This window comes from Bubalus kerabau, chromosome 14 (assembly GCF_029407905.1).
Source record: "Bubalus kerabau isolate K-KA32 ecotype Philippines breed swamp buffalo chromosome 14, PCC_UOA_SB_1v2, whole genome shotgun sequence".
NCBI lineage: Eukaryota > Metazoa > Chordata > Mammalia > Artiodactyla > Bovidae > Bubalus > Bubalus kerabau.
In genome coordinates, this window is record NC_073637.1 from 14,531,831 (window position 1) to 14,676,009 (window position 144,179).

At 48.8% G+C, this 144,179-nt stretch overlaps 3 long non-coding RNA genes across 3 annotated transcripts; all 3 read right to left on the bottom strand.

Annotated features, from left to right (window-relative positions):
• Positions 1 to 4,951: 4,951 nt before the first annotated feature.
• LOC129626599 (uncharacterized) lies at positions 4,952 to 118,327 on the bottom strand. The gene is made up of 6 exons (XR_008702062.1): positions 118,167 to 118,327; positions 105,667 to 105,799; positions 50,720 to 50,869; positions 21,479 to 21,589; positions 21,058 to 21,204; positions 4,952 to 5,383 (listed from the first exon to the last, which is right to left on the bottom strand). It is a non-coding gene; the product is annotated as an uncharacterized LOC129626599 (long non-coding RNA).
• On the bottom strand, positions 72,017 to 101,061 carry LOC129626601 (uncharacterized). The gene is made up of 4 exons (XR_008702064.1): positions 100,760 to 101,061; positions 82,064 to 82,228; positions 80,704 to 80,806; positions 72,017 to 74,800 (listed from the first exon to the last, which is right to left on the bottom strand). It is a non-coding gene; the product is annotated as an uncharacterized LOC129626601 (long non-coding RNA).
• Positions 89,591 to 100,440, bottom strand: LOC129626602 (uncharacterized). The gene is made up of 3 exons (XR_008702065.1): positions 100,286 to 100,440; positions 91,972 to 92,167; positions 89,591 to 89,955 (listed from the first exon to the last, which is right to left on the bottom strand). It is a non-coding gene; the product is annotated as an uncharacterized LOC129626602 (long non-coding RNA).
• Positions 118,328 to 144,179: the final 25,852 nt, after the last annotated feature.

The window sequence follows — 144,179 nt, forward strand, 5'->3', positions numbered from 1 at the left end:
TGGAATGTTGAATATTTCCTTCTCCAGGGGATCTTCCAGACCCAGGGATCGAACCCAAGTCTCCTGCATTGGCAGGCGGGTTCTTCACCACCGAGTCACCAGGGAAGCCCCTTTCTTTGGAAACAAGATATTTAAAGAGGTGAGTAAATCAAAATGAAGCCACTTAGGGTGAGACCATAATCCATAAGAAAGACATTGGAGATTCACACAGAGCAAAGGCCATGTGAGGACACAGAGTGTCTGCCTGCCAGCCAAGGAGAGAGGCCTCAGAAGAAACCAAGTCCTCTGACACCTGTCTTGGACTTCTAGGCTCCAGAACTGTGAGAAAATAAATTTCTTTTTAAGCCTCTTAATCTGGAGCTTTTTTTTTATGGCATCATTAGCAAACTAATCCAACTAAAAAATAAGAAATTATTTTTTATCTTTGCATCTCTTATACCTAACACAAATCATGGCTCCCATGATCATAAAACAAATGATTATTGAATAATAAGGCAGGAGGGCTTTTGATTTCCAACATACAGCTATGTGATTGGCTGTATTCCTTAAAACAAGATTTGACTATCAAACAAGATGGAATGTATTTTCTCTTCATATACATGAAGTCAAGAGGGAGAAAGTTCAGGACTAGCAAAGGACTTCCTAGTTTTGGAGATTCTTTAATACTGTTATATTACCTTCTTCCTCGTGGTTCAATATAGCTGCTTAAGTGCCAACAATCACTTCTACATTCTAACTAGCTGGAAAAAAAGAAGGGGTGCTCCCTCCTTCCTTCTCATTAGGAAATCTTCAAAACACACCTTCAGGATACTTGTGTTTCTATCCTGTTGATGAGAAACTAGTTATGTGACCACACCTAGCAGCAAGGGAGGCTGGGGAGTTTAGCTTTTATCCTGGGCAACCAAGTGCACAGCTAAAAGGTGAGATTCTATTATTCATATGAAAGGAAAGTGTAACCCTTCTGGGTACTCTTCCATGAGTTCTCCCGGTAGAATTCTGCAACCGTGCCAGTGGCCTCTGGCACCGCAGCCCAGCCAACCTGTCCAGGGGCCTCTCTGCATAGCATCCTAGGGAACAGTCTGGAAACTACTAGTCTAGATCAACAGAGGGAGAATTTCCTCTGCAAAGGGGACGTAACACCTCCAGAGGTCCTCACTGGGATCCAGTGGCAGGAAAGAGGCAATGGCAGAATAAAAATGGTATGAGCAAGACTTAGAGAATGAACTTATGGTTGTCAGGGAGAGAGAAGGATGGGGGATGGAACAGTTAGGGACTTTGGGAAGGTCATGTACACACTGCTATATTTAAAATGGATAACCAACAAAGACCTATTATATAGCACATGGGACTCTGCTCAATGTTATGTGCCAGCCTGGATGGGAAGGGGTCTGTGGAAAAATGGATACATGTATATGTATGACTGAATTCCTTTGCTGTTCACCTGAAACTATCACAACATTGTTAATCATCTATATCCCAATACAAAATAAAAAGTTAGAAGAATGGTCAGTGCAGACTCCCTGAGGGGCTATTTGGGGCAGGAGGAACAAAAGAGTGTGTGTTGGGGGTTAGAGGGACATGGATAACCAGCCTCTCCTGTCCCTGAGATGAGATGTGATGGGACCTGTCCTGGGGTCAATGAGCCATGTCACCAGCCTGGATGCAGAAGCAGGACGAGATGATGAGAGAGGTGGAGGGAAGCCCCTCCAGTTCTGGACATCTCCCCTGGGAGATTTGCCTGCCTCCTTAAGCATGTCTAGGTGCCAACCATCAGAAGGCAGCGCTGCTGGACCTCTGCAGGCCCAATGAGGGGTCGGCTGGAGCATCAGCCGTGGAGGGCCTGGAAGTCATGCCTCCTCGAGCTTGAACAGGAGGCTGTCGGGGCCACCGTGGAATCACTATGAAAGCACTCCTGGGGCAGCTGACAACCCCTCGCAGAAACTACAGAGCACACTCCTGACAGGTGAGGTTAAACACAGCATCCTACTAGGAGAGCCCAGGGCGGGAACAGGCTGGAAGGAAGACGCAAGGAGCTCTGACCCTGGGGGGCTGCCTTGTTTCATGTTCTGGCTGCCAGTTGTCAGCAAGGTGACCTTGGGCAGGCCACCTCCCTTTGTTGAGGCTTAGTCTCTAAAGCTAAAAGTGAACAACACCGGATCGAATCATGCCTGGGCTTCCAGTCCGCTCTGGAACTTTAACTTCGGCTCTGTGTGATTCTGCGTAACAACCACGGCAATTGTTGTTCAGTTGCTAAATTGTGTCCAACACTTTGAGACCCCACTGACTGCAGCACGCCAGGCTCCTCTGTCCTCCACAGAAGGTGGGAACACGAGGGACACATCTGTGAGTTCTTCCTGGAATCCCCAGCCCTCCATATTATTTTTCTCTGCCCCATTTTCCAGGGTCCTTGGCTTGTAGCTCCTTCAATGCTCCAAAATAAAGTTTGTCTTCTTGTATTTCCCAAGTCCCAGAGGCTTCATTTGTTCCCTCCCCGATCAAAGATCAATATCCACACAGCAGCTAGAGTAACTTTAAAATGCAAATTACCCACAGAAAATCCCTTGCTGACGGTCTACTGCTCTTAGTGTAAAGCCAGTCTCCATACGAGGACCTAAAAGCCCAGCATCGCTTGGCTCCTACTCACCCCCCAGCCTCCCCATGGGCATCTTGCTCCCTCCTTGTTACCCGAGGCCACACAGTCTTCTTCAGTTTCTCAACACTGCCAAAGTGTTTCCCATCTCAGGACCTTTGTCTGAACGTCTTCCCCATTCTGTGTAGCTGGTCCTTCAGGTCTTGGCTTCATGCTCATCTCTGCAGAGAGGGCTTCATTGGGCCCCCACCTCATCTCAAGTATGGCCCCTTTTTCAGCTTTCTCAGCCTGGTGTTTACTCCTGGTGTATTTCAACTGCTTTAGTGATCTATTTCCTTTTCCTTTATTGATTTAATTTGGGTCAGCACACTCCAGGGGAGCAGGGATCTGGTCTATAAATATGTATAATACTATATCTTAAGGGCTAAGTGCTGGAGGCAGTCACAAGATATTAAAATAAATGTGTGTTTGCATAAATATCTAAAACATTTAACAGTGCATATGTTAAAGAAAGGACAGAGAGAGGAAGAGAGGATGGGAACGAAGGGGAAAGAGAGGAAGGAAGGAAGCAAAATCTGAAGATTTTGCAGAACCGAAATGCAGGTCTGTCTACCTCAAATCCCATTTACTTCCCATGCCCTGCTTTGCCATCAGTCAATGAACAAACCATCCTGAGGCTGGCACCAAGCTGGGGAATATGGATAATTAAGACGCTTACTATGTAATTGAGGAAGCAAAACTAGCACACATATAACAGGGCAGTGGACGCGAAAAACATGAAGAAGCCAGCACCAAAGTTTTTTGTAGAAGCATATTAATTATAGAGAATGATACTTCTGACACATTTTCAACTAAAAGCAAATTAGAAAGCAGCATGTTTTCTATGTGTGTATATATACACACATATAGACAAAGAAAAATGCACTGGATGATTATACACTGAAATGTCAGCTGATTATATTCAAATGAGGTGATTACTCGTATTAATTTGGTTATTGCTGTTGATTTAAATTTTACGTAGTGATTATCTTTTTTTTTTTTTTTTCGGAACAAGAAAAATGTAGTCAGAGTTACTTTTTTATAAAACAAGTTACTTTTAAACACACATGTAAGTCAATAGGAAGCTGCAAAGGTCCACTGTATCCCCATAGGAAGGGTAGGCCAATGGTCAGGCGTGGCTTCTAGAAGGAGGGGAAGGAATGAACTGAAGTGATTCAGGCAGGAAGGGAAGACATTTCCTGCTGTCATTTGTTCACAGCGACCCTGGGCAGTGGCGCCTGACCCCTCCCCAGCGCCCTGCCTCTTCAGGCCTTAAAGCAGAAGTGTGGCATGTTGGCTGGGCCCTTGAGAGGCCTCTCTAGTCTGACCTTGACCTAGAGCCCTCCTACACACCCTCAAATCCACTGTCTTGGTAACAACCTTTCCTGGAAAAGCTCATGATTTTGTATCACCTGGGAAGCAGGAGCGAGTGAACCAGGGGGGCGCCCTTCACAATGACGTGGAGAGAGGGAGCTGACTGACGTGGCCTTGGTGGGTGACCAGCTCCCCACCGATCAGCGGGCTAACCCTGGGCAAGTCACTTAATCTCAGAGCTTCCGGTACCTCATCTGTAAAATGGAACAATGGCTCTCTTACGGGGCTCTTACAGGGGCAAAGTGGGATATGTTTTGTGAAATGAATGAGAAAAGAGTAGAAACAGTTGCTTTCTAGGCAATAACTGTCCACGCATGCTAGCAAGTGATTATCCTATGGAAATTCACCAGGAGGTGCAGCACCACACCCCTGTCGGACAACCAAGAAGGAAGGCACATCAGAGTCCCTGCCCATTCTGCCTCTGACCTCTGGAGATCAAGAGGTGTGGGCAGGTGGCCACAGAGGGAATACCCATAAGGATGTGCCCAGGAAGAAATTAGGTGCTGTCAGCTTGCTGGTCTGAAAGGAAACCTCTCCAGAGAAGGGATTGGTGGATGAAGACGAGCCTTGCAGAAAACATTTTCATACTGAGCACCTACTGTGCACCAGGAACCGGATCCTCTCTAATATAAGACCCTACCCAGGGCTGGCTTCCCAGGTGGTGCTAGTGGTGAAGAATCTGCCTGCCAATGCCAGAGACATAAGAGATACAGGTTCAATCCCTAGGTCAGGAAGATCCTCTGGAGGAGGGCATGGCAAACCACTCCAGTATTCTTGCCTGGAGAATCCCATGGAGAGAGGAGTCTGGCAGGCTACAGTCCAAGGGTTGCAAAGAGTCAGACACAACTGAAGTGACTTAGTATGCACCAGGTAATCATTACCACCATTTGAAAAAAAGAGGAAAGTGAGGTGCAGAGTGTGCAGATCATACAGCCAGAAAATGGGCTCTCTGCTCTCATTCTGCTCACAGTGATCAGTCCCCAACCGGAGTGGAGGGGCCACCACCGGAAGGGCGGGTTTTGTCGAAACACTGATGGTGCAGTAAAGAGGGGACAGGGGTGATTTGAGAAGCTCTCTGTTTCCCTCAGCAGCTGTTTTTCCATTCTCACCTGTGCCCTGCATTGACCCTGTTGATCGCAGAGGCACCATGCCACCATCAGCTTTGAAAGTGCACAGTTCCCCCAGTTTTCGAAGCTTCCTGCGTTCTTCTTCGTGAGGTTCTAAGCCCCGGGGCTTCTCTCTCTCCCCAGGATGGGAGGGTCTCAGCCACAGCTCTGGGGCTACAGAGGGGCCAAGGCTCAGGACCAGGAGTCAGTCACACCTCACCATCTTCATCCTTGTCCTCTCTTTGGGGTTAGGAGTGTCTGTTGTCCTGACCTTCTGGAGGAAAAAGGAAGAAAAAGATCCGCTGAGTATGAAATGGTAGCAAAACAAGGGCGCAGCCCGCATCGCTCAGCTGGCACAATGGGCAGGAATCCTTTCAAGTAAAGACTGCAGAGCGCTCGGTAAATGCCACGCAATCTAGAAAGATCCCCATCACCACATCACAAAATCAAGGTCCTGAGAGGTTTCTAACTATGGGTCTTGATTCTCAAGAGGAAAGACAGCATATAACACAGGTCTTTGACAATCTCTCTCACTCCCAAACCTGCAAATACATGACTTACTGTGTTATAAAAATAGCTAGCTAGTTACAATGTTTCGGGCAACTGATACACTAGCTGATTTAATATCCACAGCCACCCAACTTGGTAAGTACCACTGTTGCCACTTTACAAATCGGAATATTGAGGCTAGGCTAGGCTAACTACAGTGCCCTAGGTCATTTCAGTTGTAACAATGGGAGAGTGAATCAGAAACCTAGGCACTTTGTGCCCTGGACAGAGTGGATCCCTCCTGCTCCCTGCCAACATCCTATCCATTGGTACCATGTAGTCAGCTGTATCTAGTGGGTCATCCCTTTTTACCTTGACTCATCTCCTGTGTGGTTCCCTAAGCATGGACTTGGTGTGGGACACAAGACCAATCCCTAATGAATCTGCCAGCAACTCACAAGTGGCTTGAGTTTCTTTTTACACAGAAATGAAAGTAACAACATCTTAAATGGGAGAGCAGGAAGGCACAGAAAAGTCAGCTCTGCCTAGGCCAGAATAATGTGGTAGAAATAGGGTGTCAAAGGAAAAATTAAGTGTCTTAGAGAGGGCATTGAGAATACATGCTAACTGCTTGTTTTCAGCTGGTAACTGCCCACACACCTGCAATCAGGGGAAAATGAAATCTGTGGTCACCTACAGACAGGGTGCCCTTGGCATTCAGAGCAGGAGCCACAAAGATTTGCTATTAAGAGTCTGATAGCATTGGAGAAGGAAATGGCAACCCACTCCAGTATTCTTGCCTGGAGAATCCAAGGGACGGCGGAGCCTGGTGGGCTGCTGCCTATGGGTTCGCACAGTCGGACACGACTGAAGTGACTTAGCAGCAGCACAGCAGCAGTATATATTTGAGGCTTTGCAGGTCATACGTTTCTCTCACAACTACTCAACTCCATCCCTGTGGCAGAAAAGCAGCCCCAGACAATATATAAACGAATGGGCAAAGCTGTGTTCCAATAAAACTTTATTAACAAAATCAAGCAATGGGCCATTCTTGGTGTGTGGGCCATAGTTTGCTGATTCCTGGCTTAGAACAGACACAACAATAAGACTATTTAATGAGAATTGGTAGTATGGTAGGCAGTCCACATATTTTATAGGTGCACTTTAAAGCTATTGTGGGGGTTCAGTGCCAGACCACTGCAAAATGGCAAATATCACAATAAAGTGAGTCACACGAAGTTTTTGTTTTTCCAGTGCACACACAAGTTGCATTTGCCCTATGCTGTAGTGTATTAACGGTTCAATAGCAGTATGTTTAAAAAACAAAACACAGGACTTCCCTGGTAGCACAATGGATAAGAATGCACCTGCTAATGCAGGGGACCACGTTCGATTCCTGGTCCAGGAAGACTCCACCTGCCTCGGAACAACTAAGTCAGTGAACTGCCACTGCTGAAGCCTGTGCACCTGGAGCCTGTGCTCGGCAACTAGAGAAGCCACCGCAGTGAGAAGCCCGCGCACCTCCACCAAGAGGAGCCCTGCTCTCTGTAACTAGAGAAAGCTCGCACAGTAATGAAGATCCAGTACAGCCAAAAATAGAGAAATAAAATTATATTTAAAAATGTAGGTGACTTGATTAAAACACGCTTTACTGCTATGGATGATGAGAGTTGTACAAAAATGTGACTGTACTTAGTACTCTGAACTGCACAGTTAAATATGGTTAAAATAGCAGGTTTTATATTATGTGACTTTTACCACAATTAAAAAAAAAATTAAAACTGTATTGCTAAAAAATTGCCAAACTTGAAAATGCAAAGTCGCCACAAATCTTCAATTTGTAAAAAAACGCAGTATCTGCAAACCATAATAAAACCAGGCATGCCTGTATCACCTTCCACTAATAGGCATTTGCTGTGTGCTTACCACAGGCCAGGCACTGTTCTAGACACAGAACTTCAGTGTGGTAAAAGACAAAACCCAGCTCCCCAAGCTTACCTGACAGGGAACCCTGTCTCCACCCCTCCCCAGGAGAAACCATCACCCTCCACTTTTCAGACACAGAAAAGAGGTTCAGAGAGGAAACATCCCAGAGCCCTTTAAGAGCAGAGCTAGGATGTCAAGCTAGACCCCATATCTCAGTTCTTGGTACCTCTTCATTACATCCCTCATGTTAGAATCAAGGCCCTCGACTCACCCTCCATGCCAGCCCAGGGTCTCACTCTTCCAAGCTGTCACCCTGCGCTGAGCTAAACTGCAGTTGCAGGAAACTTGAGTGCAGCGTAAGCCTCCCTTGCAAAACCTAAGGCACGAAAGGATGCAGGGGAAACCACCAGCCTCTAAGAAATCCAGAGCCGCAGCCTCATCTATGTCTGGGATGCAGACATTCCCACCCCACCAGCCTCTCCCACAGAGTCGCACAGACCTCGGCCTCGGGGAGGGCCCGGAGCAGGAGGCGGTAAGAAACACAGCCCTGCTGTCTAAAGACCTCTGTGCCGGGTCCTGTGCCCCAGTGGGCCGGCCATCCTCTTCTTCTGGTTTTGTGTGGCTTGCTTAGATCTCCAAATAAAAGAGCTCTCTGTGGAAGGGAATTAAGACAGTAAGGGAAAGAGAGTGGAAGAATGGACTTTTCTTGAGCTTCCACTTGATGCTCGTTCTTTAAGAGACATTCCATCCCCAGACAAGGGGCTGGGTACACACTGCTGCTCTCATTTCATAGCCCAGGGATCGATCGACTTTCTTTAGAAAGGGCCAGGTAGTAACTATCTTTGGTTTTGTGAGCTGCGCAGCCTCTCTCACAGCTACTCAACTGTGCCATTATCGTGTGAAAGCTCTTCACACATTGTCTGGTACTGTGTGGACAGTACATATATGAAGAAACATGAAGAATCAATAAAACTTTATTTATAGACACCAAAGTCTGAATTTCCTCGAATTTCCACGTGTTATGAAATAGTCTTTTTTTTTTATTTTTAAACTTTTTTGATTTTTTTAATTCAAAAGATGTAGAGATGTTTACATTTCCGTTTAACCTAATTTCCTTTTAAAATGTACATTCAGAGACATAACATTTTAAAGGCAAAAATCATTTAAAATGCAGAGCCCATTCTTCGTTTTTGGGCTTCATACAAAAGTGTAATGGGTTGGATGTCATCCAGAGGTCATAGTTTGCTGACCTCCATCCTAGATGATGTCACTGCTCTGCAGGAATGTTTGGCTCATGCCTTAATCACAGGGGTATAAGTGTCTAACCCAGAACCTAAGCTTGCAAGTTGTTGTTTTTGTTCAGTCTCTAAGTTGTTCCGACTCTTTTGCGACCCCATGGACTGTAGCCTGCCAGGCTGCTCTGTCCATGGGATTTCCTAAGAAGAAAACTGGAGTGGGTTGCCATTTCCTTCTCCAGGGCATCTTCCTGACCCAGGGATGGAACCCAAGTCTCCTGCCTGGCAGATGATTCTTTACCACTGAGTCACCAGGGAAGCCCTAAATTTGCAGATTACTGGTGCAGAATTCCTAGGGTTTTAGCAAAAGCTTATCTTTCTTTGACAATTGGAGGTAAAACAGGGAAGGCTTTCACTCGTTCATTCATTCATTGATCCTTTAAAATGTGTAGGTCCAAGAGGTGGAAAGTATTCATGTCAAGAGCCCCTTTTAAGCCTTAAAACAATCCTTAAGACAGTTGGTTATTTACCATGTTTATCTCCATTTTCCAGATGAGAGCACAGAGGTATAGAGAGAAGCCGTGTTCTTTCCATTTTCTCAGCTGCTTAGTCATTGTGGGGGTGAGATGTTTTCCTTAAGGTGCTAAAGCATAACTGAAATACGCAAAATCAGAAGAACAAAAAAGAAAGAGAGATTTGAAAGTTTAAAAATACATATACTGTTCCAGCTGGAGCCAATGGGAAAAGCTCAGTGGAGGACGGATTTGGACTGAGCGGCATTTCAACCATCAGAGATGGAGTGCCCTGGGCAACAAGGAGCAGAAAAAACAAGGTCCCAGAGAGGGGATGGAAGCTTGTATGGGGAGCAAGGGATAGGCTGTGCAAAAGTTACCAAAGACGCTGGGGAGGTGGGCCGTGCTAGCCAGAGGAAAACCTTAGACTCCTGCCTGGGGGAGCGGATGAGCTTCAGGGAGCTGGAAATTTTTGGGGGCCAAGTGCCTTAGTTTAAGAGTATGACTGGTTTCAGAAGGTGCTAGAAGAGGGTGTTGAAAGGGGGCAGGGGAGAAAACTCCACACAGGAGAGGGGCTGACCACCAGCTGGACATTCTCAGCCAGAGAGTTTGCAGCCCCCATGGTGCTGGGAGGGTTTGCTGAGCCCAACTTCCTACCTTAACAGGTGAAGGGGTGAAAATGGAGGTAGATGGTTCTTTCAGGTTTAAGCTCGGGCATCTGGTGCACAGAAAGGAACAGAGCTCTGTCCAATTCTTGACCCTGGGAAGGCCCAGCTTCTTCACCCCCTTTTATATCCTGATACTCACACCAGGGCAGCCATCAGCAGTCCTGCTTGAGGTTGTGAAACTGAGACCCTGAGGTCACAAAGTCTTGATCGAAGATACATCCCAAGTTTTCCCTATGACTGTGAATAATGGTCACATTTGGAGATCAAACCACAAGGAAATCAACCCTGAATATTCACCAGAAAGACTGATGCTGAAGCTCCAATACTTTGGCCACCTGATACAAAAAGCCGACTCATTGGAAAAGACCCTGATGCTGGGAAAGATTGAAGGCGACAGGAGAAGGGGGCCACAGAGGATGAGATGGCTGGATGGCATCACTGACTCAACATATATGAGTTTGAGCAAACTCCGGAGATAGTTAAGGACAGGGAAGCCTGGTGGGCTGCCATTCATGGGGTCGCAAAGAATAAGTGACTGAACAACGAATAACAAATAATGGTTAGCGTTGAGTGCTGGCGGTATGTTTTCACAGGCTATCCTATTTAACTATTTAATCTTTATAACCTGATTAGAAGTTTTTATATATATATATATTATATATATGTAATATTACATGATATGCCACAAAAAAATCTCAAGTATAAGCAGTTGCTCTGTGCCATGCTGAGTCCACAGCTAGGATTAGACCCAGGCTGTTGGGTGCTACAACCTTTGTTCTTCAAAACCTTTTCACATCTTTATGATACTCCTCCAGTGCACAAGACACACCCCAGGGGACATTCAGTAGAAGAGAAAAAGAGATGAAGGAAGAATCTGAATCTGGGGGACACCGGAGTCCCTGTTGTCTCCCTGGATGAGAAGAAGGCCACATGTGTGCAGGGGAGGAGCGGGTGAACGAGCCTGCTGGGTGACGTGGGGGTTGGAAGGTGATTCTGAGTAAAGGTCAAGCTTTCCAGAGTGAGAGAGCAGGCTGAAGGGTAGTGGCTCTATCCAAGCGGCACTGGCTTAGCAGGCTGCCAAGGCGAGTGCTGAACCTGGCCTGGCACGTAGAGTTGTATAATCATCTCAGCCCTGCCAGGTCACTCCAGAACACCAGGGCAACCTTCGTACCAGAAAAACAAGCTCACGAAAGCCTGCCAGTTAGGACAGTCAGAGGAGTAAACAGAGGACGAGTCACACAGCAGGGGCCCGCTAACAGCCTCCCTGTCCTGCTGGGCTGATAATAATCACATGCCAGCACTTATGGAGCACATGACAGACTTGGGAGGTCTCAGAAGCTGTACATGCACTATCTCTTAAATCATCAAGAGAAGTCCTTGGGACTTCCCTGGCAGTCTAGTGGTTAGGACTCTGTGCTTCTACAGCAGGGGGGCAGGGGTTCGATCCTTGGTTGGGGAATTAAAATCCCATATGCAGCTCAGCACGGCAAAAAAAAAAAAAAAAAAAAAAGTATAAAAAGAAAAGTCCATAAAGAAAGTACTAAAATCATCCCATTTTACAGATGAGGGTCAACAATTTGCCATGGATCCTTGAGCTATTCCACAGTGGAGCTGGAATTTGACCCCAGGCAACCTGATCCCAGGAGGTACACCCATGGCCTCTGCGCTACAGAGGGGCAGCTGGGCACGGGATCATGGAAACAAAGATCTCAGATTCTGGGACTGTGTGGAATGTGATCTTAGCTCTACCGCTTCTTGCTGGAGCTGGGTGACCTTGGATTAAGTATGCTCAGTGTCTGTTAATTAATGGATAAAATGCAGATTCCTGGGTTCTAGAGTAGTGGTGGGAATGAGGGATATAAGCAAAGTGGCTGCCAATAGTTCCTTCCTAAGTGGCATCTAGTTCTCATGAGGCACACAGCCTCTGCCACCTACCCGAGTACAGCATGGGTCTTCTCGAACCTCAGGCTTCTCTTCTGCTCCCATCAGGAGTCACCCCCCCGCAAAATGAAATAAAATAAATAATAAAGAGTCACTCCACTCTCCTGGGCTACACTCTCTTTTTAGTGAACGCCCACCTAGAGTTGCATCAGGTGACCCCAAAGTCTACCCCAAAAACATATTCTCTGATCACCCAGCCCCAGGCCTTCCTCCATCCCAGCACAGTCAGCCTTTAACCCCACCCATTCATTCTCTTGCCATTTCATTACCCTCCCTCCATTCAGGGAACAACCAACGAAATGTAAAAGGTAGAAAACTCAGCTGAGGCAATCTGGCTTATTTCTAGAAGTTAAGACACTCAGTCTGGAGTGCAAAGAAATAGAAACATTGAACTCCCCAAAGGCAGGTGAAGACAGTCTTCTGTAAGGCCTCCCTGATAGCTCAGTCAGCAAAGAATCCACCTGCAATGCAAGAAACCCTGGTTCGATTCCTGGGCGGGAAGATCCGCTAGAGAAGGGATAGGCTACCCACTCCGGAATTCTTGGACTTCCCTGGTGGCTCTGCCTGGAATGCAAGAGACTTGGGTTCAATCCCTGAGTTGGGAAGATCCCCTGGAGAAGGGAACAGCTACCCACTCCAGTATTCCCCAAACCTATTTGAAAGCAAAGCCTCTCATCCTGCCTGCCTCAGAGGTAATCAGTTCCATAAACATAGAAATACCAACCTGGGGAGACACTGTTTACTTGTTAACCAAGAATCCTGCCACCCTTTCCTAAAAGCTGGGCCCCCTCTCCAGAGAAGGGACACGGAGGTCCATGCATAGAACTGTGTTTCAACATAATTGCTTTCCTTTGTAATCCTGAGTGTTCTATAATATGCATTTTAATATGCATTTTGAAAGCATTATTCTGAAAAGTCAAAAGGATCCTGCTGCTGCTGCTGCTAAGTCACTTCAGTCATGTCCGACTATGTGCGACCCCATAGACGGCAGCCCACCAGGCTCTTCTGTCCCTGGGATTCTCCAGGTAAGAACACTGGAGTGGGGTGCCATTTCCTTCTCCAATGCATGAAAGTGAAAAGTGAAAGTGAAGTCACTCAGCCATGTCCGACTCTTAGTGACCCCATGGACTGCAGCCTACCAGGCTCTTCCGTCCATGGGATTTTCCAGGCAAGAGTACTGGAGTGGGATGCCATTGCCTTCTCCCAAAAGGGTCCAAGGCACCAAAAAAAAAAGAAAAAATTCCAAAACTCTCTGAACCTGGAAGGACCAGACCTTAGGAATGCATGAGTCCCTTGTGCTTCAAGAAATAATTCCCTGAAGATTTCTAATAGGTTTCCAGATAGCAGTATGTTGCCCCACCTTTCAGCTTCCTGATGGAAACCCTCCTGCTTTGCCTGTGGATGTGCTTAACTAAGAGGAGAGACAAACGAAGCAAGAATGACTCTATTCCAATATGTACAGCCTTTTCCCATGATACCCCTCGCCCTGCTAGGCATCACTGCGCTGCAACTAGGAAGAGCAAGTCTCTGATAAGTGTTTGCTGAATGCACAAGACAGCAGGCAGGAAGAGCGAGCTCTCCTCAAGTCCAGGGGGATATTTCCCTTCCCTCCAGCAAATCCCTAAGATCTTTCCTCTTGGCCTCAGAGGTCTATTTAGATTCGTGGCCTTTTCTTCTCACTTGGGCTACATGGATGACAAGTTGGCATAAGGTCTGCCTCCTGGGGTCAGGGGCTGGCCACGTCCTCTCACCCACATGGACAGTCGGTCCCTCATTCCCCTCCCCTGAGAGCACACAGTGTGATGACATTTGTCCATCAGTCAGACAACCAGACCTTGCACAAGAGCAGAGAACACAGGATGTTCCCTACCATCCAGGGAACACCCCCACCCCAAACCCGGAGGGTATGCCTTCAAGTGCATGGGCAACATTCCTTGAGGCCAACCATATGCTGAGCCATAAAATAAGTCTTGATACATTTTGAAGGACTAAAATCATACAGGACATCTCTGAGGACAATGGGGAAAAAATAAAAGTTAGCAAGAGTAGATGTGGAGAAAACCCCCAACTGTTTGGGAGAACTCTCTTAGTGCTGGACACAGAGCAGGTCCTCAAGCATTCCCGCCCCAGTGTCTTTCTGCATCATGGCTATGATCCTTCTGTGGCTGCTGCAGTGAAGGTCGACTGCCAGCCAAGGACACAGCTGCACCCATCGTGCCACTCACTGCCCCATCTGTGCAGTGAGCTGGGGCACTGTGCTTATTTGGGGCCCCCTCTGAGCCCCTCAACTTTCACCAGATCCACAATGAGACAGGATACCACTATGCTGCCAAAATGGGGTCCCTCTCCACTCTCCACTCTTAGGAACCCCAAGCTTCTCAAGGGGCTAGCCAGGTATGAGGCAAGAGCTTGACTTGTCAATGGCTTTTACTCTATTTACTCAGAATGTTCTCTGGCAAATAGAATCTAATTCATTTTGTTGAGGGAGTTTAATTAACATTTCTTGAGGAAGAAGGATGCAGGTTAAGAGACATATGCAGGAAGAAGTATGCAGGTCTGAGAAATCTGTTTGCAGGTCAAGAAGCAACAGTTAGAATTGCACATGGAACAACAGACTGGTTCCAAATCAGGGAAGGAGTACGTCAAGGCTGTATATTGTCACACTGCTTATTTAATTTATATGCAGAGTGTGTCATGAGAAATGCTGGGCTGGATGAAGCACAAGCTGGAATCAAGATTGCCAGGAGAAATATCAATAACCTCAGATATGCAGATGATACCAGTCTTATGGCAGAAAGTGAAGAACTAAAGAGCCTCTTGATAAAAGTGAAAGAGGAGAGTGAAAAAGTTGGCTTAAAACACAACATTCAGAAAACTAAAATCATGGCATCTGGTCCCATCATTCATGGCAAATAGATGGGGAACAGAGTAAGCAGTGACAGACTTTATTTGGGGGGCTCCAAAATCACTGCAGATGGTGACTGCAGCCATGAAATTAAAAGACACTTGCTCCTTGGAAGGAAAGTTATGACCAACCTAGACAGCATACTAAAAAGCAGAGACATTACTTTGACAACAAAAGTCCATCTAGTCAAAGCTATGGTTTTTCCAGTAGCCATGTATGAATGTGAGAGTTGGACTATAAAGAAAGCTGAGTGCAGAAGAATTGATGTTTTAGAACTGTGGTGTTGGAGAAGACTCTTGAGAATCCCTTGGACTGCAAGGGGATCCAACCAGTCCGTCCTAAAGGAGATCAGTCCTGAATATTCATTAGAAGGACTGATGCTGAAGCTGAAACTCCAATACTTTGGCCACATGATGCAAAGAGCTGACTCATTTGAAAAGACCCTGATGCTAGGAAAGATTGAGGGCAGGAGGAGAAGGGGACAACAGAGGATGAGATGATTGGATGGCATCACCGACTGGATGGACATGAGTTTGAGTATGCTCCAGGAGTTGGTGATGAACAGGGAGGCCTGGCATGCTACAGCCCATGGGGTCACAAAGAGTTGGTCATGACCAAACGACTGAACTAAATTGAACTGCTGAGGTTGGTACATGATAAAACCTCCTCAGAATTCATTCCATGGAAGATTTCCAATGAGATTCCATTGAGAGAGGAGTTCAAAAAGATAAGAATAAAGTTCTGTCTTATTCTAGCTGTGAGGCTCTGAGCAAATTACTTCACCCTAGTTTCCTGTAAAACGGGGCTAGTGGTAAAAGCACCTGCTAGGCTGGTTGTGAGAACTAAGTGAGTGGACCCATAAGGATACTTTCCCAGTTTCTCTATATAATAACAAGCAATACCAAGCCCTTACCATGCGACCTAACCAAACACACTTCATTTTCAAGACAGTCCTGAAAAGTGGATACTCAGGCTATTCCCATTTCAAAGATTTAGCAACACTAAAGCCCAGGAAGGCTAAGAAACATGCCCAAAGACACACATCATAAATCAGAGGTAGGATTCTAATTTAGTCTAATCCCAGAGCCTCAAGAAACTTCCAGTCTAATAAAAGCCACCGACACCAGGAGGGCTGCCAAACTTGTCCCAGGGACAATGAACCCGGATCCAAGGGCAGCCAGGAATCTCCCTGCAGGAACAAGGGTTCAGTTGCCCCGTTAGAGCTGGGCCTTGAAAGATGCTTTGATTTTCATAGGAAGAGGAGGAGACAAGAAAAGCCTCATAGGTGGAAATGAATTCCCTGTTTAGGTAAGGCTGTAAAGACTGCTGTGCCCACAGACCTGGGCTTCCTGGAGTCTCCTTTGAATTCATTTCCATGTCTCTGCAAACATTCTGACCAGCACAGCACTGTGGGTAAGAGCACAGGCTCTGTGTCTGATGGACTAAGTGGACGTAATGAAGCTGTGTGACTCAGAGCAAGAGACTTAACCTCTCTTGTCCTGAAGGAGGCTCACCTTTCAAATGAGGGCCAACACACTAACTCTGGGAGCTGTACTGACTCCCTCTCAGTGCCTGCTAGCACTCTGATGCTTCTTTGCATTTCTTCTCTGGTTGACATGGCTTGAGTCTCCTCTCTCTTTCTGCTCAGACCCCTTCTGCTCCTTGGCTGACATGTCTTAAGAAATAACTACATCAAGTTCTAAAAAAGAAGAGACTCCCAAATCAAAGAGAAATGGGGCTTGGTCTATTACCATTACTAGAAAAGAGTTTCCACTGAAAAGAACTTGCCTACTCACAGCCAGATTTGGGGATCTGACTTCATCCCTCTTGCAAAATACACTTCTACTAAATAACTGTGATGCAATGTCACCTGAATTGAAACCATTTGACAGCTGCCCAAGGAAGGCGCTTTCTGCCTGGACCGCAGGTTGTCTCCGTTAATCTTTGTTTATAGTGTACAGAATGGCATGGCTAATTAGAGACTTTCATACAAAGGTGCATTTTCTTTAAGATCTCCTCTTGGTCCTCAAAACCTCGAATTTGGCTGAGTGGGTCTTGTTCTGTGTCCAGGCTTAACTAGGTGTTTATGTTATTCATTCCTTAAATCAAAGGTCCTAATATATACATCTTTTCAAATTTCAGCATCTCCAAAAATGGTATGTGTCCTACAATCAATGGCACTTAGAAGTCTATTGGGGCTTCCCTGGTGGCTGAGTGGTAAAAAAATCCACCTGCCAATTCAGTAGATGCAGATTCAATCCCTGGGTTAGGTAGATCCCCTGGAGAAGGAAATGGCAGCACATGCCAGTGTTTTTGCCTAGGAAATCCCATGGACAGAGGATCCTGGTGGGCTACAGTCCACGGGGTCGCAAAGAGTCAGACACGACTGAGCATGCACACACATCTCTTCTAGCACACAAATTAATCATGAGTTGTATAAGTGATAGCATCTTAGGTTTGAGGCAATAAAGTATGTGCTGGGAACCATGAGAGGTTTAAAAGAAACCTTGCTTTTCCTCTAAGCAACCACCACATAAACATATTGTCACTCCTCACTTACGTATGAGCTCTGATGCCCAGAATATTTAGGAAAATCTTACTTACGACTGCCTCGTATGAGGGAGAAAGAGTGTGGACTTCTAGTTCCTATTGCTGAGTGCAAACGACTGCAAAGCTTAGCCTTGTAAAACGACAATCACTTTATGTTACTCATGACTTTTTGATGGGGAATCTGGGAAGGGCTAGGCTGGGTGGTTCTCACTGGGGTTTCCCATGCCCTTGTAGTCAGATATCAGGCTGTGGTCATTTGAAAGTACAGATGATCTAAACATCCAAAATGACAGCTTGCATGGCTATCGGCCAACCCTGGGGTGCTGGCTGGGAGCTCAGCTGAGATCACAGACCAGAGTACCTCCATGCAGCTTCTTCAGCAAGGCAGTCTCTGTGACTCCCCAGACTGAGTGTCTAAGGAAACCTGAAGACGCTGCATGACCATCGCCACTTGAACAATCACCAAAACTCAAGTAAATGATATAAATCCCATCTTTCGATGGGGAGAATGTCAAGGAATGGGGTTGTTTTGTTTTTAAACGATCACAGATGAGAACCCTGGTCTGAGTGATGCAAAGACACCATGTGTGGGACTGTTTGTCTGGTACCCAGGTTCAAAGGAAGGGACAAAAAGAACTAAATGTGATGTGCTGCTGCTGCTAAGTCGCTTCAGTCGTGTCTGACTCTATGCGACCCCATAGACGGAAGCCCACCAGGCTCCGCCGTCCCTGGGATTCTCCAGGCAAGAACACTGGAGTGGGTTGCCACCTCCTGCTCCAATGCATGAAAGTGAAAAGTGAAAGTGAAGTCGCTCAGTCGTGTCCGACTCTTAGTGACCCCATGGACTGCAGCCCACCAGGCTCCTCCATCCATGGGATTTTCCAGGCAAGAGTACTGGAGTGGGGTGCCACTGCCTTCTGTAGATGATTTTAAAACAAATGTAGGAGGAAGCATTCAGTCACCTATATGTTCACTTTCAAAGTATTCTCTTTGGATTTTTTAAAACACTGGTCCAGTGTTGCTTTTGTTGTTCAGAATGTATCCTGAGTTTTCTGGGAAGTAGAATCCGGGCCAACTTAGCAGGATCACAAGAGACATCAGGCTTAAAACTTTGTCAGACACCATTTATTGCTAACCAGACACACATTATGTTATCTAACTTAGTATTTACTGAGCATCAGTTACACAATGTTCTGGGTTCTGTGGACATCTGAATGGACAAAACAATGCCTCTTTCCTTTCAGGGCTGATATTCTGATGGTGATGTAAAAAGTCACCAAGGGACTTCCTCAGTGGTCCAGTGGTTAAGATTTTGTGCTTCCATTTCTGGAGTGCTGAGTTCGATCGCTATTCAGGGAACTAAAATTTTGCATGCCACTTGGTATGGCAAAAAATAAATAGTTAATTAAAAATAAATAAATAAAAAGTCACCAAATCTGTAATAATATCAGTGAGTCGTAAGAATTACGGTTAATAACAGAAAATGAGAAGTGAAGGAAGATAAGTTCCAGGGGTTGGTCAGAGAAGGCCTCTGTGAGAGTTGACATCTGAGCAGACACCTGCATGAAATGAGGAAATGAGCCAGGCAGGAAATACAAGGAACAGAGTCCCAGAGAAGGGAAACACAACGTGCAAAGGCCCTGAGGCCAACCTGCACTCAGGTATGTTTGGCCTGTGGCAAGAAGGCCAGTGTGGAGAGTAAGGTCAGCAATGGGGAAAGTGGCAGAGAGGGTGTTGTGAGTCATACTAAGAACCTCGGATTTCATTCTAAGTGAGACGGGATTCCATTGGAAAGTCTGAGCAGATGAGTGCCATGATTTGGTGTACCCTTTTATTATTTTTTTTTCCCTGCATGCCTGCGGCATGTGGGATCTTAGATCCTCCAGGGAACTAGGGATCGAAACCACGGCCACTGGAAGGTGAAGTCTTAACCATTGGACCACCAGGGAAATCTGTTTTACCCTTTTAAAAGATTCCCCCTGACTGCTGAGGGAAAAGGCGGGGTAGGTAGGGTAGAAACAGAAAGGCCAGGTAGGACACAGGCTTCTGCAGGAATCCAAGCAGAAGTTAGTGGTGGCTTGGTCTGGACTGTCATTGGTAGAAAGTAGAGGCTTGGGAGGAGTATGTAGTCTGAAGGCAGATTCCACAGGATTTGATAATGGACACACCTCCCGATTGATTCTTAACCCTCACGAACAAGCTAGGTTTCCAAAAGCGTTCAGTCATTGCCCAAATTCAAATCTGATCTCTACGGAGGGTCGCTATGTGGGTCATAGAAAGTGGGAAAGACCCAGGTGAAACCTGCTCCATTTCATGCTGGCCAGGGGGCTCGTCCTTCCTGGCACAGAAGGGCCTGGACCGCTGGCATCACCCTCCCTCCGCATCCTCACCCTCCCAACCACTGGCAAGAAAGATGCGAGGAGATGCAAAAAAACAAGCCACTGGCTGGAAAGACCCTTTCAAAAACAAGTTCAAAAATGTCTAGAATCTTCTAAAAGGGCCGCCAGGGGAGACCCACACCCATTTGCATGGGCGAGTCTGGGTATTTTGGTCTTTCACTTCATGACACGACTTGATAGTCACAGCCCCTCCTTCTTTACCAGTCAGTGTTCTCCAAGGAGCATTTTCTGTCAAAAAGAAACCACTACTGTTGCTGGTTTGAGACTGACTTTAGGGGCATTTCATGAAACTCAAGCTCCTTGAGTTTCAGTGGCAACATGGTCAATATTCTTCTTAAATAGCACAAGAGGCCTGATGGTCAGATCAAGACTTTGATAGTGGTTAATTTTTCTCTGAATTTTTCTTTTCTTGACAAACATGTGTATAGCCACTTACTATGTGTCAGGCAATGTTCTAACCATTTTATAAAACATTTAGTCATTTAATGCTCCTAATAACAGTACAAGGCATGCACTGGTATTGTCCTTTATACAAAACTCAACACACTTTTAGTGAGGATTTTATAGACAAGGACAGCAAGTCACAGAGAAGCTGGGTGACTTGCCGGGTCATGCAGCTTGTTAGTGGCAGAGCTTAGATCAAAACTCAGAAACTCTGGCTCCGGTATTTGGGTTTCTGAGCACCACATGAAACTCCCTAACCCTGTGCTCTGGTGGAAGTCTATATATCCATTAGAAGTGCTTTCAGCTGCAAATAAAAGACAACTCTGCTTAGAGTGGCGTGTGTGTGTGTGCATGTGCCCATGCAACATGTGCTTAGTCGCTCAGTTGTGTCTAATTCTTTGCAAGCCCCTAGACTGCAGCTTGCCAGGCTCCTTTGTTTGTGTGATTCTCCAGGCAAGAGTACTGGGATAGGTAGCCATTGCTTTCTCCAGGGGATCTTCTTGACCCAGGGATAGAACGCAGGTCTCCTGCATTGCAGGAGGATTCTTCACTGTCTGAGCCACCAGGGAAGCCCTTAGAGTGGCATAAACCAGTAAGAATCATTTTAATAAGTCTGAATGTAGTCTTCTGTCTTAGGCTGGTGGAACCACTTAACTAGGCAATAAAAGATCCAGACTCTTTCTTTCTTTTCTGCTCCCCCGTTTCTGCCTATTGGCTTGTCACCTCATGGTTGCAAGATGGCTGCTGCACCTCCAGCTATTATGTCCAAGATCCACTCAGAAAAAAAGATAAGAATGACCCCTCCCAGTTGGGGGGGGGGGCGTATGTGTGTGCTTCATCTCCGTAGCATGCTTCCCCTAACAAAATTAGATAACATACCTGCTGTTACCATATATATCTGGGTTAAACCGATCTTGATTCACCTCATGAGGCTGGGATTGGGGCTTTTCTTCCTTGAGATCCGGAGCCTCCTTCTGAGGAGTCCGGAGCCTATAAAGTTTCTGTGCTGTGCAGAGGCAATGGTTACTGAGGAGAAAGCAGAAAGCATTTGTCACAGTTAATTATTAATATTCCCATTTTACAGATGGAGATTCATTGCAGTTAGAAATCACAAGGTCAAGGGCACATAGCTGGCAAAATGATTAGCCCCAGAATACTAATCCAGGTCCATCTGACTCTACATCTCATGTTCTCAAGTTGCGGCTGAGTGACTCAACATTGGATGGACATTTGGCTTTCCACTAAGAGTTGTGGAGCCTTGAGCAAGCTATTCAACCTCCTTGAGGCTCAATTTTCTTACCTCTAAATTGTTGTTCCTTAGGGAACTCCCCAGTGGCTCAGCAGAAAGAATCCACCTGCAGTGCAGGAGCTTCAGGAGATGTGGGTTTGATCCTTGGGTTGGGAAGATCTCCTGGAGGAGGGCATGGCAACCCACTGTAGTGGTTTATTAATCACATTTCAACAGTTCACTTCAGTTCAGTCACTTAGTCGTGTCTGACTCTTTGCGACCCCATGGACTACAGCATTTCAATAAATTGTCACTAATTTAATTGTGCCTAACCAGAGAGTAGCTGTGATGCTGAAATGAAATAATACATGTAAACAGCCTGAAAACGCATAAGCAATCAAGAACTCTTGACTTTTTTTTATTGTTGTCATTATTATTGCTGTTGTTGCTACCTTTGCTTGCTATGAGACTTTGTAGCCACAAAGTACTCTATCTACTTGAACACATCACTTCAGGTGTCTCTGGGAGACATGGTAGTGGGTGGGATTGAAAGTGAGGAGAGGGTGTTTATTACGACAGTAAGTATGGATGTCTGAGTCCTGAAGCTTGATTTGCTTGAATTTAGTGATCCAGAAGGGCTTCCCAGGTGGCGCTAGTGGTAAAGAACCTGCCTGCCAATGCAGGAGACTTTAGAGATGCGGGTTCGATTCCTGGGTCAGGAAGATCCCCTGGAGGAGGGCATGGCAACCCATTCCAGTATTCTTGTCTGGAGAATCCCATGGACAGAGGAACCTGGTGGGCTAGAGTCCATAGTGTCACAAAGAGTTGGACATGAGTGAAGCAACTTAGCACACACAATGATCGAGAGTCTGGTCACTCAAAATGTTGGTCCAAAAATTGACAAAGCATGAGTTAACTCTTAGCATAGTTTCTGCCGTGAGTAAAATGATGTTTGGCCAGAAGCACTTTGCTTTCCTTTTTTGGATCTCCATGTTTTTATTTGCGCAGTGAGGTGGTTTTGTGATGTGTAATGAACATTAATCGAACACCTATTGCATGCAGTATGGCATGAAGGCCTTGGAGGTGACACCAGAGGCAGATTTTGCTCTCAGGAAGCTAAGAGGTTTAAAGACCTTCAAAACTCTTTTCAGTAATAAATCCTGATAACATTAATCAGAAGGTGAAACTAATAACTTCCAACCCAGAGGTTATTTTGACGATTAACTGTGTTAGTGGTATTATAACTAAAATCGCTTAATAAATGTTCAAAATATAAAGCTTTGACAATTTCTTACAAAGCAAAAATAGCCTTACCATGTGATCCAGCAATCTTGCTTCATGAGATTTACCCAAATGAGTTAAAAATGTATGTCCATTCCAAAACTTGCACACAATGTTTATACGTGCGTTATTTAAAATTGCCCAAACTTGGAAAAAACGAAGATGTCCTTCAGTAGGTGAACTGATAATTAAACGACACTACAGCCAGACAATAGGAATTATTCAGTACTAAAAAGAAATGAGCTATCAAGCCACGAAAAGACACGAAGGAGTTTTAAACACATATTACTAAGTGAAAGAAGTCAAACATAAGAGGCTGCCTGCTGTGTAATTCTAACTACGTGATGTTCTGGATAAAGCAAAACTACGAAGAAAGTAAAAGATCAGTGGTAGCCATGGGTTTGGGAGGATGGGGAGAGAGATTAATAGGTGAAGTACAGGGCATTTTCAGAGGAGTGAAAATATTCTATGTGAAACTGTAATGGCGGATACATAAAATTATGCATTTGTCAAAAACTCAGAAGTGTGCAATATAAAGAGTGAACCCTATATGTAAACCATAGTCTTTAGTCCATCATCATATATCAATATTGGTTCATAAATTACAACAAATGTACCACACTAATACAAAATGTTAAGAATATGCAGAATTGTAGGGGGCTAGTAAATGGGAGCTCTCTCTAGCTTCTTGTAAACCTAAAATTTCTCTCTAACAGTCTATTTTTTTTAAATATAGATAAAGATAGATTTTGACAACATTTGTATCTTTTGATTCAGCGATTTTACTTCTGAGAGTCTCTTGAAATGTAGGGCCTAGCAGAAGGAAAACTTCATTCACAGAAGGGAAAATGGAAGCCATCAATAGTTACCACGAACCACGTGGACAAAAGCAAATTAGAAAGTCGTAGCAGAAAAGATTCTGAAATAACATGAACAATGCTTGCAGAAAAAGGCAAGTGGAAAAAAAAAAAGAATGCTCCTAAAGATAACCACTATGGAAACCTTGGCGTAAAACAGCAGCGACGCCTTAGAGTGCGTTGATAATGACAATTGGTGCTGTGCTGCGAAAGCTCATGATGGTACAGTTAGCTTTTTTAGTCTGTGCCCAATGTCTTATGAGAGTTTGATATTACTTTCTTTAAAAAAAAGGTCTATGAATCTTCTAGCTAGGAAAAGCTAAGACAAAAACAGATGGCAATGCCAGACACCCAATAACAATAGCACCATCTCCACCTCCACTGCCGTTTCTTAGGCGTTTACTGCCTCTGGAAGCCACTGTTCTTGGTACTCTGATACGCTGTAACTCCTCCGGATAACTCACTGAAAGTCACAGAGCTGCATGGGCAGGCTGTGTACATGGAACCAAATCAACTGCCATCTGAAGCTCAGGCTTAGTCAAAAGACACTATTGAGAACAAGAATCAGTAGTTAGCCTAGGCATGCAAAGATAGATGGGAAACAGAAATTCAGAGACCAAGAGAGGCGGTGAAGAATTTACTCACTCACCCAACTCAGCAAGCCTTTATTTACTGGGGATGTACTTATGAATAAAATGAAACCTCTGACCTTTGAGAACTCCTAATCTAGTCTCCACAGAATCCTATATTCTGGGGAGTAGAAAACCAGGTTATCTGGGCGGAAAAAGGCAGGACAAGGAGGCATAAACTGGAACTCTTCTAGCAGTCCTGGGCATGTGGTCACCGTGAGTCTCCCCACTGTCCAACGAGTTGCAGATCCTGGAAGGCAGGAAGAATCCCCACAGACCACAATAACTGCCCCCCAACTACACCCCCATGTGACTTCACTGAAGCTGAATTTGAGGGTCAGGAAATTCATTTCTGGTTCTACCTCCCACCCAGACCCCACACAACATCAAGCATTTCAGATTGGGGATATGTGAATCATATGTCAGGCTGACTCACGTCTTCAAGTTTCCAGGTTGTGAATTTACAACACTATCGATAAGTTAAAGGAGGATCAAATTAGGAAGAGACACTATAACTTGCTCTGAGTTTCTCTGCAACAAAGTAGATTCATTCCTATTTCATCGAAACAGGGTGGCGGGCTGTGGAGGCAGTTTGGGAGTACGGCGTGGTTGGCAGCTGTTGAAAAATTTGCAATGTGCTTTGGTAAATGGAAATAATCCATTATTCTTTTCTTCTTCTTTTTTTTAAACTGATTTTAAGTTATGTACCAAGTTAATGATTTTCTTTCCATTCATTGTGGTCCTCCTTTTATTTTGGTTCATGTGGAAAATGTTTATGGTACGCTTTTGGAAGCTCGGTGGCAAATTCAGAGTCTATAAAGTCCACGCTCTTCCATTTAAGAAAGGGAAAAGGGAAGGAAGGTAGTGAGGGTTGAGCACCTGAGTGAAGTCTTCTCAGAGAAAACCCAGCAGGGAAGGAAGCAAAGGTGTGCAGGTGAAGTCACCAAGCCCAGGGGTTCTCAGGAGAAGAGCATCAGACTGGACTCTCCCACACAGACCTGCTCAATCAGGGAGTGGTTGGCCCAAGGGGTGTTCAGAAACAGAAAGCTCACAGAAGGGGTGCAAAACTATGCTGGGAACAAGAAAACCAACCTACCAGAGACCTTGTGGGCTCAGCTCCCACGCAGCTTTCACACCCATTCACCCGACCTTTCACCTGCAGAAGCCCTGTTCTCTCCAGACCGACGTGTAATGCCAACACAAGCGGCCAGAGCTCTGGCCCACGTGAGAAACCTTACTGAGACCCCCAGGGAAGCATGGCTGAGGGTGATTCAGCCCCTGAGACTGCTGTGGCATCTCCAAGTAGGGGAACACACACGATCAACCTAGCCTCGGGGCTCGGAGGGGGAAACTCGACTGATGAATCATGGCAGCTCAGAAGCTTCTCGGGGCCTCCCTGGGAACCCACTGAAAGATGGTGTGTGTCACCAGAGGCCTGGGCAGCTGCACGATTCTCATGTGAAATGAGACCACTGCATGAGTTTTGGTGGTCTCTTAGGATGTCTCATCAGTTCGCGAGATGATCTATCCGCAGGTGATAGGGCTCAGAAATGTCAGGTGAAACCACACACCAAGGTGTGGTTTTCGACTTTTCGTCAAGTGGATACCTGGCTAACTGGGACTCATACTATCAACAGATGGAAACTCAGAAAAGTGAGGGACTTGTCCAAGGACACACAGCTGTAACTCAGACAAACCTAGAGGTGGAGCTCAGGGGTCCATAGTCCCCTTCCCCAACACCACTCTGCCTTGTTTAGAATGAAAAGACCGCACAAAGCAAAGGGAACAAATACATACATTTTAATTGGATAATAAAGTAAAAAGAAAGAAGAGTAAGACCCAAAGGCGATACATGCCTGGACAGTCATGGACTGTGACATTTAAGAGCTCTGGGACAAATCTCTATTTTAAAATTGTATAATACCTTTAAATTAAAACATAATAATATATATTTAGTTAATTAAAACAGACATTTAAATATAGTTTTAAATATCCCCTTTCCTACTCTGACACAGAACAGCATGTAAGCTAATATATTCTTTACGTCAATCTGGTGGCAGTATCTAAACCCTGTTATTCAGACTCTAAGAGCTGAAGGACACTCACTGAGCCCACTATACAGATGAGAAAAGTAAGGTGCAGCGAGAGGAAATGACCTGCCCAAGGAAACTCAAGCAGCTCCAGGCAGAGGCAACAGCGGCTCTGACATCGCCCCCTATCCGGCTCTGTGGAACCCTGAGGGCCAAATGCACTTCCCCGGCTTCTACGGACACAGATGTTCAGTTTCCTCTGGCACTCCTTAGCATCTCACGTGATTCTGTCCAAAGGTCCGGCATAATCTTGGAGGCAGGTGGCTGATTCTCTTGAAATGTATTGTAGCTACCAAGAGACAGGAGTGAACATGGTTAGTCCGTCAATGTGTACAGGAGAAGGGACCCTGAACAGCAATGAGCATGAAAGCAGATAATGAGTGTATTCTCTTGGTCCAAATAAAAGGTACTATATCCACATAAATGTAATAAAACTACAGAGCAAGTGCCAAGAATAAGGTAGCTGACATGCACAGCACTCCTTGATACATGGCTGCATAGGAGAAAGCAAGCTGAGAAAAAAATCTATTTATCAAAAACAGTACTCTGTGTGTGTGTGTGTGCATGCGTGTGTAAATGCACTGGAAAGCTCTGCAAGGATGTGTGCCAAACTGATAACCTAAGCAGAAAGGATGCAGAAACAAGAATTGGGGGCTGTGATCAAGAAAAAACATTAGCCTTATCTGGACAGCCTTTTTTCCCCAAGCTAAAAAACATTCAGTTACTATTTATGTAATAAGTGATTGATTTGGGGGAAAAAAGAGAGAGAGAAAAAAATGAAAATAGATTAGTATTCATTCATCTATCATCTGTTCGGGCTTCCCCAATGGCTCAGTAGTAAAGAATCTGCCTGCCAATGTAGAAGCTGCAGGAGACCTGGGTTCCATCCCTGGGTTGGTAAGATCCCCTGGAGGAGGGCATGGCAACCCACTCCAGTATTCTTGCCTGGAGAATGCCATGGACGGGGGAGCCTGGCAGACTACAGTCCATAGGGTCAAAGAGTTGGATGCAACTGAAGCGAATCAGCACGTCATCTGTTCACTCAATTCTCTGAACGGCAACTTTGTGCCAGGAACAGAACAAAATGAAAAACACAGCCCCTGCCCCCGAAGCGCTTCTACTGTAACGGGTAAAGGGGGAGGTCTGCCTGTGTGGCATACATGTTCAGGGATGTTCTATGTGCTCTGGTGAAAGAAGGAAAGAGAGCAGAGTGGGGAAATAAAGTGATTTCCATGTTTCAAGGCAGATCCAGTGGCTGAAGCAAAGTCCTCAAGTGAATTTTGCCAAGACCCGCCATCTTAAAGCTAAACAACCAAGACAACACGTTGCAAATGGACAAAGTTTTGGTAATTTTAAAGGAATCTCAGCTGTCTTTTTCACTTTTTGGCCACACCCCATGGGATGTGGGATCATAGTCCCTAACCAGGGACTGAACCTTCATCTGCTGTACTGGAAGGCAGAGTCTTAATCACTGGATCACTGGGGAAGTCCCTCAACTGAATTCACAAAGGAATATGACAGTACCAAGGAGAGTCTGCAGTTACCCCCTAATTTAACCTTTACGGAGGAAGATGGCTTGGAAGCCTTTTACAGGCACTGAGTCTTTGGCTGTCTTTATCAGTACATATGGTTTACTCTGCTCGGCTAGAGCATCACTTCGCTCTCCCATTCGCCAGAATTGCTGTTTTGATTTGAAACTCCAAAAATAACTCATGAGAAGCCTGCTGTGTGAGAGGAAGATGGTGGCACATAGCTCCAGGGAGGAAAAGAGAAAGCGTTTGATCTGAATCACCTAAGAGCTGAAATTGAGTGCAAATATCTCCTGTAGCAACTGCTATATAATTAGTCACCCTTATCCTTTCAAAACCAAGGCTGTTCAACAAGGAAGTTTAATTGGAAAGAAAATTTCCAGACCAACTATTCTGTCCAAACTGCATTAAATGAGGATAGTTCAGCAGTGACCATGGGCTTCCCAAGTGGTTCAGATGATAAAGAATCCATCTGCCAATGCAGGAGACAGGGGTTCAATCCCTGGGTCGGGAAGATCCCCTGGAGAAGGAAATGGCAATTCACTCCAGTATTCTTGCCTGGAGAATCCCATGGACTGAGCTTGGTGGGCTACAGTCCATGGGGTCACAAAGAGTCCGACACAACTGAGCTACTAAGCAGGCATGCACAGCAAGGACCACACGACCAGTAAAAGCCATTAGGTGTTTTGGAAGAGAGGATGAGAGGGAAGGTGTGCTCTCCGATGTGAGTTAAATGTGGTAATATTCTAGGTTCCTTTTTCCAGTTGCACGTGTCTTCTAGCCACCAGGCAAAAGGATTCACTTCTATCTGGGTCAGTGTTACTGTGGGGACCACCCACCATGTGAAGTGTGTGCTAGTCTCCTGGAAAGAAGCAGCCAGAATCAAAATCTCGGAGATAAAGAAGGGGAGAGAAAAGAAATTGACACTCACCATCCAAACCTGTTCATTAAGTGCAGAGTGTCCCATTCTAGGAGGACCACATTCATCTATGGGCTCATGGGGGGCTGCAGTGACTGGGAATGACCTTCACCCTTGAACTTTTGTCTTTGTCACTTACTAGCTGTGTGACCTCTGCCAAGTTGTTTAACATCTCTGAGGAGCAGTTTTCTCATCTAAAAAGTTAAAAAAAAAAAAAAAGAAAGAAAGCAAAAAAGGATTATGTTGGTGCACCCCACTGGATGGTGAGGAAGACAGACTGTTGTCAATGTACATTCAACTGCTGACGGGTGATGGAGCCGGAATCCGCGTCTAAGTGACCTAGCGCTCCATACATGGGGAGTGTGTGTCGAGGAGAAAGGTGAGAAGGAGCATCGGGGGTTTCCTTGCTACTCAGAATGGGTCAGCCGTTGTCCAGGAGCATCACCATCACCTGGGAGTTCATCACTGGTGCAGAATATCAGCTCCACTTGGCTTAAGGGACACAGCATCTGCATTTAACAAGGGCTCCTAGAAGTTTATGCATGGCTCACATTCGAGAAACAATGGCCTCAGCCACCTCTCAGGTGTGTGATTCTGCACTCGGTGACCTGAGTCAAGACAAAGTGCCCTTTAAGGGGGAGAAGTGGGTTCCCCAGAGGACCACCTGCGGTGGGAACCACTTCTGGATCCTGTCCTGGATTGCCATCCAGTCTTCCTGCTTCCTGTCTGCAGGGGGGAAATCGGGGCAGATCCCAGGCCCTCCTGAAACCAAGGCATTCTCCATCAGCCTGGCTGGGCCACTCCGGGGTCCAGAGCCGTGTCATCACAAATGTCCCAGAGTCACCACACATGCCTGGAAATAGACCTTGAGCGTGGAAAAGAAGATGAAAACAGCTGGTAACAAGCAAATGGGAGCGGAGGCCTTGGGAGGGTGGAATGAACCACAGATCCTGGGGCCTCTGCTATAAGACACGGCCGCATCCAGTCAAGAAAGAAATACTATACATACTCGGATTGTGCTTATATGTGCACAAACCATCTCCAGAATGACAAACGAGAATCTTCTGAGAGTGACTGCCTCCCGGGAGGAAGATTTGTTACCTGGAGAAGTGGAACCTGCGGTGGACACTTCACTTTTACTGCATGTCTTTCTGGACCATCTGAATTTTCATTGGTATGAATGTATTCTAAGGAAGGGAGGGAAGGGAAGAGAGATGGGGAAAAAAGGAAAGGAAAGGGAGGAAGGGACATTCAATTTAAAAGAAAATAACTGAAAATAATAGATAACTAAGTCACTTGTTGTGTAGGGTTAAGTTTAAAAGTCCTCCCAGGTTGTTTTTTTTGCTTAAAGTCACATCACTTAGCCTGTAATCCTTCGTTGAGGCTGAGCACTTGGTCCCAGAATACCTGTGTCTGAAAATGCTCAGAAATCTGGAGAAATTCAAGCAGGGAATGTCCCATGTGGCAGAGCACTACCTTGTTTATTTGTCCCCAAGCTCACAGATATACCCTCCTCTCTAGAGACACCCTCTTCTCTAAAAATGCCAGAGGGTCCTGACTCCAGCCCACTTAGCTCTGTGAGGCAAGGTAAGATGTCTCCCGGAAGATGCGTTAAGTCCTGGTTTCCAGAGATCTCCAGGGACTCAAGTGGAGTCCGGGGATACAGCGCTTATACTTTGTGTGAATGTGTGAGTGTGAACTGAGCTAAGAAACAAAATGTAAGGTAACGTGGAAAATCCTAACTGCAGAATAAGCAGTACTGGCTGTGCTCAGCTTACAAGGTGCTTCCCAAATCCTTACTGGGAGGAACAATAGAAACCTGAAGCTAAAGATGAGGACTGAGGTCCAGCGAGGTCAGTGGTGAGATCGGGAATTAAATGCTGTACTTTTGCTGTCCCGGGGCACACCCTTTCTTCCATGTTCCAGTGTCCCAGCCACCTTCACAAAAGACCCACACATCGCCTGGTGCTGGACACATGACACTCTGTCTTTATGGTTGGTGGCTGGAAGTAATTTCTTCATAAAAAGTATCACTGAGTCTTCAGCTGAGCACTTATTCTATTGATAAGAACAGCAAGGATGGCGTTGCTCCCTTGAGGCACGTGGCTACTACTGATGATGTCTAGTTGATTGGATGAGAGGCCAGCTCTCGCATCACGAACTCTTGGGTTGCGTCCCTGGTACTTGCAGCTGTCGACGTTTGGTAAGTGGATCTCTTGAGCCTGTGGTTTCTTCATTTTTTAAAAACAGCAACAACAACTATTTATCAAGTATGAACTATGTGTGTCCTCTGAGCCAGCGTTATTCTAAGCACTTTACCAGCTCACTGAGTGCCCGCAACATTCCATTATTGTTCTTGGTGTACACAGGAGAAAGCTGAGGCCCAGAAAGGTTAAGTCATCTGCCCAAGCTCACACAGCTATTAAGCGTCAGTCCTGGGATTCCATGGGTGGTCTGACAGGAGCCTGTGCTTCAACCGTCACACACAAATGCTCTCACGAGGTTGTCAGAGGTTGTGTTATGAGATCATAAAAAATAACACACTTACTGGGCTGCCTGGCCCAGAGTAAGGGCTCAGTAGGTTACAGAAGTTAATGATTAGAAGTTAATGTCTTTGGTTAGGCAATAACACAGGATTACTAGAGCAGGCACGTGGTTGATGGCGGAGGGGGTGGGAAGGGGAAGCTACCGCCTGCTGTGGTACTATTCCTGGACAGGTGTCCTCCCCACCTGTCCCCAGCTGGCATTCTGCCTGAAGTCTAGGCACAGGCAGGAACAGGGGCGCCGTGCCGGTGAATCTCTGTGCTGAACTCTCCCGTGGGGCGCTCACATGGAGATCTACGTAGGGGCAGCCTCAGGGTGGGGAGGAGGGGATCAGGTCTGAGATTCACCCAGTGGGAAGAACCATCAGACTCCAGAACCAACAGTTCTAACCCCAAGGCAACAGACATGTGCTTCTGAGATTCTCCACAAATGGTTCATCACACAGATTTGGGGGAGGTGGGGCAGGAAGATCCCTCATATGGAAGAGACAAAGTGATCTCAAAAAACTGGTGGAATTAGAGCCCCGGCGTGGCAGCCTCTATGGACAGCAGGGTGATTGTCCGCTGCTCTCTCCATCCTTGGGCGGACACGCTCCGTTCTGTTCGGGTCCTGGGCAGGCAGCAACAGCCACGGAAGGGGCCATCCTCTAATCTCTGTCGGAGGCTGGCTTAGGAGGACAAACTGGCCCCAGCTGGCCAATAAGACACAAGGGGAAGTAGACTGGGGATTTCTGGGGAATTCTTCTTCCCTAACAGAAAACAGATACTTTGCCCTAAGAAGACCCCTCTCCATCCTGCCTGCCACGCTTCCTGCTCTGGATGCTGTCATGACCAGGTGCCGACTGCAGCAGAAAAGGGTGGCTCAGAGAAGCGAACTCAGTGCCCTGATGAGCTGAGCTATCAAATGCCTCTTTTTGACACACCTGACCACACCAGGTGCTGGGGGCAGGCGGGAGCGGGAGTCGGGGGGCGGAGGGAAACATGGGGAGACAGAAAGCCCTGAGCACCAGCAGTGGAAGCACAAACAGGCAGTCATTCTGGAAAACACTCTGGCGGTGCTTGTGAAATGAAGTGAGCAGCACAGTGACTCACCCCCACCCCACCCCGCCCCCAGCCCTGGGTCCATATCAGAGAGATTCTCCCACAGGCCACGCGGGCACAGAACTTGGCTGGGCTTCTCCCTGAAGTGTGTCAGCAGGGATGAAGGAAGTAAATAAGGCAGGGCCTGCAGTCAGGGGAGGGTGGACACTGCCCCTCACATGAGCTCAGCACGCACAGGCCAGCAGGAGTGGAGCTAAAAAAAGAAGACGGCTCTGAGTAAAAAGGAAAACAGAGGGAGACCTATAACAGAATCCTGTTTGTCAAAATGAGAAACAGATACCTGATCAGAACAGAACAGGAGGTGCCACGTGGGGCACACGGCAAACACACTGGGAGGAGTGGGAGTCTGAGAATCTCTTAGTGAAGAGCTGCTCTGTCTATATAACTTCCCCAATCCCAGGAAAGACATGATGCTGTATGTGACTGTCACATCTCAGACTGCCGTTGCTGCCCTTAAGGTGGTCCCCTCTTCTCCACCGTGATCCCTCAGACTTCTGGGAAAGATCTGGTGGCCCAGAAATACCATGTATACCCCCCCAGCACCATTTTGTTCCTAGTTTTGCCCCTAAGTGTGTCTGGCTGTACAAAAACCCTTCCTGCACACCACCACCTTCTCTCCTCCTGGAACATGTCTTTGAAATACATTCCCCAAATTGGGACACAAGGTCGAAGTGATGCTTTGATAACTCCTGGCAACTGGTTTTCCCCAAAGAACAATATAAGCTGCCACAAACCACTGAGGCGCATGCCAGGTTCCCCCAAAATTCTTAGAATAAATTTCAAATCCTGTTAGTCTAACTCTTGGTGACTTACTTTTGAACTGTGGTGTTGGAGAAGACTCTTGAGAGTCCCTTGGACTGCAAGGAGATCCAACCAGCCAATCCTAAAGGAAATCAGTCCTGAATATTCATTAGAAGGACTGATGCTGAAGCTGAAACTCCAATACTTTGGCCACTTGATGTGAAGAACTAACTCATTTGAAAAGACCCTGATGCTGGGAAAGATTGAGGGCAGGAGGAGAAGGGGATGACAGAGGATGAGATGGCTGGATGGCATCACCGACTCAATGGACATGAGTTTGAGTGAGCTCCAGGAGTTGGTGATGGACAGGGAAGCCTGGCGTGCTGCAGTCCATGGGGTCACAAAGAGTGAGACACAACTGAGCGACTGAACTCACTGACTGTTGACTTACAGGTGGTGGTCGCCACAGTCACACTGCTCTCGTGAGCCTTACTTTCCCTGCCAGCTTCACTGATGCTCTGTATTTCCTTTTATGAGCTCTGTCTGCCTTAGGAGATCTGTCTCCACATAAAGGGACCGCCCTCACTCAGGTGGGCTGAGGGGATGGTGTGAAAGTCGGGGCAGAGGAGCGGCAGCCCAAGGTCACCCAGGAAAGAAGGAAAAACAGAGGGATACAAATGGAAACGTTAGCATGAAAAACTGCACTTTAAAAAGCCCTACATCTGGGATTTCCATGGCAGTCCAGTGGCTGAGACTTCACCCTCCAAGGCATGGGAGGGTGTGTGGGTTTGATCCCTGGTCAGTGAGTTAAGATCCCACATGCATCCTGGCTAAAAAAACCCAAAAAATTAAAAAATAAAAAATAAGCAATACTGTGGCAAATTCAATAAAGATTTTAAAAATGGTCCACATTTTAAAAAATCTTAAAAAGTAAAAGTCCTACAACCGCTGAGAATGTGACTCCATCATAAAATGTCTGCACACACTGGAGGGATGGAGGGAACTTGAGGAGTGACCGTAAGAGCTGGAGTGCTATGGACTCTGGCTCTGGGGTTCTGGGCATTCTTTAGAATTTTTTTAGCCTCCCTGGTGGCTCCTGCTCACCCCTGACTCCATCTCCCCAGCACGCAGGCTTCTTTGCAGACTGGGAAGTCTGTGGAGCGCTCCTCTGCCCTCAGATCAGGCTAATTCCCACACTTCCTTCCTGGCCCAGCTTCATCATCAGTTCCCCTGGGAAGAATCCCCTTGCCTCTGAGAGCTGATTCGATGCCTGTTCCCACCCTGCCCAGACAGCCTGTGCTTCTCTGGTCCCAGGGTCTGTAACAGAGATGGCTTGAGCTGGACTGCTTCAACAATGACCTTTCGATTAGAAGCTCAGCATTTCAGGGAGTGGACAGAAACATTTGGACTGTGCCAGCCATGGCAGGAGAGTCTGGTCTGGGAGAGGGGAGAGCGAGGACAGAGGCAGAGGTCCTTAGATGGTTTGCTCTGGCTTCTCCCCTTCTACTCCCGACCCCTGCACCACCAATCCAACCAATTCTTCAAGCACTTATTTCTCAAGTGCTTGTTACTGCCAAGACACTGGGATGAGGAACTGCAACACCAAGGCCATTCTTTGACCGTTGAACGTAGGTAGGGAGTCAAAGCTTTGACATGAGGAATTTCAGATAACCATGGAGGAAGGGAGTGAGAGATAATAAGACAAAACAGTGGAAGATGGATGGTGTGTGGGTACCATATGGTTTGGGTGCAAGAAGGCAGGTCCCTGTGGGCTGCAAAGGGAAGTCCTCTGAGAACCCAGATGGGAAGGAGGGTCATAGGGTAGGGGAGTGGGGGAGGGGCTGGATGGGGGAGGGGTGCTGCATATTAGGGGTTGGTGAAGAGCCTGTGGAGGCTGGAACAGAAAGAAAAGGTCAGGGAGTCCTGGGAGGGTGTGTTGGGGCCAGAATTTTGAGGACCTTGAAAGCCAGGCAGAGGAATCAGTGCTGGGAAAGAGCGGGTGAGGACCATGGATCGCCGTGTAGCTGATGAGAAAAGTTTCTGGGGAGACGGGCCTGGGGTAGCCCTCAGGGAGGACAAGGGAAAGAACCCAGTTATTTAGAGTAACCCCCGCAGAAGTCACAGCAGGGACTGAGACACAGGGGATCTGACCTTCCCTTCCCATCTGCCAGCACGGCCGCCGTCACCCTCCTGTCACAGCACACTCTCGCTGTGACCCCAGGTGGGACCGCAGAATTTTCTGCCAATTGAGGCTCCTGGCAGCCCCCTACCGATCCATCCAGGGCGACAGGAGCTGCCAGGCAGAGATCTGACCTGTCACCCCCTTCTCATTAGCTTCTTTCATTATCTTCCTAAAAGAAAATGTCTTGCTGAAATGTTTGGCGCGTATGTGGATCCGTCACCTTGCTAACTGCCTGTCTCTCCAACTAGGATCGAAGCCCCACATCTGCCTTGTTCAGAGTGCCAGCACCGAGCAGGGTGGTCAGCAGGTTATCTGGGGAATGAATGGATGAAAGAATGAACGGAAGTCCCCCGAGGGCTGGGGCTGAGTCAGGTTTATACAGCTGCTCCCGCTGCATAGGATACCCAGCACAAAGTCGCTCATGGGGGTTCAGGGGAGTCTGCCAGCTCTTCCTCATGCCTCAGCTTCAGGGAGTGACGAAGCCCTTCTTCCTCTGTGGGGATTATGCTGAAGACTGGCCTTACCATGTGCAATGTCTCTTGTTAGCAGTTTCAACCTTGAGACTCTCGCTCCCTTCCTCCCCTCCCTTCAGGGCTCGGGACTGGGCATCAGACTGGCCTGAGGACAAGAACGAAGGGAAGAGAGGCCACAGTGAAAGAGACAGGAGGAAGAGACCCCCAGGAGATGTCACAAGTTCGTGCACACTTGTGCACACGCACATGAGTTGTGAAGGCTGGCTCTGGTTTGGATAATTCAAGAAACTTGCTATGTGACCATGGCTGCGTCATTCTTCCCCTAGGCTTCAGTCTCCCTGGTGATAAAACCTGACCAGCGAAGACGAACATTTCTAAGGGTCCTTCAAGAATGAAAATGCTAGGAATAAGAAATCACCTAGGGTTACACTTTGGAGAGCGATGTCGCTGGAACTGGAGCTTTTTCATGGCTTTTGAGGGCCTAGCATACAGTATGTCAAATATATTAAACCTACCCAGATCCCCCTGAAAAAAAAATTCCCATATAACTGCAAAAGCTGAGTAGAACTCAGTAAGTTGCTATAAAGTTACATATTAACACGTAATGTTATTTCAGTTTTGCAGTTTCGTTTTCATATTTTGAGACTAGTCATTGTACCAACATATAAGTTTTCTAACTTGCTTGTGGGGTCCCAGAATTCTGAGAGGTCCCAGGCACTCTGCTGGTAGAGCCTTCCTAGTCAAAAGGACTCATCTGAGGTGTTTGGTGAAAATACCCATTTCCGGGCATTAACTCCCTCCTCCCCTTACCAGCCACTGAATCAGAAAATTGGGTGGAGGAGCCTAGGAATCTGTATTTTAGCAAGATTCTCAGGTGATCATTTGCAAACTAAAGTTTGCAAACCACTGCCATAAAAAGCAGCTGAGAAAAGAACCTAGGGTAGCCAATTCTGGAGGACAAAGCAGGTTATAAAGGGCCCAAAGAAGGAGAGGTGAAACAGAGATGACAGCGCAGCGGCTCCTGCTTTGCATGTGTGCACACTGCTTCTGCCCACGTGCATTCTGCGTGTAAACACGCTTTGCAAAACCCTGACTCACCCGGTGCCGAGCCCCTTCCTGAGGGGGATACTCACACTCACATGGCCTGGGTCTACATCTGCTTTCGTTTGCGGGAAGAGAACGCTTCCAACATATGGAGTGTGAGACTTGAAGACCGAAACCACCGCTACCGGGGACTGGTACTACAGAAGGACATATATATAGTGCTGGTACCCAGATGTTTGCTGCAATTGGTGCTGCCTTTGATTGGTGACCGATACGAGCTCCAGCAGCGAGCGGTCTTAGCTCATCCATGGAGAGGGAGGTTTTGTTTAATGCCAAGCCATACGTACCAGTTTTTATATACATGCTTGCATGTGAGCATGAACATGTGGTTGTTGTTTAGTTGATAAGTCATGTCTGACTCTTTTGTGACCCCGTGGACTATGTAGCCCACCAGGCTCCTCTGACCATGGGATTTTCCAGGCAAGAATACTAGAATGGGTACCATGTCCTTCTCCAGGGTCGATCTTTCTGACCCAAGGATCGAACTCGTGTATCCTGCATTGGCAGGTGGATTCTCTACCATTGAACCACCAGGGAAGCCCATGCATGAACATATACACACCCCAGATGTTATCTGCAGGTGTCTGCAAGTTCCTGCAGTAATTAGAGACGTAGCCCAGTTGTCAGAGGTCATCTGGATTATAATGCGGAATGCTAGTTTCCAAGGCACCAGGAAGATGCTAGGCTATCAAGGGTTGGCAAAGGAGTGAGCAGATAGGAAGGACCAAGTACTATGTTGGGATTTTCCCATGTATGTTTCACATCAATTGACCGGGGAGAGTACTATCAGTTCCATTCTCATGATGAAGAAAACCAAGACACAGAAAAGATGTTTGACTTAGCCAACGTTCTGTAAGACTGAACTCTGACCTGGCTAACCCCAGAGTTCATGTTCAATGCTTTATGCAGTGCTGCCTTAAAAATCTTAAGCTGTAAACACGGCGGAGAGGGAAAAAGAGGATCTATTCCAGAGAGAGGAAACTGATCTCTCTAGTCAGTGAGAAAACTAAGAGTAATTCCTTAACAATTTAATTCACAAACAATATGTGGTCATTGGGAAAAAATAATTAACAGATAAGCAATACAATTTAAAAAAAAAAGCAAGTAATCACATCTCTCCCCGCAAATAACGGTGGTGTTTGTTTATACTTCTAGTTTTTTCTTTCCATCAAATACATATTTTTTTCTTGCCTACAAATAAAATGATATGATTTTTGCAATTTTATCAACAAGGTTACAATGCTGATTTTTTCCATGGGTAATTAGTGATGCCTATCCAATCCTAATCTTCTGTGCATTTAGGTCAATCCATATTTCTTTGCAGATTCTAAGAGGGAGAGATAAAGCCTTTCACTTCTCTGTTGTTTGCTTCCTGTTGTCTGTTCATCAGCCACGAATGCATTTAGGAAGGATTAAAGAGTGTTCTGTCTAAATCCTTTGTTCTGCTGAATGATGAAGCCTTAGAAAACATACCAAAAAGAAACAAACAAACAAAAAAACAAACCCAGCAAATCAGTTTGGTTTCTTCCTCCCTGTGGATGGAAATGGGGCATAGGTTTTTGTAGCAACCAAGAAAATGATCCAAAAAATTAAAAGTATTTTAACGCCAGGGAATTGCAGCTGTCTTATGCAGAAGAGCTTGAGTCGGGCTCTCTCGCTGCCCCCTTCGCCTACTGCAGGGAACAGCTCTCCAAACGCCATTCCCCCCCTCACTTTCTGCCATCCCCTAGTTGGCAGAGTGAAAAATAACCTCTCATCACCCCTCACCCCACCTCCCCACCCCTACCCGCTGATGTTAATGAGGCTCCCTATTGAGACATAGTTAATCACATCAATTAAGAGCCCTTTACACTTGGCCTTGCCTGCCAGGCACAGGCCCTCTGTCCAGGAGAAGGTGGGTAAGGTAAGTCAGGTCATGAGATAATTTGTGTATTTTTTTATTTTTCCCCCTCCATCTAGTTGGTTTTTTCCCCCCATTTTTAGTTTAGGTTTTTTTTCAATTTAGGCATAATTAACACTCAGTGAAATGTCCAGATCTGAAAGGAACAGTTTGATGAGTTCTGACAAATGCACATACCAAACACACTAAACCACCAAGACACAAAACATCTCCCTCACCCAGAAAACACCCTCTGCCCTGTTCCCAGAGGCAACCATGGCACTGATTTCTAGCACCACCAATTAACTCTGTGTGCTCCAAAAATTCATATAAAAGAAATCATACGACATTTAAAGTTGAGCATGAATGATGAGCAAAAAGAGGCAGGTCTGGTGGGAACGAAAAACTGTTGCATACAGGTGCTTCGGAAAACAATCTGGCAGTTCCTCAAAAGGTTACCCAGAGAGACACCATATGACCCAGAAATTCCCCGCTTAGGTATACAAACTCAAGAAAGATGAACACCTACATCCACACAGAACCTTGTACATCAGAGCAGCATTATTCATAATAACTCCAAAATGGACAGACTCAGTGTCCATCAACTGACCAATGAACAAAATGTTTATATATATCCACACAATGGAACACTGTCTGGGCATCACAAGGAATTACGTATAGATAGAAGAGACGAGATGACGTGGATGAACCTTGAGACCATCAGGCCAAGTGAAAGAACTGCTCACAAAAGACCCAATACTAAGCTACACGCTGTATCTCATTTAAACCTCACCATCTTTGCGCAAGGTGGGTCACATGGTAACTCAGCTGAGATTGAAGATTTTGCTGAGCAAAACAGCAGGGTCACAGTAAAACCTGGTCCTTCCTACTACAGCCTTTGCTTCTGACCATAATAAAACATCGTGCCGGCTGCCAGGACACAACAGGGAACCAGATCCACGCAGGCTCGGCTCCAAATGCCACAAATCATGATTTCATTGATTGGAGATGTGTGCTGCAGAAACCATGGGCTGGAGGGAGGAAGAGCATGGCACAATCCACTGGGAGGGAGGGCCTCTGAGAAAGGGGCACGTGGGCTGAGCCAGGTGACTGGTGCTGTGCCAAGTGCCGAGAGAAGGTCCTGCTGTGGACGGCTCAGGACACGGTGGTCTCACACATGGTGGCCGAAGAATAAACGTCCAAACGCCCTGAAGGAGAATGTGGCAAGTTAAACAACCTCAAGAGTCCTTGTTTCAGTCATTGTATTTTATGGGAATGCATCTTAATAAAATAGGAAACTGCAGTTACAAAGATTTAACGATGAGAATATTCACTTAAGCACTGATGTGCGTGTGTGCTAAGTCACATCAGTCATGTCCGACTCTGTGACCCTATGGACTATAGCCGGCCAGGCTCTTCCGTCCATGAGATTCTCCAGGCAAGAATACTGGAGTGGGTTGCCATGCCCTCCTCCAGGGGATCTTCCCAACCCAGGGATCGAACTCACGTCTCCTGTGGCTCCTGCATTGCAGGTGGATTCTTTACCCCTGAGCCTCCAGGGAAGCCCGAAGCACTGTTCATAGCAGTGCAAAAGTTGAGTTCATGTGTCTGCCCCAGATGCTTAAGAAACACTGGAGGGGCTTTGCCACTTATGTCTGAACAACAGTGAAGCTGGGAGTCCCAAGAGTCAAACGGTGATGAAGCAGAAGTGCACGTGTGGGAAGATATTTATCATGTATTTAGTACAATAGCTATTTACGAGCTGATGTATAGACTGCTGTACTATTACAAGTATACAAACACACACACACACACACACACACGCATATGCTTTAATTCATTTAATTAGTCACCTTTGAGTGATAAGTATTCTTAGCTTCTCCCCTTTGTTTGTCTGCGTTTGTGTATTTTTCTGGAGAAGATATCTTGTGCTTTGTAATAAGAAATGAAGGACAGCTGGTGCCCAGACAGGAGTGCAATTCTCCCAAAGTGGTTTGATTGATAAGAATCACTCTTCATTTAATTTATCTGGTGTATCCTTAGGAAGAGTCCACCATGAGCCTGGGTTATGCACTGGGAGATGGAGGCAGATGAAGCAGACAGAGCTCCTGTTTCATGAGGAAGCTAGTTAGGTAAACACATCAGTGCAGTCAGTGGTCATATGTTCTATGATATTTGCAGAAAGGCCTCCAGCTTATGAAAACAGGAATGATCTTTTCCCATACTTTGAATGCAGACTCAATTACACCTCACAAACTCAGCCCTAAAGATCTAGTAAACCGAAAGAGTCCCAGTAGCTGTGATAAGACTAGCATTTGGACCTAAAACTAGCCTCATGTCTCTACCATGGGGGCCTCTGTTTTCCTCATCTGCAAAGTGGGTGACCTCTCCAGGTGGCCACAAAGATCAGCTAAGGGCTCCATAATAACATAGCTTTGTACACATGATGGAGGGGGCTTAATGCCAAGATCTGAACCCCTCCCTATGAGGACTGACAACCTAGAATTTAAATCGTGATGGATGCCAATGTGTGGGGAAGAAAACAAGTTTATGACTGAAAGACTGAACAGAGCAAGGCAGTGAGCAGCCTGATTCCAAGTCAGCGGCCCCAGCCAGCTCACGCCTAGTGTGCCTTCCAACTCGGGCAGCGTCTGACTTTTGGAATGTGTTTGGAATCCCAAGGACAGTCTGTGCATGTTAAATTAGGGGAAAAAAAAATTATCTGCGAGGTTTTGTTCACATGTTAAAGGGAAGTATTTAGGACCTATTGCCTTGAAAATAAATCTTCTGTAACTCACCTCTGGGATAGTGAATAAAAGGCCTTTCCAGATAGGTGAACAGGGTTTTGAATGTGGGCTCTGTGCCCTTTTGTAGATTATTTATTATCTCCTAGCTTCAGGATAATAATATCTTTCCCGCAGGGTAATTATTTAGAGCAATGCATTTAGATAGCATAGATGCTCAACAAATGGCAGTTGTTTTTTAATTTGGGGGGAGACTCAGAAAGCAATGGGGTCTCATCACCCAGAAGCTGAATCTTGAAGAAAATCAGCTCATCATGAAAGGGAAGGCGGCCCGGGGTGGTCTGGCCACCCAGAGCTAAGGCTGACCTCAGCTCAGCCTGGGAAAGGTGAGACCAGGATAGCGTGTCTCTGTCAGTGATGTGGGAAAACTAAATTAGACTGCAAATCCAAATTTGAGGCTGGCCCTGTGCTCTGCGTCCCTCTGAGAGCCCGGTTGTACATGAGCAGAATGCACTAGGCTTTTCTTGGGGAAGAAGAAGGGACACGTCTTCACTGGAGAGTGAAGATGGCTCCATCGGAGGTAGTACGGGGCAGCTGGGAGTCCAGCCAGGAGCAGAGTGCACACGGTGGGTTTCCATCAAAGTCACCAAGGGCGACTGGTTAAATATTCCCAGTCTGGGTCTACTTCTTGGTCTCCGGAGGCCTGGGGTGGAGTCTGTGAATAATCCGTATTTTACCAGGCCCCATGGATACTTCTGACACTTTCCAAGGACAGGCTTGGGAATCGCTCCCGCAGTACAGAAGAGCCAGGCGTTGGCCTCAGAAGGCCTCGGTTCAAGACCCAGCTGGGCACCAGCCCTCAGGACCAGTTTTAAAATTCTGGGACTGGACCCAGGGCAAGGCAGGCCGGGACATCTCTGCAGGCTACAAACATAAACAGGGAAATAGTCATATGAACTCTGCACTGTTACATATATATATGTTACATATATATGTGTATGCATATATATATGTACATGTGTATATATATGTGTATATATGGTTATACATAACCATATATACACATACACCTACACACGATATGTTTTCATATCTACATATACATGTTGCTAAGTTGCTGTTGCTAAGTCGCTTCAGTCGTGTCTGACTCTGTGCGACCCCATAGACGCTGCCCACCAGGCTCCCCCGTCCCTGGGATTCTTCAGGCAAGAACACTGGAGTGGGTTGCCATTTCCTTCTCCAATGCAAAAGCAATGCAAAAGCAAATGAAAAGCAAAGTCGCTCAGTCATGTCCGACTCTTCGCGACCCCATGGACTGCAGCCTACCAGGCTCCTCTGCCCATGGGATTTTCCAGGCAAGAGTACTGGAGTGGGGTGCCATTGCCTTCTCCGACATATATATGTATACATGCATAAAACCACATGATCTGTGTATATATACATGTATATGAGTTTCCCAGATGGCGCTAGTGGTAAAGAACCTTCCTGCCAATGCAGGAGACATAAGAGTTGTGACTTTAATCCCTAGGTCGGGAAGATCCACTGGAGGAGGGCATGGCAACCCATTCCAGTATTCTTGCCTAGAGAATCCCATGGAGAGAGGAGCCTGGTGGGCTACAGTCCTGAAGCAACTTAGCACAGTACAGGCATGTATACATGCATAAAACCACATACGTGTGTACATATATATGTATATATGTATAAAGTCATGTGTATATACACATACATGCACACATACAAACCTGTATACACATATTCACACTTACATACATGTGCAAGTGGATACACATGTGTATACATACATGCATGCATACACAGGTATAGGCACACACACATTATGTGTTTGAGGATTACTATATCAGTTGATCATCAAACATCTCTACTCTAGCACTAATTGCCCATTTTCCTGAGGAAGAGTCTGAGGCATGGAGAGAATATGAAACTTGCCTAAGATTACAAGACCAGTCCGTGGTAGAGGCAGGATTTGAAACAAGGCAGACTGACTCCAGAGTCCCTGTGCACCCTCGCTACCGTAGGACTGATAACTAAGAGGCTAAGCAGAGGAGAGGCTGAAGCGGGCACCTTGCTCCCAGGTGGAGACTGTGACCACTGGCGTCTGCCCCGAATTCCTCTCATTTCTGCACTTCTATGCTGTGTACACACACACATACACACACACACACACACACACACACACACACACACACACACTCCATAGCCTAGCCAAGCTGATACAGAAAAGTAACGCTCAAATTGCATTTTCCCCACTCTGGATCAGTTTGCCCTGCAAACCTGAACCCAACTTTCCTGGCCCACAGTCATGATTTACCATCATGAATCTCACAGTCAGCAAAAAGAACGACACTGGCAGTTAGAGCCCGTCAAAGTAAACCATGTAGTGCCTAAAGCAAGAAGGTACCGGCCCCCCCAAAGCTACTGGCTGGCAAATAAGACTAGAGTATCAGGTTAGCAGGCGTGGCTGAAATGGACCATCTGCTTCAGTCAACAGGTAATAGGAACAAAGATGGCAGCATGAATGTCCACTTAAAAGGAGGGAAGAAACCATGGTTGGTTCCAGGGCGTGGCCTTCCTCGCTACTGACTGTGTAATCTCAGACCACTCTTCACCTCTCTGGCCTCATTTCCCCAGGTAAGCTTGGTGATGGCCAAAGAACTATCAAGCTCTTCTCATGCTTCTCTTTAGCTTCGTCTTAAGCACTGGTCATTGCCATAGCATTTACTTTTGACTTGGACGGAGAAATCCAGCAAACTCCGCTTTACCACTGTAAGCAAACGAGGGACAGAGGGTGTCGTTGACCTCACAGTAACACAGAAAGTCACTGATGAAACCTCCAAACCCCAGGAACTCCCAAACCCGGGCTCTTTCCCTCCTACTGGTTAATACCACTCTGCTCCCATGCTGGATTCTAATTCACCTTTGTAGGAATTCACACCCTCCCACACTACTGGACGTGTCTTACAGTTACTCAGCAGTTCCTCAATTAATGCAGGCTGGTGAGAAGTTATCAATGTCACTGGATTTTGTTTCCTTGCCCCCACCAAAGGCAGCTGCTTCCTTCACATTGGTATCAATCGGGCCAGGAAGTTTCTTTTTCCCTGCAATCTATTGTATGCAGCAAGATCAGAGGGATCTGTCAAATGAAGGATGGAACCAGCTGGTCACGTGGAGATACTGGCTGGCCCCTCTGGATTGGGCCATCCCAGCCCTGCTGGCTGGTTGGTCAGTCCCCTGTGCTAGGGGGTTCCTCTGTCTGATAGTGAGAACAAAGGAGTGTCGTTACGATAATTAATCAGAAGCACCGTCATCATGCCAAAGAACCTTTGGTCTGTTCCAAAGCCAGCTAGGAAACCGACCTCACCCCCTTCCTCACAGCCTCCGGTCCATCCAAGATTGAGGGATGAAATGTGTCTCCTGGAGGCAATGTGTCCAGGAAAACAAAGATTTTCTGAGGATCTGTGCGGACATCAGATGGGACGTCTACTCATCTCACGGCTGAGAAAGCTAAGGTTGATCAATACCAACATGTATACAAGTATATAGTGCATGCAAGACTCTATTCTCTATTCTCAGACATGCTCTGATAGGCAGAATAGTGGTCCTCCAAAGATGCCCATGCCTGAATCCCTGAAATTTGTGACTATATTGGGTTACATGGCAAAGGGGAATTCAGGATGCAGATGGAAATAAATGGCTAAAGTGTTCACCTTAAGACAGTGAGATCACCCTGGATTGTTTCTGTGAGCCCAATATAATTTGCAGTGTCCTTAAAAATGGAAGAGGGAGCCAGAAGAGAAAGATGTGAGAAAGGAAGAAAGGCATGGAAAGAGGACATGCAGCTGGCTTCAGAGATGTTGGAAGGGGCCACAAGCCTAGGGATGCAGGCAGCCTTTAGAAGCTGGAGAAGCCCACAGAAGGAACCAGCACTGTGTTCCCTGGTGGTAGAACCCACCTTGGATTCTAACCTATAGAACTGTAAGATAATTAAATCTGTGTTGTTTTAAGCCACTAAATTAAAAGGCAGAGACATCACTTTGTTCACAAAGGGCTGTAGAGTCAACACTGTGGTTTTCCAGTAGTTGTGTATGGATATGAGAGTTGGACCATAAAGAAGGCTGAATGCCAAAGAACTGATGCTTTTGAACTGTGGTGTTGGAGAAGAATCTTGAGGAAATGAACCCTGAATATTCATTGGAAGGATTGATGCTGAAGCTGAAGCTCCAAAACTTTGGCCACCTGATGCGAAAAGCTGACTCACTGGAAAAGACTTTGATGCTAGGAAAGACTGAGGGCAGGAGGAGAAGGGGACGACAGAGGATGAGATGGTTGGATGGCATCATCAACTCAATGGATATGAATTTGAGCAAACTCTATGACATAGTGAAGGACAGGGAAGTCTAGCATGCTCCAAGTTCATGGGGTCACAAAGAGTCAGACACAACTGAGCAACTGAACAATACCACCATACCATATACCAACAATACCATATACCAATCAAATTACATTCAAAGAGAGAACAGATGACTCTCTTCCATTCCCTTGGTGTCAACTTCTCAATCACTAAATCAATGATTCCCGTGGCCAAGCCAAAACCATAACCACCAGTCAATGCCCTAAAGGAGTCCACATCATGCCAGGAAGTCAGACATGGGCAGAAAGAGAAGGGGTCTGTTCCTGCTCTCCAGATAGGAGGAGGTCAGAGACCTTCCAACAGAGGAAGATGACTCCCGGGTGGAAGAGCCCAGAGAGAAGGCTAAAGATGGGATGGAACTTGGGCTCAGGTGCATCAGGATAGAGCGGGACAGGCCGTTAGAGAGCGGGACAAGCCATCAGAGAGCGGGGAGTCCCCACTTACTGAGGACCTGCCATGAGCCAGACCCCAGCAGACACCTTCAGACAGGTTCTTCTCACGAGAGCCCCGGCACAGGAATGAGACGCCCATGTCACAGCTGAGGACGCTGAGGCTCAGGGTGGTGAAGTGACTTGCTCACAGCCCCAGAGCCAGCTGCTGGTAAAGCTGGGGTTGAACCTAGCCCTTCGCTGGCCGGAGCCCACGAACCCCTCAGGCTTCCAAAGAAGAAAGGCTGCAAACAAGTCATAAAAGTCAAAGAAAGACACTGGCAAGTTCGAAAGATAAGATGAGACCTTGCTTACCATGACTGACGCCCCACACAAGGGTGACTGTGATCAAAGCACAGGGGTCGGGTGACAATCAGGCGGGCTTTAAACATCACACTGAGAGGTCAGGCTATTTTTACAAGTGGAGAGGGATGGGGTCGGAGCTGTGCTTTCAGAATTTGGACTTGGCCATGGGGAGGAGCATGGAAAACAGCACAGCTGACATGAGACCTGGGGCGGGAGGCAGGGCAGAGGTGCAGGGCGATGGAAGGAAACAGGAAGTGGCACCAACAGGAAGGAAGCAGAGGCAGGACTGCTGGCCGGAGAGGGGTCCAGGGAGAGGGAGAAACCACTTCTTCCCTTTCTGATGAGGATAAGATTATGCCTTGAGAACAGGGCTTCCCCCCAAAAAAAACCGGAGAGGAAGAACCCTGGGCACGTGTCCCCTACAGAGGCTGCAGTACCAAATCATGTGGTCGTTCGAACCGCCTCAGTCTACACTGGAGCTCCATCCATCGGGCGCTCTGGCCTCAGGCCCTGGGTGACCCAGCACTGCCCCTGCCCCTGGTATCTCAGGGCCAAACCCAGGCACAGAGATCAATGGAACCCGAAGGCAAGTGATGAGAGATGGCAAGAAAAATGGATGAAGAGACCGAGGTGCAGCAAGGTAAACAACTCGCCCAATAAACAGTGAATGCATCCCAGAATCAAGATGCTAACGCAGGCCCTTATGTATAGACCCTGCCTGTACCACTCAGGGACCCAGCGGGAGAAGTGAAGGAATAAACACTCTGATCTCGTTCCCTTCCTACCATCGGGCCTGCCAGTGTCTCTGCAACCGAAGCCCGAGGGCACAGGAGCCTGTGCAGCACCACGCCTACTGCATCCACACCGGTAGGCCTTCAAGTGGTGACATGGAGGTTACCCAGGACCTCATCACTCCCACAGCCAAGACTCCGCAGCAGGAGGCTGCCTGCCTCTCCGTACAAGGGCAGGATGCCACACATGCCTCCACCCCAAGCTGGTCCAGCACCATCATCCCTCTCCTTCCTTCCTCATTCCCACTTCGGGGCCCCGCCCTGCTTCTATCGCATGCAGAAACCTCATGTGGCCTTCTTTAGTCAAGGCAGGCCATTGGGAGCAGCTGTCTCGAGAGAGCAGGGCCAGCTGATGCCACCGCCGGCCAAGCTGCCCACTCCAGGCCCTGGCCCGCCCTGGGACCCTCCCTGCCAGCCCTGCACATGAAGACCTGGCTGCCAGTAAAAAGAAAGGGCTCCTATCTCTGATTCCACAGGGCCCCTGATAAGAAATGTCATCCCTTGCTGTGTAATATTACCCAGCCAGATAAGAATCTCTATCAAGCTCAAACACATGGCTGGCCACAGAACACAGAGCCCGCTGGAGTAGGATCATTTATTTGCTTAAGCTGAAAGCTCTGGGCAGCCGGGAGAAGCACACTGAATAAGAGACTAAGAGCCAAATTAGAACCTATCTGACTGGGGGAGTCAGGATTTTCTTCCTCTGCAAGGATGAGGCCCCAGAGGACACCAGCAGGCCCGCCTCACTTCTCTCCTGACTCAGTAGGCGCCTTCACCATCTTCTTTCCTCAAAGGGCACTTTCACTTATGTGATCACATTTAATCCTCACGACAACCTCAAGGGAAGCATTTTTAGCCTCCATTTACAGGTCAGGAAACTGAGATTCAGCAAGGTTAAGCAACATGGCCAAGGTTACAGAGGCAGCCATGCCAGCTCACGGAATCAGACCCATCAGGTCTGATCACCAGCCTGCTGTCAGATCAGCTGCTGGGTCGCTCGGCTGTTACAACTAAATTAGTCACATCAGCCTGATGGACAGTATCAGCTACACAATATCATCTGGAAGGTCCGTTTCAAGCTGCTCTCCCATCTCCTTCGAGTCTCTGTAACCTGGGGAATAAAGAAGCCTGGCAGAGCACAGAAACTCGAGGCAGGGGAGGGGAGGCCAGGGATGGTACCCAGGAGACGGAGGAGGGACACCCAGCGCTTCCACTCCTGCCGCTGTATTTGAGGAGTAGGAGGCAGAGAGCACTGTGGGAAGAAAACTCCCCCTGTGTTCATCATTCAGGTATTCACAGATACTAAGGGAAAGGCTACGGTATGCCTGGATCTAGACTTGGTCCAGGCAATAATTACCATTGCAAATGAACAGAGTCTGCCCTGAAGGAGGGGTCTGTCTTGTGGGACTCACGGATCAGCAGAGTTGGGAACCACAGGTTGTGAATGCAGATGCAGGAAGTCCAGGCAGCTGATTTGGGAGTGCTGGATGTGCACCGCCTGAGCCATCAGCACAGTCTGCACGCCGTGCCATGCCCTCTTTTTTCATTTCTTAAGGTCAACTTTGTTAACTGGATGTGAGGGGAGCTTGGGGGAGAGAGAATGATGCATATATATGTGTGGCTGAGCCTGCTTTGCTGTGCACCACAAACTAACACAACATTGTTAATTGGCTGTACTCCAACACAAAAACAAAAGAGTTAAAAACAAGATAAAAAGTAAATTAAAAAAAATTCAACATTGTTAAGGCCAACAGCAGTTAATACAACTTCAAGACTGTTCCGTATCACTACATAAAGTCACCCCAGCGGTAAGAAAGCGAAAGTGAAGTTGCTCAGTCCCGGCCGACTCTTTGCACCAGGATCCTCCATCCATGGGATTTCCCAGGCAAGAATACTGGAGCAGTATTCCGCTGTATGGAGGTATTGTGATGCAATCAAGCGATACCCAACCAAGGAGCAGGTAAATTGTGTCTCATTGTGGGAGCTGAATAGGTGAAGCACAGGGGACTCTTAGGGAAGGGAAAATATGTCATATGACACTACCATGGTGGGTACATGGCCTTACACAGTTGTTAAAAAATGTTCAACCCCAAGAGTGAATCCTAATACAAGCTATGAACTTGGGTGATAATGATGTTAGTGAGTGTAGATTTGTCAGCTGTAACAAATATACCATTTTGGTGCAGGATGTTGCTGGTAAGGAGGCTGTATGTGGACAGAGGATATATGGGAACTCTATACTTTCACTCAACTTTTCTGTGAACCTAATAATAATAACAACAACAATAATAATAAAATCAATTGATCAGGCAAGTATAAGTTTAGCTAAAAAATCTCAGTTCCATCTGCTTTCTATTGACAATTTTTTTCCCCCTAAATTTGGGTCATAGTCTTCTGCTTCTTCATATAGCCAGTAATCTGATTAAAAACCAGGCACTGAAGACAGGGTTAGGAGATTAAGAGGTATAAACTACTAAGTATAAAATAATCGACAAGCCTACAGGGAACATAGATAACATTTTATAATTACTATAAATGGAGTATAATCTATAAAAATTTTGAATCACTATGTTGCAAACCTGTAACTAATAGTGTTATAATCAATGTAAAATATCATGTATGAAACGAGTTGCCAGTCCAGGTTCGATGCACGATATTGGATGCTTGGGGCTAGTGCACTGGGACAACCCAGAGGGATGGTATGGGGAGGGAGGAGGGTTCAGGATGGGGAACACATGTATACCTGTGGTGGATTCATTATGATATTTGGCATAACTAATACAATTTTGTAAAGTTTAAAAATAAAATAAAATTTAAAAAAATAAAAATAAAATAAAAGCTAGGCATTGTATGCCAATAAATATAGAGAAATAAGTAAATAAAAAAGCCTCACTGTTTGCTATTTCAAGCAACATTGAGATGAAGACGCTGTTCACGTCACCTGCACCTATGCGTGTGTTTGTGCAGAATGAGTTCTAAGAATTCAGCCAGCATCTTTAAGCCTGACTTTCCCTGCCCCCTTCACAGTAGGCATAAGAAGGTCCCACTCTTCACCCTGACAGCGGATGGCCCCCGGTGTACCTGCCCTGTTCAGAGACTGGCAGGGACTCCCCTAACAGCGTCTTCATACTCTATGTTGAGCAAGTGTTGTCATTCTCACAACAGCACACGAGCGAGCAAATATGTGTCTCTTGGGTCGCCAAGACACCATTTCTTCTGGCTCTGCCTTAACTGGCTCGTGGTAGTTGAGTTCAGGAATAAAGCAGAACACAAAACAAGACACCTACCTCTCTCTTCATCCAAACTGCTCCCAGAACTGGTAGGCTTTCTTCTTTTTCTTCTGGACCCTGAGATGCTCGAGAATTCAGAGAACCCAAGGCTGGAGAGAGGCAGATCTTCCACCGGACCTCAGAACACTTCTGAAATCACTGCTCAGCCTAAGAAAATACAGTAAATCAGTGTCAAGTTATGCAATGTGGAACCCGAGGTACCCTGAAAGAAAGCACCCATTACAAACAGAAAAATCTTCTAATATCCAGAGGCAAAGAGAATACGTCTTCACGGCTGAAATAAAGTGGAAGCTAAGGTAAAGGAGGTCATCTTTCATGTGGGATGCTGGCCATTCACTGGTAGATGCTGAGGAAAGGAGAACAACCATGAGTAAGACCAAGCCGCATTCCTCTGGGAGCTCTGAGGGCACTAAGGGAAATGCTGTGGGCCACATGGGCCAGGAGGGAGGGACCAGGAGCTCTGGGAGCAGAGGAAGGCATCACTGACTCGTCCTGCATAGATGAGAGAAGAGGATATTTGAGCTAGGTACTGAAGAGCAGAAATTCACCAGGCAGGGAAAAGTGGGGAAACTTTCAAATGGTATTAATAGCACATGTGATGTGTAGTCTGCAAGAACAGTCTGCCAGCACTCAGGCTGTAAAGGGGATCCCTCACAGGCTCTGCTAAGAGTTTGCTGCCGCCGGCCGCCAGCCACCTCCCTCCCCACCCCCCTACCAGATGACCAGATGCTATGGAGACTCACAGAGGCTCCTGAGCAACAGAGTGACAGATCAGATCTAGGTCTCAGCATCACCATGAAGGATCAGCTGGTGAGTGGAAATTCTCAGCCATGTGGGAACCAGTCATCCAGCCTGCAGAACAACAGACAAAGTGGCTACAACAGTGGCCTACGGAGCCAGCTCTCTGTCTTCAAATCTCAGCTGCCCCTGCCAGCTTGAGCAAGTTACTTATCTAGTCCATGTACAGCCTTCTCATCCGTGAAATGAGGTAACACCAGCACTGCCCTCTTAGTGCTAGCACCTGGACTGTGAGTGAGATGAGCTCATATACATAAGGTGCTTATCACAGGGCTCAGGACACAATAAGGGCCCAAGACATGGCAGCTTTGGGACCACTCCATCTCCTGTGTTCCCCTACAATCCTCTTTCAGCACTGACAGTTCATCTGAAACACAAGTGGTGATGAATCTGAGCGAAACAAGCATGGTTTGCTTTAGGAGGGCTGGAACCCCAGTCTGAAATAGAGTTTGGGAATTTGCCAGCATCCTGTCAGATTTCCCTACATCGCTGTAAGAGGATGACCTGAGACAGTGGTTCTCGATGCTGCTGCACCATAGAATCACAGGGGAGATGTTAGAATGCTGATTCCCCGGGCTCTGTGCCTAAGTCAGGATCTTCGGGGGTTGGGTCCCGGCAACAAGATTTTTAAATTCCTTAGTTAATTCCAAGGGAAACCCTGTTCGAGAACAACTGACCTATGAGCTTCCCTCATGGCTCAAAGAATCAGTCTGCGATCCAGGAAACCCAGGTTCAATCCCTGGGTTGGGAAGATCCCCTGGAGAAAGGAACTGCAACCCACTCCAGTATTCCTGTCTGGAGAAACCCATGGATAGAGGAGCCTGGAGGGCTACAGTCCATGGAGTTGCAAAGAGTCGGACACAACTGAGTGACTAACACACACCCGTGACCTGAGTCAAATTCAGCAGGAAAGGGAAACCTGACGGAAGGGAAAGTGCCGCGCTTCGAGCTGTGTCACCTCCAGAGGCACTCAGCCCTCTGGGCTTCTCCCCCACAGGGCGGTGTGACGATGCCTGGACCCCATATACCTCACAGGGCGGTGGGAGGCGACCCGGGGCTAACAGATTGAGAGAGCCTGGGTCACTAACGCTGTGACATACCCCTCAAAGCTCTTCTGGGAACAGAAGAGGGTACCGCACCCCAGTGATGAAACCAGGAAGGGAACCAGTGGAGAAAGCACTGTGAGATGCAGAGAGCTAGTAACGGTCTTAAGTCCTCTCACTAACCGGCTGTGTTCCTAGCAGTCCCAACTTTTTGAAGCTCCGTTTCTTCAATTGTTGGCTAGGGATAACCAGATAACTAGATTGACCTGACCTACCATTCAGACGAGGGGAGAGTGGGGTGCAAGACAGGAAGATGCAGGTTGAGCCATGAAGAATCAGGCTCATGCAGAGCATTTTTAAAACTGTTTGACACTCTCACCGCACTAGGTCTTTGTCGCAGCATGTGGCTCTTTGTTGAGGTGTTCCGACTTTAGTTGCAGCATGGGGGATGGGGGATTTTAGTTTTCCAACCAGGGATCGAACCTGCATTCCCCTGCATTGGAAGGCAGACTCTTAACCACTGGACCACCAGAGAACTTCCCATGCAGAACATCTTGATTGAGCATTTTCCATATCTTCCCTGGAATGTGAAAGGTTCTGGAGGAAGAAATGGCCCCTTTGACAATAGTCGTGACTGAGGGGCTGCAAGCATTTCAGGAAAGTTTTCATCTGGGCAGGCTGGGAGGGAGCCTGCCGGGGTCCAAGTGGGGTGGGTGATAGGCCAGCAGGGAAGGGTGTGGTCCAGGGCTGCCCCGGCCGAAACGTTAAGATAGGAAGTGCTATCTAGGAACAATGGAACCACAACACCGTTGTCCTAGCCTGAATCTGACAAGAGCGGATAAGACTCCAGGAAACAGTCCTCCAACAGCTGGCCAGAGCGGCTCTGACAACCCGCGGGCTGCCTTATTTCTTCATTCATCCATTTGCTCAGGTGTCCTGCAACAGTGCCCATCAACCTCATACCAAGATCTGTGTTAGATGCTGGGGACGCCGAAGTGAATAAGGTTCGATCTGCACACTTAGGAACCACAAAGATAAATAAGGCAGAGAAAAGAAGCAACATCTAAGTATAACACTATGTGCTAAAACACAGCAACAATAATAATATCAATGGCTGACTCGACACCAGGAGACATGCTTGACATTTTATATTTCACATCTCAAATCCTCAGTGTCCTTTCCAAGCAAGAGTCCATGTTCCATTTTACAAATACAGAAACTGAGGCTCCGAGAGGCTGATGACTCGACACAGATCACACAGCAACTTGGAGGCTGGGCTCATATCTGAATTCAGGGCAGCGGTGCTCCACACTTGAGCTCCTCCCCCATGGCTCACTGCTGTAGTTCAGAGAGTCACGAGAGAAGAAGACAGAGGACCCGCCCCCCTGAACCTCCTACAAGTACTGTCCCCCTCACTTCAACAAAACAGTTTAAAAACCATAACAAGCAAACAAGAAAGAAAAAAAAAAATGAGGCTTGGCACCCAGCCTGGGCTCATCATTCCATATGTGCTGACAAACCAGCATCCAACTCTCACAGCGTCTGAGCCGTGGAGCAGAGGTGGGAGGTATTTGGGAAGTAGCAGGCTTGGGGTTGAATCCCGACTTCAGTATTTATACCTCCCTGAACCTCAGTTTCCTCATCCTAAAAATAGGAGCAATAAAACCCACCTGAGAAAACTGGGACAAGATCCAGGACACAGAGACAATTTCCTGACCTTTAAAATCCCTGCAAAACGCCCCCCAACAGATCTTGGGGGAAAGAAAACAGCAAGTGGAAGTACAACCTGGAGAGACACTGGCGCATTTTAAGAGCTCCCACGTGGAAACAGACACCACATGGGAAGCATGGTGTCTCCACAGAGCGCTGGTTCCCTCCCTTTGACAAGGCAGCCCTTCGAGAAGGGCAGGAGCTCGCTTCAACCCTGCTGCCACACCTGCCCACCTACCTGGGCACCACCCCCTTAACCCTCTCAGGATGGCAGCCACCGCTGCCCAAGTTCTGCTCAGAAAGCCAGGGTACAACCAAACAGGGGTGTCCTGGGGCAGCTGCTGCAGGAACGATGATCACTATTACCTTCAGTTAATGTTTACTGAATCCTGACTTTGTTGCAGTCACTATGCTTAGTTTTCCTTTTTTGTTTTACCAGCAGGAAGGCAGTCATGGTTTAAATCAGAATTTAAAGCATCAGACTTGAATGTCTCCAGATTCCCCCACTTGCTCAACCTTGAGCTAGTCACTTTACTCTCTGTGCCTGAGTCTGGGCTGCAGGTCATCTCTAAAATACACACTCCTGGGGGACTTCCTTGGTGGTCCAGTGAGTAAGACTCTGTACTACAGGGGGCGCAGGTGTGATCCCAGGTCAAGGAACTAAGATCCTGCATATTGCACAATGCAGCCAAAAATTTAAAAATAAAATTGACACACTCTTCCATTTAGCCTGTATTTACTACTATTTAAATAGTAGGGACTAAAACATTAAATACAACTAACAGAGACTTCCCTGGGGGTCCAGTGGCTAAGACTTCCTTCGCCTTCCAATGCAGCGGGTGCAGGTTTAATCCCTGGTCAGGGAACTAAGATCCCATACATCTCACGGCCAAAAAACCAAAACATAAAAATGGAAGCAATAATGTAACAAGTTCAATAAAGACTTTTAAAAAATAAATTATAAAAAGAATTAAATACAAGTAACAGAGATCTCAGCATTTGCAGGGAGCGGGAGGGGGTAGGGTTAGGGAAGATAGTCAAGTAAGTACACAGAGGGTCAGATTAACAGAGATCAACAGAGGGAAGGAAGGCAGAGGGAGGTGGGGGTGAGGTGGGTACTGTTTATACAAGAGCGGCTGAAAACATCTCTCAGGTAAGGAGACGTTTGTGCACGTGTGTGTGTGTGCATGTGCACGTATGTGATATTTATTGAGCATTTACCATACTCCAGGTAGCCACTCCAGGCTTCGGTTAGGTTTTTCATGCACAATAACTCATGTGCCTTGCTGACATCCCTAGAAAGAAGACCGTGATAGTTTCCCCACTTTACACAGGACAGAACTGAGGCACAGATTGCTTAAATGACTTGCTCAGATGACCAAGGTGATGAAAAGCAGAGTAGGCTGTGGGCCTCTGAACCACACACATTAATTCTTCCATTCTTAGAACCCCTTTTGCCAGAGAGTGAGGCGCTGTGAATCGTTACTGTGATCACTGTCAAGAGGCTCATAAGAAAAGAAGGGAAAAAGGCAGAGGATGAAAGGAGAGGGAAGCACAGGACGACTCACGGCACAAAACACATGTTTGAAATTCATCTGGAAAATACAGGGGCGGAGGCTAGGCTTTTGGCCCTCTCTGTCTCTGAGATGCTCCACCTTCACTCCCTTTTTATTCACCTTAATTTCCTCTGAAGGAAGAAGACCTGATGTTCCACCTCTATTTCAGGCTGACTTCTGATTTGCAACTTTGTTCAAGGTCCTCTTGGCTCCCACTCAAAGGAAAAAGCCCAGGACAGCTCGTGCCCTTCTCAGGGCCATCGTTCCAGAGCCAACACTGGCGCTTTTCTGCTAAAACTGCATCCTCCGGTACAGGAGGAAGGGAAGGCTGGGCAGCCCGTGATGGTCCTGCAAGGTCCCAGGAAGCAGACGAGGTAACACAGTAGGCTCCAAAGTTGACTCCTCCTTTGAAAAACGGGCACCTGCCTCAGAGATGCATACTCCAAAAGGCTCCTTTGTAAAGACTGTTGGAGAACTTGCTTCCAGGAAGTCTCCACAATGCGCTTTTTCTCTGATTTCCCAGTGAACTGGAGCTCCTGGAGGCAAGGCTTCAGGGTTTTGCCCCGTACATCTCGCATCTGTAGGGACAGTGTGCCTGACCAGTGGATCCAGAGATGGATGGATGCAAGGGAAGAAGAAAAGGGAAAGGGAGAGAGGAAAGGAAGGAAGGTGTGCAGGAGGGTGAGGAAAAAACAACAACAACAACAACAACAAAACCTATGACATAACATCAGCGGAGGAAGGAATAAAAGCAGAAAACAGATAAAAGCAAAGTATTACCATTAATATGTGTTCCTACTAAGTTGCTTCAGCTGTGTCTGACTCTGTGACCCTATGGACTGTAGCCCGCCAGGCTCCTCTGTCCATGGGATTCTCCAGGCAAGAATACTGGAGTGGGTTGCCATTTCCTCCTCCAGGGGATTTTCCTGATCGAACCTGCATCTCTTGTGTCTCCTGAGTTGGCAAGTGGGTTCTTTACCACTAGTGCCACCCGGGAAGCCCATCCATTAGTATGGAAGAGTTGGGGGGCGGGGAGGGGAGGGCTGGGAAACGTGGAATACTACACAGCAGTTAAAAATGAATAAGGTGTGTACACACACAGAGAAGAGCTACAAGATATACTGCTGAGTGAATACTGAATACACTAAAATATCTCATCTCCTCCAGCTCTGAATGCCACAGAGTCCATGGAATCAGGGACAAGGCTGGTGGCTGGACCTGGGATTAAGTCCTAAGGAGGTCAGCTGACCGAGTTCACTGTCTTGCAAATACTCACACCCACAAGAAAAGGAAGGTCACGCTTCCCTCTAGGCCTCCAGGCAGTATCCATCTTATGACCCGGTTTCCAGTCTGACTTTGTTTCCACAGTACCTTGAAAATACTTGTACTGGTTTCAAGACAAAAAAAAAAAAAAAAAATCAAATGAGCGTTCCTCAGTTTCCAGCCCCCAGCCTATGATAACCCAGGAAGAACACTGCATGTATACAGAGTTACAAACTGAAGAACTATGGGCTCTTTCTGGCTACAAATTTCACCCATAGGATGTTTAAAATACTTCTGAATTCACTGCTTACATCTAAAAATCCAGGAAATTTCCTTACAAAGTCCAAAAATGTATTTGGCAGCACTGGTCCCACACAATGCAACACCTGGCAGGATGCTGAGGGCGGGGTGGTCCTTTATTTAAGGTATGTACCCTCCCAGAGGATAAGATGGTTAGATAGCATCATAGACTTAATGGACGTGTATTTGAGCAAACTCTGGTAGATAGCGGAGGACAGAGAAGTCTGGTGGACTGCAGTCTCTGGGGTCGCAAAGAGTTGGACACAACTCAAGTGACTGAACAACGGCCTCCCAGGGGTGGTTGGAGTCCTATCCCTCAGAGACAACCAAGCCCAAACTCAACACAGAAGAAGACATCACTGCTCAGAGAGGTGAGAAAACTTGCCCGAGGTCACACAGCAAACTAGTGGCAGGATGGGAACCAGGACTCGGCACTCCTTACATCAAGGCCTGTGTCCCTTCTACCTGCCAGGCTGCACTTCCTCTCATTCAGAGCCAGTCACAGCCTTAGAAAGTAGATGATCCATGTGACAGCTGGCTAGAACAAGGCTCCTGGGATCACCCTGAGTCCAGAGCAAAATGCAACTCAGGCAGAAGTGACGCCTCAGACGACACAGGGGCGCAAGCACACAGCACCATAATTAGCCCAGACCTGGTCATAGGAACACCTCTTGTGCAATGTTATTCTTTGCTTCATGGTTTCCACATCCAGAAGACCAATACTTCCCTAAAAATCAATTGTCCCCAGCAACCCACCTACACAGTTCTTGGAAAATATGGGTTAAGCATTCCGCCTCACACACACTAAAAAAAAAAAAGGGGGGGGGGGACAAAGAGGGCGGGAAAAATTCATCACCACAGCCTGTGTACTTTTCATTATTTGTCCCAAAGGTTTTTCGAGTCACCAAGTTCAAATGACCCTGTTCCTTGGAGTTGCAGAACTATTTTTACCAACACTTGCTAGAAAGGAGGCTTCACGGGTTTTAATAAATGCTATTACTGGCTGTCAAGAGACACTACATGGCTTCAAGAGGCTGGAGGTTTAGGGAACTGAAGGTGGCCTGGCAGGAAGATGAGGCTGAGATAATCTGTTCCTGATGCAGGGAAGGAACAGCTGATTCCATTCTGCTGCCCAGAGGAGGTGAGACACAGAATTGCAAAACATCAGTCAGATAAATAAGTGGCTCCATTGGGATCATTTCCCAACCTTCCAGAACAAACAAGGAGATAGATGGGTCTGGCTTTAAGAAGAGGCAGCGTCCAAGCGATGGGGAATGCCCAGCGCATGGTAAGGGCTCCATAAATATCTCTCTCACACACACACATACACATACACGGTTTCTGAATCTCTTAACTTCAGATGGAGAGAGCAGTAGACCAATTCTGTCCGTATGTGCCCTCTTGGTGCTCATGCCCAGTCTCAAGGCTTAAATAACACGACTCCCAAATAGGCACCCAAATATATATCTCTTTACTCCATGTCCTACCCCACGTTCTCAGGGTTCTCCAGAGAAACAGGCAAAGAAATAACGGGAGAGAATTGACAGATTTCAGTTCAGTCACTTGGTCGTGTCCGACTCTTTGTGACCCCATGAACCACAGCACGCCAGGCCTCCCTGTCCATCACCAACCCCCAGAGCTTACTCAAACTCATGTCTATTGAGTCAGTGATGCCATCCAACCATTTCTCCCTCTGTCATCCCCTTCTCCTCCTGCCTTCAATCTTTCCCAGCATCAGGGCCTTTTCAAATGAGTCAGTTCTTCATATCAGGTGGCCAAAGTATTAGAGTTTCAGCTTCAGCATCAGTCCTTCCAGTGAATACTCAGGATTGATCTCCTTTAGGATGGACTGGTTGGATCTCCTTTAGACATTTTAAGGAATTGGCTTAAACATTCATTGTGGAGGCTGGCAAATCCAAAATTTGCAGGGTGGGCAAGCAGGATGGAGACCCAGGGAAGAGGAGATGCTGCAGCTCAAGTCTGAAGGCTGTCTGGAGGCCGAATCCCCACTTCTTTGGAGGTTTTCGGTCTTTTTCCCTTGGGGCCGTCAACTGATTAGATGTGGCCCACCCACATCAGGGAGGGTAATCTGCTTCCCTCAGAGTCTATTGATATAGATGTTAATGCCATCCAAAAGACACCTTCACAGTGATATCTAAACTGATCAAACGGCTGGATACCTAGTTAAGCTGATGTGAAATTAACCTTCACACTGCAGATTCATACACCCAGCTGCTTCCTGAATATCTCTACCTTTATGTCTAACGTCTGACTAATATCTCAAGCATGAATCCATCCCTACCCACCACACTCACCCACTGATCCTCCTTATGAATAAATGGAAACTTCATTCTCTCCTTGTTCAAGGGGAAATCTTGCGATCACCCTTTATCTGATACCCTGCATCCAATCCACCAGCAAATTCCATCTTCATGATACAGTCATATCTGATCCCTTCTCACAGCATCCTCTGTGACCACAGTCACCATCATCCCACCCCTGGATTTCTGCAGTAACCTCTTAACTGGTTCATCTGCTTCTATCTTTGCCATTTTCAGTCCATTGCCAGCAGAGAAACTAGAAGGATTCAGTTAAAACACAAGTCAGATCTGCTCTGAAGCCTCCAACGGCCCTATCTTGATAGAGCAAGAGCCAACATCCCTTCTATGACCCCCTCAGAACTATTTCATCTTTGAGTCTTTCCTGATCTTTGTGGCTGGACCACATTTCTCCCCAGGGCGGGGGTGGGGGCCTGCCCAACTCTCGGTACCCTGATAGGTCATTTCCTGAAGCCCAGCCAGCATGCACCAGGGCCTTAGAAGCCAAGTAATGACCATGAAGACATTAGGGCATTAACCTGAGGAACATACTGGGAGGCTGCCCGGGGAGCCGAAGGATATTAACTAAAATAGAGGAGGGTGCAAGCTGGGGTGTGCATCTTTGAAAGACCTCCTAAAGCAGCGGTGTGGATTATTCTCTGAATCATGTTGTAAAAGAAGAATTAGGTGGCATCCAGGTAAGAAGAGGTGGGGGGGAGGGTGCCAGGTGAGAACACATGCAGGTGCGCGGCATCTTCTAAGAGCACGCTGCCAAGGGCTACCGTTTCACACATCTGCAGCCATGGCCGGAGGAAGCCAGAGAACAAAGACAGAAAGAAGATGTGGTATCTGACCATGGCCAGGAGGAAGAAAGCCTCCTGATGGGCCAGAGCGGGGGCAGGGCATGGTGCCAAGTGGGCGGCGGGGCCAAGGAACTCATTCTCCCTCCCCACCATCCTGAGTCCCTCTCTCTCTGAGCCCTTGTCTGAATGCTCTGGGGGAGGGACAGAGCAACTGCCATCCTTCGTCCTCTAGAACTTGGGCAGACCTCCGAGGACCTGCCTAGATACTGCAGGTGTTTCATCAGCTAGGCCAGGTTCCAGGTCCTTGTGGGGCCTCCCGCCACTGCGCCCAGGGAGACTCTCAGTGAGTGGGACACGGCCTGCTCCAGAGCTTGTTCTAAACAATAAAGGAGTTTGCCCCCAACAAGGCAACTGATGGGAACTGTTCATGAATACATGGAAATGATCCTGAAAGGGGCTGAACCAGGACTGAGCAGGAAGGCAGGGCTGATGAGATGGTGTCTTGATTACTAACAGGGTCCTATAATTCCAGAGACTACCACCCTTGAGCCCATGAATTGGGCTGCACCCCCTCTTAGCAGGTACCACCACTGGTAATTCTCTGATTTCTTTCCCAGGCTCCAGTTTATCACCAGCATGTTCCCCATGATCACAGGCCCTCCTTGTAGCATCTTCATGCCCAGGGGAGCACAGGGTGTGTGGAAAGTGCTGAATAAGTAAGTGTTGAGCAATAATGCTGCTCAAGTCTGCACGGGGAGAAGACAGGAAGTAGACTCCTGGAGAGCCCTGGAGCTCAAAGGAAACTTCTTCCATGGTGCGTGCTACGTCATGTCTGACTCTTTGCGACCCCCTGGACTGTAGCCTGCCAGGCTTCTCTGTCCATGGGATCCTCCGGGCAAGAATACTGGAGTGGGTTGCCATGCCCTCCTCCAGGGCATCTTCCCGGCCCAGGGATCAAATCCACGTTTCCTGCGTCTCCTGCATTGGCAGGTGGATTCTTTATATATCCCTGAGCTACCTGGAAAACCCCCACCAGAGATTCTAGTGCCAGAGTCTGGGTGCAGTCAGCAGTCACCAAAAGTTAATGAATATGCAATCAGTATGGAGTAAGCACTCATTAAACACCACTGGATGACTGATGGACCCATCAATTAGCGGGATGACTGAGCACAGTGAAAACACTCCAGGTTATATAGCTGTCACCTTCCCGTTTATGGTCAACAGGGATTTTCAGACGGACACCGAAGAACCCTGACCGCACCATGCACCTCTGGGCAGCCGCTCACTCCTCCATCCAGAGGGCATGGGGGCAGTGGCAGGGCTCCTCTGAGTTCCAGGGGCTGAGATGTCATGGTGGAGGAGGATGGGGAGAAGCTACCTCGGGAACACAGTACAGGGTGCTCTCCCCTCCATGAGCCATCCTTATTTCATCTAATTAGAGAAAGACAGAGGGGCAGGTACCATGATCACCTATTCAGCTTGAAGGAACTAAGCTCGGAGAGATTCAGGGATTGCTCAGTGTCCTGTAGTGGGTAAAGGAGAGTGTCAGCTTCAAAACCCAGTCTTCCTACTCCATGTGGATGAACCTCTTCTCCTGGACTGCACCAAGCACATGGGACGCAGGACAGTGGGTACCTCCCTGATGATAGAGCTGGCAGGACTGCCACATGGAGGAAAATAAAGCAGGAGGAACAAATCTCACCGGCCTCTCCCAATGTGCAGGCAGAAACACGTGAAATTCCCAGCGCTGCCTTCTGGAAGTCATCTGTATGCACCCGCATTTTCATTTTCACATCGTGCTCATACGAGATGATGTGCTTTGCTTGCATCACTCAGCATGTTATTTCAAGGATCTAAAAATACTCAGGTGGCATTTAGTCAACCAATTTTATTTTGCACCTGCTATGAACCGGGCACCCTGCTGGGCAGTCAAGAAAAAAGTGGTGAGCAAAATGGGCACTGTCCCCATGAAATGAGTTGGGGAAACAGACATTAATTCAATAATCAGGTAATTAAATGATTATGAAGCATGGCAAGTCATATAAAGGGAAAGTGTAGAGTCCTAAGACAGCTTGTAATGGGAACTTCAAGAATGATCATTTTAAAGATCTCATAATATTATGCTAGGTAGATAATCATAGTGGATTTAACCATTCTCCATTTAATCATTTGGTTTCCACTTTTTATTGCCCTAAACTGAAGTTACCTGAGATATATGGAAGTGAGATATCATGATGTCTATAATTTATTTTAAAATATATTAGAAAAAGATGAAGTAAATAAAACAAATGTTTATAATTGTTAAATACGTAAATGGGTGTTCATTATACTATTCTCTCTACTTTCCTGGATGTCTGAAATTTTCTATAATCCAAAGTAAAAAAAAAAAAAAAAAAAACATGGTTTAATGGACGTTTTCACAAATGAGTGCTTTTTTTTTTTCTTTCTTTGGAGTATCCCCTTAGGATAAAACCGAGAAATGAGGTAATAGAATGAAAATACACAGACACCATCAAGGCCATTTGTGCACATTGCTAAGGAAACCCACTCCTGCGTTCTGCCAACTGCCACGGCAGCATAAACGTGTACCTGCTCTCCTCCGGCCTCTTCACAGCAAAGGATGCTGATGTTTAAATTGTTTCCTCATTTAATTAGTGTAAATAGGAAAGGTCCCCTGTACTTCACATTCTTTCTGTTTTCCTCTAAGCATCTGAACTGCCTCTTGTAGCCCCAGCAAGCTGCTCCCAGGAGGCGGCAGAGTGCAGAAAGGGAGAGGATGGGGACAGGGGACCCCACTGGAATTCTGGCCCCACAGCTGTTCAGTTGGGTAAATGTTTGGACAAACACTTCACGTTCTAGACTCTTACAGCTCTGAAGGTCAGAAATCCAGAAGTCTTCAAGTGCTAAAACCAAGGTGTCAGCAGGGCTGCTTCCTCCTGGAGAAAGTGAAAGTGAAGTTTGCTCAGTTGTGTCCAGCTCTTTGCGATGCCATGGACTATACAGTCCATAGAATTCTTCAGGCCAGAATACTGGAGGTGGGTAGCCTTTCCCTTCTCCAGGGGATCTTCCTGACCCAGGAATCGAACCCAGGTCTCCCGCATTGCAGCCGGATTCTTTACCAGCTGAGCCACAAGGGAAGCCCAAGAATCTGGAGTGGGTAGCCTATCTCTTCCCCAGCAGATCTTCCCGACCCAGGAATCAAACCAGGGTCTCCTGCATTGCAGGCAGATTCTTTACCAACTGAGCTCCTGGAGACCCCAAGGCAAAACACGTTCCCTACCCCTTCCACATCTAGAGGCTGTGGGCATTCCTCAGCTCCTGGCCGCATCACTCCAATACCTGCTTCCACGATCACAATCCCTTGTCCTTTTGTGTTGTCAAATCTCCCTCTCACAAAGATGCTTGTGATGACAATGGGTTCACCCAGGCAATCCAAGATAGTCTTGCCATCTCAAGATTTAACCACACTGCCAAGTCCCCTTGGCCATGGAAGGTGACAATCACCTGGGAGGGGGCTCTAGGATGCGGATATCTTTGGGGGGCTGCTACTGAACCAACCACGTGCATGGATTTGTCTTTCTCCTGCAGCATGTGTCACTCATCATCATGTTCCCAGCACACCGCATGGTGCCTGCCATACAGTGAGTGCCCAGTAAATGCAGATGGAGGGAAGGCTGGGAAGAAAAAGGGAGGGTCCAGGGAAGGAACACAATCCTACTGACCCCACATCATCCCTGAGTCCCAAGTGCAAGCAGGAGAAAGTTCCACTAGGAGATCCACATCTGTGAGGAACAGCATCTTCAAGGAACAAAGTGTAAGGTGTTGGCATCTTACTGGAAGAAGGAAGTCCCTGATGGGTAACATTTGTTCCCCTGTTCCCCTGTCTCCATGTGTTCCCACAGCAGACCAGCAAGCAACAGGTGGCTCTTCTCCTGCCCACTTCCTGGGAACCCAGGCAGGGCTGGAGTAGCCAGCAGACTTACTGCTGTATGCTCATGAAGGCACTTTTCCCGCAAGAAACAAACTCAGGGGATGCGTGCATGCTCAGTCATGTCCAGCTCTTTGCGACACTATAGACTGTAGTCCACCAGGCTCCTCTGTCCATGGGATTCTCCAGGCAAGAATACTGCAGTGTGTTGTCCTGCCCTTCTTCAGGTGATCTGTGATCCAGGGATCAAACATGCATTTCTTTTATCTCCTGCATCGGCAGGTGGGTTCTTTACCATTAGCGCCACCTGGGAAGCCCAAAACAAACCCAGGGAAGCCTCAAATATTGTCTCCTTGCCACAAATGCTTTTGTTGTCCCTCCGCTCACCCCCAAGAGATACTAAGAATGACTCCTTTTCAGAGAAAAGACGACCACAATGATAGTTACTGCTAACACCAGGACAATGCAAACATCATCTCTATTCTATTCAACAAATCAGGCAAAATAAACATTCCTACGTCCATCTTACAGGTGGAGAAACGGAGGCACAGGGCAGAAGTAACTTACTCCAAATCACCAGCTGAGATGAGCAGAAAGGAGGAGTCTATCAAGTTCTAAGGCTGGGCTCTTTCCACTCCGACACAAATCTGCCAAGAATGAGGGTCAACCTGCAAGCACGGAGTCACAGGCATTGTCTGTAGATGGTGCTGGGTATGACAGTCAGTCATTCCAGCCTCCACTCCAGGGTTGAGTGAGCTGAAGCCCCAGTCCTGGCTGAACCAGGTGAGGGCGTCCCCGCTCACACAGTCCCACTACGAACACACAAGTCTACTCCACATGTGCTTGGCGCTATGGCACTGGGGATGCTGAGTTAAAGAAAGAAGTTGCCATTGCTCCTTTCAAAGGGCCAGGTGGACATGCACAAAGATAAACCAGAACAGTGTAGGAAGTACCACCTAGGCTAAAACAGAGCCCTAGAGGTCTGGTGGACCTAAGCAGAGAGGCAGCAACTCTAGCCAGAGGACAGGAAAGCCTCATGGAGAAGGGGGCTCTGCAGCCGGGTATAGTAGGATGAATAGGAGTTTTTCTGGGAGGAAAAGGCTCATTCTGGCAGGGGAAAGAGCATCCTCTTTATAAACCTCTAGTTCACTTGAAAAAGTAAATAAATACCTGGGTTGATGTTTGGCACAGAGTAGGTGCAGAGAGGAGGCAGGGAGGAGAGAGAGGGGGTGTCTCTGGTTTCTATCTCCCCCATTCAAGGCTCCGCACTTTGCTTTTATCAGGCCAAAGTCGGGGCAAAAGAGGTGCAGACTCACAGCTCAGCAGAGGCATGGAGGCGGGCCTGCAAAGCAGATGGCTGCCCAGCCTTCCAAATCTGGCCACCCAGCCATCACCCTCAGCCGTATCTTTGGCCTGGGACAGCAGCGTGGATGGGGGCCCAAGGTGAGTGAGCAGAAAACAGTGTTCTTAAGGACCAGCCTCCGGGTTGGAGGTCAGAGACTGAATTTGGCATTTTTTTATTCCTTGGGGCTCTGCCCTGGGTGAAGCAGGGCAGGGCAGGAGGAGAAAGAGCTCCAACCCTATAAGGAGGATCCACTTGCTTAGAGGCCATTTTTGAAGTCAGAGCCCAGGCTGGAGATGTAACTGGCGAGGCCCCAGTCTGCGTGCTGTGGTCAATCAACGGCTGAAGGGCCTCACTCCCCCAAGACAGGGACATTTCAGAAGCTCCTTTTCCAAAGGTTCCCAGAGTTACAAGAGGAATCTTCTGTTATGTTCTATCCTAGATGTGGGGGGAGGCTGGCCCAGAGGGAAATTTGAGGGATACTGGTGTCTCTCTGCACCCCTGGGAAGAAAAAGGCACTGCTTTTCTGCCCTGCAGCTTCTTTCCTCCCAGCCTCTAATCCTCACAAGAACACAGAGTTTGGTCTTATTAAACCCCTCTGACACATGAGAGAGCCGTTAGCACAGAGCAGGGGAGGGGTCGCTAGCTTTGAGGTTAACGCCGCATCACGCCTGTGCAAGGTGCAGGCCAGAATCGCTCCCCTGGCCTCCCCACTCCAACAACAAAACCCAGGAAACAGGTTGATAAGCTCCCTGGCAGTCTCTGAGTCGTTTTCAAGTTATTTGTGCTGCTTTTTTTGCAGCTTTTGTCTTCCACAAATGCACTCAGCCGGGCAGGCGGCCCTGGAGGGCATCAAAGGCCCCGCTGGCCGCAGACACAAGAGCACAGCGGTGCCAAAGCATCTCCCCTGCCAGCTACCCGCCACCCGCCATGCAGCCTGGGAGAGTCACAAAGAGGAGGTGCCCGGTCTTACAACCGTTCCAGGTGTGACTTCACCCTCAGCCGTGAGCTCTGTTCCAAACCAGTCCAGGTCTGCCAAGCCCAGGTGGGGTGGGCAGGGGCTGAGGTCCAAACTGCCTCTGGACCAGTGATGGTAGGAAGATCGCTGGCAATTCGATAGGCCTGGGGAACTTGACCGCTGCCCATGATGAAAGAGGGCAAAATAAGTTAGTGGCGAGGGCGCTGCCACAAATCCACAGCGAAGAGACCCTTGCTACCGCAACCCAGTGTTCATTTACTGAACACCTGCTCCAGGCCTGGCCTTGGAGATGGGCAGAGGGAAATGTCCGCTTGTTGACATTTCCCTGGAATGAATGACACGGCCCTGGCCTGAGGAGTAGACAAGCTGAGGGCAGCCATGTGGAAAGCCACCTTAAACGTGAGAAATGGGACCACAGAGGAAGCAGGCTTTGTTCACTCAGTGACCGCCAACAGAGGCCCACCTTGCAGCAGGTGCCAGGAGATGCTTTCAAAATTACAAAGAGCAGAGGACCCCTGATTGTCCCCTGGGTGTTTAACAGGAATAATAGGGGCGGGAGCCTGGGAGTGCAAGGGGTAGGCCACGCTGGACTCACCCACAGTCTCCTGCTCTTCCTGGGCTCCGACGCTTGCATCCGCCCCAGTGACCATCACCACCGAGTCACAACGTGCTCCAGCAACTAGCAGGCACACCTTCACGACGCGCTAACGACAGGACGGCTTTCCTCCTCCCTGGACATCTGTGAACTAGGATGTTCTGTTCTTCCCCCTTAGAGAGGAGACTAAGGCACGAGGCAGGTGAGTCCCACGGCTGGGGACGGCAGAGAGAGGCACTCAACGCAGGTTCGGAGCCAAGGCCTGTGGTCCACTCCCTGCCCCCGTCCTGCCTTTCCTTAGAGAGCTCGGAACCCGGCCAGGCTGCTCCTGTTCCTCTGTGCGGCCCAGGGGCCCCGGGATGGGGTTGAGAGTCTCACTACGGAGGAGGCCTGGGAATTGGACCCAGAGCCCATCCGGCCGCCCCGGATGAAGGCTCAAGCGAACATCCGGGTATTTCCTGTTCCCGAGCGCGGGGGCCTGGGCCCGGCCAGCTCCAGGGAGCCAGCTAGGCGGGAAGGGGCTGCCAGGGCCCTGGCACCAGCCCCGGGCCGTGTGCACTCGGCCAGCTCCGTTGGCTGCCCATCAAGGCTTCAAAGGAATGGGTGAAGCGAGCCGGGGGGCCGGGCTGGCCGGGTCTGCCTGAAACCGAGACGGGAGAACAAAAGGAGGCCGTTGTGGTCTGGTTGGGCAGGAGCCCTGGCGGGAAGGAGGGCGGGAACCGGGAGGCCCCAAGGTGCAGGCGGCCCCGGGCGGTAGGCAGGATCCAGTCATGGCTTCTGCGCACGGGAATCCCGGCCCAGGAAAGGCACCTTGGCAGGTGGCGGCGGCCAGCTTCAGGGCCACATGCTGCATCTGTCAGGGACCTGTAGGACTTGGGGGCTGTGCCTTGCAGAGAATTCATCCGTCTGTCCCCTAGGCCAATGTGCCCGCCCAGCCACCAGGAGCCAGACACTTGTGTCGCTGAATGCCAGCCATGAGCCAGAACAACAGGAGCCCTGCCTTGGCTGGTTTGCGCAGGTACAATCCCAGGGTCTCTCCAAGATGAAGACAGGGCAGAAGCCACAGAAGTCTGGGACCTGACAGACACCTGGACGCGCCTCTTGACTCCATCACCAGCTGTGATCTTGGACAAGTGACTGACCCCCAAGCCTTAGTACCAGGCACACAATATGTGCTCAATAAACATCCCAGGCTGGGAGTACATCAGCACATTGGAAGGTGGGAGTAAGCCCTCAATGTAGGACTCCTCTCCCCAACAAAACGCTCTTTTAACTGCATCTTGCCAGCTCCCAGGAAACCACCGCCATGGGGGCCTAGACAGCCTGGCACATTCTAAGAACCCAGTCATGGGAAGCTGCAGTCATTGTTGCAGGAGAATACAATGGGGGGTGGGGGGGTGGGGGGTTGCTGTCACTAAAGAGACAACAGGCAGCTTGCCCTCAGGCACACAGGCCAAGCAGGAACCTCCGACTCATAGTCCCAGTGTTTAGCCGGTTCCGAAGATACAGCCACACCTGGCCCCCGCCTCTGAGGTCCTGGTGTTCTTCCTGGAGCTGATGATCAAGCATAAATGGAACTGGGGGTATCACACACAACAGCATGTGGTTAAGGGTCCCAACAGGTGACCTTCAGGAGAGCACGAAGGATCAGAGGAAGCAGAGACAGAGAGACCAGGAGGAGGCAGGAGGGGAAAGGAGCTCAGAGCACACACAGGCCCAGGAGGCAGAGGGGTCTCAGATTCCATCCCAAGCTCTGCCATCCCTTCCATGGGATGTGGGCAGTCCCATCCCCCTTGCCCCCAGAGTGTCTTCTTGGTTGGTAAGTGAAGGGCCTGGAGCAGGGGACCTACAAGGTCCTTCCACATCACAGATTCATGAGGCTGGACCAGAGGGCGGCAGGGATGCTATAAAGAGGAGGCTGGTGCCAGAGCTTTTCCTGTGGAAGGACCAGCAGAGCATCCGCAGCTCTGGGTGCAGACCCAGCCCCGGCAGGAGGTACACCAGCGTTCTGGCCCCGCTGGCCGGCCCTGGCACATCGGTCTCAGCAGACAGGCATGTGGCACGTGGAGAGGAAGGGTGAGGCACTGGAGGCTGAGACCTGCCCAATTTCTGCCCCCATGTCCACAGTAATCGGCACTTGGGGAAAGACGTATCCCCTCTGGAGGCCCTGGCTTCTCGGGGGTAACATGAAGGTAAATACCTGCCTCCAGAGACTATATGGGACAACACAAATTGTTGTTGAGTCGCTCAGTCGTATCTGACTCTTGCGACCCCGTGGACCATAGCCAAACAGGCTTCTCTGTCTATGGGATTTCCCTGGCAAGAATACTGGAGGGGGTTGCCATTCCCTCCTCCAGGGGATCTTCCCGACCCAGGGATTGAACCTGCATCTCTGTGTCTCCGGCATTGCAGGCAGATTCTTTACTGCTGAGCCACTGGGGAAACCCTAACACCATGTGTGGTAGAGCCCAAACAAAAAGCAGCTCAGGGAAACATTCGTTCCTCTTCTCTCTACTTGACTTTACTGGGGTGCAACGCCCCTGGATAGAAAACCCATGTCTTCCTTAATGTCTCCTCATGCTAAAAAGTGAATTAGAAGGCTGCATTTTTAGGGCAAGACCTGGCTCCCAGTCTCTGCTGCGGTGTTGCTTTGTCTACCTGTAAGGCACTGCATAAGTTACCTAAGCTCTTTTGGCCTCAGTTACCTCGCCTGTAAAATGGGGCTATTAACAATCCTTCATTCACAGGGTGTGGAAGATTCGTGGCGAGGTCAAGTATGAGAAAGTGCTTATCAAGGCAGAAACCCTCTTGTCAGAAGAAGTGGCCTCGGAACCAACCTCACTCGTGGCTCTCGCAGGAAGGAAGTCGTACTGAGACTCTGGATGAACTGAAATCGCTCCTAATGTCTAATCCAAGGCCGGCAGTGTGTCAGTGTGGGTTCTTGCCAGAACTGCGGCAAACACTCACTGACGTGGCACAAAACAGGCTGGGAATGGCACGAAGTAGGCCACTTGGAGGGGCCTGGGGTGCTGCCCTGCCAGAGGGGGACCTCTCTTCCTCTGGGGCTGAATGAGCCTAATGCCAAGCTCCCGGGCACCCTGCCAGTGCTCCTTCTGCGCACGCTACCCAGGCCTCCTGCCATCTCCCCAGGGTGACGTCAGATTATCACCTGCTTGTCAGGTAGTTGAGCGAGGAAGGTACAGAGAGGGCTAGAGACAGCTCTTCAGAGAAGGTGCCAGCCCCAGCAGCTGGCCCCCGGGGCCCGGAACGCCCAGGGCCCAACGGCAAGCATCCTGCTTCCTCTCCCGACCCGCTGAGCAAACACACAAGGATGGCAGGTGCCCGGGGCGGCTGGCCAAGCAGGGCCTATGCCCGCTGTTCCCTCCGCCTCCCGCCCAGCCAGCGCCAGCCTGAGCCAAGGCCCGTGACCTCCCTGGCGCCTGCCCCGCTCTCACTCTCCGAGCTGGCAGGCGGGAGGATGGGCGAGCCAATGCCTGGATGGGGGGCTCCTCGGGGCAGCCCCTAGGCGGGGTGGAAAGAGCACACAAACAGCATTCTATACTGTTCTATGTGCTATGCTTGGGTGCTCACTTGTGTGCAACTCTTGGTGACCCCATGGACTGTAGCCCACCAGGCTCCTCCATCCATGGGATTCTCCAGGCAGGAATACTGGAGTGGGTTGCCATGCCCTCCTCCAGGGGATCTTTCCAACCCAGGGATCACACCCTGCACTACAGGAGGATCCTTTACCATATGAGGTGCCAGGGAAGCCCATACTGTTCTATACTATGCATTTAAAGGTGCTGATGTGAAGCGCAGAAAAATGACAGTGCCTTCATGGGAAACTTACCAAGGCACTTCCATGATGCCTGCTGACCAATGAGATCTCAACCCTGAGTGCCCTAGAAGGGGTGTCAGGTAACCTGATCAGAATGTAGCACCTTGGGCAAGCCACACCCCTTCTCCAGGTGAGGCTTCCTGTTCCAGGTGATGAAGGGACTGGCCTGGATGACGGCTAAGGTCCCTGCAGAGTGCAATGGGATTTAAAAGAGGCTTTCGTGAAGTCAGGCAGCCCTTGTTCAATCGCTCAATGTGTCCGACTCTGCAGACCCCATGGACTGCAGCACGCCAGGCTTGCCTGTCCTTCACTATCTCCCTGGACTTTGGTAAAAGCTCACTCTGCCACCATCTTAGCTGTGTGCCCCTGGTCATTCATTTGATGTCTCTGAGTTTCTTCATCTTAAAATAGGAAAGGCAATTCCTCCCTGCAGAGTCTTGTGAAAAATCAAACCAGAATGGCTAAAAAGGGCCTGCTGGGGAGCAAGTGCCCAAAATATGGGGACAGCCACTTCTCTAACTCATCCATGGTAGGTTCTTAAACTAATATCTGTGTCAAATCATGTTCCCCCTGAGGAATAAAACAGGAATTCCCTGGGGTCTGGGGCCCAAAGAACCCAGCAAATCAGCCAAGGCTTACCCTTTAGCTTTTGCAAACTAAGACCATGGCTACCCTATTTCCCAACACACACACACACACACACACACACACACACACACTCTCTCTCTCTCCCTCTTTCTGTCTCCCCTTACTCTATGCATATCCACTAATGGCACCTCTGCTCCTACAGGAAACCAAGTGAATAGGGAAATGGCAGTGATCTCAGTCTATTCGAGATGCTCTGTGTAGAGGGAACAGCAAGTGCTTGTCATGTTCACAGAGAGGATACCTGATTTATCCTCATCAGATCAGTCAATCAGTCAATCATACATCAGATGTATCAGTTAATGCATATGGTACTGGACAACCCCTGCCCTTACAGAATTCAATTCATCTAACAGTCATTAAGGACTTCCTGTTCTATCTATCACAGAAGATTACCGCATAACAATACAGCCTCAGCGGCATAAGCACTAAGTGTCCATGCTCCTGGGTGGTCAGGGAGGCAGCTCTGACGATCTTGGCTGGGCTCACTCAGGGGGTTGGGAGCTGACTGGTTGTCAGCTGGTCTAGGCTGGTCTTAATTAGGATGATGAAAGCACCTTGGTTACGTTCTATATGTGTCTCTCATCCTTCTCCTGGAACCAGAAGGCCAGTCTGGAAATGTCCTTCCCGTGGTGATGACAGAGGTCCAAGAGCACAAACGGAAATGCTTTTTCAAAGCTCTCCTTGCAGTGTACCTGTTAACGCTTCACTGGACAAAACCAGTCACATGATGGAGTCCAGCATCAGAAATATAGGGAACGGGTTATGAGTTGGACCACTGATGAAGTCAGTTCACCGCATTGCTTATTAGAGAGAGAAGGCAAGGCACATATAGTTAAATAAAGTTACTAAGCTAAGGGGGAGCCCCCGGTGGCTCAGTGGTAAAGAATCCACCTACCAATGTAGGAGACGTGGGTTCCATCCCTGAGTCAAGAAGATATCCTGGAGGAGAGAATAGCAACCCACTCCAGTATTCTAACCCACTCCAATATTCTTGCCTGGAGGATCCCATGGACAGAGGAGCCTGGCAGGCTACAGTCCATAGGATTGCAAAAAGAGTCAGACATGACATAGCAAGTAAACAACAGCTGAGCTAAGCAATCCGGTCAGGATTGGAACCCAGTGCTAAGTCCTACGCCCCTGCCACTAGAGCACAGGCAAAGAGGAGAGGTAGCGACAGCTGGGAGCGCTGCCCAAGAAGGGACCTGCAGGCTGAGAACACACACAGGTTCTGGTCACTGAATGTTCTCCTTCCCCCAATACCGGATGAGCACAAATAGCTATGAGTCAAACAGTTGGAATCAACCAGCAGCCCTACTTGAGCACGTGGGTAAGAAGGAAGCAGTTCCAGAGAAAGGAATGCAGTCTTCCCTGCATTTCCAAGCTCCATAAATCTAGGATCAAGGGCAAGCAAAGGCTCCATGTTCCTTGATCCACCTCCTCCCATCTCCACCCCACCACGCCCTGGTTTTACTGGAGATGAGAAGAGGGGCAGAGAACCCCGCTTTGCAAGGGGTCTGCGGCTCTCCTGCCTCTGCTGGGTTGAGACTAGAAAGAAAAGGGCAGATGGGGATCCCAGCTGATGCCCAGCACCTGATCCGGTGGTGCTGGGTCGGGGCCCAGGAGATAGCATTTTCCATCAACTCCAGCACAGGGATTCTTCAGCTCATATTTTGACCCCCTTCTCCCCAAGACGGGCAAAGAAATGCAGCTGTCCAATCACTCCACACCTCACTGAGATGTTATGTGCTCCAAGCTCTAAAGTATTCACATTCTAGTGGGAAACAGACATAAATAAACCCATGTGCAAGTGTGTACGTGAACACACACCCTCCCAGGTGTACAAAGAAAGAGGGAAAGCTGTGATGACGGTGCTGGCACGCACACGCATTTCATACGGCAGGTGGCATTTTAAACCTGGGCTCACATTATCACATCTAAGCCTCGCGGTAACTCTGTGAGGTGGGGCTATTTTTAGCGCCATTTTTCAGGTGAGAAAAATAAAGACACAGAGAAGTTCAAGCGCCCAAAGGCCCCGAGCTGGTAAACGTGGAGTCAGCAGGGCCAGGTCTGACCCCAGGGCTGCAGAGACGGGGAAGCATTAACTCTGCCTGATGGCGCTGCCTGCCACCAGAAACTCCAGCCTGTCCTTCAACGTCGTTAAACACAGGAGAATAAAGTTCTTGAACTTGGCGTGTAGCCCCAGTGCCTTAGAGCAAAACTGCGGTCATGAACTACCTTCTGTAATACTTTCTCAGTGGGAAACGGCTTCATCACATTATGTGTCATGTTCTGCCCACCTCCTCACACCAGCTTCCTCCACCCTTTCTGGGAACTCCTCATCCAAAGAGGGGGTGCCATGAGGACAGTGATTACACCTGGGCCCACTGTGTGTGCGCCCAGGCGAGGAACACAACTTTATCAATAGACGTGCTGGGACCAGAATCTCCCCTCTGGCAAACACGGAACTGAAGGCGCCTCAGAGAGGCCTGAGAGAGCCAGACCAAGGCGCAGCCCCGTATTTGAACTTTAGTCTCATCTGATCTAGATCCAGAGCTCTCGGCTGTTCTAAAATGTGATTCACGCACTCGTGTCGAGGGGCTGGGAGATTTGATGAAGACATCGAGACGTACGCTGAAAAATGTGATGACCATGGTTTCCTGGAGGGAGAGAAACTTACTGCATGGTTATTAAAAGTAATGAAGAGGGCAGGGCAGGACTGGGAATAGGAAGTCTTCATCTTCTCAGCAGAGCGGGCGTTCTGGAGCCAAGAAGATGCTGTGCTCTGGAGGGCACATTCCAAGACAGGGTCGGGCTGCCTGTAGCCGTCGATGCGTAGGGCCCCGTAGAGTTCCCCAGGGCCGGGCGCTGGCTAAAGCTCCAGGAGCCGACGCGGGTTCTGAGGACGGGGACGGGCTTCAAGCCAGCAGCTGGCAGGACGGGCTCTTTGGCGGGCTTCCCTAGGATGGAATAGGGAAAGATATTTCGCCTCCTTACTTCATGTTTCCTCAGCTTGGGGAAAAAGAGAAGAAAGAAAAAAAATATGGACCTCCCTATCCCAACAGAGGATAAGAACTCACAAATGGAAAATCCACAGACCAGAAATGAAATTCTAAAGAGAACATCTTCGTTTCCCATTCAGGCTGGTGCGGATACTTGTCGTGGGCGCTACTATGGTCGGCCTGGTGTGGGAACGGTAGTGTTTAAAGTGGGGTGGGGCGGGGCCGGGTCAGGGGTCCTCCCTGTGGAAGAAGAGATTCCAGCCTGGGGGCAAGGAGTCCTGGGGCATAAGTCCTTGGTACCCAGTGGGGTTCAGTGGGATTGTGACCTTGGACTTGAGCATTTCTCGTGGGACACATCTATGAAGTGGGAATCATTTTGCTGCTTGCACCAGCCTCACATCCCTGTGAAGGGCTAAAAATAGCAACAACCAGCCAACTACAGGAGCAATGTTAATGATGTTCACCCAAGGGACACAGAATCGTTTCTCCCTCTGAGTGTGTTAGTTGCTCAGTCGTGCCCAACTCTTTGCGACCCCAGGGACTGTAGCCCACGAGGCTCCTCTGTCCGTGGAATTCTCCAGGCAAGAATACTGGAGTGTGTGGCCATTCCTTTCTGATGAGTGGGACAAAACGGTGGCTGTAGAGGGAGGTACACGGCACGATGCGGCTGCAAAGTTCTCAAGACAAACTACCTAGGCAGGAAATTGTGCTCTACTGCTGTGTGACCTCGGGCAGGTCACTCAATCTCTCTGTGCCCTAGTTTCGTCATCCATAAAATGGAGATACTAATAGTCCAACCTCAGTGCACTGTGTGAAGATTTAATGACCTGAGGATTAATGATGATCGATACGTGGTCAGTATGTGTCAGTGATTATTATAAAATTGGTGACAGTCATACATAGTAAAATATTACTCATTAATGTTCAGGCCATCTTTGAACTCAGTAGCAGCTGCTCCTACAAGCAGAGTAGTTGTTGCCAGGAGGGGGAGATACAAATACTTCATGTTTCAAGATCTTAGAGGCATCCATTTTAAGATGATACAAAAGGAATCCATGGAATACTCATTTAAGGGGTATTTTAATGAGGAACTGCAGGCCTGATAGGAGAGACAGACCCTCAGGGTTCTGTGGCTTTCCTCTGTCATTCTGGAACCCCCTTGACCAGGTAGTAAGCAAGGGTGGCGGGTGTCATTATGTCTCCAGCACTGCAGGAGGTGCTGGGGGAGGACAGGGGAGAAAGGTCCTTCAAAAGCACATACCATCCAAGGCGGAGATGTACCTGGTGCCTCATGCATCTCAGTGGGGGTTCCACAAGGGGAGCAAGGCTGAGATGGCACGGGAGCAGGGCCCAGAGGGCTGGTGGACCCATGGGACACGGGGCTGGGAATGCTTGGGCTTGCTAGGGGATAAGAGCAGGCTGCAAATGCAGAGCAGGACCTGGGAGGCCAGGCCACAGAGGCACGCTTCTGTCCTAAGGACTGTGAATTGTAAACCTCAGGGTCAGCGAGAACAGGAAAACTACACATGCCTTCACTGCGAAGGGACAGATGCAAGCCAAGCTGGGCTTCCAGAAGATGCCATGGGCAGTGCCGAGGGTGGGTGGGAAGACAGTGGCTGGGAAGAGGCAAGGCCTGGAGTTGGGGGCTACTGCTGCATCTCAGTGACATCGGGAGTTGACCCTCATGTTGTGATGATAAAATCCTCTGAGGGGTGACAAGTGGATGGTAGCAGAGATAAACTGCGCATCACTTGATTCAGGAGAGCCGGAAGCTGGGCTGGGACTGGGCGCAAGGGAAACACTAGGACCTGAGGGTCTGCTCACGAGGAGCAAACATTCTGGAAGCCAGAAAAGAGCCTAAAACGTGCGTTCCCAACCACTGGGACTCTGTATTAGTTTTCTACAGCTGCCTGTGTGAATCAGCACAAACCGAGCAGTTTAAAATAAGATTTGGGAGCAACCTAAGTGTCCATCAACAGATGAATGGATAAAGATGTGATACACACACACACACACACACACACTGGAATATTACTCAGCCGTGGAAAAGAATGAAATTTAGCCATGTGCAACATGAACCCAGAAGGCATTATGCTTAGTGAAAGAGATCAGAAAAGAGAAAGACAAATACTGTATGTTTTCACTTACATGTGGAACCTAAAAAAATAATAAAACAAAACAGAAACAGACTCACAGAAACAGAGAACAAACTACTGTTTATCAATGGGGAAACGACTGGGGGAGGAGCAAGACAGGGGAAGAAGTTTAACAGGTACAAACTACTAGCAATAAAAAAATAAGATAGAGGATCTGATGTACAGCACAGGGAATATAGTTTTTATTTCATAACAACTTTATATGGTGTATGATCTATAAAATATTGAATCACCATATCATGCACCTGATACTAATATTGTACTGTAAGTCCACTATACTTCCCCAAAATAAAGTTTTTGGTCAAATTCAGTTTGTAGGGCTAAGGCCCCATTACTTTGCTGGAAGTTGACTGGAGGCCACTCCTAGCAACTAGAGGCCACCACTCTCTTTGCAGGCGGGTCCCCACTTCCAGTGCTTTCCAGGTGCCACTAGTGGTAAAGAGCATGCCTGCCAATGCAGGACACGTAAAAGATGCAGCTTCCATCAGCGGGTTGGATAGATCCCCTGGAGCAGGAAATGGCAACCCACTGCAGTACTCTTGCCTGGAGAGTCCCAGTGACAGAGGAACCTGGCAGGCTACAGTCCATGGGGGTCACAAAGAGTCAGACACAACTGAAGTGACTTGGCATGCATGTACCCCACTTGTAAGTCAGCAGCAGTCCACCAAAGCCTTCTCACACTTGGAATCTCTCTGACTCTTCTTTGGACGTATCTCTGTGATTCCATTCAGAGATAGTTCTCTGCACAATCCAGGATAACCCCGCTGTACTGGCCCATTGATTACTAACATTAATTACATCTGCAAAGTCCCCTGTGCCATGTGAAGTACCACACTCATAGGCATAACACCCAGGGTTAGAATACGGAGCTCTTCTGCCTACCAGGCTTCTTTGCTTCTCAATAGGAAACTGGTAAACATCATACAATAAACTATAAGGCATGGTGAGCATGATCACAGATGATAGTCCCCGGTTCTGAGGAATCCTGGAGAGGAGGCACTTTGCCACCTTGATGATCAGGAAGTAGGGGAATATCAGGGCATGCTGGGCTTCTCCAGTGGCTCAGTGGTAAAGAATCTACCTGCCAATGCAGGAGACTCGAGCTCGATCTCTGGTTCAGGAAGAGCTCCTGGAGAAGAAGATGGCAACCCACTCCAGTATTGCTGCCTGGGAAATCCCATGGACAGAGCAGCCTGGTGGGCTACAGTCCATGGGGTCACAAAAGAGTCAGGTGTGACTGAGCAACTAAACAACAGGAAAGGCTTCCCGGAAGAAAAATGAGATTACCTAATGGAATCTATGGATGAACAGGAGCGAAGGGAAGTGTCACCCCCAGACTTAATTAGCCTGTGGATTATTAGAATACCATATTTACAAGAGGCCAGAAGCTAAACTGCAAGGAAACACCCTGGGTCGGACATGTGGACAGTGTCACAGAAGCCAGCCCCCCTGCAGGTTAAGAGATGCTGTCCCTCTCCCCACTCCTGGTCGGGAGACTCTGCCTTTCTAAGAACCTTCCAGAAGTAACACAGTGTACCTTCATGGACACTCCACTCCATGAAGGAAAGGATTTAAGTAAGTCTGCACTGCACGTGCTGCTCTAGACAGAGGTCTGTAATACTGGAAATACAAATGATATGCAGATCAGTGTGCAGGACAAATTTCCAATTTCCCAAAGGAAAGAAGAAAGTGATCACTTGTGAGTATGCAGGGCCTTGGGGAAGTCAATCGTCAACTATTCAAAATTTTTGCAAAATGGTTTTTAAACCTTTGGTAGCCTGAAAATGGCCATGGCAGGATTTCCCCACAGAAATCAACAAACCTACAATTCACGGCTTTTATTCCTTCCTGAGAGGTCAAATGGTGCACCACTGGGTTTGAATAAATCCCCAAATTGATAACAGGGATTATCTCAGGAAGAGGTGGGATAGGTTTCATGGTGGTGTTGGTTACTTTCCCATCCTTATATTATTACTTTTAAAAAGTAGTGCAATTAAAGCAATTATTAATTTTTTTAATTACTTTCCCAGATATTAAAAATAATGAATGCAAAACAAACTGCAGTGTGCTAGAACCCCCTTCTCAAGGCTCTCTGCCTGGGATGTGGCTTCAGCATCCTGAACACCATATCTGCTTCCAGCTGGTCCAGGCAGATGGGAAGCACCACCCATCAATAATGGGGTGCTCCTCGCCACCAACCGCACTGCTGGGAGTTGGGCAGCCCAGAAGGCTGGGGTCCTCCCCAGGTCCTCTGGGGAGGCTGGGCATGCCTCCCTGGAAAAAGTCTTCACCGACTACAATCTCAGCCCCAGGCCTCATGCCTCATCTGCTACAATCATCGTGAATCAGACTCGGATAATCAATGAACAAGAAAGCTTCTCCAGGGCCCTCCAGCTCTGCTCCCAGATCAGCCCCTCCCCTGTGCTGCCAGATCCAGAGGATTTGAAGGTGGTGGTGAGGTCCCTGAGCCACAGAGAGCAGACCCCTCAACCCCTACGACCAGCCCAGTGGATGTGAAGCTTTCTCATTTATCACAGTCTCTCTCAGCAACACACTCACCGGAACCCCCGGATCTTGGACAGGAGAAGGCGGGCTCCTGCCTGGGGAGCTGAATGGAGACCCAGCTGAAGACTAACAGGCTCCTCCAGGCAGACACTCCCTGGTTTACCCCGATTTCACAGCTGTTGCCACCTGGACCAGAGACTTTTCCCCCAGGAACATTTCAGAGGAATCTTCCCCCTGGCATCTCTCTGATGACTCATTTCCTCTGTGACTTCTCAGTGCAGTGAGCACACAGAGTGCCATCACATGCAGTGGTGAACACACCATGACACGCAGCCACGATGGCAGCTCAGAGCCACACTGCCAGGGGCAGCCAAGTGGGGGAAACCAAGGCACAGGCAGATGGCTGCCCATTTCCTGGAGAGCCTCCGCAGACCCCCCAGCCCGGATGCTTGGCACACTGCACTTGATTATGACATGACTGCTGAGCAGAGGATGATCTTCTCTGACCTCTCACAGCATCTTTGTCTTCCCTTATCATATCACCGTGCATGGGAGCAACTTACAGCCTGTCTTTCTTCTCCATCACGGAGCCATTATTAACCATCATCATCGTGTCTAAGTGGGCCAATAATGAAATCTCTGCACATGCCACAGTTCCTTCAACCACTCCCATATTCCATGACACTGAGCGCTTATTCTCATTTTTCACGGTTACAAATACGGCTACAGCCAACATCTTTGTGCACAAGCACCACCGGATGCTGAAAAGTTACTCTGAAACAAAACTACCAATTTTTGATTGCTGCCAACTCCCAGAATACCGGCAGCTCGGTGCATGTCATGTCGAAGTTGACACTGGGAAATGAGGGCACCAGAGACCAAGCTCCTATCTACAGGTGACAGGCGACTGGCTGAGGATGGCTGCCATGTAAATAGGGTGTGGGTGCCCAGGAGGAGACAGCTGACACACTTCGTACTGGATCATGAACGGGACAGCAGGAGTTTTGGGGTGTCACACACCTACCCATTGTCAGCTATCCTGTCACTGCTCTGGAACGCACTGCAGGGTCCCTTGGACATGGTCCAGGAGAGGTCCATACACAGCATTCAGAAGAACAGCACTCAGGGAGCGTGATAGAAGGTCAGGAAGCCCAACTCACCTGGACACCTGGATTTGAGGCCAGCTGGGTTTGCACTCACCTTTCTTAAGTCCTTCAACTTCTCTGAGTCTCTGTTTTTCCATGTCTAGGTGGATGGTTCTGAGATGACATCTGAGATCCTTTATCTGATGCTCTATGAGCCTCTGCAACCCAAGAGAAGGCAGCTGCTGGCCCCAGAAAGGCAGGAGCCAGTGTCCTTACTTAGACCAGGATCGTGAGCACTCGCAACCTCCACGGTGCTGGAGCTCTGATTTGGAGAACCGCCACCGTCGGTGCAGGGTAACTACCCCGTGTCACCTGAGTGGCTTGTGGAATTGTAAGTGTCCTGAGGGCCGAATATGTGTGTGACTCACCTCTGCCTCCCTCATGATCCTAGCTGAGTGGTCAGTGTGTATGAGAATTCATGCTGTGTATCCTTTGTAATAGCAAATTTAAAAAATAATCTAAAAGACACCAGCAAAGAACGAGTTAACATAAATCATGATCCAGCTACGGAAGATGACAATGAACTATCACCCTTATGATGGAGATCTAGCCTTACTAACACAGAAAGATGCCCACAACATATTCTCCGGGCATAAATTCATTACAGGCCCACAGGAATGGTCCTGGTCAACATGGGTGTGGAAATCCCTGGGCCTTGGGATTTTAGGTGAATTTTTAAACTTCATCCTTTGGCCTGTTCTGAATTATTTCACTTTTTTCATAGTTAGTAAGTATCCCTTTCTAGCAGTGTCTAAGGCAGGAGCTGGCAAACTTTGGCCTTCAGGCCAAATCCGGCTACCACCTGTTTTTTTCAGCTAAGAATGGTTTTTACATTTTTAAATGACTGGGGTTAAAAATCAGAAGAATAGAGTTTTGTGACATGAAAATTATGTGAAATTCATTTCAGTGTGCAAAAATAAAGGTTTACGTAGCACATCCATGCCCATTTGTTCTATACTGTCCACAGTTGCACTAATGATACAGAGATGGTGTGGCCTGCCCATCCTAAAATATTTACTCCTTTACCCTCTGCACAGAAACTCTTCCATCCCTGGCTTTCTGGAAATCTTTCCAGAAAAAAATTCTTGAAACCTACTCCAGAATTCCGGCTCACGGGGGTCCTAAGTCTCACATTTGATGATGATATATTTAGTCAGTCCTCGCGATCTGTAGATTCTATATTCGTGAATTCGTGCTCAGTCACTCATTTGTGTCCAGTTTTCTGTGACCCTTTGAACTGTAGCCCCCCAGGCTCCTCTGTCCATGGGATGATCCTGGCAAGAATCCTGGAGTGGGTTGCCATTCATCCACTCGCTAAAATTTATCTGTAGCCCCAAAGTCTCAGCACTTTTACAGTCATTCACCAACATTCCCGAGAGGCACAGAAAAAAAAATAAAAAAAAAAACGGAGTCACCTATCACCGAGGTCCCAGCTGAGGTCCACCAAGGAGATGGCTTCTTGCAAAAAGAGTGGCCAGGTGCCACTTTCAGGACACGGAGTCTAGGCACCTCTACCTTCCCTTTTCGCCTCCGCCAGCCTGGTGGATATCAGAGTCCTTGAAGGATGGTGGCCCAACAACCTGGAAGAGACCTGAATCTTCTAATCAGTGCCTGAAGAAACACCACCCACTGATGAGGAACGTCCTCCTTGGGCTATTTTTAGAGTGAGAAATAGGCATCTTTTGTGCTGAGCTACTAAGATGTTAAGGCTTATTTGCTACAGCATCTAGAGTTACTCAAACGAAATGTTTTCATCTTTTTTTTTTTTCCCTTGGATGAGGAAACTGAGACTCAAAGTGGTAAATTAAACTTGACAAGATTACACAGATGGAAAAGTTCCTTGAGTTTCTTGAGTTCCATGGAAAGTTTATAAAGATAACGCTTTTTTAATTTTTTTTTTTTCTTTGCAGTACCTTGTTGCATGCAGGATCTTAGTTCCTTGACAGATCAGGGATCGAACCTATGCCCCCAGCGGTGAAAATGCAGAGTCTTAACCACTGGACCACCAGGGAAATCCCAATGTTCTTTCTGTAACACCCAGCTACTGATGTGCTAAAAGCTCTTTAAGTGCTCTGAGTGTCTGGATGAAAAAGAGTTCAGGGGGGAAAATACTCTAAAAAGGTCAAGGCACTCTAGAAATAACCAAGTCGCATTTATCATCAGCTTTCCTGTCCACCTTCTCTTTTTTTGGTCAAGTTCACCCCATCCAAAATTTCATTTTCAATGGAAACAGAGAAAGCAAATGTGGTAGCAGGCATCACCAGCTATTCTCAAAGCCTTTTTGTTACTTTGAAATGGGCTAAAAAAGCCATATTCTCCACCTACAGGGGCCCCACCTCCCCACCCCACCCAGCCTGTCCTCTCAACGAGTTCACTGTGAGCACCGCCCACAGCCAGGCACGACCAGGCGGCTTCACAGAAGCCAAAGAAGTTATCAGAAATGAGGGCTGGATCTGACAGCGAGGCCAGCTGTGCAGACAGGGGCATTTCAAGGCCCTCACTTCCCCGCTCATAATTAGTCAGCTTCTAGCAATGATGAGAATCTGAGGGTGTTGCCCAGTAGTGACCTCCTCGGTCACTCCAGTGAGGAAAGATCACTTCAGCCTCCACCACGGGACTCTCAAATGTGAACGCTGATGGAGAGCTTCGCAACATTAACTGACCTTCAGTTTAGAGATGAGGACGAACTCCCAAGAAAAGATATTTAGTCTGTCCAGCGACTCTCCGTGCAGTTGATGTGCACCTAGTATGTACACGTCAGGCTGCGAGCAAAACCCATGGGAGGCACGATTCCTCACCCTGAAAACCCAGGGCACAATGAGAGACACAGACACATTTGCTTCAGGTCCACATATTTTCAAGGACGCACTCCTTTTGGGTCCCCACTCTTCACTGGACCAACAGCAATTCACAGCAGCCACAATGGTCCAAACCGATGTCCACTTACATGTCTGTCTTCCCCAGAAGATTAAGAGGATTTCTGTGAAGTTCTTTTCATCTGTGTGACCCCAGCATTTAACACAGATCCTCACAGTGTGTGGTGTGGGCTGAACTGAGTCGAATGAATGAATGAGTGAAACACACTGGGAGTACCAAAATGAACAAAACACATTTCCAAAGCCCAAGGTAATGAGAATAGATTAATATTGAGGATGCATAGGTAAATAATCACAGTAAACCCAAGAACATAAGACATGTAAAGAAACATGGCAGGAGAAGTTGTTAGTTCTGGACGGAGGAGTCACGCCATGGACTGTGTGTGCCACGCGCTCAGTCGCATCCAACTTTTTGCGACCCCATGGACCGTAGCCCACCAGGCTTCTCTGTCCAGGGGATTCTCCAGGCAAGAATACTGGAGTGGGTCCCCACTTCCTACCCCGTGGGGTCTTCCTGACCCAGGGATTGAACTCAGTCTCCTGTGCCTCTTATATTGCAGGTGGATTTCTTACCTGCTGAGCCTTCAGAGATACCCCTCCCCATGGTAACTAGGCACAATTAGGACCATTGGTTAGCAGTTCCATGGCTTCCTGACCTGCCCCCACAGAGCATCTGCTTTGCTATTGTTCAGTGGCTAAGTCGTGTCTGACTCTTTGTGACCCCGTGGACTGCAGCACACCAGGCTTCCCTGTCCTTCACTATTTCCCAGAGTTTGCTCAAACTCATGTCCATTGAGTCGGTGATGCCATGCGACCATTTCATTCTCTGCCACCCTCTCCTCCTTTGGCCTTCAGTCTTTCCTAGCATCAGGTCAGTATTCATTGCATACTGTTAAAACCTCTTGCTCATTATCTGTCCCCTTCAAAGACAAGATTCCCGTAGGAGCAGAGACAGCTCCTCTCCTGTCCATTCCCCAGCACTCAGCAGTGCTCATGAACATTTTTGGAATGGATATTCCAAGTTAGAGACAAAAGGCACATTCCAGTTCTATAATGGATATAAATATCTGTCTATCTACCGACAGTGTTGATACGCTTACACACGAGAAGCAGCAGCTGACTCTGCCATGAAGGAAACATAAAGGATATATAAACATACATAGCATGTGGTTACTGCAGTGATAACCACAACCCATCCTTATGGAGCCCTAGCTGTTCACTGGGCGTGGTCCCCCAGGGTAAAGCTCACAATAGCCTCAGGAGGAAATCGGCAGTATTATTCTCATGTTTCAGAGGAGGAGATGAAGGCAGAAGCACAGAGAAGTGAAGCTGGCTTCCCAAGGTCACACAGCTAGCAAGGACAAGAGTTACAGTGTGACTTCATGGTATCCTGTGAAAGCATAACCTCAAGTCAGGAGAACTGGAGAGAAGGAGAAATGAAATCACTTGTGCACAGCAAAAAGCATCCAGCACAGAGCTAGACAGACCCTGGGAACAAAGCAGACCATGGCCTTCACACCTCATCACAACAACCTGCATGCACAGATCTGCCCACAAATACCAATTTGCTGTTTCTCAACCATCTGAAGAGATTTTTTTTACAAACCCTGAGGCCCAGATTCCTCCATAGGCCAATTAAACCCCAGGTCGTGCAGTGCCAGGGCTTCCCTGGTAGCTCAGTAGGTAAAGAATCTGCCTGCAGTGCAAGAAACACAGGTTTGATCCCTGGGTTGGGAAGATCCCCTGGAGAAGGGAATGGCAAACCACTCCAGTATCCTTGCCTGGAAAATCCCACGGGCAGAGGAGTGCAGTGGTAAAGAATCCGCCTGCCAATGCAGGAGATACAACAGACCCAGGTTTGATCCCTGGGTCAGGAAGATCTCTTGTAGCAGGAAATGGCAACCTGCTCCATTCTTCTTGTCTGGGAAGTCCCATAGAGGAGCCCAGCAGGCTACAGTCCCTTAGGGTTGCAAAGAGTCAGACACAACTGAGCGTGTAACATGCATGTGCTAGGAGGGCTGGCGAAAGGAATCAGGTCCTGATGTTCTCTGCAAGCTCCCAGGTGACTATGGCATGCACCCAGGGCTGAGAAACTCCACTGCCTTCCCAGGAGCACGGAGCAGGGCTCTGGAGGAACTGCAGACAGATCGCTGAGAATCAGGCATGAGTACAACAAGAAAAAAATGACTTCAGTGCTGGACTACTGTTTCCCTAGACTAGCTACTCAATTCACCTACAGCTATAACCTGAAACAGGCTCTGCATCATCTCGGCTTGTGGCCAAGAACTCCGAGCATGCCCACCAGTGCCAAGATGATGGGCTCACATTTGCCTGGAGAGAATGCCCACAGCCCCCAAACCGAAGGCTCTGCCCCATAGGAGCTGGAGACCTGGCAAAAGTCCCCTTACTCTGTGAGCATCAGTTTTCTCATATGCAAAGTAAGAATAATCATATCTGTTTCAGAGGGCTACTAAGAGGGTTGAAGGTGATATAGATGCTGAAGAATTTACTAAGATGAAAAACAAAACCAGAAAAGTACCACTCTGAGAGAAAGTGTTATCATCGCCAACTTGGAAGAAGTTGAGGAGAGATTGGGGTTCAAGCCAGACTTAGCCTTTACTTTTGAGTCAAAAAATCACTCTGCCTCTTCTGTCATCCACAGTAAAGCAGTGGACCCACTACTCAGCAAACTTGGACTGGGCATCAACCATCATGTTGTTCTATGAATCAAATTAGATAGTACATATGAACTGTTTTGAAGCTGCAACCTGTTCTACAAATGAGAGGAGATGGTTCTTGCTTGTAATGATTAATTATGGGTTCATGGAACCTTAGGGCCAATGGGGACCTTACAGAATCATATACAGTGTGATGTTGGATCCCTCTCAGTCCCAGCTCTTTCCCATCTTAGTTCTGATCTTTGGGGCCATAAAAGACAAGTCTGACCTACTGCCTTTCCCTCAGCCTTTCATTATTTGGAGACAACCATCATGGAAATCCACCTCCATCACTCAACATCCCTCCAGTCTTGTCTATGTGATGCTAAGTTGGCCCTAGACCCTGTATCTCAGTTGGCTTAGGTTACCATAAAAAAATATCATAGACTGGGTGGCTTAAGCAGAAATTCTTTCTCAGAAGTGTGGAAACTGCAGTCCAAGGTCAAGGTGTAGGCAGGTCCAGTATCTTCCAAGGCCTCTCTCTTTGAGATGTACCATGGCCACTTTCTCACTGTGTCCACATATACTGGGGAAAGAGAGAGAAATAAAGCTCTCTCCACTTCTTATTATTCAGGGCACTAATTCCAACACAGGAGCACCACTCTCATCACCTCACCTAACCCTAATCATCCCCAAAGGCCCCTCTCCAAACTCTATCCCCTTGTGGGGCAGCACTTCCATGAATCAATTTGGGGAGAACTCGATTCAGTCCATAGCACATCCCCCCAGAAGGTTCTCTTGCTAAGCAAAAGCAAATCTTACTCAGACACTGACCAGGTGTACACAACGGCTACCAAGCACTGGTTGTATATGCCAAGGAAACAGGTAAGTGTTACCTGCCTTTAAGACACAAAGAGGTTCACTGTTGACACGTAAGAGGTCTCTGGATCCTAAGACTGGGCCACAAATGGGGAGAGGAAGTTCACAAAGAAGTCGAAGAGGTGACAGCAGGAAGGAAGCACAGCCCTGCTCTTTGATTAGCTTTTATTATAGAGGTGATGACCACTGAGCTGAAATCAGGAAATTCTTATCCATCCATTATGGACAGAGCACCGTCTGCACCAGATCCCAGGCTCTAAGCTAGAGGCGTACCTTCTCGGGGTTAGTTTTGGGTGTTCTTTGGAAGGAATGATGCTAAAGCTGAAACTCCAGTACTTTGGCCACCTCATGCAAAGAGTTGACTCATTGGAAAAGACTCTGATGCTGAGGAGGGATTGGGGGCAGGAGGAGAAGGGGACGACAGAGGATGAGATGGCTGGATGGCATCACTGACTCGATGGACGTGAGTTTGAGTGAACTCCGGGAGTTGGTGATGGACAGGGAGGCCTGGTGTGCTGCGATTCATGGGGTCGCAAAGAGTCGGACACGACTGAGCGACTGAACTGAACTTGTCACTGATAAATTCAAAAGATGTTACCTAGTACAGTTCTCCCTTGGTATCCACGGGGGAATGGTTGCAGGCCCTCCACATATACTAATAAGTGAAGATGCTCAGGTTTCTGGTATCAAATGGTATAGTGGCCACCACTTAACCCTGCTGATCCAGCGGTTAAGACTCTATGCTTCCACTGCAGAGGGTGTGGGTTCAATCCCTGGTGGGGAACTAAGATTTCACATGCTGCACAGCATGTCCCTTCCCCAAAAAAAGAAAAAAAAAATGGAAAAATCTTTTGCAGACCACCCAGTCCAGCCTCCTACTGATTGGTTCATCTAAAATACACAAAAAGGGCTCATTTCAGAATGAGTCATTCTTATTTTTTAAAAATGGTGTAGCATTTGCATATAACCTACACACACCCCCTGTATTCTTTAAATCACCTTTAGATTGCATATAATACCTGATATGATGCAAATTCTATGTAAATAGTTGCCAGCATGCAACAAATTCAAGTTTTGCTTTTTGGAGCTTTCTGGAATTTTTTTGCAAATATTTGCAATCTGTGGTTGGTTGATTCCACAGATGCAGAGCCCAAGAATACAGAGGTTGGACTGTAGAGAGGAGGTTATATCAGTCAACATTGGTAAAAGCTCACAACAGATAGTAGGCTCTCAAGACGTGTTATTTTTGTTGTTGCTTCTCCTTTCTTGAATCAAGGAGCATCTGCTCTGAGATAGGAAAACAAACCTATCAGTTCAGTTCAGTCGCTCATTTGTGTCCGACTCTTTGCGACCCCATGAATCATAGCACGCCAGGCCTCCCTGTCCATCACCAACTCCCGAAGTTCACTCAGACTCACGTCCATCGAGTCAGTGATGCCATCCAGCCATCTCATCCTCTGTCGTCCCCTTCTCCTCCTGCCCCCAATCCCTACCAGCATCAGAGTCTTTTCCAATGAGTCAACTCTTCTCATGAGCTGGTCAAAGTACTGGAGCTTCAGCTTTAGCATCATTCTTACAAAGAAATCCCAGGGCTAATCTCCTTCAGAACGGACTGGTTGGATCTCCTTGCAGTCCAAGGGACTCTCAAGAGTCTTTTCCAACACCACAGTTCAAAAGCATCAATTCTTGGGCGCTCAGCCTTCTTCACAGTCCAACTCTCACATCCATACATGACCACTGGAAAAACCATAGCCTTGACTAGATGGACTTTTTTTGGCAAAGTAATGTCTCTGCTTTTGAATATGCTATCTAGGTTGGACGTCTTTTAATTTCATGGCTGCAATTACCATCTGCAGTGATTTTGGAGCCCAGAAAAATAAAGCCTGACACTGTTTCCCCATCTATTTCCCATGAAGTGATGGGACCGGATGCCATGATCTTCGTTTTCTGAATGTTGAGCTTTAAGCCAACTTTTTCACTCTCCACTTTCACTTTCATCAAGAGGATTTTTAGTTCCTGTTCACTTTCTGCCATAAGGGTGGTGTCATCTGCATATCTGAGATTATTGATATTTCTCCTGGCAACCTTGATTCCAGCTTGTGTTTCTTCCAGTCCAGCGTTTCTCATGATGTACTCTGCATATAAGTTAAATAAGCAGGGTGACAATATACAGCCTTGACAGACTCCTTTTCCTATTTGGAACCAGTCTGTTGTTCCATGTCCAGTTCTAACTGTTGCTTCCTGACCTGCATACAGATTTCTCAAGAGGCAGGTCAGGTGGTCTGGTATTCCCATCTCTTTCAGAATTTCCACAGTTGATTGTGATCCACACAGTCAAAGGCTTTGGCATAGTCAATAAAGCAGAAATAGATGTTTTTCTGGAACTCTCTTGCTTTTTCGATGATCCAGCAGATGTTGGCAATTTGATCTCTGGTTCCTCTGCCTTTTCTAAAACCAGCTTGAACATCAGGAACTATACATACAAATAAATCTAAGTGAAATTTTACATGAACTATAAAAGCCTAGTGATCATTAAAAATTCCTGGGAGAAACTGATGTGGTACACTAATTAATCAGCTTTATAGATATCCAGCATCACGTAACGAATCCTTGCTCCTTAGAGGAGCAAATATGGACTGTCACTTGGCAGATTTCTAATTTATACGCCTCTGGGGAGACCAGAAGGATACTCACTTAGGAATAAAGTTCTCTCTAAAGTGTTCGAGAGTGAACAGTTGCCAGCTCCACAGGATAAAGATGAGTTAGCTGTCATTACTATCAAGCAGCCTGGTCTGCAGCCTCCCTTTGTTTCCACAACCAACAGGCTTTGCTGAGGATCAGATGTGAGAAAGCAGATCATGAGGCAAAACACGGGTGAGTGTCCTTGAGCTAAGACTTGTTGCAGGGCGTTCACAGTGTGTGGAAGAAAATGCAATAGAAATTGAGTTGGATGGAAGACATCAAACAAGCATTCACGTGCAAAAGCGCACCCCACTCCCCGCAAACCACATGCTTATCACTTTCCCATTAGAGTATTAAAGTATGCTCTTTGTTTTAAAAAAAATTCACAAAGTAAAAGTTCCCAGTTTCTCACACCTTCCAATTACATTTCCCGGAAATGTCTGTCAACAGGAAGCTCTTACCCTTCTCAGAATTTCTCTCATATGCCAACATGCATGTGTACTCTTTTGCTCTGTCTTGTTTTGACAAAGGTGGGCTAATTTTACACCAAAAAGACTACAGCTTTTCTTATTCAAATAACTGATTATGAATACCTTTCCATACTAGTATATATAAATGCATCTATTTAAATTGTTTTTACTTTCACTTTGAAATAATTTCACACTGACAAGAGTTTAAAAACAGAATGAACGTCCACAGCCTTTCAGATCTTCATACTGATATCTTATATAACCACATTATAATGATCAAGTTGTATCAGGAAATTAACACTTAACTACTCCTATCGTTTAACTCAGAGACATGACTCAAATTTTACCAATAGTGTCTTTTTCCGACCCAGAAGCCAACCCAGGGTCACACATTGCCTTTAGTCATCACGCCCCTTAGTTTTCTTGAACCTGGCATCATTCCTCAGCCTTGCTTTGTCTTTCATTTTTAAAAAGTACTGGCTAGTGATTTGCAGAATGTCCCTCAATTTGTGTTTGTCTGGTATTTCCTCATGATTAAATCCAGGTTATGCACTTCTGGCGAGAACAGCACAAAAGCAATAACGGACTCCAGGGCTGGGACAGAGAGAGCACAGCATCAGCCTGGAACATCTCCTGGCGCTAGAAAATAAAGCAGAGCTCAAAAAATGATCCAGAGATGTCAAAAGGACATAGAACCCAACTTGAAGGGCATCCCAGTGGTCAAATCTGGGGAAACTTGAGGGAAAAAAATGTAATCATACATTGTAACCAATTAAGAATTTATGAGTTCATGCATCTTGCATGCATGTGTTCTCAGTCATATCCAACTCTTCGCAACCCCATGGACTGTAGCCTGTCAGGCTCCTTGGTCCATGGGATTTTCCAGGCAAGAATACAGGAGTAGGTTGCCATTTCCTCCTCCTTCCCAATCCAGGAATCGAACTCAAGTTTCTGTGGTCTCCTGCATTGCAGGTAGATTCTTTACAATACAATATTTGTAAAGAAAGGAAAATTCTTCCTTACATTAGAACTCCAACTGATAATGCGGAAGTGATGATGGAAACAGATGCTGTTTGGCAATACCAGTAATAATAGTTTCAGGCAAGAATTATCAATGGAGGCTAAGATTAGTTAAGTAAAATTATGCTGAGAAACATGATATTTATATACTAATCAAAGTATCTCTTGATAAGATACTTACTGATTACAAAGGGAGAAACAGTAACTTGATGGTGGAAAAGTCTAGCAGACACCACTTTCATCAAGAGATCAAGATAAACATCATCAGCCCTGGGACAAGCCAGCACCAAGGACCTCCAGATCTACCCTAGAGAAGGTCACAAGACCTCATTCTTCTCTGTGACTAAGGAGTATGACACTGTTACTCATTGAAGCTATCCTCCAGCCTCTGCTGCTTTATCAATGCTCTGACACAAACATCTCTTGAAATGCACTTTCCTATCTCTAGAGGACAGATTCATTGGCAAGGGTGGGGGGCTTCGAGGTCAAAGGGAGCACACACTGTAAACTGTGAGTTGTTGCTGCTGTTGCTCAGTTGCTAAGTCGTGTCTGACTCTTTTCGACCCCCAGGGAAGCATGCCAGGCTTCCCTGTCCTTCACTATCTCCCAGAGTTTGCTCAAATTCACATCCATTGAGTTGGTGATGCTATCAAACCATTTCATCCTCTGCCACCCACTTCTCCTTTCGCCGTCAGCCTTTCCCAGCATCAGAGTCTTTTCCAGTGAGTCAGCTCCTCACCTTAGGTGGCCAAAGTATTGGAGCTTCAGCAACAATCCTTCCAATGAATACTCAGGGTTGATTTCCATTAGGATCGACTGTTTTGATCTTGCAGTACAATGGACTCTCAAGAGTCTTCTCCAACATCACAATTTGAAGGCATCAATTTTTTGGCGCCCAGCCTGCTTTAGTGTCCAACTCTCACATCTATACAAGACTACTGGAAAAACCACAGCTTTGATTATATAGACCTTTGTTGGCAAATTGATATCTCTGCTTTATAATTAAAAACAACAACTTTGAGAGGTTCTGCCAAATCCCCCTTCAATGAGGCTGGTCCAACTCATCACCACCCAGCAGTGCCTAAGAAGACCCAGTTTCCTTTGCCAACAACACTCATCACTACAAGCTGGCAGAATGCCTAACGTGGGAGCAAAGGAGGCCAGTCAGGTCTGTGTTAGCCCCTGGGCAGGTGCAGCGGGAACGGCAGGAGTCAGGAGAACTCGGAGCAGCCTCCTTTATGGAGGTGATTGAGGTTAAACGAGGTCATAAGAATGGAGCCCTTATCCACACAATTAGTGTACTTATAAGAAGAGACACCAGAAAGCTAGTGCCTCCCCTCCCCCACCTGCTTCTGTGAAGATACAGCAGGAAAGTAGCTGTCTGCAAACCAGGAAGAGAGCTCTCACCAGAATCTGCTGCACCTTGATCTTGGACTTCCCAGCTTCCGGAACTGTGAGAAAATAAATTTTCTGTTGTTGAAGTCACCCAATTTACGGTTTTGTGTTATGGCAACTCAGGTTGACAAAGAGCCGAGCCCTCCATGAACCAGACCAGTGGCCTGATTGGTTTGTTTTTAAACTATGTCCTCATCACTCACTGAGCATCACCCCCAGCATCTGCATGTGTGTGTGTGTGTGCTCAGTCATGTCCAACTTTTTGCGACCCCATGGGCTGTAGCCTGCCAGGCTCCTCTGTCCATGGGATTCTCCAGGCAAGAATATTGGAGTGGTTGCCAAGCCCTCCTCCAGGGGATCTTCCCAACCCAAAAATCAAACCTACATCTCTTACATGTCCTGCATTGGCAGGTGGATTCTTTACCATTAGCACCATCTGGAAAGCCCAATATCTGCAGAAGTATTTATAACTTACACATGGAAATGCCTATATTATTATAAACTGTATAACATTTTATAGGAAAGAAACAAAAATAGTTGTAGTATTTTCTTCACATCCTGGATGCAGGGTGAACTGTGTCCACCCCTCCGCCCCCAAAGTTAGGCTGACGTTCTAAGTTCCAGACTGGTGAGTGTGACCTTATTTGGAAATAGGATCTTGGCAAAAGTCATCAAGTTAAGATGAGGTCAGATTAGGGTGGACCTAACTCAGAAGAAAAGGGCGATCCAGATCAGATGCATGGGAGAGGAATCCAGGTAAGGACGGAAGCAGAAACTGCAGTTGACGCACTACCATCTAAGGAAAGTCAAGGACTGCCAACAACCACCAGGGAAAGACTGAAGGCAGGAAGAGAAGGGGGCGACAGAGGATGAGATGGTTGGGTGGCATCACCGACTCAGTGGACATGAGTTTGAACAAACTCTGGGAGACAGCCAAGGACAGGGAAGCCTGGCATGCTACAGTCCACGGGGTTGCAAAGAGTCGAACACGACTTGGCAACTGAACAATAAGGAGAGAGGAAAGGAAAGATTCTTCCTTAGAACCTTTGGATGGGAGGCAGTCCTGCTATGCCGTGATGTCAGGCTTCGAGCCTGGAAAACCAGGAGAGTATATATTTCTGTTGTTTTGGGCCAGCTAATGCGTGCTGTTTTGTTACAGCAGCCCAAGCAAACTAATACACACCCCAGTAAGTCCTCCCAAGCTCTCAAAGGCCAACATTGGATACAGTTGAGCATCACAATGATCGTGATCAACTGGGAGCTCGTGAGGACTAGCATGATTTATAACCAGTCACATTGTGCCCTGAAAAACATAAAGTTTCAGCATCAGGGTGACAAAAGGGCTGTCGATGTGTCAGGTCAGGATGGCGAGTTCAGAGCCCAGGGGAAGATTGTGCAGAAAAGCTGGTTTGAAGGCACACCGTTGAGTGAGTGGCTCTAACGTGGGGAGGGAGCAAGAGATTTTCGGGTCTGACAGGGCCATGGGGGAGTCAGGGGTCCAGCAGGCATGGCAGAGGCAGCCTTGTGCTGGGCACTGGCACGGAGGAAAGCCCCCAAGAATCACCCAGCCCACGTTTTCTCCTCAGGCCAGCCTCACTTCCCCGTCAGCACAGCCCGGGCTTATTTTGACAAGGCTGTTTCCACTGAGCATGTGTAGACACAGAGAAGCCAAGCACACCCTGGGGACCGGTCGGTGCTCATCATGGAAAACCCAAAGCATCACCTCAAGACGCAGCAGGCTGTGGAAAGGGGGCACTGGCAAGCCCCCCGGGAGTGGCCGTGGTTGTGGGCAAGCAGCGAGCGTCAGACATAGGGCTTCCGGGCACGGGGCTGCAGGTGGGCGGTGGGCGGGGGGTGGGGGTGGTGGTGGCAGTCTGGGCCTCAAAGGGACAGGCTCGGAAATACAGAAATACTCCTTGCATATTCATCAAGGCTCAACAAGGGAAGAGGAAACATACCCGCTGAATTTCAGGTAAAGGATGGACCATTTACTGAAAAGACAACAGGGACACTCCGAGGTATCTGAGAAGTAGGGGCTGCAGAGAGAGCAAGCACACCTTTTTAGGGATGGGGCATGGGGTAGACTTATCAGAACTGAGAAGCCTGGGGAGCCCGGGGGAGCCCCAGCTGGGGGTGTCATCTCTAGAGCAGTTAGTGAGGCTGGTTCAGGGAGTGGGGGCCAAAAAAAAAAAAAATCCCTGTAAACTGGAAGCAACTCTTGCTATTGGGACCGAGTGCCGCTGCCAGGGGAAGAAGTGTTGCTACCATGAAAATCAGGAACAAACAGAAGTGAACAGAACGGGGCAAGACCCTCCCACCTGCCCTGCTTCCAGTCTCCCTGGAATAGTGAGATCTAGCCACACTGGGCCAGCGGTTGTCCAGGACCACAATCAGCAACCATGGACTAGGCACTGACCCCTTTACACTGGGCAGGCATAGGGATGATGGTCAAAAGCCTTAGGAACAATTGGTCAGGCACAGACCTCAGCCCACCAGGCAGAATGATGAACTAAGGTGGGTGGCCAGGCCAGAGTGCCACAATATATATCCTGGCTCTTCATCAGCCATGCACGCCTTCCAGTTGCCCACCAATCCCTGTTGACTGCCCACCAGGCCCATATCATTATTTATATCGCCTGCCCGGCCCCTGTAGACAGCTGTTTGAGACACTGACCCCAGCCAAAAAGTAAACGAGGCAGGGGATTCTGTATTGTATGAGGATTTCTTCATTCCCATTTGTGTCTATCAAGGCCACATGACTTTGGCCACCTGATGTGAACAGCAGATCACTGGAAAAGACTCTGATGCTGGGAAAGACTGAGGGCAGGAGGAGAAGGGGGTGACAGAGGATCCGATGGTTAGATAGCATCATCAAGTCAATGGACATGAATTTGAGCAAACTCCGGGAGATGGAGGACAGAAGAGCCTAGCATGCTGCAGTCCATGGGGTCACAGGGACTCGGACATGACTTAGGGATTCAACAACAACAACAAAACTTTCCACAAGGCAAGGATGTGTGTCTCGCCCACTGCTTTGTTCCCCCCAACCAACTTCAAAACTGAACTCTGCTTTGGTTTGGGGGGATTGTGCAAGGGACTGCCTGGGGGACATGGTGCTCCCCTCAAGGATGTGGTCTACTTGGGAGGAGTGGACAGGCAGAGAGTTTTATAAAGTGGGTCCTTTTCTGATGGGGTAAGCCCAGGGTACTCTAGGCATGTGTGGGGATGAACATATGTAGTGGGGGAAATATGGGAGGGGAGGGAGAACAGTGAAGGCTTCCCAGGAGGACAGAAAGCCCAGAGACCAGGAAGGGCACATAGCAGCCTGGTGTGCGAGCATTCTAGGCAGGACGCGTTTCTGAGTCTCTGTGAAAGTCCAACTCCAGCTCTTGACTTCTGTTCACGAGACCACGCTGCCCCAAAAGGAAAAGTCCAGTGTTCTCAGGGCACCGCCCTGTGCCTGGGTGGACTTGCAGAATTCACTCTTCAGTACTGCCTCTTGCCAGCCAATGCAGGCAAAAATAAGTTTGTCCAAAAGTGTATGGAGTAGTTATGGATTCGAGTTGGAACATCAGGATGAATTCATGGTTAGCTTAACATGGATATGATGGGTATCTATGGAAATATTTACACGTGTGTATACGTATACACAAGGGTTAGGACATTCACACATATCTCATTGCTCCGTTGGCTACCAGGGCCTAGAAGCAGTGACACCCCAGCAGCAATGAGCACACCTCAAACCCATTTGTTGACTTCTAATACCATGCTCCAATAAAGCAAACCAGGCTGTCGTTCAGTTACCCAGTCATGTGACTCTTTGCAAAGAGTAGGACACGACTGGGCAACTGAACAACAACAATACCATGTTCCAATAAAGCAAACCAGGGCTCCTTAGGGAAACGGCGGCTCCTAGGCCTGGGGCAGGAAATATACAAGATGAACCTGGAGCACCTTGTAGTGCCAGAAAGTAAGGAAATGCACACAAACAAAAAGGCAAAACCAAATCCCCTTACAATGATGGGGGTATAGCAGAAGGACCCAGGAGCTAGCTGAAGAAATTACCAAAGGCCAAAGCTGATAAACATTGAGCAATAACATAAAGTCATATTGAATTAGAATCCACAATCTATTAAAACAAACAAACAAACCACCAGTCCATATGGATATAAATAAACAGGGGAGAAGAGAAAAATCTCCCGCGGAGAATTCCAGACAATTTTTGTAAATACTCCACCTCTGAGGTGAAGCAAAACGTCCCATTCCAAAGGTGTGACATACTTCTGAGCATGATGAGGAATTGGGGCGGGGGTGCATAATTTTACGGTGGATAAATCTAACAAACAGTACCATAGCCAGGTGATCAAGGTTACTTTACCCTTGTGGTCTTCCTCCCCAAACCCATCATCTCAGACTAATAATGAGAAAAACATCAGACAGATCCTAAGAGAGACAATCTATAAAATACCTGACCTGCACTCCCCAAAACTATCAAGGTCATCAAAACCAAGAAAAGTTTGAAAAAACCTTTTCAAAGGAGGAGCCTAAGGAACCATAATGGGTGTGTGCATGCTAAGTCGCTTCAGTCATATTTGACTCCTTGCGACCCTATGGATTTTAACCTGCCAGGCTCCTCTGTCCATGGGATTCTCCAAGCAAGAATACTGGGGTGGGATGCCATGCCCTCCTCCAGGGGATCTTCCCGACCCAGGGATTGAACCTGCATGTCATGTCTCCTGCATTGGCAAGGCGGGTTCTTTACCACTTTCCCAGCACCACCTGGGAAGCCCAAGGAAACAATAACTAAATGTAATATAGGATCCTGGATGGGATGCTGGAACAGAAAAAGGCCTTCAGGTAAAAATTAATGAAACCTAAACAAAGGTATGGTCTGTATAGACTGTCAGTTCAGTTCAGTTCAGTTCAGTTGCTCAGTCATGTCTGACTCTTTGCGACCCCATGGACTGTAGCATGCCTGGCCTCCCTGACCGTCACCAACTCCCGGAGTTTACTCAAACTCATGTATAGACTGTAGTTAAAAAAAATTTATCAGCCTGAAAAGGGAATTGGCAAGAAAATGAAATGTGTAAGCTGGGAGGGTCCGACTGGCCGGGGCAGCCGTCCAATCCTCTGCTTTCAATTAATGGCGAGGAGAATGAAGTTCAAAGACCCAAAGCAAACGGCCAATAAATTCCTCAGCACAGTGCCTGTGGGTGAGCATCTACAGTGACTTAGACGAGTCACAGACGATCATGTCATTTGGTCCTCAGAACAGGGAACTGAGGCTCAGAACCGCCTAAAGCCTTCATCCCAGCCCAGGGCTGGCAAGTGGCAAAGCAGAGCCCCAGGCTCCCATCTCCTTTACTGTTTTCTGTGCAGTGTCCCTCCCTCACCTCCACGACCCACCCCCACCCCATCCCCACCATGGCCAGTCACTTTCCCAAGTTCCTCCAGCTCCAGCAGGGGTAGGGCTGATACTCAGCGAAGAAGCCAGCTCAGAGAGGATGATGCTCAGATTGGTTTTCCTTTTTTTCCTCTTACTTCTATTTTCATGAAACTTTTCCTTAACCCAACATTTTTTTGTAAGTCCCCTTTCTGATTTCCTAGGCTTCCCTGGTGGCTCAGATGGTAAAGAATCTGCCTGCAATGTGAGAGACCTGGGTTCGATCCCTTGGAGGAGGGCATGGCAACCCACTCCAGTATTCCTGCTTGGAGAATCCCATGGACAGAGGAGCCTGGCGGGCAACAGTCCATGGGGTCGCAAAGTCAGACACAACTGAGCAACTAAGCACTTTTCATTCCCACAGGAATGAAGCCAGGTGTCTCTGCTTTTCAACAGCAGGAAAATGCCCCTCTGAGTCCTTGCGGCCAAACAATGTATGATCCTGGGACAGGTGGATCCCTTAGTCTTATGGTTGCCACCTTTGGAGGGCAAAATAAATATCCATTGGATGCCTTGCATCCAAAATGGTACCCACTTCATAAAGGTACCCATTACAACTAGCTGCAGAAGAGAGAGATAAGACTGGGGGGAAAACGGCTAGGGACCAAAGAATGTGAATTTTCAGCAGACCAGGAAATAATACCAAGAGGAACAACAAGGGCCCAGAGCCTTGGCAGTTCAGGCTGAAAGCCACCGTGCACCCCAGAACCAGTTAGGGAGCTAGAGAGTTGTGTACCTTGTGGGGCTTTGTCATTCACTCCATTACAGACCAAGGATAAAACCTGCTGGACCTCAGACTCTGTTCAGTTCCACCAGGTATCCCTAGGTCCCATGGGAGCAGAAAATGATGGGTGAGTCCTGGAGAAAACCTGGAGCCCAAGCTGGGAGGTCCCGTGAGGGAGCAGGTGGTGTGAGGGGACATGGTCAGAGGCACGAAGAAACATACTGGGATGGAGTTACTGGTGATGTGTGGCACTTACATCAGTTTAGCTGAGAGTCTTCTCATTAGTAAAAGATTCTAAACATTAGCCTCAAGTTTAGAAAGGTAAAGAGCTTGAGACTGTGCAAAAGCACAAAGCATGAATATGCTGGTGTGTGCTTCGTATCCATTCCATGGGGAGATGCTCTCATTTGTTGTCTTCGGCATGTTAGTTAATCCCTATTTCCTTGTATGCTCTGAAGAGCAGGTGAGATAATACATGTAAAGTGCTGGGAACACTGTGGATAACACATCTGAGCTATTATTATTTTTACTATTATCACTGGTAGTATTAGTAGCAGTACCTTCATCATACCACACACACTACTCGCACTCCTTACTGGTGGACCTTATTGGTGGTGCCTAATAGGAGCTGTTAGAATAACTACTGCTTGGCACTTCAGAGGCAAACTGATTGACCAGTAGAATGTACAAACGACTAACGAAATGAACAGGTACCCTCTTCTATAATATGGGGAGAGCATCTTAAAAGGGAGGCAGCCCACTGGATCACAAAAAGCAAGACCAGGCGTCCAGAGCTGCCTCCACTTCCAGGAACCTGGTGCTATGACCACAGGATAGTTCAGTATATATACCTGATTATGTCTTAGCAAGGAAGAAGGGAGAAAACAAAGAATTCTGCCCAGCTCAGGGAAACCTTGAACATCAGGATACAGACAGAGCAGGATGAGAACTTGGTTTGGGCTCCTAGTTTTAAACACTAGGAGGTGGGAAGCTTCAAAGGCAACAGCCTCATCTCAACCCCAGAGACTGTGGAGTCAAGGCAATCAAGCCAGCCTGCAGCCTGTGACCTGAGGCGTGTATCCACCATGTGGCTTGGTCAGCCCAGACTGCCGTAACAAAACACCAGAGGCTTTGTGGCTCACACAACAGTTCTGGAGAAGTCCAAGATCAAGGGTCCGGCTGATTTGGTGTCTTGTAGCACTCTCACTCTGGCATGCAAACAGTGGCCTTCCTGCCCTGTCCTCACATGACAAAGATGGAGAGGAGGTCTTTGGTGTCTCTTTTTAAGACACTAATCCTATCAGAACAGGGCCCCACCCTGATGACCTTATTTAACCTTAATTACTCCCTCAATTTCAGTACAGCTGCACTCAAGGTTAGGGCTTCAGTCTATGAATCTGGGGTTTGGAGGGTACCTAAACATCCCATCCACAAGGCTGTGCAAACAGGGGTTTGAATACAGTGTTTCTCCCCAGGACATTTTTTACCTACTCTGCTGTCTCCCATAGATGAGTGCAAAGCCTGGCTCACATCAGGAAAGTGGAGGAGGGCAGGAAGACACGTGGAGGGCAGGAGGGCACGATATATCGTGCCAGTCACCACAATAGGTGCTGGGGAGGTGGATTTGCCAAGACAGACACCACCCCAGGCAGAGCAGGAACACAGCCCCCTTATCATCAGGTCCCTTTCACCAAAAAAAAGGTACTATTTAGAGAAAGATCCTCTTCTTCAAAAGGAAAAGAGCTGGAAAAAGGGAAAAGAGAGACAGCAGAGAAAAGGAGGGGACGGGAGGAGAGGAAAGAGGATGGAAAGACAGATGGAGCAGTGAGAAGCAGCAAAGAGAAAGCCCAGACATGAATGCAGATCAGCGGGGGTTGGGTAGGGGGGTGGTGGGAGACGGTGGTGGGAGGGGAGCAGGTTCAGGGGCCTGGATTCAGAAGATCCGTGCGCTTCTGTGAGACCCACCGTCAACTAGCAGGGCACTCCCAGCAGCACGACTGCTCTGAGTCTCCAATTCACTCATCTGTGAAATACAGGTGGCTCGTCTGCTCAGGCTGCTATACCAAGAGATCACAGTCGGGGTGGCTGAAAACAATGGAAATTGATTCCTCACAGTTCTGGAGGCTGGAAGTCCAAGGCCAAGGTGCAGCCCGCTCAGTTCCTGGTGCGGAAGACTGTCTTGTGGCTATGTCCGCCTAGCTCGGAGAGCAGAGAGAGACAGGACTCTCCCTTGTCCTGCCTCTTATAAGAGCATTAATCTCATTGTAAGGGCTCCACCCTTAGGACCCAGCCACCTCCCCAAAGCCCCACCTCCTGACACTATCACACTGGGGATTAGGGTTTGACATCTGAATTGGACGGGATGGATGGACATGAACGCACGGCCGAGAACAACGGGAATCCATAAAGCCAGCCTCCGTCTCCAGATTTCCTTCAGAGCAAGAATGGTGATTTTCGTCTTTTATTGTGAGCACTCTGCAGGGTAGCACACTGCAGGTTCTCAGAGAACAGTTATGGGATCGAAGAAAGAAAGAACTTCTATCAACTGTAAAGTCTTAAGCAAGCGGACCTTTTTTCCTCTCAGATCCCAGAGCAGACTGGGGAGCCCCTGAAGGAAGAGCACTCTCTGCCTGATATCTGACATTCTAACCCCAACTCAGTGTCCAAAAACGCGGGCAATCTAAGAGGACATTCCCCAAGCATGTCACACTGCCAAAAGCTGCGGACAAAGAGGGAGCAAGACCCGGAGTTTGTTCTCAAAACACTTATGACCCGGGGAGACAAGCTGATGTTCAAGGAAGTTGGATGCTGCTTCTGGAGACAGAAGGAAACCAAACCCATGGGGGAGATGATAAGACCTCCCTGACAGTCTTGGGGTTAAGACCCCATCTTCTAATGCAGGGGGTGAGGGTTTAATCACTGGTTGGGAAGCTAAGTGGGCTTCCCTGGTGGCTTAGACGGTAAAGAATCTGCCTGTAATGTGGGAGACCCAGGTTCGAACCCTTGGCTGGGAAGATCTCCTGGAGAAAGGCATGGCAACCCACTCTGGTATTCTTGCCTGGAGAATTCCATGAACAGAGGAGCCTGGTGGGCTACAGTCCACGGGGTCACAAAGAGCAACTGAGCAACTAACACTTTTTTGGTGTTAGTTGAGCTAAGATCTCACATGCCAAAAAACCCAAAATAGAAAACAGAAGCAACACTGCATAACAAATTCGATAAAGACTTTAAAAGTGGTCCACATTAAAAAGAAAAAAATTCTTATAAAAAAAGAACTGAAGTTTCCAAAGGCTGGCCTTTACTCAAATATTAATTATAATAATTATCACTCGTAATGATAACTGTGGTCAGTATTCAGCTCTGTGGCCAGCTGCTGGATAAACCGGAGTGAAAGAGACCCAGAAACGCTTTCGTTTTCGGGGGTGGCTTGGATCGCTGCCTCTGCAAAGCCCATCATAGGCAGCGCCGAGGAAGCTCAGCGTCTGCTGGTGCGACAGATGTTATCAGAAGAAACAAAATTAGGCACATTTTCCCCTAGACTTACGAATCCCTCCTCTGCATTTGCCCTCACGTTTTGACATTAATTGAACTCTGTCTTCACGACTAAAAATAAACACCAGGTCAAATGCAATGAGCCAAAAACCTCACTATGAAACCACAAGAAACAGCAATAGTAAAACAGGCCAGCAGCAGAGATGTTTTGAGAATGTTTCTGTTTCAAGGGGAGAGTTCCGAGTGGGTCAGAAGTTCTTTTGATACCGTGGACACTGAATAAAGGAAGCAATCTTGACATACGTACCCTACGGCTAAAGCCCAGGGCTGGCTGGAGTCCAAGGACAGGCAGGAAGGTGCCCTCGAATGCCCTCTCACCCATGGCCAGAGAGGGCTGGTTTGGGAGGATCCATCAGGAGCCAAGAGATGTTTCCAGAGGGAGGCGAGGGTGGGAGAGGAGTCCAAAAATGCATGGTCAGAGGGAAGAAGGCAACCCGTGCACAGGCACGAGGAGGGGCTGGGAGGAGACAGAATAACATGTCTGGGAGCCAAACAGATTAGGGAGGTGGGGGAGAAGCAAACAGCAAGGACACCTAACTGACCGTTTCCTCCGGCCAGATTCAGCAGCTGAGGCAAAAGAGCATGGAGAGCTGCAAAGGACTTGCCCTGGGTCACAGCGGGGCTGGAAAACGGAACTGGGGTAGAACCCAGGTTATTGGTACTTCTCTTCCATGGCAAGAACAGTGCAAAGAGCCCCACAGATGTGGAGGCCCTCGCTGGCGTGCAGCCCAGGTGAGCGGACTTCTAGGCAGGGAGGCGGGCAGACCAGCTCCCTGGAGGAGCAGCATCTTCAGAACACCTAGGACCGCAGGCACAAGCACAAAGCTTGGGCTCTTCTCAGAACCCTGAGAACAGAGCAGCCCTGCCCGGGGACGCCTTCAGGACCGCGCGTCTCGGATTCTCAGCAACCATTCCTGCTCTGTCTGCTCCCAGCAGCTGAATTCTAGGGAAATTCCTCTCCCATTACCCCCAGACAGACCTGCCAAGCCTTTCCTCCGTCAATAGAACAGTTCTTCCAGCTTTCAGATCATCCACCCCAGTGCCTGAACTCCCACCGGCCGGTTCCCTGGACGCGGGAACAGCGCACCCTGGCCCTGCAGGTGCTACATGGAGCGGGGAGGATGCTGGGCGAGGTGGCTGCGTGTCTGCTGACACTCTTGCTCCCTGAGCTGACGGCCTGGACTGGGAGCGTGGGCTTCTGAAACAAAGCTTTCAGGACTGGTTGTGTGCTCAAGGGCCCAGAAGAGGTGTGCAGCACTTTCACAGGAAGGCCTGTGAGCTGTACCTTCCTCAGCGGCCTTCTGACACCAGAATGAGCAATTAGATCTTGAAATAAAAGTGAACTGGGGGAGAGCTTCCCTGGCAGTCCAGTGGCTAAGACTCTATGCTCCCAAACACAGGGGCCCTGGGTTCGAGCCCTGGTCAGGGAACTATTAATAGATGCCACACGCTGCAACAGAGATCCCATGCGCCACAACCAAGACTCTGCGCAGCCAAATACAGTTTTAAAAACGCGAATGGGGGAGGTGAGTGCGCTGGGCTGCAGAGCGCCTGAAGGGGGAGAGGCTCCTCTAGCGCTCAGCAGCTCAGCTCCAGGTAGCTCTTATTCACACGCACCATCCGAGAGTCTCAAGAGGCAGCAAGCCTCCGGAATGAACAAGGGCCCCTCCCCAGGCCTCCCAGACGTCTGTGAATCTGTAGCGCGTGCATGCTCAGTGGCTCAATCGGGTCCAATTCTTTGAGACCCCACAGACTGTAGCCTGCCAGGCTCCTCTGTCCATGGGACTTTCCAGGCAGGAATACTGGAGTGGGTTGTGCCATTTCCTCCTCCAGGGGATCTTCCCAACCCAGGGATCGAACCCACATCTCTTGTTTCTCCTACACTGGCAGGTGGGTTCTTACCACTGAGCCAGGGCAGTGCCTTTGTGTGTCAGGGCTCCCACCTTAACCGAAGGGCAGAGCCTCATGTTTATCCCTACTGAGGGTCACAGGCTCCTCAACACCACAGGAGGTCAGAGTTCCAAACGCACTTTGAAGAGACGTGAGACACAGGAGGCAAGATAACAAGGGGAGTCCCTCAGCGCGACCCCAACAGGTTCCTCCCCAGTCCACTCTGTCACCCAACTCTCCACCCTTGCAGAGCTTCTCCATGTGTGGTGAGACTCACTTTTCCTTTTTCTGTCATGCTATTTATTCCTTACAGCACCTCGTTGAAGAAAAAAATGACAACGGACCTCACTCTTCGCTCTAAATCTTTAAAAGCTTTCTCCTTCTGGTTCCCACACCGGCTTTTCCTCTCTAAACCCTCCTCCTCGATAATTCATTCATTTGTTCTGTCAGCGTCCACCATGGGAGGCCCAAGCCTGGGGCGTCAGGATGTGTAAGGCAGTTTAAGCTCGCCAGTGACCGCAGGGACTCCCAGGGGGACGGGGAAGGGTGGGGAAATCACATGGCATCCTAAAGGCATGCCTTCAACTGCAGGCTCCAGTCCAGTGGAGGGAGAAATCGACTTTGCTCGGGGCAAGGGGCTATACACGCGTGACCAGCCCTTTCCCAGGCAGACTTGGTGGCAGGTGAAAGGCAGAGAGAGCCGCAGACCAAGGACTTGGAAACAGCCTGGCAGGGCCTTGAAATGGTGTCATTAATGAATTGAAAACAAACCCAAGAAAGACCCTTCTTCCATTTTGGAGCATTTCCTCCTCCATGAAAGGCAGGAGGGTAAACTTTATCTCCCCATATCACTCAGCACCTACATCCTCCCGGGGCACTAATAGGATGCTGATTTTATAAATGAGGAAATCAAGGCTTGGGGAGGCTGAGCGAGGTGAGGAGCAAAACCAGGAAAACGAGGTTTGCCTGAAGGCATCAGTTTTAACCTCTTACCCTCGCCCCACAGGCAGCCTGAGACTTGGAAGCTGGCACAGGCAATTCAAGGAGGCAGGGAGAGAGGAAGAGATTACATCTGGATACCCACGAAGATCTGCTGACCTGATCACATAACCCCACCAAATGTACCCAGTCTCTCCCTGGTGCCAGCTCCATACACCTCAGCAGGGTGGCCCGAGCATCTTCACCTTTCGCCAGAAGGAAAAGTGTGGGGTATCCACCAGGAGACTGTGAACCCCTTTCCCAGCTGGGGACAGAGGGATTGCCCCCAGGCAATAGGTCCAGGTGAACAAACCCTGAGAACTGGGTTTTGTGTACCAGGGTGGGCTCACAGTAAGTGGTCAGAAACGACACCCCACGTTGTGTTGCAAGAGATCACCAATTCCAATGGCCATCATTGGTTCCAAAAGGCTCAGGAGGAGAGAATTTCTTACCTTGATTCTTTAAATCCCATGACATTCTAGCTTTAGTTCAGAGAAGAAGAGTTTTCAAATCCTTTTGGATTACTGAATGGATATGTACTTTTTCTCAGATTAAAGGCACCAAAATCCCAGGTGTAACAAGATTCTAGAAATAAACAAGAAAAGGGAACTATCAGTGCCAATGCTCACACAAATGAATTTGGTAATGAGATATTTCATTCATTGAAAGAAATAAGAAGTGCATCTTTACTATGTGCTAAATGAGAAGCATCAGAAGAGCAGGCATTTACTGAGTAGCTACTATGTGCCAAGGTGTCCCTGGTGGCTCAGTGGCAAAGAATCTGTCTGCCAATGAAGGAGATGCAGGTTTAGTCCCTGGGTCAGGAAGATCCCCTGGAGGAGGAAATGGCAACCCACTCCAGTATTCTTGCCTGGAGAATCTCGTGGACAGAGGAGTCTGACAAGCTACCTGGGGTCTCAAAGAGTCAGACTCCACTTAGTGAATAAAACAACAGCAATTATGTGCCAAGCACTGTGTTGGACATTTGGATGCTGAAGCCATTTGATCCTATGAAATTGGTCTTGGTAGCGGCAGTTTCAGAAGTCACATAAACACCCAAGTCACAGTCAGGTTAGGTTTTCCTGACTCCCAAGCCTCCATCTGCCGATCGCAGTCCCATTCCTTCCCTGCTTAAGCTTTTTCATTCATCTGATTCCAGGAATTCTGGGCAAAAGGGAAGGAGAAACATAACCAACAATTTCATTCTGAGAACAGCCAGTCCCTGGAAGCCCAACCCATTCCACGGATGGTGGGGAGTCTGTGAACCACGGAACTATATCAGATTAACCTGGCTGCAGCTTTATCTGCGCCCCACACTGTTGTGTAGTCACATGTGATCAGTGGACACGGTGCATTACTCAGGGAACCAGAACCGCAGCCTGGCCAGAGATTCTTATCCTAACTGCTGATGGAGGTGGCTTACAAGAAGAGGCCAAAAGTGTGGCGCAGGGTGAGGGACAACTCACAATCAGGGGCTGCCCCTAGTTTACCAGCTCTGAGAGGACCTCCTAAGTTCCTTGGAATCAGAGCTGAATGCCCAGGTAGGGGGAGGCGGGCACAGACATGGACCCTGTCCTCTCCTTCAAAGGTGCGGCACCCACCGTCACATTGACAACGGGGTGATCCTTTCCCCTTCCAGACCTCCTTCCTGTCCTGCCCCTATAAAAACTCCCAACATCCTGGCAGCCAGATTATCAAGGAGACGGGGCTCAGCGAGCCCACACTCAGGAGAAAGAAGGCTGACAAATTCCGAAGGGGAATCTGGAGTCTGGAAAGCCAGAGCAGCTCAGGACACTGCTGTCCCAGCCGAGAGAGGAGGCCAGGTGGCTTGGATGCCCCACCATCAAGTCCCTCTCTCTCCTCCATGAAACCTGGGACCCAGGTTGCCTCTCTGAGGCCCACCAGTTGTCACACACCTCCTCTGGATGTGTTAGCATCGCAGACCAACCTGCGACAGCTCTGCAAGCCCCAGAGCGTTCCTGTCTCCCCCCATCAAGTGCCAGTTTAATCCATCTGAGTCCCAGTTTCCAGCAGGAGAGGGCTAATCGCCCCCTCCCTCAGAGAGGCCCCCTTGACTAGCCATGCACCCAGAAAGATGCCTTCTCAGCACATCCACGCTGAGCCGTGGGCAGCCTCCCACGCTGCTCCGGCATTTTGACCAGGAAAGCACTTTTTGCCTCATTGTCAAAATGCATTCACTTCATTACCCACAAAAGGCAGCAGCCCGGCTTCCTGGTTGACTGTGGGCTCTTGTTAGCGTGCCTGGATTGACACCCCACTTCTACGCCTGAAAAAGTCCTGTGAGGAGCCTGAGCGAGTGACCAGTTTTCCGAGCCTCAGTTTCTCATCCTCGAGGTTTGTTCTTCATGTTAAGTGAGAATCTTTGCAGAACTCAGCACCTGGCCTGGCACGTTATGCACATTAGGAACCTGAGAAACATCAGTTATCGTTAGTACCCAACTTAAGCCAATGCCTGGGCCCTAACTTCTCAGTCTCCTCCCAATAAGAAGGGAAAATAAGGTCTCCTCTCTTCCTATCTCACCACCGTGACTTGCTCAGTGTGGAGGCTCAGGGAATAAGTGAAGCCAAGGCAAACAATGAGAAAAGCTGAGGTTTGGAGTCAAAGCCACTCATCTTCAGACCTGGCTGTGACTCTCGGGTCTCAGTTTCTTCATCTATGAAATGGAACGGATTATGACACTTATCCCATCTCCCCATTATGCTGCCAGGATTAAACGAGAGTTCATGCAAAGGGGCTCTGGAAAACCCCAATATTAAGGATGTAATTCATGTAATTCATCATAATGGTGCCGTTTACAAGCACACTTGGTAAGGGACCCTTTGCTAAGGAATATTCCCCCAGACCTCACTGAGCACTTACCAGGACCCCAGGAGGTCTGGCCACAGGTACAACCATCATCCCCACTTTACAGATGTGCAAACTAAAGCTCAGCTAAGGAGGCTGCCCGACACCACAGCAAATCTGTGGCTGAAGTGTCATTTCTGCGTGCTCCCCCAACCCCATCCTCGAAAGGAACCTGCGGGAACAAGAACATCAGCTCCTGCAGAAAAAGAACCTCGTTCTGAGGCAGCCAGACTGATTAATGTTTTTAATTAATGTTTTAAACCACACACACGGAGCAATGTTCTGTGGAAATGAAGGCACTAAAATTTCTAACTTTCTCCCCAAGAGTCAGCCCAGCCAGAGCACGGTAGGGCGGCAGCCTGGGTGGCCAGGGGCCAGAGTGGGCGGGTCACAACCTCAGCACCCAGAGCCAGCAGGCAGGGCTGTCACAGAGAGACAAGCCGTGGGGAGAGGAGACAGGCCTGGCCTGGGTGACAGCGCGTGCAGGGCCACTTCTCCCAGATCCGGCAAGCTCAGCGGAAGAGGGGGCGGGGTGGGGGTGGGGGAGAGGCCAGGAGCCGGGGTCTGAAGGGTGAGGGGGCTGCTGCTCTCGGACCCTCCTGCCTGACACTCTGTCTGGAGGACAGACATTCACTTGCACTGTGGCTCTTGGAGATGCTCTGCGATTGAGCCTGAACCAGGGGACCACAGGCTTCCGTGGGGATGCCGACAGTACTTCCCTGATGTCACCTGGGATGGAGGAACATCACTGCTGGGCCCAGCACTGGGCCCTGATGAATGGGGAGCCTGAGTGCCCGTGCCAGGCAGACCCGCTACCCCCCAAGGTCCCGAGGAAGTGAGAGACAGATGGGAGCCCAGACCCCAGCTCCTCAAGGGGGACCTCCCTTGTTCTGCATCACAGCTCCAGAGTGTCTACTCCTATCCACCGCCTGAAAAAAGGAACCATACGATCATCCCTTCTCCAACAAGAAGGCAAGGGGCACAGAGTGTGACATACAGTGCTGGATAATTAATCACTAGCTCCTCTGTGAGCAAGGCCACCTTGTCACCAGGCAGCCGGCCCCAGCCACCTGGAAGCTGCCTGGGCAGCAAGGTCACCTGGGCACACTGATGGCAGTCAGGACCAGCCCACCCCACAGGCAGAGCCCTGGGCTTCTTGGCAGGAGATGGGAAGCCGGCCATGAAGTGAGCAGCTGCGTGGGGACTCCTGACCTGGAAATCATCCTTGTAATTTTTCCTGCCGTTCTGAAATCACACTCAAGTAAAAGATGACCAAGAGCTGAGGAACAAGAAGGTGGGAACAGGCCTAAAGGTCTAGTACAGACCATTCGTGCAGGCCCAAAACACAAGGTTTTTCCACCAAAACCAGACGTAGAAGTGTTACGATTCACTGTATGGTGGTTTCGTTGCTCAGTCGTGTCCAGTTCCTTGTGATCCCATGGGCTATAGCCCAGCAGGCTCATCTGTCCATGAGATTCTCCAGGCAAGAACACTGGAGTGGGTTGCCATTCTCTTCTCCAGGGGTTCTTCCCCACCCAAGGATCGAACCCACATCTCCTGCATTGCAGGCAGGCTCTTTACCATCGGAGCCACCAGGGTACTACAAAGGAACCACCACCACTCCCGCCAAGAAAAAGAAAGACAGATGGGTGGCTACTTTTACTGCCATGCCCCAGGGCCAGGCTTGGAGGACCCACATCCTTGCCACCCAACAGCGAGCTGGGCTGGGGCGGCGAAGGGGGAGAGTGAGGAAGAAGGCAGAGGCAGCAAGGACCAGTGCGGCCAAGGCTGACTTTTGCAATATGCCAGACAGCATTGCGAGAGTTGTCTGCACCTTGAGTCATCTGATCCCCAGAAGAACCCTTTGGGCAAATTCTACTGTTATTCCCCTTCCAGGAGTCATGTATGGATGTGAGAACTGGACCACAAAGAAGGCTGAGTGCCGAAGAAGCGATGCTTTCCAACTGTGGTGCTGGGGAAGAATCTTGAGAGTCCCTTGGACAGCAGGGAGATCAAATCAGTCAATCCTAAAGAAAATCAGTCCTGAATACTCATTGGAAGGACTGATGCTGAAGCTCCAATATTTTGGCCACCTGATGTGAAGAGCTGACTCATTGGAAAAGACCCTGATACTGGGAAAGACTGAGGACAGGAGAAGAAGGGGGCAAAAAAGGATGAGATGGTTGGATGGCATTGTTGACTCAATGGACATGAGTTTGAGCAAACCCTAGGAGATAGTGAAGGACTGGGAAGCCTGGCATGCTGCAGTCCATGGGGTTGCAAAGAGTTGGACACGAGTGAGTGAGAGACTTGAGCAACAACAACATTCTCCTTCCTCACTGTGGGAAAATGAGGCTGGAGGGAGGCTCCTGTCCGGGTTTTAATCTGGAGCATGAGTGAGCTGGGATGAGCCCAGGTTGCATCCATGGGATTTCCACAGGCAGGAAGGAGGCTGGCACTCCAGGCCAAGGAGCAGCCAGCACCGAGCCCATCTTACCCCTGAAGCTGAGGTGCCAGCCCCCCACACCATGAGGTTGAGGTCCCAATGCAGCTACAAGGGGCCTGAGATCAGGCTCCCTGCCCTGTGTTCTCCCGCCAGGGCCACTCTATACTATATACACTTGATGCCCAACCCCTGTTTGGAGATGTGGTCACAGAAACACACCTTCCTTTTCAAGCAGCTTCAGCAACATCCAGATGCTCTCTGGGGGACCCAGGCAACTGGGGACATCAGTGTCATCAGTGAGGAGAAAAAAGGGTCTGGGGACAGGATGGGTAGGGGTCCTGATGGAAAACACTTTTATCCCTTCTGTGTTTTGTCCTGTGACTGGCTTATCTCTTCAAAAAGGTTTGCTTGATGTTGCTTTTAATATACAGGGAGAAAAAGAAATCGACCCAGTTCCGGTGAGAGTCTGCTCTGAGGATCAACCTTTCTGTGACTGCTTGACAATGCCATGGCCCCATACACAGCCGTCACTCACCACACATCCTCCTGTTTTCAGAGGTGCAGGGACCAGAATGATTAAAGACCCAGAAGGAGCAGCAGCATCCATTATATTTGAGGATGCTGAGATCTGGTCGCCAAGAGACCAGCCCATAGGTCCCTGGAACTGCAGGGCTGCTGTGAGAGCAAGGTGGGAACATCACCTGAACTAATCCCCTCCGGGTTCTCTAACTCCAGCGCCAGGAACTGGGCAGAGCCCTCAGCCAGGAGGTCTCTGAAGTTGCCCATTTTACAGCTCAAGAAACAAAGGCACAGGGTGCTTGAAACCATGCTCAAGACCTCTGCAAGGGGAGAGGCTGGTAGGGAGCATAGAAAGAGCTCCTAAGCCCTACACTTCCCCCAGGAAGGAGAGTGAGGACCCACCCTGTCCCAGGAAGAAAGGAACTGCAGTCAGAGATGCCTGGATTTCCAGGCAAGCTCCCCCAAAATGGTGCAAAAGTGTGGGGACAGATGGAATTGGAAAGCACCGCCCTGTGTGTTGATGAAAGCAGGTATCTGTGAAAATGCTTTGTAAACTGCAAAGTACCGTGCAAATCCTCCCATCAAAACAGAGGATGTGGTGGCAGCCGGGGGAGGAAGAGCCTTCTGGAGGGTCACCCTTTTCTGGGCTGCTTTCCCTGGAGCCCGACAGTGTTTTCCTTCCTAACCCTCCACCCCAAACTCGCTTTTTCATAGCTGCACTTGCATTCAACTTTCTCTCACCACCCCAAAGATGTAAAATTATTAAATCAACCCCAAGGTAAATAGTTTTCGATTCTCCAAACCCCTAAAACCTCCCTTCCTGCCACGGTACTTGGGTCTTGTCACCCAGAACATCAAAGCTATCGCTTTCGGTAACAGCCTCTCAGATCACTTGGTGACAACACGTGCAGATAAAAACCACCTGCCGTGGGCCAGGCTGGGGAGTGCATCTTGGTGCCCGTGGGGCAGAGAGTGGACTGTGAAGAAACCGCCAAATGCACCAGCCAGTGCTTTACAGGGAGTCAAACGCCTTGCCCCTCTCTCCAAGTCCACTAGGTGACCCTGTAAGTCCCTTCCCCAAGTGGGGCCTCTTGCAAAGGAAGGGGTTGGACCGCACAACCTCTAGGCCGCTTTCAGATCTAAAATTCACTGATTCCATCTCGCCCTCCTTGCTCAGAGTCTCAACTTCCTGAACTATAATGACAGCCGAAGCTGATTTACATATAGGAAAAAAAAAAAAAAGCAACTACCCAGGGCTGTAGTTTTTGGTGACTCACAAAGAAGAAAATACATGTTTCCACTTAGCTTACAAGAGTGGTCCCTCCACTCTCCAATTACTCAAAAGTCACTGGGCCAATGGGACCCCTGGGGAAGTTCCAGGCTACTGGGAGTTCAAAGGACAGTGGACGCAAGCTGAGCAGGGAATTTCCCAAGGCGGACAGGTGCCCCGACAGGTGGGCTGGATGGAGAGTCCCCTCTCTCCCTGAGAAAAACATCCCTTACCCATTCACTCTCCATCTCAAAAAGTCATCTCCTAGGGAGCCAAGGAAACACTGGGTCCAACACTGGGCCAGGGCCCACCTTCCAGGAAGTCACACCCCTAGACTGAATGTCACCTCTTCCAGGAAGCCTAGTTGAACCACCACCCACCCCAAACCCCCTAGATTATGAACTCCAAAAGCATGATAATAGTGCCTGGTATATAACAGATGCTCAAAAATTATTGCTAAAATAGTCAGTACTTGCTGGATGATTTAATCATGCTTTATATAAAGTTTGAGCAATTCCAGCCCCCAAAATACCAGGTGCCAGCTGTGTGCTGGGTTGTTGCTGTTGCTGTTGTTCTGTCCATTAGTCGTGTCTGACTGTTTGTGACCCCATGAACTGCAGCGCGCCAGCTCCCCTGTTACTATCTCCCGGAGTTCGCTCAAATTCATATCTATTGAGTCAGTGATGCTATCTAACCATCTCATCCTCTGCCACCCTCTTCTCCTTTGGCCTTCAATCTTTTCCAGCATCAGGGTCTTTTCTAATGAGTTGGCTCTTCACACCAAGTTGCCAAAGTATTGGAGCTTCAGCTTTAGCCTCAGTTGTTCTAATGAATATTCAGGACTGATCTCCTTTAGATCAGTCCTAGACTGGTTGGATCTCCCTGCAGTCCAAGGGACTTCTCCAGCACCACAGTTCAAAAGCATCAGTTCTTCAGTTCTCAGCCTTCTTTATGGCCCAACTTTCACATCCATACATGACTACTGGAAAAACTATAGCTTTGACTATATGGACCTGCATCAGCAAAGTGATGTATTCACTTTTTAATATGCTGTCTAGGATTGTTATAGCTTTCTTTCCATGGAGTAAGCGTCTTTTAGTTTCATGGCTGCAGTCACCATCCACAGTGATTTTGGAGCCCAGGAAAATAAATTCGGTCACTGCTGGGTACCAGGAATAAAATGGTGAACAAAGCAGACATTGATCCATCCAGCCATCACCAAAGCAACTGCTGAACATGCTGGCAGAAGATGGCCTCATTTCTTGGTCCTCTTTGGAGACCATCTTGGCTGAAGACATTGCCTTGCTCAATGCCCCTCCCAAGGAAGCCCTCAAACAATGACTGACCAATCCTCATCTCGATTCTGGACAATTCTGAAAGGACATTCTAGCACCAGGGCTCCTAGCGGGGTGGCCTGGGGTCTTGGTTAGTCATTCTACCTGCTCAGCTTCTCCCTCTGCTCCATCTTGATTTCTTCTCCATCAGTTTCATAGCTGTTGATCCCAAAGGCACCCCGTAATAAACATCCCACCTCAGAGGATGAGATGGTTAGATTGCATCACCAACTCAATGAACATGAATCTTAGCAAACTCTGGGAGATAGTGAAGGACAGGGAAGCCTGGCGTGCCGCAGTCCATGGGGTCGCAAAGAGTCAGACACGATCTAGCGAATGAACAACAGTAAGAACAACATTAGCATCTGCTTCCCAGGAAACCCAACTACAGCAAGATGGTTCTCATGAGTGATGATCAGGCCCTGTGCCACCAGGATGAAGGCGTCAGGACCAGGCAAGTGAACAGACCATCTCTGGTGGGGAACAGCTTCCTTGGAGTGCTTATTGACAACGATGCCAAGGCCGAGCTCAGGGCTTCGACTGATAAAGGAGAGCTGTGAATCAGCAAACATCTGTAGTTGTTTTAATGTGTAATGAGTCCCAGATCCTTAAGGAAGAGACATACTCCTCATCTATGTTCTTTAGCACCTAAAACAGGAAAAGAGCTCCACTGACTGATTCAATGATGGCGGAATGGATCAATGGATATATAAACAGATACACTGGGTTGAAAAAGACAGTCACACTTAAGAAACTAGACAACAAATGAAAGATAATGACTTGGAATAAGTTAAATTATGTAATCTGTGTAAGCATTTACCATGGTCCTTGAGAAACATTCACATGATGAAAATGACAAGTAAGCCACTCACAGAGAACTCCCTAGAGAAGGTGACCTGTGATCAACAGCTTTAAAGAAGTGAGAGATTTAAGAAGGCATATGAAACTAGAGAAATGAGGCGCTAACATCAGCCAGTTGGGATCTGACTGCTCATCAGATACCCAGTACATAACCATTCTCTCACTAGACTGCTGGGACAGTCCAGGACATAAGGTAGGGGAAGGCTTCCATAACCATAGCATCCCCCAGCATGAATCTGAGCTGTGACTTCCAGTACCAGGGGGAGTAACACTGATGGAAGGTCCTGCACACTGCAGTTTGGAGACTTAATCCTACAGCCATAGGAAGCCATCAAGGTCATGAAACCGAGGTGTTTGCAACCAAAGCTTCACAACTGATGCTAGATCTCTTAAGTTCAGGTTGTAGGCAGTTGCCCGGGATACCTAGTAGATGGGGATCTGGGAGAGGCTCCATTCTGAGAAAACAGCCTCTGGGGAAGAATCAACACGGGAGAACCCCAGATGCCAGACTCAGTCCTCCTAGGAAATATACAGATCCTGGGGGTCACCTTCACCCAGGCACCCACCTCACCCAGCAAGAGTCCTCCTCTCTGAGGATGATGCTTGGGGAAACAGATCTCAGTGCTGAGGGAAATGGAATAAATGGGAGCCTGGTGTTTGTGCGAACATGAGTAAGTGATGAAGACAATGTGGAAGGGACAAAGTTTATTTGGGAAAATTATGAAATGAGTGATATCCCAGAAGCTATCTGTTATGCAGTGCAGTATATTCTAGGAAACACAGATGACTTTGGCCCATGACTCATCCCTGAACTGGGAGCTCAAGCTTGGGGCCATCACAGGTGGAAAGCAGCGGAGACACACCTCCAGGGGATGCTGAGTGTCAGAGTGAAGGCACAGGTCACAGGGAGGCGGTAAAGCTCAAGTTCAGGCAGACGGCCCATCCTGTTCAGTGATCTGGGCTCTATCACTTTCTTCTTGCACAACCTGGGCTAAGAAAAACCCACTTCCCAGGTGGGAGTCCTGCTCCAGAGAAGGATAGGAGGTTTCTTTTCACCCTAGGATGCTCTAAGTGTAAACTGAAATTCCAATTCCCATACAATTATTCCCCCTAAGTTGAATGCAGGCTCTCCTACCAATGTAAGCCTTGCTCTTCATTAGGGACAACAAGGCTCTTTAATAGCCATCCTGGCGTCTCCCAACTGGCCTTAGCCATCCCAGGGAGGAAGGTTCCAGCTGGGGAGCCAGGCGAGGACACCAGGCACCAATGACAGACAGGCAGAGTTAAGCAGGGCTTGGAGGAGCCTCCCAGCCCCACAGGATGTGGCGAGGTGAAGAAGTAAGAAAATCAGAGAAAGCTATCTAGAAACGCAAACAGCACCACAAATAAAGCGACTTAACAGGAAACAGAGGGACTTTTCTTCATTTTTTTTTTTTTTTAAAGCTAGGAAGCCCAAAAATAGTTGAAAGACTATGTTGCAAAGCTTTCCGAAGACAAATCTTGCCTTGTTCCGAAGACAAATCTAGGGGAACAAGTCTGATGTCTGAAGTCATGAAGACTACAGGGGCAAGTGCAGATTGCCAGCAGAACTCCACGACACACAGGAGGAGCTGGGGGTTTCAGCCCCAGCGTCCAAACCCAGAAGCCCGTGTGCTGATCAGCAGTTCACACAAAGGCTCAATTTTGAAGCTCACTCATTTTCAGTAAAGACTGAGTTGCAACTGGCTCAACTTGAAGGCGTTCACATGGAAAGTCATGAATTTGGCTGCAGGAGGAGCCAACATCAGCACTCCCCAAGAGAGTTGGTAAACAAGCAGATGAAAAAATAATTGGCCTCATTAAGGATAAAAAAGTATAAATGTAATGAGAGAACTGTTCTGCACCAATTGAATTATAATTTTTTTCAGCTAATAATACCTGGTGTTGATGAGGCTGTGGTGAATCGGGCAGGTCCACATATTGACGGGAAGAGCATCAAAAAACCTTATTTGAGAGTAATTTGGCAGTGCTCATCAAACTCATAAAACTGTGCCTTTTGACTCAATAATCCTTCTGCTGAGAATGTGTCCAAAGGATTTTCCAAGAAGAGAAGAGTTATAGGCACAAAGCATCTCAGAGCACCCTTAAGTATTACAGCAAACTCCTAGGAACCTTCATTTTTAACAACACAGCACTGGTTTAGAACATGATGAACTTTTAAAAAAGTGATCATTAGTAAGGTGCTTGAACAAAATGCTTAGGATAAATGTCAGATTACAGAATAGTCCCTACACCTTTGTCTATATCAAGGCACTATATAGGCACCTATCCTTATAGCCCAGGTGGCTCATGGTAAAGAATCCACCTGCAATGCAGAAGATGTGGGTTTGATCCCTGGGTTGGGAAGATCCCCTGAAGAAGGAAATGGCAACCTCAGTACTCTTGCCTGGAAAATCCCATGAACAGAAGAGCCTGGCAGGCTGCAGTCAATGGGGTCCTGAAAGAGTCGGACATGACTTAGCGACCAAACAACAACAGATTTTTAACATATGGACAGACATATTAGATGTCTGAAAACAATCTGATTGGTTAAGGGGAGAGTGGTTAGTGATTTCCTTTTCTATTTCATTTCTGTTCTTTGCAATCACAACATTATCTGTGCAACAAATGACCACAATAATGATGATTTTCACTGGTAAAACTTCACTAATGTATGGAAAAGCAGTGAGCAGAACTCCAGGGCATTAGAAACAGCACTCAAGGTATGAGAAATGATCAAACCCAGAGGCATCTGAAGATCAACACAAAGAAACTGATCTCTAAGCAGAGCATGGAAAATACAGGCGGCCATGGGGCCACGTATCAGCAACGTCACCTTCCAGTCCCCAGAGAGCATCCGGCAGTATCTGATCATCTGAGCTTTCTGAGAGTCAGTCTTCCTCCTCTCCGCCATGCCCACGGCACTCAAACAGGAATAGAAACCCCTGGATCTGTGTATATATAAATATCCACCCTCCTAAAACATAAAACGCTGCTCAGAAACCTAGACATCATTTAAATACTGAATTTCCTCAACGAGGTATTTCTCAAAAAGGCAACCTAGACCAGTGGTGTTGGAGAAGACTCTTGAGAGCCCCTTGGACTGCAAGGAGATCCAACCAGTCCATTCTGAAGGAGATAAGCCCTGGGATTTCTTTGGAAGGACTGATGCTAAAGCTGAAACTCCAGTACTTTGTCCACCTCATGCAAAGAGTTGACTCATTGGAAAAGACTGATGCTGGGAGGGATTGGGGGCAGGAAGAGAAGGGGACGACGGAGGATGAGATGGCTGAATGGCATCACTGACTCAATGGACGTGGGTCTGAGTGAACTCCGGGAGTTGGTGATGGACAGGGAGGCCTGGCATGCTATGATTCATGGGGTCGCAAAGAGTCGGACACGACTGAGCGACTGAACTGAACTGAACTGAAGACCAGTTTCTACATGTGGTGCTCGAGGTCACATGGAACTTTCATTTTCTATAGGGTCGGACCCAGATGGGATTTCCAGAGCACACAGCCATCTCAGTGAACAGCTGTCCCCACAGCTCCCAGTACAGGCAGGGGCTCTCAAGTCAGCAGTCAGCACTGTGAAGTCACAGTTGGACAAGCGCAACTCCAACCCTACCAGCCCTGTACCTTTGGATATGTATTTCACCCTTGTGACCTCAGTTTCTGCATCCATAAAATGGGGATTTTCCAGAGCCTTCTTCAGACAGGCATGATGAAGACAGACAGCAGTACACACACTCAGCACAGTGCCTGGCGGCTGCGGGCGCTCACTCACTCCTTGCTTTCATCATCAGTCTTATTCTGGAGTCTCCTGTCTAGCAGATTTGTAGGAGGTCTTCACGAACCTCATGCGCCTATGTGGTGAGGGAGGGCACACTTGTAAGTGACCCCATGCAGCTCAACCTGGGCTGACATTTGAATCACCTGGTTGCTTCAAACAGCACAGATGCCCCAGTTCCTTCCAGCACAATTATATCCAATTCCCTGTGGGCAGGGACCTTGGCACAGCTGTTTTGTAAAGCTGAATCCACTATGCCACTGGCCTGGGGCACATCTAATTTGGGTGGGAGTGACCAGTAATTTCCCCTCCAGAGCCCTGAGCCTGAGGGAGCAGGAGGCAGGAGTCTTTCTTCATTGATTCAGGCCATAGTTCAGCAGCTCCTTTCAGAGAATCAAGCACTTTCTGAGTGATGGGCAGATGGCAAAGGGTTCCCCTGCTCTTTCTGCTCAACCTGGTGATTTCCTGCAAGGCAGTGGAGTGGACCAGCTGAGTGCCCTGCCCTGCAGTGACTACTAGGAAGCACCTGACCATTGCAGACAGCAACAACGATGGGCCGGGAGTGGTTACAAATCCCCCAGCCACCCACGGCCTCTTTCCCCATGTCGGCAGACTCGCTGAGCGTCCCTGCCGCAGAGACAGCAGACAAGCCTCCAGGAGGGGCACTGACTTCAGAGGGTGTGAGCCCAGCATCTCTGGAGGACGCAGGTATCTTATGCAGGGGGACCACACCAGACCCTCATCTGAGAAATGGGCACAGCCTTCCTCGCAAAGGGCCTATGAGAGTCCTCTGGGCCAGGCTCTTGATTAATGTGGCAGGAGCTGCGGGTGGTGTGAAATGCCACTGAAGGGAGATACGGCGACCTTTCTTCCTGTGTGAAACATGAACGCTCCTCCCCCAGCATGCAGGCTTCCAGGCCTTGCAGCCTCCACCTCGGCCCCAGCGGCGCAGTAAGAGATGCCGATGAGTCTGCAGGACGACCCCGGGACCAGAACGCCTTCCCTCCCTCCCTTCCCAAGGCAGGGAGCTACACCAGGGCGCTGGGCCTGGCCATGCCTGAAAAAAGAGACATTTGTAGACCGTGTGCCACACTCTGACCTGCCCAGAGGTCTTACTGCTTGGCTGTTCAAAGGCCAGGAAGCTGCTCTTCTGTCTCCATTCCTAAAGCAGCCTCAACAGACGCTGCCCGAGCTTCCATCTGAGAGCCTCCATTTCCATCACACTGACGACTGGCTAAGAACCTCCTGTGCACTTCACCCCAGTAACAACCTGGAACCCTCAGAGCAGACTTTGGGGGCTGATGCTATTCTTATCCCCATTTTACAGATGAGGAAGGTGAGGCACAAGAGGGCAGATACTCTGCCCAAGGTCATGTGACAGAGCCAGATCTTGGAGTCTCAAGGGTTCCAGGAGCCAGGCTCTGTTGTGCGACACCATGGCGCCCTGGCTCCATGGCCACTCCTCCTCTAAGTCTTCCCTTTGGTCGCCTGCATCACTGGGCTCCTGCTCTTGCATCACTGGGCTCCTGCTCTTTGCCAGCCCAGGGTGGAGGGCCAGAGACTCTTCACGAGTAAAGATACAATCCACCCCCTCAAGAGCTCACTTAATCAGATATTCCTAAATCCCTCATAAACAGCCCTAGACAGATCAAGTATCCATGAAAACCTCTCTAAGCCATGAGGACCGGGGCCACCTCCCGCAGGGGCTGGGCACAGGTTGAGGGCCATAGGAATGGGCTTCAGGGAGCAGCCTGTGGGGTCCAGACCTGGGTATGAAAGCCATCTGCTCGCATACCTGCTATGACCCGGGCTGACCCCTCTTGGGCCCTCCTCTGCAGGGCAGGGCTGATAACAGGACCCCCCTTCCAGAGCTGCCGTGAGGAGTCAATGAGAAAGCGTCTGCAGGGCGCTCACTGTCAGCCAGGAGACACGTCTGCAAGACCGATGCTAGGCTGAGGACCAGAGCCACAGGTAATCCAACTCAGAGGCCTGCTGGGCTTCAGAGCGGGGGTGGGGAGCCCTTGAGAGGTTTCAGAAGGTATCTTGGGAGGGGCCTACCCCTGAGATGAATGCGGAGGTTTCAGGTAAGTCAGGGAAGCCAATGAGGAAGGCATGAATCAGAAGAGAGCCAGAGGATGGGGCCACCACCTGGTTGAAGCAAACGATAGGTTGAGATTTGGAGAGTAGGACAAGGAAGAAGAGCTTTCAGCAGATTTCAAGACAGATCCCATGACATTCTAACTGCCCAACGATAATGAGTGAATGAGTGAGGGAATGCCAAATCTAACAGCAGAGGCACGTAGGACAGTGCACTTCCAAACTTACAACTGCAGGCTCCACATGGGGCCTGGGAAAGCCCTTGCCTGGGGACATGATAGGATTCCCTTCTGTGCTAGGCTCCTAGAGCTTCCTTAAAAAGTGACCACAAACCAGGTGGCTTAAAACAACAAACTCACTTCTCTCATGGTTCCGGAGGGCGGAAGCCGAAAATCAAGGTGTCAGCAGGGCCATGCTCTCTCAGCAGATGCTAGAGCAGCATCCTTGCCGGCCTCTTCCAGCTTCTGGTTTGCTGGCAATTCTTGGCGCTCCTTGGCTGATAGACACGAGGTCTAATATGCTTCCATCCTCACGTGGCCTTTGTCCCTGTGTGTGTGTGTGTGTGTGTGTGTGTGTCCTTTCTCTTCAAAAGCACCGCGGATTGGACTTAGGGCTCACCCTACTCCAATACAACCTCATCTTAACTCAGTGACATCTGCAAAGACCCTAATTCCGAATAAGGTTACATTCACAGATACTGAGGGTTAGGGTTTGAAAACGTCTTTATGGGGTACAAATCCCACCCACTTTACCCCTTTACCACTTCCTCCCCTGGTCTGCTTTCACTAAAACCATCATCTGGGTTAGCTGTGACCTCCCAGTGTCTTCAGTTAATGGGGACACGTGGAGTCCCTAACACAGAATGAATTCTGACGAAGCGAAGATGCACAGTATGTCTGTAAGACCACAGGGGTCGCACGTGCCGGCCTGGCACCCAGCTCCGGAACTCTGAACTGCTGTATTCACAGCAACACACAAACGTTTCTGAAGAGCTAAGTCACTCACAAGACAAAACACAGAAGAGGGTAAAAGAGTCTTCAGTGAAGACCGCTACTCATTCTGTGCCCAGACCCATTTTCCTCTTTTTGAAAGCAGGCCACCCCCACCCCACTCAACAATGGGTCCAGAGTTCTGTGCTCAAGAGACACCCAGATCCAGGACCACAGAGATCCCCAGATCTCTGTACCTGTTGGAAGGAACAGCTGAGCACAGAGCCTGTTCCCCCAGAGGCCAGGCAGGCAGATATCCCTGGAAAGGTGTATGTGCTCCTGGGTGTCTGCAGGAGGCTCTGCCCGGCTCTGAAAGACCCCCAGCTTCTCCCCAGCTGCCATCTGGAGAACCGTGAAATCCACTGGTCCAATCGGCCAGGCAGTTCTTCCACAAACGTTTCTCAAGCCCCAATCTCCTGTGTGACTGCTGGCTGGGCAGACGTGTGAACAAAGGAGAACACGGAGAAGGACCAGGCTCCAAGGCTGAGGGATGGCAGGCCTGCGAAGCCGCCCTCAAGGAAGCGCCCGAGCAGAACCATAGGGTCAGTAACTGTTCGCTGTGGTAAACTGAGCACACAGACTTTTCTAGTCCATAAACGAGGGCTGCGTTTGCTCACACAGACCTCCCAACCACCCTGCTGAGCGAGTTCAGAACCCCCGTGTGTGAGCCCCTCTCCTCGCCCAGATGTGTGAGCCTGAGATTGAGAGGGGCATGCTTCCTTTTTGTCGTTATGGAAGGGGTGGTAGTGACCGCGGAAGCTGTCCCTTCCTTGGGCGACGTCTCAGTGGAGGCAGGGAAAAGCCAGTGTGAACCTTCCCCGAAGTGGCCTTGTTATTGGACCATGGAGCACACTCGGGACCCATCCAGATCCAGCCACCTGGTGGAGGCTGGGCAGGGCCACATGCAGGCCCTGCAGACCTGGGAGATGGGGGGAGAGGGGAGGAGAGAGAGACCCAGGCTTCATGGACTAATGCCTGGGTCCTCTCCTCCCTTAACCCCTCCTCCAAGCCCACCAGATATTAAGCACCCTGCCTCCCAATTCATGCCCAGTTTATTCCTAATCTCCCACTGGAGGCCTCAGATCTGGTTTTCCATTGGAGGAAAGGCCCTGCCCTCCTTGTGACCTCTCCCTCCGTCACGGTGGATGGATACCCACCCTGAAAAGCACACAACATACAATCATCCGGGGTGATGTCCCAGGAGCCTCCAGAAACAAACACTCATTACCCGAGAAACTGTCAGGTGGTCCACCCTCCAATTAGCCTTCCGGGGCAGCATCAGCCTACTGATGGGGGGTGGGGGGTGGGGGTTCCATTCTGGGGGTTAGGGGGTCTGGGACTTGGTTGGCTCAGGTGACTACACACCTGCCATGGCTCAGGGAACCACGTGATGGAGGGAAAGGAGTCTGAGCACATCTGAGGGACAGGAACATCACTCTGACGTCCCCATGTGCAGGGTTCACCTGCTATGAAGGTAGAAGAAACAAGGTCAAATCCAACAGACAAGGGGTTTCCATGGAAGTCCTTCCTACATCCCACGATGGCCTGAACTTGACTTTCACATCCTACCAGAACCAGAACCCAGAGCTCAGAAAGGAGCGATGAGCAGGTACTGCCCAAGCTCCACCTGAAAGTGCTCAGAATTGCCAGCCAGCCCTTAACCAGCTGGAAGGCAGAACAGAGTGGAGTGATGATACAGCCACAAGCCAAGGAATGCCTGCAGCCACTGGAAGAGACAGAGATGCTTCCCTAGAGCCTTTGGGGAGTGCACGATCTTGCCAACACCTTGATTTCAAAGTTCTGACCTCCATAACCATGAGAATACATTTCTATGCTTTTAGACCATTGAGTTTATAGTCATTTGGGCAGCCACAGAAAATTGATATGGGATCTTTTGCCTCCAACATAGGAAGGAAGCAGGAATGACTCAGGATGGAGGTCTGAAGCCCTAAAGGGTTGAGAGCATGCCAAGAACCTCTGTCATCTAATTCCAGACCCGACAGTGCCTTGGGTGGTTGGCTGCTGTACCCAGAGCTGAGAATGAGGCAGAAGAGGTATGAGCACTCCTGGATGAACTAACTGCTGCCCTCTGCTCTGACCTCGAGAAGCAGGCCCACAGTGGGGACAAGGCCCCCGAGTCTGGAAGGATAACTGGAGAAAAGGGCTCCTGGCAGGAGCTGCTGTCATTGGACCTGGTGTAGGCACACCTTTCTCTGGCCCCCTTCCCCACCCTGACTGCAGTCCTGTAGCCCAGCTGGTCCCGCCCCCCTGCCCCCTACACTTGTGCTCTCCCTCCCTGACTCTGACCGGGTTTCCCCTCCACTGGCCAAGAGCTCCCTGATGGTGGAGATGCCTGCACTCCCCACTGTCCCCAGCCCTCGATGAGCATTGCTGGATGAATCAATAATTCCAGAACTGGAAAAGACCCTGAAGATGTATTTAATCTAACCACTCACTCCACATACGTGCAAACCAAGGACCCGAGAAGTGGAGGGATTGGGCAGGATGGGGTCCCAGGACACCCAGACTCCAGGCCTTGCTGCCGCTGCTTCTGGCCAACCGAACTTCTTGCAGCATCAGCCTCCTGCTCAACAGATCACTCCCTGAAGTGTCCCAAGAAGGTCTGGATCATAGTAGGTGCGTGGAATGTATCTGTTGAACGAGCATTCATTAAATGAACCCAGAACTGGGCAGAAGCGGGGAAAGGGTATGAAAAACTGGTCTTAATATTGGAAATGCTGCTCAAAAATGGGGACAGATTTCTGAGTGGGAAAATAAAAATAAAAACTAAAGGCACTAATTCCCTCTGGGTTCGTACTTCTGGGAACTGCTGTGCCACGCTTTCCTCCGAGAAGGCAGGAAAGGGTGAGCGGAGGACTGAACGCTGTCCAATAACAACTAATGAAAATCACTGCTTTCACTTATTCACCACGCAGGCACCGTGTCTCACTAGGGTCTGAGACCAACAGAAACCCGAGGGGCCTGAAGACTGCAGATGCCCAGCTGCTGGCACAGATTGCACAGCTGAAGGAAAGAGCAGACAGTTACCAAAGGGACAGTGAATGATGGAGGGGAGTCCCGGACCCCAGGACAACAGAGAGGGGGCAGCCTGAGGCAGGGGGAGGAGAAGGCTGCCTGGGGTGGTGTCAGATCTCAGAACCTGAAAGACACCTCCATGAAGAAGATGGAGCTTCCGGGCCAGGTGAGATCCCGATTTTGAAAGAGACAGAAAGGAGCCGGGACCTGGGTCAGACCGAGATCCCACAAGGTGAAGGTCCACACTCTGCCCTGACTCCCTCAGTGGAGATCTGATGCCAGTCACCCAGCTGCAAGTCTCAGCCTGTTCCTCTGCAGAAGTGGGACACTAAAACAGAGAAGAACTCCCAGAACACAGGGGGAAAAAAGCCAATTGGAACAAAGGAAGACGCAGGTCTGAGCCCCTGGGCTTCCCTGGTGGCTGGGTGGTAAAGAATCCGCCTGCGATGCAGGAGACACAGTTTCGATCCCTGAGTTGGAAAGATCCCTTGGAGAAGGAAATGGCAACCCGCTCCAGTATTCTTGCCTGGGAAATACATTGGATAGAGGAGCCTGGCAGGCTACCACCCATGGGGTTACCAAGAGTCAGCCAGGACTGAAGAGACTGAGCGCGCATGCACAAGTCCAAGCCCCTAAGAGAGGCTTTGATCCTCAGCCGTCATAGTGACAAAGAAAGGTCAGAGCAGAACTGGATGAGCTTCATTGATGCAGCGGAAGTTTGAAAAAAAAATTAAAAACCAATGAGTTACAGACACCTATCTCAAAGCACTGGGTTAAGGATGAAGAAGGAAAGTAAGTGTTAAAAGTCCATCAAGCCGGAAAGCCATGTATTGCGGTGTATGTGGGGAAGGACAACCTCCTAAAGGCATGGCAGGCGCTATGCTCAGAGTCCCCCGGCCATACAACCAAACCGTAAGACACAGAGCTGCTATGATCATACCCATTTCATAGACTGGAACTGAGGTTATACTGCTGCTGCTGCTGCTGCTGCTACTAAGTCGCTTCAGTCGTGTCCGACTCTGTGCAACCCCATAAACGGCAGGCCACCAGGCTCTGCCGTCCCTGGGATTCTCCAGGCAAGAGTACTGGAGTGGGGTGCAATCTACTGCTAGTCACCACCAAAGCCAGGAGTCAGGCCCAGGCAGGGGGACCCTGGAGCCCCATCGCTCCCTCCTACAAAGACTAGGCAAGAAAGCTAAAGTGAAGCATGACAGGCAAAGGGAAGGGGCTATGCTTTTCTGTTTTGCAAAACACTCCTTCATGCTATTCAATGGTTGGGGGAAGAGAAATGTATGCTGGGGGAGGGGCCCAAGGCTCCCCCAAGGTGGCACCGACAAGGTGGCAGGTCTTGTCTCAGGAGCTTTCAACGCAACTGCTGGGAAGAACCTAGCCTTGGCTGGTGCCCTGGGCCCTGGGCAGGGGTCTCACTAGCCCTCAGCAGCTCACCCACCACTGCATTAGAGGGCCTCCCAGATCCACCAGCTCATCTCACACCCCCTCCCCAACACACACATACCAGCATGTCCCAACACAGAGTGTAGCATCAAATTTGTGCAGGTGCTTAGGCCAGACAGGTGACACTTAATTCTGTCTCCCGTAAACCCCCAAGCTCATCACGCACCACCTTCAGGGGATTTTGTCTCTCTTGGGCCTTTCCCATCCACTCCCGTCTCAACAGGGCATGCCCCCATCAGCACTCACTGCCAGTTTCAGCCCCTGCTCTGATCCCGTCTTACTGATCAGTCAAGGTAATGAGCTTTCTGAAATGCCAGCTTCATCCTCTTAAACCTCAGGTAGCCGTCTCCTCTCCACTGCCCTCGGCACAAAGGCAAAATGAACTTTCCTTTCCAGGATCGGGTCTCTGCTTGCCAAATCCCTCTTCTCTCCCCTCTCACCTGAAGAACTCCTGCCCGTCTCCCCTCTGGGCCCCCTTCTTCCTTTCCTGACCACTCCGAGTCCACAGTGTGCTTAGGGCAACCAATATCCCCAGCATTGCCCTTGAACCTTCTGCTGTGATTATCTGATTTCTTAACTAAAGCCACCCTGCCAGGTTTAGATGAGAATGGATACACGTATATGTATGGCTAAGCACCTTAGCTGTTTGCCTGAAACAACCACTACGCTGTTAATAGGCTATATGCCAATATAAAATAAACAGTTTAAATAAATAAACAAAACTCCCCTGCCAGGAGAACCAAAGTTCCCTAGAGGAAAAGAGAGGGTCCTATATATTTCCATATTCTGAGAAGGCAGCACAGCCGGGGCCTGTAGTATACGCTCAATTAAACTGTTGCCTAAAGAGAAGCATTGAACATTCTGAGGAGTCCCAGGATTTGAAACAATGACATCTCCATCAGGATTTAAAAAAAAAAAAAAAAACAATAAAACAGAGAAGGATTATCTATGCCTCAGTTTTTGCATTTGCAAAGTGGAGACAGATTCCAGAAGCCGGTGGGCAGGAAGGAAGTACCTCAAAGCAAACCCTGCAGACGCCTCCCTTGATAAGAGTTCTCTCTGCCTATCGTGAGCTTGCTGATTTCCCTATCGGGGTGCATCCATCCACAAGGCTCACGGGTGACAGGCTCTGCCACACAGATCCCACCTCCTGCCAACCGAACTTCAAAAGTATCCTTATCTGGAGGACCGACCTCAAGGAAGGTCCATTCCTAACTTCTCTCGGTAATCCTTTTATTCTGGGACCGCCAGGCACACCCACTCCACCTTATCTGCCAAGTCCCCAAACTGTTGTCCTTCCAGGAAGGGTGTCTCTTATCTACAGACCTCCAGGAGGCGAGAGATCAGGGAGGCAAATGGTAGGGAGCCGCGCGGAGGCCTGATCCTGGGTCCTGCTACAGGCTGCCTCTCCAGCTGTGTGCCCTGGATCAGCCCATCTCTCGGGGGCTCGTGATCGCCTGTTTTCTCCTTTGGATAAGGAAGGGGGTGCAACCAAGGCCCCTCCCACTTGGCAACTGCAATAATAATCATCACTTCAGGGGGCCAAGCTGGACAGGTGGAACTGACATCATGACTGCCTCTGTCAATTCCTCCCTGTAGAAGAGGAGAACTGTTTGGCAGAAAGAAATCAGGGATTTTTCCAGGAATTCTGTTATCCTGGGTTGCTGCAGATGACCGCATCCCTGTGTGCAGAAATGTCCAAACAAGAATCATCTGCTGCATCTGGGAAAGACCAGGGCAAGTACAGACGCGCCAGAGAAAGCCTCCATTTAGGGACAATTACATGAATACCAACTCCCAGAACCTGAGTTCAACCCAGTAAGAATTCCGCCGGGGCTTCTGTATCTTCTTGGGGCGGCAAGGAAGGGCTGGTAGAGAAGCAGGAACACAGGCTCCTGAGGGGCCCGCTGACCCAGGTCCTGACCCTCTCCTGCCATTTCCCACCTGACTTGTTCTCAGATGCCGAGCAATACAAGGGAGAATGTCTGTAATGTCCTAAAGCAGCACCCGGCATAGAATCCATGTCGGCTTCCTGCCTCCTCTCCTTAAGGAGGAAGAGCTCCTCTGAGTGCAGAAACTGAGTCTTATACCTTCTGCAGCTTCAGAATCTAGCAATACTTGGAAGACCGCAGTCGCTTAATGTGTATGTGTGTGTTCAGTCCTGTCTGACTCTTTGCAGCCACATGGATGGTAGCCCACCAGGCTCCTCTGTCCATGGCATTTTCTAGGCAAGAATACTGGAGTGGGTGGCCATTTCCTAGTCCAGGGATTGAATCCACATCTCCAGCATCTCCTCCACTGGGGGGTGGATTCTTTTTACCACTGCGCCACCCGTTGCTTAATACATGCTCAGTAAAAGCATGAATAAGATGAAAACATAGACAGGAAGCCACCTGAGGATGGTGTCAAATGGACTCAGTGGCTGAGCGCTCAGCAGACATCCCCACCCCTTCCTGCCCTTACTTTGGTACAGACTCGGAGGTGCCCACGCCCCACTGCTCTCAACACATGGCCTTCAGAGACCCTGCAGGGCAGCGGCAAGAGCGTAAGGACCCAAGCCAATGGCTGGGCTCTGTTCTTGGTACAGCCGATGACAAGCTGTGTGACCAGGGACAACTTTCTGAGACTCAATGTCCCCACTTCAATAGGGCCAGCTTCATAGAAGGTTATGAGGGCCCTATGAGTCCATACATGTAAGGTGCTCAGAACTGGGTCTGGCACACATGGTATCCATGCCAGTGGCTACATAATTATGATGCTTACTGCTGTTATTCAGTGAGGAGGTGGGCAGTCATAGTTTGAGAATCGCTGAGCGATAGAAGGCACACATCTCCTAAGTCTAGATCTCAGAGGTCAAGACACACTTCAACTTTGTACTTGGATCCTAAATCCTTGGTTCAAATCCTGCCTTTCCCCCTAAAGCCTCTGGGATATTATTTTCCCCTTCTGGACCTCAGTTTCCTCATCTAGAAAGCAGATCTATAAACCTTCTCTGTCTTCCCCAAAAGGAGGATCAAATAAAACAGAAAGCATAAAGCTTTTAAGGTGGGTACCGAAGGTGTTAAGTAGCTATATTTACTTAAATGAATGAATTACAACCTCACCCATGCTTAGATCACTCGGCCAACCAACCACTCTGTCCGTTTCTGTTTGATTCCTTGCCCATCACCCCCCTCCTTAGCCCGAGTCATCCCCATTTGTCCCCGCACCCTCTCTTTCAGGTGCAGTCTGCTTTGATCACTCAGTTGTGCTTTTGGTGCCAGAGAACTGGAAACCACAGCCAAGATGTGAGAACAGGCTGAGCCCACGGATCGCACCGCTGCTCCCACCTCCCAGGCTTACCCGACGGGACAGCGAGCCGCAGGGAACCTGGGAACCTCACCCCGTACCCTCTGTCCCTATCCTGCTGGAAACACTGTCTGCCTGTGAACCATGCTGGTCATCACAGCAGATCAGCTGCACAACGCATGCCGCCACCCCTGGAACAAGACGAGCTTTGACCCAACTGCAGGCTGCAGCGCCAGCAATGAAGCCAGGCCGCCTGGGGCTGATTCCTCCCGCTGCTGCGTAAATGCTGTGTGGCCTTGAACAAATGCATCGGCCTCTCTGGGCCTCTGTCTCCTTTAGCTATAAAATGGGGATGCTAAATAGCACCTTCCTCCGAGGTCTACTGTGAAAACCGGCCCATTTCTGGACAGGGCTGGCATGCAGGAAGGTGGCCGCCCTGTGGCCGTGGTTGATGAGCTACACAAACGCTTAGAGGAACAGCTGGTAAAATGTGTGAGACAAAGAGCATCGGGGTTTGCTCTCCTTGGGGCATCCTCGTCCAGACTCTGGAAGGGGAGCTGTGCCGGGTTCTAGAGAGAAGCCGCTGAGACACTGGGCAGAGCAGAAGGGAGGAAGGAGGCCTGGAAGAGAATGTGGATTGTCAGGCATGCGCTGTAGGCACTGTTACCCCCGCTGTATAAATGGGACAGCACATGGTTATCCCTGTCTTATAGACGCAGCTCAGGGAGGCTGGACACCCGGCCCAAAGCACCCAGAAGACTGGGGATGGGAACTGAGCTTGAGGCGTGCTCTCCCCTGACAGGTCAGGAGGGGAAAGGCTGCAGATGCTCTTTGAAAAGCATTGGTGGAGAGGGAGGTGGGGAGCAGGGGTTGGTTCAGGATGGAGGAGACATATGTATACCTATGGCTGACTCATTCTGATATATGGCGAAAACAATCACAATACGTAAAGCAGTTATCCATCAATTAAAATAAATAAATAAACTAAAAAAAACCACCATGCAAGAGAATTGCCTGGTGGTCTACATGCGCTTTCCCTGCCAGGGCCTGGGTTCAATCCCTAATCAGGGAACTAAGATCACACAAGCCTAAGCCTCAAGGTGCGACCAAAAAAAAAAAGGATACAAGCAACCAGGCCGGCATTGCTGGCTAATTTCTACAGAAAGGAAAAAAAAAAAATAATGACGGTGATGATGATAACCACAGTGTCCATCATAAAAGTGAAGTCTATGAAATAAAAGTTCTTTTCTTTTAAGAAAGTCAAAACTACTTTTTTCATTGAAGTATAGTTGATTTACAAGTTGTTTTGTTAGTTACAAGATCCAGCAAAGTGATTCAGTTATATACGTATATATGTATATATATTTCATAGTCTTTTCCATTCTAGATTATTACAAGATGCTGAATATAGTTCCTTGTGCTCTACAATAAATTCTGTTGCTTATCTATTTTATATATACAGTAGTATGGAACAGTTAATCCTAAGCTCTGTATCTTTCCCTTTCCCTGAACCTTTTCCTCTTTGGTAACCATAAGTTTGTTTTCCTTGTCTGTGGGTCTGTTTCTCTCATAAATAAATTCACTTGTTTTACTTTTTTATATTCCATATATAAGTGATATCATATAATATTTATCTTTCTCTGCCAGTCTTAGTATGATAATTTCTAGGTCCATCCTTGAAGCTGCAAATGGCAATATTTCATCCCTTTTAATAGCTGAGTAGTATTTCATTGCATATATATACCTCTTAAAGCAATCATCATGGGCATGTGGACTGTTTCCATGTCTTGGCTTATAAATAGTGCTGCTATGAACACTGGAAGGCAAGTATCTTTTTGGATTAGAAGTCAAATGACTATTCTTTTAAAAAACCAACCAGATACACAAGGAGGACCCTCTACAGAAAGAGGTGGGTTCTAGCTTAGGTTCAAAGCAGACTCGTCTTCATTCTTTTGCAGAGACACATAGGACTTAATGAAAACAAAGCTAAACTGAAGGGCCATGTCTTCCCTCTCGCAGAGAAGATGGCAAAGATGCGGCTGGGCTTCCCCCTGCCACGGCTCCCTGCCTGTCCCCACACAGTCTGGAAAGACAGAGCAGGCTCTGTCCAGAGCAAACGCAATGGGCTGCTGCTCCGGCCACACCAGCCAAGAAACAGCCTTTGATGGCGCTGGACAGGGCAGCGGCAGCTCATTTGCGGCCAGGCTCCCACCCCGGTCCCACCAGCCTGGCTCAGCACGGTCCTCCCTGGGGCACACGTCCTAGGGCTCAGTCTGGAGCAGCTGAGCGCTGGGGCCAAAGCCGGGGCTCTCCCCACTTGAACATGAGTCCCAGACCCCCTTCTCATATTCCATTTTAACTATACCACAATTGTTGACTCACTTGTCTACACCGGAAGCTCCTCTAAGCCACTGTCCCAGGCAATCTCTGTCAAGAGGTGGTCGAGTGCTGTGTGTAAATTCACAGCTCTGGAGCCCACCTACCTAGGTTCAAATCCAGCTCTCACATTAACTAAGGCGATGCCTTGGGCAAGTTATTAAGTCTCTGCAAGCTTGGACCTTCATCTGCAAAACAGTAATTATGATTAATACAGTCTCGTGCACAATTACCAGATCTAAGACTCTCTCAAGATCCACATTCGATTGTTTAAGTTTTGAACACTGAACTAACATGAGGCAATTTATGGATTTTTTTTTCCACTTAATATGAAAATGAATTTGTTTAACTATAGCACACTTAACTTGGTTGATGGCATGGCCCCAGATACACAGTATATCAGATACCATAGACTGGGGCGGGGGGGTGCGTTTCACAATAGAAATTAACTTCTTCATAGTCCCAGAGGTCAGAAGTCCAAGATCAAGGTGTAGGCAGGGCTGGATTCTCCCAAGCTCTCTCTCCTCAGCTTTTAGACGGCCACCTCCTCACTGCATCCTCCCACGGTCTTTCCTCTGTGTGCATGCCCTTGGTGTCCCTTTGCACGTCCAAATTTTCTCATAAAGACACAGACAGATTGGATCAGGGCCTCATTTTAACTTTGCTGTTGCTGTTCGGTCACTAAGTCACGTCTAACTCTTTGCGATCCCCTGGACTGCAGCACACCAGGCTCCCCTGTCCTCCACTATCTCCTACTGAGTCAGGGATACTATCTAACCATCTTAGCCCCTAATTACTTCTTTAAATTCCCTAACTTCAAATACAGTCACATTCTGGGTTATTGGGGTATAGGGCTTCAACAGATAACGGTGGTGGGACACAGTTCAGCCCACAGAACATAGTGTGATACACGCCCTGTGGTGCTCTTCTCAAATCTCAGACCATCTCAAACTAAGACATACCGTCCATCCTGCACGATGTGAATGAGAGATGGAAAACTCTGAGAACGCCATCTGAGGGGTTGTGCTCCTGGAGGTACTCTGGCCCAGGCCATGCATGCCACACTGCCCGCCGGGGAGGGCTCTGTGGGGCCTGAGGACACAACCCGCGTACAAGTGGCTACACGCCGAGTCTAAGTCACAACAGACACACCACGACAGCTAGGTACAAGCTCATCAAAAATGCATCTCTACAGGCCCTGACAGGCCTCTCTTGCCTCTAATAATGATTCTGAGGCCAAAAGGAAGGCTAAGAGTGACAAAAGGTCAGCCTGACCTCCCTGGCAAGCCTTCTCTTGGGTCCTTGCCAAAGTAAGGACAAAAGCCCATGATTCTGCTTCCAGATTTGCACACGTTTGTGGTCTCTTTGCCAGTAACTAAGAGTTATTCAAGATCATTACTCTTTGAAATTTGGTGGGTGTTTTCTCCAAAGCCCGGAAGCCAGCTCCTTTAGCCAAGTTTTGTCTTTATCTATGCATCTTCTGTAGATAAAATTCCACCAGGAAGGAGACAGAGTGTGCCAGAAGGCTGCTGACCACCTATCTGAGCTAGTCCAAAAACAGAGAGGAAGGTAGGGAGAGAGAGAGTTCCAGCTGTCTAGGAAATCCACACAGAAAGGGTCTCACAATGTGACACTCGGGGAACGTTTCAACCCTGAAGTCAGGCAATCGGCATTTCAGCCCCAATTTTGCAGCTCTGAGCTCTGGCCTCAGCTTCCTTATCTGCAAAATGGGAGCAAATGACCTGCTAAACCTATGGTAAGATGGGAAGGGTGTGACCAGGGCTGTTCCTGGCAAACCAAACACGAGGACAGCGTCTAGAAGCCTGGTTGTCTTATACTGAACACTCGACCAATGTTAGTTATTGTTAACTATTCCTCCTCTCATCTCCACAGCCAACCTCTGATAAAGATATTATTACAAACAGCCTGATTTTTGCCTTTGGAGATAGCAGTGGTGGGGCCAGATCAGGTTCTCAGGACAAGTCACAGTCTGGTGTCTCCAACCTCAGGTCTACCTGTCTGTCCACCTCATGCAGAGAGTCAAGCAAAGGCGTTCCTGCACCAGGGTGTGCGGGGAGGGGCGTGCAGTGGGGTGACCTCTTAACAAATCAGGGCCAAGAGTCTCTAGAACAAAAAGGACAGACATGGTCCAGCCCACCCTTAGCAGCAAAAATGACTCACATACTGTAAGCATCATCTCAGGGCCCAATTCCAGGAGGGTCCTTCTCTCCTCCAGTTAAGGAAAGCAGCACAGGCATGACTTTGGCAAGGCAGGAGCCGGAAAATACACAACCTGGAAGGGGACCCTGTCTGTCTTTCTAGACTGTGGGACTTTTTGACCTCCCCAGTTTGAACCTCGTTTGCCTCACCTGAAAAATGGGAATACACAGAGATTCGTAGAATGGCTGTAAGGGTCAAAGGAGTCAATGAATAAAAAAAGGTTCAGCACGCAATTAGCACCCACAATATGCTTCTAGTACAGCAGGTGAACCTGGAAATTGGCAGGTCTTCAAGATGCAAAGGACGCATCAAAGAAAACGCATAAGGAAGCAAAGGGGCTGGAAGGAGGGAATGGGCTTTGCAGCCTGGGGACATTTTTGCTGAGTAAGCAATAAAAGCAGCGTGCGTTAATACAGCCTCTGAGCTCAAGGGCTCAAAGGGCTTTAACAGACATGATCTCACTGGGATTTTTTTTTTTTATTAGCTTCTAAGGCAGGTTAACAGGTTCTTCCATCTGCTGAAACAGTGAAACTGCCGGCTCCCCAGCCTCCCCTGACACAGGAGCGACTCTGGGGGTCGGGGTGCCTTTCTGAGCCTGTCTGAGTGGCAAAGACCCAAGATCTGCCTTCTGATCTACGATCTGTCACGAGCCAGGCATCAGAGAAGGAAATTAATTTCTTAAAAACTGAATTTACTAGAATGACATGAAAGAAATTCTGTTTTTGTTTTTCTAAAGAGCAGAGCAGGGAGGGAAGAAGGGAGGTTTGGGGCCAGCCCCCCGAGGTTAATCCTGGGTGCGATTCCCAGTCTCAAAATGGGGCAAATAGCCCTCCCCTTGCGGGGGGCTGTCCAGAGGACCCGCGCAGCAAGGGAAGTCTGGGCACGTGGCCCCCCAGGGATGGCGCTGTTGCTATCGCGTGGCTCTGTTCCACGCCCCTTCATTTTTCCTTCTGGAAGTTTTCGTTCAGCTCTAGTTTCAAGACCACTCTGTGGCCTCTGGAGGTTCCTGAGACATCAGCCCCATATGGTGAGGCGATCTTCCTTCTGCTCATACTAAGACTGCATCAACTCCACCCAATGGCCTTGCCTGGGCTTCCTGCTCCACAGGCCACTGCTGGGGCTTGGGTAGAATGATGACCACAGCCCTGAACAGTGCAGTGCATAGTCATACAATCGTGTCTGACTCTTTGAGACCCCATGGACTGTAGCCTGCCAGGCTCCTCTGTCCATGGGATTCTCCAGGCAAGAATACTGGAGTGGGTTGCCATTTCCTCCTCCAGATCTTCCTGACCCAGGGATTGATTCTGTGTCTCTCGCGTCTGCTGCATTGGCAGGTGGGTTCTTTACCCCTGCGCCAACCAGGGACGCCTGTGCGGGGAACCCCTTGCTTTGGGATGACTGAGCAGCACCATGGGGTGGAAAAAGCAGGACTCTCTCTGCAGAAGCCACGGGGCCCCCTTTGATAGACGGGGGCTTGAATCCCCACGTGACTGCTGAATGGGATGAGATCACATCTATGAAACGCTTCATAAAGTGGGAAAGTGCTGAGCAGGTGAGGGCTGTGTCAGCCATTCTCCCACCCCACCTTCCCGCGGGAGGATGCTCCTCTTGGTCACCAGAGAAGTGAGATGGGAGGGAGAGAGTATGGGCTCCAAGGAGTCCACGGACCAGACCTGGTCCCACAGCTGCAGCCCGAAGCTGGGCTGGATGCAAAAAGGACAGGAAGTGGGGGGCCCAGGCCCCTTTGAATGGAAGGTCAGTCCTCCCCTGGTCAATCTGTAGTAGTCTCTCCCCTCAGAGGCTCCCTGCCACATCCTCAACCTCTGGCCTGCTCTTCTCCCAAGAGTTCCTTGAGCAAATCAGCTGAGTATGCTGGGCAACCACACAGCCCTCTCCCTGATGCCCATCTGGGAAAGTGGGAAACTCCGCCCAGCCCTGGGTCTATCCCCTGGAGGCAGCATGGAGCAGTAGGGAGAGTCCAAGCTCTGGAGTCAGGGTACCAGCCAGGCCTGCTCGCTTGGGAAACTCTGTCTGCATTTTCTCTCGTTACAGCACAGCCCTGTAGCTGAGCGATCAAAAGGCAGACTGCACATATGAGCCAGGGGACCCAGACACCCCCGGGTCTCAGTGTCTCTGTCTGTGAAATGGGCATAATATTAATAGCAACAGCATGCCTTTGCAGGGTTCCTGGGAGTTAAGCCAGGTACCTGGCATACAGTAGCACCTAATAAAGGTGTGACACTTTCTATTGTTAGTATTCACCTGGCTGAGCAGGTATTCCCATCAGTGAAAAGGAGATTAAAAGCACACCTGCCATGGGAGATTATTAAGAGGATTAAATGAGCAGATGCTCATAAAGGGCTTAGCACAGTCTCTGACACTTAATAAGTGTTCAACAAATGAGAGCTCTAATGATTCAAGTAGGAGGAGAGGTCCACGTCCCACGGACAAAGTTTTTCCAGGAACCCGGGCTGTGGGAGGAGGGGCTGTACTCAGCCTGAACAGGGAGAGTCTCTCCGGCCAGTGACTAAGGCTCGGGGGCAGGATCCAGCTGCTCGGCAGGCAGGGCGGAGTTGGGCCGATGCCTCGGCTGGCCCACGTTCAGGGTGATGCGTTTTTACCGTAAGGCCTGGGGAACTCCAGAGCCAGCGCCGGCCTCTGGGTCCCTGGGGCCTGACACTCAGCGGCCAGCAATGAGCGATGCTTCATAAAAGAGGCTGAAACTCCACAGCCCTCAACACTGCAAATGGTGAGAAAGATGAGGACGGAGCTGGTGAGGAGAGGACAGACTCGCGGGTGCGTGGCATTCAATAAATGCCACCCTCTGTTTGTTTAACCATCTGAGGTACTACGATAGCATGGCAGGTCTGGGTGCCAGGCTGAGGTCTGGGACGGGAGCCAAAGTCAATTAAGACCAGTGATGGGGGCGGGGGAGGGCAGAATAAATAGGGAGAGGAGGTTGATGGGGGGTAACAGTGAGGGAGGAACTGGGACCCAAAAAGGGAGGGGAGAAAAGAGAAAGAGAAAGATACACACACACACACACACACACACACACGGCTCCAGCCCTCTCTGCACCTAAACAGTAGAGAAAACTGCTTAGCAGCGGGTCCAAAACAGATGCTTGCTGGCAACAAAACTGAACTGGGAAGGGAACCGTTTCAGATAAGCAATGAATGAGCCCCGCCCATCGTCCTGGGGGTCAGGGGGTGGGGTGGGCAGGTGGGCTAGAAGGATGCAGGCTGCCTTTGGAGCCCTTCCTCACAGGGTCAGTGCACAAGGACAGGCAGTCCGCCTCCTGGTCGTCCAGGAAACAACCAGAAACTGTGGCTCACGGATGAGACTGGCACAATGGCAAAAACCTCACACAGCAAAGGTGGGTGGCAAAGTAGGGAAAACAGGGCTCTGGGGCATGGCGGGCGGGAATGTAAATTGGAGGGGCTGTTCTCGAAAGCAATTTGGTACCATCTGTAACACAGGGAATGCCCCAGAGGCAGCAGTGTAAGCTCTGGGTATAAACCCTAGGTGCGCTCACACGTGCCCCAGGGAACTCAAGGAGGGTCCCGGCAAACACAGCGGGGGGAAAAAGAAAAGGTGTCACGCACAGCATCCCTCAGCAGGAGGACAGCCAGTGCTTGAGGAGCACTCCTCAACTAGTCCGCCTTCATCCTCTTCACACCCAACCCCCTACCCGCTCACTGGCCCACTCCAGGTTCATTTTTATCAGCCCACTGCCCTGCCCTCCAGGGGAAAGCAGAATTCACATGTGAAAACAGAGCGCCAGACTCCCCGGAAAGCTTTTCAGTGTCCTTTCCCCAGGAGAGGTTCCCATTGCAGTGGGGCTTGGACCTCAGCCACGAGCCCAGAGAGGGGGAAAAGCAGATTTCATTCCACTTAACCCAATTTGCAGGGCCCAGAAGACAGCTAATGAGCCCGCGCCCTAAAGTCACTGATACCCCTTTCCAAATCAAGTTACCAAATTGGTCTTAAAATTGCTTCAAAGGGGCCGGGCTGACTGCTCCCAAACAGGCACCCCACCGGCCATATGGCCACAATTCCCGTGGCTGGCATCTTCCTCCTGGGCACCGGCAGTGCAGGGGACAAGTTGGCTGCCTTTGTCTCCATTTGGGGGCCATCCTTCCTCCAGAAGCCTGATCCACCAGAATGGAACTCGCTCAGGTCCCCACAAAAACCACAGGACAGCTGTGGCAGAGACACCCATCAAGGAGGACGCATGCATTTCTCCGCCTTCCCCAGGAACTGAAGGTTCCCCCCTCAACACTGGCATTTGGATGTGCTTGAACCAGGAATGACAGGCATAGGTGAGAACCAGGCCTTCTTTGTGGCTCCAGGTCACTAGGACTCAGTATGACCTCAGAGCAGCCCTGGACACTCTCAGGGCCCCTGTTCCACCTGCAGAATTGGGGAGCACACCCCCACGGGGGCTGTGATGGGCTGAGAAGGTGGTGTCACCAGCTTCGGGGCACAGAGCCGGAGTTCAGGCACGTTCTCTCCACTGGCCGGGAGGTCACACGTGGAAGAGGAAGCATTAACGAGAGGCAGCTACAGGAGAGTGAAAAAGAACCGCATCTGAATCCTCTCTTGGTCACAGGCAGACAATCTGGGTGGAGATGCTGGCTTGACCCCTCTAGGCAAGTGGCACAAATTCTCAGAGATCCACTGAATCTGTAACAGGCGAGACCTCGCGACCATTAGGAACTGTCAGGTGCCAGGGTCCACCCTCAGTACGTCCATGAACCACACACAGGGCATTACAGAATTGGGGATACATATCCACACTCCCAGGCAGCCAAAAGTTTGTGGGGATGGGTGCCTGGGACTCAGGCGGCCCGTGCAAAGAGAGTCACAGTGTTACTGATCCCTGAACGTGGGCCCATTAACAGTGGCAGCTCCATGCCTGGTTCAGAAAGCCAAAGGCCCAGAGGAAGGGAAGGGGTTCAGTCCCCAGAAGAACAAGAGGATGAACCTCCCACAGGAGGAGGGTCCTGGCCCACATCCACACTCCAGAGCCAAGCCAGTGCTGGACAAGGGACCAGGCAATAAAAAGAGGATTCTTCCAGGTCAGCAGAAGCGGCTGCAGGGCTGTGAGCTGTGCATGGGGTGGGGAAGAAGGATGGCAAAGAGGAAACAGGCACTCCCCAGATGAGCTGTCCCTAATTTGTGAAAGACATGATAATGGAGATGTGTCAGGATGCTCACATCGACATTACCATACCAAAATAACAACAACTCACTTGAGAAAGGAATGCATGACCGTAGGAAACCAGAGCAGCGGCAAACTGGTTAAATAAAGCATGACATTTCCACCACTAGAATAATGACAGATATAATTAGACTGACTTCTTGTAGCGAGCAGTTGAATTGAAGCAATTTCATAGCATTTAACCTAATACTTTAAGCACTTTTCGTGTATCAATTAACTTAATTCTCACAGCAAGTTTTATGAAGTATGGTGGGCAGAATAATAGCCCCTGCCTTCCAAAACCAGAGAGGTTCACGTTGTCAGGGCTGAGGACAGTGACTGCAGCCATGAAACTAAAAGACACTTGCTCCTTGGAAGAAAAGCTATGACAATAGCCTACCGTGGTTTGAAGGTTCACAGTCATCTGGACGTTAAGGCTCTGTTGGAAAAGTCTTGCTGCCAGGGCTCCACTATTCCTGCCTCCTGGAATGGTGTAAACAATGATTCACACCATGGTAGGCTATTGACTGGAATTAAAAAACAGAGGCATCACTTTGCTGACAAAGATCCATACAGTCAAAGCTATGGTTTTCCCAGTAGTCATAGCATAGATGTGAGAGTTGGACCATGAAGAAAGCTGAGTGCCGAAGAATTGATGCTTTCAAACTGTGCTGCTGGAGAAGACTCTTGAGAGTCCCTTGGACAGCAAGGAGATCAAACCTGTCAATCCAAAAGGAAATCAACCCTGAATACTCATTGGAAGGACTGATGCTGAAGCTGAAGCTCCAGTACTTTGGCCACCTGATGTGAAGAGCTGACTCACTGGAAAAGACCCTGATGCTGGCAAAGACTGAAGGCAAAAGGAGAAGGGAGCAGCAGCGGATGAGACGGTTAGATAGCATCACCGATTCAACAGACATGAATCTGATCAAACTTCAGGAGATAGTGAAGAACGGGGAATCCTAGAACAGGGAAGCCTGGAGTGCTGCACTCCATGAGGTCCCAAAGAGTCAGACATGACTTACCAACTGAACAATAACAAAATACAGATGTTCAGTTCAGTTCAGTTCACTCAGTCATGTCCAACTCTTTGCGAACCCATGAATCGCAGCACACCAGGCCTCCCTGTCCATCACCAACTCCTGGAGTTCACTCAGACTCAGGTCCATCGAGTCAGTGATGCCATCCAGCCATCCCATCTTCTGTCGTCCCCTTCTCCTCCTGCCCCCAATCCCTCCCAGCATCGGAGTCTTTTCCAATGAGTCAACTCTTTGCATGAGGTGGCCAAAGTACTGGAGTTTCAGCTTTAGCATCATTCCTTCCAAAGAAATCCCAGGGCTAAATATGGATGTTACCTCCTATGATAAAGGGAACTTTACAGATGTGATTCAGTTTAAGTGCCTTGTGCCTTGAGGTAGGGAGTATTCCAGATTATTAGGAGGACAGGGAGCTAATCTAATCATCAAAGATCAAAGAAACTTTCCCTGCTGGGATCAGAGAGATGAGAAAGAACAAGAAGAAGAATAGATTGGAAGCGTGAAAGCGACTGGACCCACCACTGCCGGGTCTCACCATGGGGAAGGAGGTCACCAGCAAAGGAGCGTGGGCAGCTTCTGAAAAGAGTGCTTTTTAGATGTGCCGGTGCATCTGACAGCCAGTAAGACAACAGGGGATCTCAGTCCTACAACCACAAGGACTGGATTCTGCCACAGTCAACAAGAGTAAGGAAATGCATCCTCCTCTACAGCCTCCAGAAAGGAGCACAACCTGTACACACCTTAATCTCAGCCCAGTGAGACCTGCGTCAGACTTCTGAGCTATACTGAATGCATGACAATAAATCTGTGTTGCATTTGTTACGGCAGCCATAGAAAACTAATACAATGCATTCACAGCCATGAATGCAGATGAGCAGATGAATCATGGCACCTCAGGCCACACAGCCAGCAAGTGGAGAGCCAGGACTGGAGGGTGGCAGACAGGCTCCAGAGACCTCTGGCCTCCTCGACCCTACTCTACAGTCTCATGGGAGAATGATTCAAATCAAGTTCCCAAAAAGCAATGCATTTTGGACTTAGTCTTATCTGAAGTTTGTTTTGTTGTTCTTTTTTAATATATATAGTTATTACTTTAAAAGACTGAAATTGAGAAAAAGAATACTGATACAAAACAACACAATTGCAACTTGCCTCAGGAAAACGAAGGGGGAGATTCTGTCTTGCCTCTACCTGGAAGATGGTAATAAAATGTGCCCAGGGAGACCAGGCCCAGTGTCCTTCAGAAAATCACCCACCGTGCAGTCAAGTTAAAATAACAGAGAAGTGTTCACAGAAGTGGATAAAAAGCAGCTTCCCAAGAGGACACCTCTTGTTCCAGCAGCTGGACCTGCCTCCTGGGCCATGTCCCCCTACTCCTGCATGTGTGCTCAGTCACTCAGTGTGTCTGACTCTTTGCAACCTCATGGACTATAGCCCACCAAGCTCCTCTGTCCATGGAAATTTCCAGGCAAGAATAATGGAGTGGGTTGCCACTTCCTCCTCCAGGGGATCTTTCTGGACCAGGGATCGAACTTGCATCTCCTGTATCTCCTGCATTGGCAGACAGATTCTTTACCACTGAACCACCTGGGAAGCCTCCCCACCACCCTTAGACCTCCACAAAGTGCAGAATTCAGGCCTGGCACAGCTGGGACAGTCCTGGACCCTGGCGCTGTGCATCCTGATTGCAAAGACCTGAATATTTTGAACATCACCCCCAGAGAGACTGAGAGAAAGGTAAAAAACACTGGTTCTGGCACAGAGGTGGCCTCCTTCCTGAAAGGAAGGAAAAGCTTCCAGTCTTCAGGGCCTCAGAGGGTCTGAGAAGTATAAGGAAAACCCACAGACCCTTTGATTTGGCCCTGAGCCTGACTTTGTCATTGCCTATAAGCACGTGGCCTTGGGGATGCCGTTTCACTTCTCCAAATCTCAGTGTCCCCCATGGCAAAATGCAGACCCCAAGGAGGCTGCCTGCTGTGCAGTTCAAAGTGGAGATCCTATGGATTCAACCCCTACACGACAAGAACCACCGTGATGGATGGTATGTGCCAAGGACACACGGGCACCTCAGGACACGGCTTTGGGAAGTGGGGTAATTGCAAAAACAAAAGCAAACCAAAGGCAAGCTTCACAAAGCAGCACACCCAGGGACTCAGGGCTCTAGAAGACACCCCCCTCCCTTGGCTCAGCTGCAAGCATCCTTGTCCACCTGTGTCCCTTCTTCCGTCTCCTCTGTCCATGAACTATGGTTCATCTCCATTCCCAACTCAGAATTCAGAGTTACAGAGCTGGAGGGCAGGGCTCCAGCCCAGCCTCTGCAGTGGGAGACCTAACACATGTTGGTTAAAGAGAAGGAAGGTGGGAGAGCATCTGGAACACATCCAGCTCTTTGCTTTTCAATAACCACAAAGCTTTGGCACAGACAAAGATGAAACAAGAAGACCCCCCTGGTCCCTAGAGTCCAATCTAACCTCACCAGGAGAGGAATCACACACCAGAAAAGAGAAGGAAGGGGCTTCTAAGATATCACGCAGCCCCAAATCACTCAATCCCATCTGGCCTCAGTTTGCTCATCTATCAAATGGGCACGATGTCTGCCCTGTGCACCTCACCAGCAGGGAAGGGCTGCTCCAGAGAGACTCATCTGAGAATAATATTTGTGAACTGTCAAGTGTGCCCTACCACACGATGACAGCACCCGCTAACAGAGACCACATACCTGCAGAATGCAGCCCCCAAGACAAAGTCACAAAAGTGCAATCAACCCAAGGTGTTGCCCATTTGCACAAACAGCCTGCAATTTTCATTCATTCCCAGGGAGGCTTCCATCTTTCTCAGTTTTGCAGCCCTGAGAACAAATGGGTTTTGCTTTTTAAAGGTGTCATTTTTTTCTTTAAACACATTTTAAGAAATATCAGGTCCCCAAAGGAATCATACATTTAACCTCTGTGTAATCTGTATCGCTGGGAGCTTTCAAACATATACTTTTTTGGAGCCACAGGATGGAACCACAGGGTAAAACCTTTCCTTCCCATCACAAGTCTCTCAAAACTCTAGGGGCATCTCTCATTTTCATCTTGAACAGCTGCCCTTGAGGAGCAGGCAAGGGATACGGATGTTTGAAATGAAGAAGGCTCATCTCTGGCCAAGAAGAAATATAATGCGATTCAGGCTTCTTCTCTCCAGGATGGGAACTCCTCGGGCGGGGCGGGGCTTGAAGCCACGCACAGTCACTTTTTTTTCCCCCTGGAAAGCACCAAGGTTTTCAACTTGGCTCACATCTGCCAAGTTGGCACTCACATCTCAGTGGCAGCTGGTAAACCAAGGGTGATACCATTTCTACAGTGATGTGACGACATCACTCCAAAACACCGGAGAGAACACCACCACCCGCCACCAGCCCTGTGCAGGGGCACACTCCTCCTCTGGCTCTGCTCTGGTCAATGTCCCAGTGAGGTTTCCTGAGTTGGCTACAAAGCCATGGATTTCCAGGGACCTCAGCCAAGAGTGAAAGAGTGGAAGATGCAGGACAAGAACCAAGAATGGAAGAGTCAAGACAGACTGGGGTTCTTTATCATCCATCTCCAAATGGGCTATGAACCAGACAGAATGGGGGAAAGGTCATGGTTTGGGGTGACAGAAACGCCTGGGTTCAAACCCCAGTTCCGTCACTTTCCCAATGAGTAACACCAGAAGTGTCTTCTCTGGCCTTCAAGGTTGCAACCCTAGTTAACAACAGCAACCTGGTCTGACGCTCAAAAAGATTACATGAGATGATGTGGCTGAGCGTCTCAAGACCTGCACTTGAGACATGTCAGCTGCCTTGTCCCTGCTGTCACTGCGCTCACAGTGTCCTTGGAGAAGACAAGTGGGTGTCTGTAACAAAGCGACTGAACCGGGTACCTGAAGATTACCACCTGGCCGGTGATGCCGACACCAGGCGCATGAGGTTTAGCAACTTCAGTCTGGACTTGAAGGCGGGGATGGGGAGGAGGACAATAGTGGTCATCTCCTGATTTTTTTGTGTGTGCAAAACCTACCCAAGGGGCATGCATGAATGTACACGGGGCAAGGCTTAGCTGGCCCTGCTCGTCTGGATCATCCAAGCAAAGGTAACCAAGGTATTTAAGGAGGAAGAGGCTCTTTGGTGGGGCAGGTGGC